The sequence below is a fragment of the Platichthys flesus genome, chromosome 4 (assembly GCF_949316205.1).
Source record: "Platichthys flesus chromosome 4, fPlaFle2.1, whole genome shotgun sequence".
NCBI classification, from domain to species: domain Eukaryota; kingdom Metazoa; phylum Chordata; class Actinopteri; order Pleuronectiformes; family Pleuronectidae; genus Platichthys; species Platichthys flesus.
Window position 1 is genome coordinate 27,053,137 of NC_084948.1, and position 139,806 is coordinate 27,192,942.

The window sequence follows — 139,806 nt, forward strand, 5'->3', positions numbered from 1 at the left end:
ACGGAGATGAGGTCACTGTACGTTGTTTCTCTTGTAGTAGACGGGTTAAAGTAAAACCGTCCCTGGAAACGTCACCACTTTATCTTGTAGTTATTAAAAGTAGAGTTTCTATATTTGATAATTGATGGTGCCACTGAACGAGGTGGTTTATGTGAAAACAGTGTTTCCAGAAGTTGCGTACCACGTGACGCGTAGAGCGCCGTCCACAACTCTGAGACCACTTCCTCCTTCACTTGAACAGGGAAGTGGTCTGGCACTTTTGGACCATGCTGTTCCACAATACAGCAAATTATTGTGGGAGAGAAAATGAAATCACTAAACGCCCAAATAAAAATGTTAAGTTTTGAATGTGTTTTATTTGTCTTTCTACCACTGACTCTTGACATCTTAACGGTGCGATCATCGATGCTTATTTCCGTGCAACCATCAGTGGGAGTAGTGTGTGGCTGAAGCGGATGGCTACACGAAACGTGTACAACTCATACTTACCTGGCAAGGGAGATACCATGATCAAGAAGGTGGTTCACCCAGGGCGAGGTATAGCCATTGCACTTCGGCTGTATTGACCCCTGCGAATTCCCCAAATGTGGGAATCTCGATTGCATAATTTCTGGTAGTGGGGGACTGCGTTCGCGCTCTCCCCTGATTTACATGTTCAATGATAAAATGATATTGAAATAATCGGGAAGATTCGAGAACTTACAGGTTCTATATTGAAATTAGTCAAAGCATGTACCTTTTTTTAATAAGAAGAACATACATTATATTATCAAGGTATTTACAGGGGAGCTAATATATATAATTATTCTGACACCATGAATGGAATGAATTGAAGCTATTACTGATAGCGAGTGCACATTCAGAGGTTTTAGTATTAAAACATAGATGTAGCTTTACATGATGTTACTGTGGTGTCTGCATCTCCCATTTAAAAAAAAAAATTCAATCAGTGATTATAGTTACTAAGAGTGGCTCACAAAATAAATTGTATAAGTTTACTTTTGTAATACAAAGTATTGTTCAGATGTATTTGAGAAAGTAATATTATTTCATGTGAAGATGGAGTGTGTTTGTGTTTATTTCAATGCCTGTGTGTATTATTCAACAATTTTGACTCCTGTGATCTTATTCTTTGTACTTTTACCTGCCTCACTAACAAAGATCACCTGTCAGATCAACCAGAGCAATAAAACAAAATTCTCCTCGACTAACTGTTCACAACTCAAATTTTCTAATAGCTATTACACTCAACACACTCTCAACCATTAAATAATGTGTATGGCAGTGAGTTAATAGCAATTACATCAATATAACTTTTCTTCCAGATTGTTTAGTTTGTTTTATCCTGCTTTTTCTACTCAACCCCTACAACCTCCCTCCCTCACCCTGTCCTTATGTTCAGGCCCTGCATATTCTAATGGTCTTTTTAATCTTTCTCTGCCATTTTCTCACACCCACACTTTTCCCTTCCCACTACTCTCAACTCCATCTCAGGCCCTGCAGCAGCCGGTGCACAGGCCGCGGTGTCGTGTGGCTGGCAGGTTCTTGTACACGACCCGGCTGTACGGGATGAGGTCCCCAACCATCACCTGCTTAAACGACTACCGCCCTGTAGCACTGACCTCCACCTTCATGAAGTGCTTCGAGCGGCTGGTCAAAACCCACATATGCTCCACCCTTCCTGACACCCTTGACCCCTTCCAGTTTGCATACCGCCCCAACCGATCGACGGACGATGCCATCGCCCTGACAACACACACCACCCTCTCCCACCTGGAAAAGGCCAACACATATGTGAGGATGCTGTTCGTGGACTACAGCTCCGCATTCAACACAATTGTGCCTGCCAAACTCGTCCCCAAGCTCAGGAGCCTGGTTCTTAAAACCCCCGTGTGTAACTGGATCTTGGACTTCCTGATGAGCAGACTCCAGGTGGTGAGAATCGGTAACAACACCTCCTCCTCACTGACCCTGAGCACCGGGGCCCCTCAAGGCTGCGTGCTCAGTCCCCTTCTGTACTCCCTGTACACACAGGACTGTGTGGCAACACACGGTTCAAACATCATCCTTAAGTTTGCAGACGACACCACCATCCTGGGTCTCATCTCCAACAACGACGAGACCGCCTACAGAGATGAGGTCAGAGGCTTGGAGACATGGTGCCAAGAGAACAACCTGTCTCTCAACGTCTGCAAGACCAAGGAGATGATCGTGGACTTCAGGAAGCTGCAGAGGGGGGGGTCACGGCCCGTTACACATTGATGGAGCTGTAGTGGAGAGAGTCTCCGAGTTCAAGTTCCTCGGTGTGTTCATCACGGATGACCTGACCTGGTCCAAACAAGCGGACTCTGTGGTGAAAACATCACAAAAGTGTTTATACTTCCTGAGGAGACTCAAGAAGTTTGGCATGGCTGCAAAAACATTAACAAACTTCTACAGGTGCACCATTGAGAGCATCCTATCAAGCTGCGGCGATGGACCGTGGCGATGTGCAAACCCCTGAGCAAATCATTGTCATTAATGAAAAAGAAATTTGAAGCCTGAAACCATGATAGTTTACCGGACACCTGTCAATCAAACACCTCCCTCTATTGGCAGAATGTGATCATGACTGTGTGTGACTGGTGAGCTGTATTTGTATCGACTGTCTGTATCTGTTTTCATATTTATATTGTATATTATTTATTAAACCTGTATATATGTACATATCTTCTGTATACTCACTTAGAATTATGGTTGCAATTATACTGTGTAATTGCCTGTCTTTTGTAATATCTGTATCCTGCAAAGCCATATTGTTTTCTGAACACCACACAAACAAAGTAGTTTAACCTTTGCCCTCATGCAAGCTCCACATTGAAAGGTTTAAAAAAGGCCAAACAACCTGTATGGAAAGCTATCACTGGTGTGGATCTGTTTACATTAAGTGCCTTAGCAGAGCTTAAGTACAGCTTATCACCTTTATGTTTGTTGCTACTGTAATAGGGGAATGTTCTGGATGAGGAATTGACTGTCTTATCTTGTCATGTTTATGAATTTTTATATTCTGTTAATTGCTGTATGAAAATAAAGGTCAGAGGTTTATTGGAGTGCAATTTTTGTTTTTTTAATAACTCACATTTTCAATAATAAAATAGGTTGTCACAGGTTTATAAACACAGGTGTAAAAAAACATAAATAATTGTAATATTAGCTTAAAATATAAATCTAAAACAGCAATGACAACCAAGATAAAGATGAAATATACATTATAGAATATAAAGCCTTGTCCTGGAGATCAATGTAAAAGGCATCAAGCTCGTAGTGCAAGAGAATTATTAAGCCTGTGACAGAGGTAACGAGTGCATATAGCCTATATATATATATATATACACACAAAACAAGATTTTGATGAGTTGTGACATTTGTGATTTGCAAATTAAGGAAGTAATTAGTAAGTAGTTTCCAAGAAGGTGCATAAAGATATGTCATGAACTGGAAAAAGAATGATTGCATCTGCTAAATATATACAAAGAACACAGCAAGCACAACAGTAAAAACACCTGTAAAATATAAAATTCAAACAGTGAGAAATAAGGTGCATAGTGAAATATAATACAAAACGAATGATTGTGTCTGTCAAATATTAATATATATAATATATACATGAGCTGTACTAATGAAAGGTGAGGACAGGAGATGGACATGTGTCAGTGTGTAACTCAGCAGGAGGACACCATGGAGATGGAGAGAGGAAGTGAAGTGAGTTGTGCTCAGACGAGAGGAGACAGGGAGTGAAGCAGCAGCTAACGGGGAGTGAAGCAGCGGCTAACGGGGAGTGAAGCAGCAGCTAACGGGGAGTGAAGCAGCGGCTAACGGGGAGTGAAGCAGCGGCTAACGGGGAGTGAAGCAGCAGCTAACGGGGAGTGATCCAGCAGCAAACGGGGAGTGAAGCAGCGGCAAACGGGGAGTGAAGCAGCGGCTAACGGGGAGTGAAGCAGCGGCTAACGGGGAGTGAAGCAGCAGCTAACGAGGCTCAGTGGATGAGATGTGTCTCCTGAGCTGTGAGGAGTCTCTTCTCTGCTCCTTCTTGTGCGAACGTCGGGGAGGGGGAGGGCTCTAGGGAACTGTAGACTCCGCGCCAATGGGAGTCTACACTTCGGAGGAGAGTGTAGACTCCTGGCCAATGAGCGGCCGGCAAGTGTAGACAAGGGTAGACTCCGAGCCAATGGGAGGCCGCCATTGTCTACACTGGAGGAGAGTGTATACTCCTGGCCAATGAGCGGCCGGCAAGTGTAGACAAGGGTAAACTCCGAGCCAATGGGCGGCCGCCATTGTCTACACTTCGGAGGAGAGTGTAGACTCCTGGCCAATGAGCGGCCGGCAAGTGTAGACAAGGGTAGACTCCGAGCCAATGGGCGGCCGCCGTTGTCTACACTTCCAACGGCTATGCACTCGCCTGGCTCTCGCGAATTGCATAATTTCTGGTAGTGGGGGACTGCGTTCGCGCTCTCCCCTGATTTAAATGTTTAACAATAAATGAATCCAATTGAATTATACCAATCAGAGTCGTTCACACTTTCTGTATACAACAGCCACGTCTGAAACATTATGTATCAATATATTGAAAATGAAAGAAAAAGCTACCTTTACTTTTCTAATGAAAAGTATTGTTTCTTTAATTGAGAAACTTGATCTCATGATAAGATAAAGTGTATTTGTGTTTACTTCAATCCCTGTTCGTCTTCAACACTTCTGTCTCCAGGGACCTTATTCTTTATACTTTTACCTGTTTCACTAACAAAAATGAACTGTAAGACCAGCCGCAGCCAACAGCTCATAAACATTGAGTTTTTGAATGATGTCAAAAGTCAAAATGAAACCACAGGTTTGTAATGTATGTGTGTCCAGCTGTATTGGAGCTTTGTATCGGCCAAAATGTACCTAATTCTTTACATGTTAATTTTAATGCGAAAAGTGTTTTATTCTCATTTGTAATTCGACTCTTTTACCATTTGAGCGTGCAATAAGAAGTTGTATCTGCTCAGTCTCTTGTGATACATTACATTTTCATTTAGCTGACGCTTTTATCCAAAGCGCCTTACAATAAGTGCATTCAACCCTGAGGGTACAAACCGAGAACAACAAGAATCAAAAAAGTGCAATTTCTTCAAAAATAAAGCAAAAGTTCAAAGTGCTATGAGCAAGTGCCATTTAAGTGCTACTAAATTGTTAGTTTCAAAAATGTTACTCAAGGAAGAGGTGTGTTTTTAGATTGCGGCGGAAGATGTGTAAACTTTCCAATGTCTGGATGTTGATCGGGAGCTCATTCCACCATTAAGGAGCCAGGACAGCAAACAGCCGTGATTCTGATGAATGTTTAGCTCGCAGTGAGGGAGCAACAAGCTGATTGGCCGAAGCAGAGCAGAGTGAACAGACAAGGGTGTAACGTTTGACCATGTCCTGGATGTAGACTGGGCCTGATCTGTTCACAGCAATGTACGCAAGTACTAAAGTAATAGAGTTGCTGCACCTGTGGGCAATTTTGAAATTCCAATTATGTTCAAGCCCCAATTTTTCTCCAGGGACATTTTCTGACAAAAGTGACTGTGTAGAAAAGCTGTGTACTTTTCGTGCCACTCAAAAATGTGAGGCATTTGTTTTGTTTATGTCTGCAGTCTCAATGCCAACAATGGTGTTTGTTGGTACTGAAGTTAATCTGAAAACATTTACATAACCCCTCCCTTTTCCTAGAAGTAGACCCAACCCATTCTACTGGAGGACAGGCCCCTGGCTTCAGTAAATTTATTTTATCTTGTCTAGAAATTATGAAATAGCTATTACACTATATTTTTATTATAAAAAATGTGTTTAAGCAAGTGAGTGAGTTGATAGTTATTATAACGATATAAATTGTTTTACAGAATGTTTTTTTTTTTTTTTTTTTAAACCTTTGTGGATTTGTACAATAGTTTGACTTTCACACTTCTAAATATTGGTCATGACTGTGTGCATCCACCTGATGGCGCCAGAGCTGCTGTTGTGTTGTCACGGAGATGAGGTCACTGTACGTTGTTTCTCTTGTAGTAGACGGGTTAAAGTAAAACCGTCCCTGGAAACGTCACCACTTTATCTTGTAGTTATTAAAAGTAGAGTTTCTATATTAGATAATGTATGGTGCCACTGAACGAGATGGTTTATGTGAAAACAGTGTTTCCAGAAGTTGCGTACCACGTGACGCGTAGAGCGCCGTCCACAACTCTGAGACCACTTCCTCCTTCACTTGAACAGGGAAGTGGTCTGGCACATTTGGACCATACTGTTCCACACTACAGCAAATTAGTGTGGGAGAGAAAATGAAATCACTAAACGCCCAAATAAAAATGTTAAGTTTTGAATGTGTTTTATTTGTCTTTCTACCACTGACTCTTGACATCTTAACGGTGCGATCATCGACGCTTATTTCCGTGCAACCATCAGTGGGAGTAGTGTGTGGCTGAAGCGGATGGCTACACGAAACGTGTACAACTCATACTTACCTGGCAAGGGAGATACCATGATCAAGAAGGTGGTTCACCCAGGGCGAGGTATAGCCATTGCACTTCGGCTGTATTGACCCCTGCGAATTCCCCAAATGTGGGAATCTCGATTGCATAATTTCTGGTAGTGGGGGACTGCGTTCGCGCTCTCCCCTGATTTAAATGTTCAATGATAAAATGGAATTGAAATAATCGGGAAGACTCGAGTCTTTACAGGTTCCATAATGAATTTAGTCAAAGCATGTACCTTTTTTTAATAAGAAGAACATACATTATATTATGAAGGTATGTACAGGGGAGCTAATATATATAATTATTCTGACACCATGAATGGAATGAATTGAAGCTATTACTGATAGCGAGTGCACATTCAGAGGTTTTAGTATTAAAACATAGATGTAGCTTTACATGAGGTTACTGTGGTGTCTGCATCTCCCATTTAAAAAAGAAAATTCAATCAGTGATTATAGTTACTAGCAGTGGCTCACAAAATAAATTGTATAAGTTTACTTTTGTAATACAAAGTATTGTTCGGATGTATTTTAGAAAGTAATATTATTTCATGTGAAGATGGAGTGTGTTTGTGTTTATTTCAATGCCTGTGTGTATTATTCAACAATTTTGACTCCTGTGATCTTATTCTTTGTACTTTTACCTGCCTCACTAACAAAGATCACCTGTCAGATCAACCAGAGCACTAAAAAAAAATTCTGCTTGACTAACTGTTCACAACTCAAATTTGTTAATAGCTATTACACTCTATAGTTTTACTTCTCATTAAAATAATGTGTAATGCCTTGAGTTAATAGCAATTACATCAATATAACTTTTCTTCTGGATTGTTTAGTTTGTTTTATCCTGCTTTTTTCTACTCATCCCCTACAACCCCCGTCCCTCACCCTGTCCTTATGTTCAGGCCCTGCATATTCTAATGGTCTTTTTCATCTTTCTCTGCCATTTTCTCACACCCACACTTTTCCCTTCCCACTACTCTCAGCTCCATCTAAGCCCCCGCAGCAGCCGGTGCACAGGCCGCGGTGTCGTGTGGCTGGCAGGTTCTTGTACACGGCCCGGCTGTACGGGATGAAGCTCAGGCCCGGCTGGAGTTGTCTGGCCAGGCGACAGTATTCAGCCAGTGCCAAGACCGGTAGAGGGGTCACCAAGAGGAAGCCCACCACCAGTAAAGCCACACAGCCTCCGTCAGTCAGCAGGTCGGAGCAGTAGGGGGTCGTCCCATGAGGTCGGACCTATAAAGACAACAGAAGGACATAATGACAAGGCAAACGGTTGTTGATGAGGTCAGTCTGTCAGTGTGTCACCCATGTCAAACTCTTTTAACCCTTATTTGACCAGGGCAGCTTCACTGACACCAAATACAATTTCATGAGTCTCCAATTGCACAGTAGCACTCATTCACACTAACAGTTTAATCCTCCATTCTGCTAGTAAATATTTTGCTCACTGAAATTATTTTTTGTCATCCATGTATTCATATAGAGAGCATCAAACATTTCAATACTTGTGTGAAGTGCAGGGATTAACAGATAAAGACAGGAGATGACGACATCAGATGGTTGTCGTGACTCTGTCTCACATATGAATGATCTAAATCTGTAGCACACTAAACATAACTTTTGTCACGATATAAAAACTGTTTTAGCAAGTTGTTTATAAACAGCATCATTTCCATCATTCTATCAAGTAGTTTCAAAGCTGCTGACCAGTTTAAATCAAATCACAGTCAGAGTACTTGTTGCTGAGCAGCATCAGTGGGGGAGTGCTGCCTGACATTTGAATTCACCAACTATGTTTACCCATTAATTTAGTTACCTCAGTTTCAACAACAGACATGTCGTTTAAATTATCTTATCTTTCCATCTATTCTCCTTACAGGTAATACCGTGTGTGTATATTATCATTTTTATTTATTATTGTTTTTTTGTTGTGAACGTATGTTGTTGAATCTGCATCCGGAATGAGGAATGTTTTTAATGGCGCACGTCGACGCTCAACTCTCAGGTGAGAGGAACAACTTCCAGAAACATTTATTGACTGTGACACTATGCTCACTCGTGTCGGTTTACGTGTTGTGTTGAAGTCGTTAGGGTTGAAGACGAGGGAAACACGAGTTTTTACGTTAATTGACGTTAATTAACGATGCGCGATGTCAAACCGGAACTACTGCAACGAGGAGTTAGCTGTAGCCTAGCATCTCGTTGCTGGCGTTGAAACTGCTGTGTAATGTTCTTTTGCCATTATTTAACTCCTAATAGTTGATGACAGCGAATTAAAGTCTCATTTAGAGGAGAACATGCGTAGATAGTCGGTAAGTCGACCTTTCTATTCTTGTACATCAGAGTAATAGAAACACAAGTTCTCACATTTCTGTATCATGTATCTGTTAATGCTCAACTAACTTCCGTTTAAAAAATGAAATGAACGAATCTTGTTTTAAAACCTCTGAATTTGTACAATATTTTGTCTTCCACGCTTCTAAATAATTGTGTAATGACTGTGTGCATCCACCAGGAGGCGCCACAGTTTCTGTTGTGTTGTCTTAGGTTACGTCACTTTACGTTGTTTCTCCTATAGTAGACGGGTTAAAGTAAAACTGCCACTGGAAACGTCACCGCTATTTCTCTTGTAGTTATTAAAAGGGGAGTTTCTATATTCGATAATATATCGGGCCAATGAACGAAGTGGTTCATGTGAAAACAGTGTTTCCGGTAGTGGCGTGCCACGTGACGCGTACAGTGCAGTTCAAAATTCTGAGACCACTTCCTCCTTCACTTGAGTGGGGAAATGATCTCACACTTTTGGACCATACTGTTCCACAATACAGCAAAGCATTGTGGGAGAGAAAATGAAAGCACTTAACACTCAAATCAAACGTTTAATTTTTTAATATTTTTTAGTTTCATTTCTACCACTGACTCTTGACATCTAAACGGTGCGATCATCGATGTTTACCATGTTGCTTATTTTTGTGCAACCATCAGTGGGAGTAGTGTGTGGCTGAAACGGATCGCTCCACGAAACGTGTACAACTCATACTTACCTGGCAAGGGAGATACCATGATCAAGAAGGTGGTTCACCCAGGGCGAGGTATAGCCATTGCACTTCGGCTGTATTGACCCCTGCGAATTCCCCAAATGTGGGAATCTCGATTGCATAATTTCTGGTAGTGGGGGACTGCGTTCGCGCTCTCCCCTGATTTACATGTTCAACAATAAATACAAATTTATATAAGGTCACGTTCCGACTTTATCGCAGGTTCTATTGAACATAGTCCTGTATTACACAGCTGCTCTCAAAATATATGGCCTATGAAAGAAAACGATAAGTCTATTTCTCTGATGCAAAATATTCACCATTCAATTGAGAACTAAATATTATTTCAGGTGACGATGGAACGTCTACGTGTTTATTTCAATGCCTGTCTGTCTTCAACACCTCTGACTCCAGGGATTTAGTTCTTTGTACTTTTACCTGCCTCGCTAACAAAGATCAACTGTCAAATCAGCGGGAACAATAAAAAAATACTTTTTGACCAAATGTTCATAACTCATACAAATTGAGTCTTTGAATGATGTCAAAATGATACCTCAGGCTTATAATGTATGTGTGTCTAGCTGTATCGGAACTTTGTATCAGCCAAAATGTACCTAATTCTTTACATGTTGATTTTAATGGGAAAAGTGTTTTATTCTCCTCTGTAATTCCACTCTTTTGCCACTTGAGTGCGCTATAAGAAGTTGTATCTGCTCAGTCTCATGTGTCCAAATAGGTTTCAAACCCAATTTTCTCTAGGGATATTTTCTGACAAAAGCGTCTGTGTAGAAAAGCTGTGTAGTTTGCGTGCCACTCAGAAATGCAAGGTTTTTTTTACGTTTGTAGTCACGATGCCAACAATGGTGTTGGCTGGTACTGAGGTCAATCTGAAAAGTCTTAGATAACCCCTCCCTTTCCCCAGAAGTAGACCCACCCCATTCTACTATAGGACAGACCCCAGCTGAATCCAAAAACTTTATTTAAAAAACAAGTAAATAATACAAGAAATTGCAGTCATAGTTTGCTTTACACAAAACTACACTAGACACAGTTTCATAATAAAATGCATGTGATGATACAGTCATGTTAAGTGTCAATACAACCATTTTTCTATTATTTTTGTTCATTCATGCAGGTCTGATGAGATGCATTATTATTTTATTATGACAAGTTAAATGCATGGCTCTGTTACCTTGACAGTCAGATTTGTGACGCACCTTTGAATATTTTCCTTTAAATATAACCCATTTATTTTGTCTTGAAATTTTGAAATAGCTATTACACTCTATATTTTAGCTCTGTAAATAATGTCTAAGTATGGGAGTGAGTTAATAGTAATTATAACGATGTAACCTGTCGTCCAGAATGTTTAATTGGTTATCTCCTGCTTTTTCTACTCATCCCCTACAACCACCCTTCCTCGCCCTGTCCTTATGTTCAGTCCCTGCATATTCTTCATCTAATGATCTTTCTCTGCCATTTCTCACACCCACACTTTTCCCTTCCCACTACTCTCAGCTCCATCTTGGCCACCGCAGCAGCCGGTGCACAGGCTGCAGTGTTGTGTGGCTGGCAGGTTCTTGTACACGGCCCGGCTGTACGGGATGAAGCACAGGCCCAGCTGGAGGTGTGTCGGGCCAGGCGACAGTATGCAGCCAGTGCCAAGACCAGCAGAGGGGTCACCAAGAGGAAGCCCACCACCAGTAAAGCCACACAGCCTCCGTCAGTCAGCAGGTTGGAGCAGTAGGGGGTTGTCCCATGAGGGCGGACCTATAAAGACAACAGAAGGACATAATGACACGGCAAAAGTTTGTTGATTTGGTCAGTGTATCACCCATGTCAAACTCTTTAAACCTTTATTTGACCAGGGCAGCTTCACTGACACTAATACATTCTCAAGAATGCTCCACTCTCATAGTTGCACACATTCACACTTACAGTTTAATCCTCCATTCTGCAAGTAAATATCTTGCTCACTGAAATAAATTTTACTCATCCATGTATCAAATTAAATCACAAGTGTTTTCGTGATTTGAAATGTTTTATCAGCTTGTATTCGGAATTTTATATTTTGCTTCAGCGTGAGGTTGAAGATCAGGTGCACCTTCCTAGTAACTCAGCCCACAAGTGGCAGGGACTCTGTGTCTTAATGAAGCTACAGCAGCATACACAATATGATGATGCAACAATGAAACCCCAACTTTGAGAGAGAACTTCTAAATTATAACATTATAGACATTATAATACAGACATTTGAAAGCAGTAATGCAGGCTAGAGATGGTCTTTGTGTACTTCTACAGGAGAAATATTTTGTTTCAGTAATACATTAATCAAATTTATCATGTCACTCAAGGTTCACAATATTTCAATTACACATTTTGAAAATGCAGGTTTTTTTTGGTTACGTTTACATTATGAGATCATCAAATATTTCAGTACTTTTGATAAGTGCTGGGAATAACGGATAAAGAAAGGGGATGATGTGCACTGCGTGGTATGTGTGTATGAAGTGTGGACAGACACCAGATGGTTGAGTCTTTCTCACATATGAATGATCTAAATCTGTAGCACACTAAACATAACTTTTGTCAAGAAATAACCCTATTTTAGCAACTTCATTTTAACAGCATAATTTCCATCACTCTGTCAAGTAGATTCAAAGCTGCTGATCAGAATACTTGTTGCTGAGCAGCACCGGGGGGGGGGAAGTGAAGGGGTCAGGATTTGAGTGTGAGGGCGGAATGGGAGACAGCAGGCCTGGTTCATCTTATCGCCCCATGAAGGATGAAGTTAACATTTTAATGCATAAGGAAATGCAGGGAGTAAAAAGGTTTTCAGGATTGAGCGAGCTCTGGAGGGAGAAGAGTATTTATTATAGTAGAGTGCATGTTGACAAGACAATAGCTAAACTGATAATAGAATAATTATTAGTTTACAAAATCTGTATGCTGTCATAATACATGCAGAGCTGGCCAGAGAGAAATACCAGCTTGAGGTGAAGTGAGGGACAGAGTAAGCAAGTAAGAGATGGTTTAAACTGTAGTACATGGCTTAGAGAAAATACAGGGTAAAAGGAGAGTAAAGGGCAGCTTTGAAGGGTAGAAGTTGTAATAGATCAGACTCACACAAGTATGCCCATGTTTGTTTGTTCTTGGTGAGGCCTCGTGTGTGGCTCTAGAGCTGAGCCAGGTTTCTACATGAGAGGCCATAGCAGTGTTTTTGCTTATGGAGTGTTGTGTTGTGTGGGTTTCTTGACTTAAGTTCCTCATATATTTTGAAAGTGTAGCCTGCTCAAGATAAAGATCCAGAAATACTTAACCCTTGTTTCTTTCTCAACTTCTTCTCACCCTATTTTTCTCCTTTGGATTTCTCCCCCTTTTCTCGATGCTCCCAGGTCCTGGTTAATCCCCCTCTAAGCTGCTGTCACATGAGGTCTAACTGTGAGAGCAGGAGAACAGAGAGAATCCTGATCTCTCCTGTCATTAAGGAGGTCCTCAGCCAACAGAAATGCCATTGGTATGCATTAAAATTCTCTAAACTATTATGACTTCTTGGGTTAGTCCAGTATAAAGCTTACTTGCTCAGAGGAGCAGTAGTTTGGTTTGTTTACATGTACATTTAGTTGGTTTACTACATACAGTATATTTTTCTCATGTTCTTATCACACACATCTATGTACTTTCATATTTCCTAGCTCTTTAATCCCAGGCTAACTACCTAGCAGTCTAAAAAATGAGGCTCCCTAGACGCCTGAGCCCTTGCCTCCCTGCAGTTCATCCATCTCTCAACATCTGAGAAAACCTCAAACTTATCTGATTATGAAACCTCTCACTGATGGAGCCAAACCCCCCCCCCCCCCCCCCCCCCGCAGCCCCAGGCAGAACTATTTCAAACCTTTGGATCAAGGTTGTGAGATTAAGACTTTCATGTCTATCATAAAAAGATGGATATGGCTATCTCTTCATTCCACTCATCATTTGTTTAGATGGAGCAAGTGTATGCGTTAGCATTTAGTCTAACTAACTCTCCCTCTCAGTAAAGAGCAGTGTGCTGCTTTTGAATGTCTGTTGGATGATGATGTATATTGCCTTCGCTGCTAATTAAATTAAGGCTTTTTTCAGTATTTTCTGAAAGCAAGTCTAACTGGACAGTTTTAGTCGAGTCTAAGGCAGAGTCTTACAAAAACACAGTGAGCTATGCACTTAACTTGTCATGATAAAATAAAACTGCATCTCATCAGACCTGCATGAATGAACAAAAATAGAAAAATGGTTGTATTGACACTTAACATGACTGTATCATCACATGCATTTTATTATGAAACTGTGTCTAGTGTAGTTTTGTGTAAAGCAAACTATGACTGCAATTTCTTGTATTATTTACTTGTTTTTTAAATAAAGTTTTTGGATTCAGCTGGGGTCTGTCCTATAGTAGAATGGGGTGGGTCTACTTCTGGGGAAAGGGAGGGGTTATCTAAGACTTTTCAGATTGACCTCAGTACCAGCCAACACCATTGTTGGCATCGTGACTACAAACGTAAAAAAAACCTTGCATTTCTGAGTGGCACGCAAACTACACAGCTTTTCTACACAGACGCTTTTGTCAGAAAATATCCCTAGAGAAAATTGGGTTTGAAACCTATTTGGACACATGAGACTGAGCAGATACAACTTCTTATAGCGCACTCAAGTGGCAAAAGAGTGGAATTACAGAGGAGAATAAAACACTTTTCCCATTAAAATCAACATGTAAAGAATTAGGTACATTTTGGCTGATACAAAGTTCCGATACAGCTAGACACACATACATTATAAGCCTGAGGTATCATTTTGACATCATTCAAAGACTCAATTTGTATGAGTTATGAACATTTGGTCAAAAAGTATTTTTTTATTGTTCCCGCTGATTTGACAGTTGATCTTTGTTAGCGAGGCAGGTAAAAGTACAAAGAACTAAATCCCTGGAGTCAGAGGTGTTGAAGACAGACAGGCATTGAAATAAACACGTTGACGTTCCATCGTCACCTGAAATAATATTTAGTTCTCAATTGAATGGTGAATAATTTGCATCAGAGAAATAGACTTATCGTTTTCTTTCATAGGCCATATATTTTGAGAGCAGCTGTGTAATACAGGACTATGTTCAATAGAACCTGCGATAAAGTCGGAACGTGACCTTATATAAATTTGTATTTATTGTTGAACATGTAAATCAGGGGAGAGCGCGAACGCAGTCCCCCACTACCAGAAATTATGCAATCGAGATTCCCACATTTGGGGAATTCGCAGGGGTCAATACAGCCGAAGTGCAATGGCTATACCTCGCCCTGGGTGAACCACCTTCTTGATCATGGTATCTCCCTTGCCAGGTAAGTATGAGTTGTACACGTTTCGTGGAGCCATATGATTCAGCCACACATTACTCACACTGATGGTTGCACAAAAATAAGCAACATGGTAAACATCGATGATCGCACCGTTTAGATGTCAAGAGTCAGTGGTAGAAATGAAACTAAAAAATATTAAAAAATTAAACGTTTGATTTGAGTGTTTAGTGCTTTCATTTTCTCTCCCACAATGCTTTGCTGTATTGTGGAACAGTATGGTCCAAAAGTGTGAGACCATTTCCCCACTCAAGTGAAGGAGGAAGTCGTCTCAGAATTTTGAACTGCACTGTACGCGTCACGTGGCACGCCACTACCGGAAACACTGTTTTCACATGAACCACTTCGTTCATTGGCCCGATATATTATCGAATATAGAAACTCCCCTTTTAATAACTACAAGAGAAATAGCGGTGACGTTTCCAGTGGCAGTTTTACTTTAACCCGTCTACTATAGGAGAAACAACGTAAAGTGACGTAACCTAAGACAACACAACAGAAACTGTGGCGCCTCCTGGTGGATGCACACAGTCATTACACAATTATTTAGAAGCGTGGAAGACAAAATATTGTACAAATTCAGAGGTTTTAAAACAAGATTCGTTCATTTCATTTTTTAAACGGAAGTTAGTTGAGCATTAACAGATACATGATACAGAAATGTGAGAACTTGTGTTTCTATTACTCTGATGTACAAGAATAGAAATGTCGACTTACCGACTATCTACGCATGGTCTCCTCTAAATGAGACTTTAATTCGCTGTCATCAACTATTAGGAGTTAAATAATGGCAAAAGAACATTACACAGCAGTTTCAACGCCAGCAACGAGATGCTAGGCTACAGCTAACTCCCCGTTGCAGTAGTTCCGGTTTGACATCGAGCATCGTTAAGTAACGTCAATTAACGTAAAAACTCGTGTTTCCCTCGTCTTCAACCCTAACGACTTCAACACAACACGTAAACCGACACGAGTGAGCATAGTGTCACAGTCAATAAATGTTTCTGGAAGTTGTTCCTCTCACCTGAGAGTTGAGCGTCGACGTGCGCCATTAAAAACATTCCTCATTCCGGATGCAGATTCAACAACATACGTTCACAACAAAAAAACAATAATAAATAAAAATGATAATATACACACACGGTATTACCTGTAAGGAGAATAGATGGAAAGATAAGATAATTTAAACGACATGTCTGTTGTTGAAACTGAGGTAACTAAATTAATGGGTAAACATAGTTGGTGAATTCAAATGTCAGGCAGCACTCCCCCACTGATGCTGCTCAGCAACAAGTACTCTGACTGTGATTTGATTTAAACTGGTCAGCAGCTTTGAAACTACTTGATAGAATGATGGAAATGATGCTGTTTTTTAAACAATTTGCTAAAACAGTTTTTATATCGTGACAAAAGTTATGTTTAGTGTGCTACAGATTTAGATCATTCATATGTGAGACAGAGTCACGACAACCATCTGATGTCGTCATCTCCTGTCTTTATCTGTTAATCCCTGCACTTCACACAAGTATTGAAATGTTTGATGCTCTCTATATGAATACATGGATGACAAAAAATAATTTCAGTGAGCAAAATATTTACTAGCAGAATGGAGGATTAAACTGTTAGTGTGAATGAGTGCTACTGTGCAATTGGAGACTCATGAAATTGTATTTGGTGTCAGTGAAGCTGCCCTGGTCAAATAAGGGTTAAAAGAGTTTGACATGGGTGACACACTGACAGACTGACCTCATCAACAACCGTTTGCCTTGTCATTATGTCCTTCTGTTGTCTTTATAGGTCCGACCTCATGGGACAACCCCCTACTGCTCCGACCTGCTGACTGACGGAGGCTGTGTGGCTTTACTGGTTATGGGCCTCCTCTTGGTGACCCCTCTACCGGTCTTGGCACTGGCTGAATACTGTCGCCTGCCCAGACAACTCCAGCCGGGCCTGAGCTTCATCCCGTACAGCCGGGCCGTGTACAAGAACCTGCCAGCCACACGACACCGCGGCCTGTGCACCGGCTGCTGCGGGGGCTTAGATGGAGCTGAGAGTAGTGGGAAGGGAAAAGTGTGGGTGTGAGAAAATGGCAGAGAAAGATGAAAAAGACCATTAGAATATGCAGGGCCTGAACATAAGGACAGGGTGAGGGACGGGGGTTGTAGGGGATGAGTAGAAAAAAGCAGGATAAAACAAACTAAACAATTCAGAAGAAAAGTTATATTGATGCAATTGCTATTAACTCAAGGCATTACACATTATTTTAATGAGAAGTAAAACTATAGAGTGTAATAGCTATTAACAAATTTGAGTTGTGAACAGTTAGTCAAGCAGAATTTTTTTTTAGTGCTCTGGTTGATCTGACAGGTGATCTTTGTTAGTGAGGCAGGTAAAAGTACAAAAAGATCACAGGAGTCAAAATTGTTGAATAATACACACAGGCATTGAAATAAACACAAACACACTCCATCTTCACATGAAATAATATTACTTTCTAAAATACATCCGAACAATACTTTGTATTACAAAAGTAAACTTATACAATTTATTTTGTGAGCCACTGCTAGTAACTATAATCACTGATTGATTTTTTTTTTTTAAATGGGAGATGCAGACACCACAGTAACCTCATGTAAAGCTACATCTATGTTTTAATACTAAAACCTCTGAATGTGCACTCGCTATCAGTAATAGCTTCAATTCATTCCATTCATGGTGTCAGAATAATTATATATATTAGCTCCCCTGTACATACCTTCATAATATAATGTATGTTCTTCTTATTAAAAAAAGGTACATGCTTCGACTAAATTCAATATGGAACCTGTAAAGACTCGAGTCATCCCGATTGTTTCAATTCCATTTTATCATTGAACATTTAAATCAGGGGAGAGCGCGAACGCAGTCCCCCACTACCAGAAATTATGCAATCGAGATTCCCACATTTGGGGAATTCGCAGGGGTCAATACAGCCGAAGTGCAATGGCTATACCTCGCCCTGGGTGAACCACCTTCTTGATCATGGTATCTCCCTTGCCAGGTAAGTATGAGTTGTACACGTTTCGTGTAGCCATCCGCTTCAGCCACACACTACTCCCACTGATGGTTGCACGGAAATAAGCATCGATGATCACACCGTTCAGATGTCAAGAGTCAGTGGTAGAAAGACAAATAAAACACATTCAAAACTTAACATTTTTATTTGGGCGTTTAGTGATTTCCTTTTCTCTCCCACAATAATTTGCTGTATTGTGGAACAGCATGGTCCAAATGTGCCAGACCACTTCCCTGTTCAAGTGAAGGAGGAAGTGGTCTCAGAGTTGTGGACGGCGCTCTACGCGTCACGTGGTACGCAACTTCTGGAAACACTGTTTTCACATAAACCACCTCGTTCAGTGGCACCATAAATTATCTAATATAGAAACTCTACTTTTAATAACTACAAGATAAAGTGGTGACGTTTCCAGGGACGGTTTTAATTTAACAAGTCTACTACAAGAGAAACAACGTACAGTGACCTCATCTCCGTGACAACACAACAGCAGCTCTGGCGCCATCAGGTGGATGCACACAGTCATTACCAATATTTAGAAGTGTGAAAGTCAAACTATTGTACAAATCCACAAAGGTTTAAAAAAAAAAAAAAAAAACATTCTGTAAAGCAATTTATATCGTTATAATAACTATCAACTCACTCACTTGCTTAAACAAATTTTTTATAATAAAAATATAGTGTAATAGCTATTTCAAAATTTCTAGACAAGATAAAATAAATTTACTGAAGCCAGGGGCCTGTCCTCCAGTAGAATGGGTTGGGTCTACTTCTAGGAAAAGGGAGGGGTTATGTAAATGTTTTCAGATTGACTTCAGTACCAACCAACACCATTGTTGGCATTGAGACTGCAGACATAAACAAAACAAATGCCTCACATTTTTGAGTGGCACGAAAAATACACAGCTTTTCTACACAGTCACTTTTGTCAGAAAATGTCCCTGGAGAAAAATTGGGGCTTGAACATAATTGGAATTTCAAAAATGCCCACAGGTGCAGCAACTCTATTACTTTAGTACTTGCGTACATTGCTGTGAACAGATCAGGCCCAGTCTACATCCAGGACATGGTCAAATGTTACACCCTTGTCTGTTCACTCTGCTCTGCTTCGGCCAATCAGCTTGTTGCTCCCTCACTGCGAGCTAAACATTCTTCAGAATCACGGCTGTTTGCTGTCCTGGCTCCTTAATGGTGGAATGAGCTCCCCATCAACATCCAGACATTGGAAAGTTTACACATCTTCCGCCGCAATCTAAAAACACACCTCTTCCTTGAGTAACATTTTTGAAACTAACAATTTAGTAGCTATTAAATGGCACTTGCTTATAGCACTTTGAACTTTTGCTTTATTTTTGAAGAAATTGCACTTTTTTGATTCTTGTTGTTCTCGGTTTGTACCCTCAGGGTTGAATGCAGTTATTGTAAGGCACTTTGGATAAAAGCATCAGCTAAATGAAAATGTAATGTATCACAAGAGACTGAGCAGATACAACTTCTTATTGCACGCTCAAATGGTAAAAGAGTCGAATTACAAATGAGAATAAAACACTTTTCACATTAAAATTAACATGTAAAGAATTAGGTACATTTTGGCCGATACAAAGTTCCAATACAGCTGGACACACATACATTACAAACCTGTGGTTTCATTTTGACTTTTGACATCATTCAAAAACTCAATGTTTATGAGCTGTTGGCTGCGGCTGGTCTTACAGTTTATTTTTGTTAGTGAAACAGGTAAAAGTATAAAGAATAAGGTCCCTGGAGACAGAAGTGTTGAATACGAACAGGGATTGAAGTAAACACAAATACACTTTATCTTATCATGAGATCAAGTTTCTCAATTAAAGAAACAATACTTTTCATTAGAAAAGTAAAGGTAGCTTTTTCTTTCATTTTCAATATATTGATGCATAATGTTTCAGAAGTGGCTGTTGTATACAGAAAGTGTGAACGACTCTGATTGGTATAATTCAATTGGATTCATTTATTGTTAAACATTTAAATCAGGGGAGAGCGCGAACGCAGTCCCCCACTACCAGAAATTATGCAATCGAGATTCCCACATTTGGGGAATTCGCGAGAGCCAGGCGAGTGCATAGCCGTTGGAAGTGTAGACAACGGCGGCCGCCCATTGGCTCGGAGTCTACCCTTGTCTACACTTGCCGGCCGCTCATTGGCCAGGAGTCTACACTCTCCTCCGAAGTGTAGACAATGGCGGCCGCCCATTGGCTCGGAGTTTACCCTTGTCTACACTTGCCGGCCGCTCATTGGCCAGGAGTCTACACTCTCCTCCAGTGTAGACAATGGCGGCCTCCCATTGGCTCGGAGTCTACCCTTGTCTACACTTTCCGGCCGCTTATTGGCCAGGAGTCTACACTCTCCTCCGAAGTGTAGACTCCCATTGGCGCGGAGTCTACAGTTCCCTAGAGCCCTCCCCCTCCCCGACGTTCGCACAAGAAGGAGCAGAGAAGAGACTCCTCACAGCTCAGGAGACACATCTCATCCACTGAGCCTCGTTAGCTGCTGCTTCACTCCCTGTTAGCCGCTGCTTCACTCCCCGTTAGCTGCTGCTTCACTCCCCGTTAGCTGCTGCTTCAATCCCCGTTAGCTGGTGCTTCACTCCCCGTTAGCTGCTGCTTCACTCCCCGTTAGCCGCTGCTTCACTCCCCGTTAGCCGCTGCTTCACTCCCCGTTAGCCGCTGCTTCACTCCCCGTTAGCCGCTGCTTCACTCCCCGTTAGCCGCTGCTTCACTCCCCGTTAGCCGCTGCTTCACTCCCCGTTAGCCGCTGCTTCACTCTCCGTTTGCTGCTGCTTCACTCCCCGTTAGCCGCTGCTTCACTCCCCGTTAGCCGCTGCTTCACTCCCCGTTAGCCGCTGCTTCACTCCCCGTTAGCCGCTGCTTCACTCCCTGTTAGCCGCTGCTTCACTCCCTGTTAGCTGCTGCTTCACTCCCTGTTAGCCGCTGCTTCACTCCCCGTTAGCCGCTGCTTCACTCCCTGTTAGCTGCTGCTTCACTCCCCGTTAGCCGCTGCTTCACTCCCCGTTAGCTGCTGCTTCACTCCCCGTTAGCTGCTGCTTCACTCCCCGTTAGCCGCTGCTTCACTCCCTGTTAGCTGCTGCTTCACTCCCTGTCTCCTCTCGTCTGAGCACAACTCACTTCCTCTCTCCATCTCCATGGTGTCCTCCTGCTGAGTTACACACTGACACATGTCCATCTCCTGTCCTCACCTTTCATTAGTACAGCTCATGTATATATTATATATATTAATATTTGACAGACACAATCACTCGTTTTGTATTATATTTCACTATGCACCTTATTTCTCACTGTTTGAATTTTATATTTTACAGGTGTTTTTACTGTTGTGCTTGCTGTGTTCTTTGTATATATTTAGCAGATGCAATCATTCTTTTTCCAGTTCATGACATCTTTATGCACCTTCTTGGAAACTACTTACTAATTACTTCCTTAATTTGCAAATCACAAATGTCACAACTCATCAAAATCTTGTTTTGTGTGTATATAGATATAGGCTATATGCACTCGTTACCTCTGTCACAGGCTTAATAATTCTCTTGCACTACGAGCTTGATGCCTTTTACATTGATCTCCTGGACAAGGCTTTATATTCTATAATGTATATTTCATCTTTATCTTGGTTGTCATTGCTGTTTTAGATTTATATTTTAAGCTAATATTACAATTATTTATGTTTTTTTACACCTGTGTTTATAAACCTGTGACAACCTATTTTATTATTGAAAATGTGAGTTATTAAAAAAACAAAAATTGCACTCCAATAAACCTCTGACCTTTATTTTCATACAACAATTAACAGAATATAAAAAATCATAAACATGACAAGATAAGACAGTCAATTCCTCATCCAGAACATTCCCCTATTACAGTAGCAACAAACATAAAGGTGATAAGCTGTACTTAAGCTCTGCTAAGGCACTTTTAATGTAAACAGATCCACACCAGTGATAGCTTTCCATACAGGTTGTTTTGCCTTTTTTAAACCTTTCAATGTGGAGCTTGCATGAGGGCAAAGGTTAAACTACTTTGTTTGTGTGGTGTTCAGAAAACAATATGGCTTTGCAGGATACAGATATTACAAAAGACAGGCAATTACACAGTATAATTGCAACCATAATTCTAAGTGAGTATACAGAAGATATGTACATATATACAGGTTTAATAAATAATATACAATATAAATATGAAAACAGATACAGACAGTCGATACAAATACAGCTCACCAGTCACACACAGTCATGATCAGATTCTGCCAATAGAGGGAGGTGTTTGATTGACAGGTGTCCGGTAAACTATCATGGTTTCAGGCTTCAAATTTCTTTTTCTTCTACATTAATGACAATGATTTGCTCAGGGGTTTGCACATCGCCACGGTCCATCGCCGCAGCTTGAGAGGATGCTCTCAATGGTGCACCTGTAGAAGTTTGTTAATGTTTTTGCAGCCATGCCAAACTTCTTGAGTCTCCTCAGGAAGTATAAACACTTTTGTGACGTTTTCACCACAGAGTCCGCTTGTTTGGACCAGGTCAGGTCATCCGTGATGAACACACCGAGGAACTTGAACTCGGAGACTCTCTCCACTACAGCTCCATCAATGTGTAACGGGCCGTGACCCCCCCTCTGCAGCTTCCTGAAGTCCACGATCATCTCCTTGGTCTTGCAGACGTTGAGAGACAGGTTGTTCTCTTGGCACCATGTCTCCAAGCCTCTGACCTCATCTCTGTAGGCGGTCTCGTCGTTGTTGGAGATGAGACCCAGGATGGTGGTGTCGTCTGCAAACTTAAGGATGATGTTTGAACCGTGTGTTGCCACACAGTCCTGTGTGTGCAGGGAGTACAGAAGGGGACTGAGCACGCAGCCTTGAGGGGCCCCGGTGCTCAGGGTCAGTGAGGAGGAGGTGTTGTTACCGATTCTCACCACCTGGAGTCTGCTCATCAGGAAGTCCAAGATCCAGTTACACACGGGGGTTTTAAGAACCAGGCTCCTGAGCTTGGGGACGAGTTTGGCAGGCACAATTGTGTTGAATGCGGAGCTGTAGTCCACGAACAGCATCCTCACATATGTGTTGGCCTTTTCCAGGTGGGAGAGGGTGGTGTGTGTTGTCAGGGCGATGGCATCGTCCGTCGATCGGTTGGGGCGGTATGCAAACTGGAAGGGGTCAAGGGTGTCAGGAAGGGTGGAGCCTATGTGGGTTTTGACCAGCCGCTCGAAGCACTTCATGAAGGTGGAGGTCAGTGCTACAGGGCGGTAGTCTTTTAAGCAGGTGATGGTTGGGGACCTCATCCCGTACAGCCGGGCCGTGTACAAGAACCTGCCAGCCACACGACACCGCGGCCTGTGCACCGGCTGCTGCAGGGGCTGAGATGGAGTTGAGAGTAGTGGGAAGGGAAAAGTGTGGGTGTGAGAAAATGGCAGAGAAAGATTAAAAAGACCATTAGAATATGCAGGGCCTGAACATAAGGACAGGGTGAGGGAGGGAGGTTGTAGGGGTTGAGTAGAAAAAGCAGGATAAAACAAACTAAACAATCCAGAAGAAAAGTTATATTGATGTAATTGCTATTAACTCACTGCCATACACATTATTTAATGGGTTAGAGTGTGTTGAGTGTAATAGCTATTAGAAAATTTGAGTTGTGAACAGTTAGTCGAGGAGAATTTTGTTTTATTGCTCTGGTTGATCTGACAGGTGATCTTTGTTAGTGAGGCAGGTAAAAGTAAAAAGAATAAGATCACAGGAGTCAAAATTGTTGAATAATACACACAGGCATTGAAATAAACACAAACACACTCCATCTTCACATGAAATAATATTACTTTCTCAAATACATCTGAACAATACTTTGTATTACAAAAGTAAACTTATACAATTTATTTTGTGAGCCACTGTTAGTAACTATAATCACTGATTGAATTTTTTTTTAAAAAAAAAATGCAGACACCACAGTTACCTCATGTAAAGCTACATCTATGTTTTAATACTAAAACCTCTGAATGTGCACTCGCTATCAGTAATAGCTTCAATTCATTCCATTCATGGTGTCAGAATAATTATATATATTAGCTCCCCTGTACATACCTTCATAATATAATGTATGTTCTTCTTATTACAAAAAGGTACATGCTTTGACTAAATTCAATATGGAACCTGTAAAGACTCGCGTCTTCCCGATTATTTCAATTCCATTTTATCATTGAACATTTAAATCAGGGGAGAGCGCGAACGCAGTCCCCCACTACCAGAAATTATGCAATCGAGATTCCCACATTTGGGGAGTTCGCAGACGTGGGGGCCAGGCGAGTGCATAGCCGTTGGAAGTGTAGACAATAAGTGTAGCCCATTGGCTCGGAGTCTACACTTGTCTACACTTGCCGGCCGCTCATTGGCCAGGAGTCTACACTCTACGCCAGTGTAGACAATGGCGGCCTCCCATTGGCGCGGAGTCTACAGTTCCCTAGAGCCCTCCTCCTCCCCGACGTTCGCGAACTTGACGCTCTCCGCGAACTCCTCAAATGTGGGAATCTCGACTGCATACTTTCTGGTAGTGGGGGACTGCGTTCGCGCTCTCCGCTGATAAAGTGTCAAAGAGAGAACAAGAAGGTGCATAGTGAAATAGAATACAAAAAAGTGTAGGCAATGGCGGCCTCCCACGATCGCACTTGACGCTCTCCGAGAATTCAGCGGCGATTGAAAAAGGTAACAAGTCACCACCGTTTCACCCGGTAAGAGTCGCATTCCTACTAATAGTACTAACTAATATGTTCGGCTTGTGCTTCTCGTTCCCACCGAGTGCTTTTCATACATCATAGCTGTCGTACCTAGCTTATTAATGTATCCAGTCGGCCTCATTTACATAGCCAAACTCCGAGTCCGCCAGCGAGCGGAGTTTGGCCTACTCTCGAGACATTTTGCTTAGTTACTGTTAAAAAGTAAAACTATGAATGTAGGTTGAACGTGTACTACAATCGTATATTGATTCAACGTTACGGTCGACCCGCAAATCAGTGCCCCGACGCCGGCCAACCCTGTCTGTTCAAATTTGACCCATATTTGTCATTCATTTCTCTTATAAAGCTATCATACCTACCTTGTGTTAAACGTGCCAATATTGCATCAATATGTAGCCCACTCGTGTATTTATGAATCAGCAGCCCTCAAAAAAAGGCCAAGACAAAACACTACAGTCCCCCTAGTGTTGTTGTTGTTGCGCCAGTGAATGTAAAGAAAAACATGGGCTACATATTGACGTTGATATTTTGTTTCTATGAACTGTAATAGGCAACACATGAGCTGTAGTGGAGGATGGAGTCAGAAGCAGCGACCCATTCAGCAGGTACGTTTTTAACATGCATGTTTTGTCTGTATGATTATAACATGCATACTTCCATTGTCTATACGTTATGTATAGCCAGCAGAATAAACTGCCCATAATGACTTGTTATGTTATTACGTCATCAAAAGTCCCAAAACACTGTAAACACTTTGGTGAATATTTGTTCAGGTACAGCCAGCAGCAGCAGACCGTCTGCGGACCCATTGCTGCCCGTGCTGCCCATTCTGGACCCCACTGTGCCCCTGGACAGGCAGCAATGTGTCCTGAAGGCAACCAAAGAGGCCAGGGCCTGTCACAGGCCCAAAGGCTTCCAAGCCAGCGCCGGTCCCAAGGACCTTCAGACGGCTTGTGATGAAGGTAATAAATCTGAATTATTATCCCCGTAGCACGATGGGCATATGAACCATACATATCACTTTACACCTGACCTGACCTGTGTGCTAGAGCTTATAAACTGAATTAGTTAAGAATAACCATTCCAATGTCTTACGCTTCAGCAAAAAGGAGATGCTGGCTCGTCACTACTACCAGGCCCTCAATGAAGCTCTACCTTGGCCAGCTGGTTATTCCCTTTGGGAAATATGCTGGCCAAAGCTTCATGTGGCTGGTAGCGAATGATGTGGGCTACGTAAAATAGTGAGTATATTTCACTACAGAGAATCACCTTACGTCGTTATTTCTTACTTTAACGTCATGTTCTGTGTGTTTCAGTCTGCTTGACCGCCATGTTGCGGAGAGCCGGGACCCGGGCAGGACAGGAGGAACCAGGGAGAATGACTGGGTGAAGGACTGTCTCCTCCGTTATGTGGAGTTTTTCCCCTCAGTCTCCTGCCACCTGGAGAAAAATGTGGACAGGGCCATTTATGGACAGGGTCGCTTTAAGTCCTTCACCTTTCAGGAGATGTGGCAGTGGTACAGCCTGCACAAGTGCCTTCATGCCGACCCTCAAGCTGGCAGTGCCCAAGAGAGGAAGATGGCAGAGGAGGCTTTCTCTTCTGTTCGCCAGTGGCTTGGAATGAAGGAGGAGGACATCAGCTCCAAGTCACTGAAGCGCTTCAGGAGATTTATTCTCGACAAAGAGAAACAGGTAGATTGAGGTGTTACTCAAAAGCAGAATGCAGTTCATAAGACAAAACTACTTCACTGTACTTTAACTGTAATTTGTGAAACTCTCCTCAGAAAGCCCCTACTGCAGCTGTACCCTCTTCGTCCTTGTCTGGTCCTGTCCCATCTGAAACAGTGGTTCCTCCGTCGGCGTCAGGGGTTCCTCCGTCGGCGTCAGCGTCTGCTTCAGTGGCCCCTCCGACAGCAACATCCCTGTCACCTTGGCAGGATGATACATTGCTTTCAGAGGCTCTCGCCACTTTTGAAGCCACTTTTGAAGGACAAGGTAAATCAGTTTTTTATTTTATCGATGGCATTCACAGATCAACATTAAGCTCTTATAACTGTACATATATTGAATATAAAACTTTAAATCAGTTTAAAAATAAAACAGGTTAAAAGGCACACTTTTCAGGATTATTCTTTATTTCTGTTTCAACCTAATATGATCCTTGTGGCTTCCTAAGCTTTTGTCCTCATTTTCTTCCAGCTGACACTGCCATGGCCCCTCCACAGCAGCCACAGACAGACCCCGTTCCAACCACGGAGGTACAGACACAGTTCAGAGATAGGTCACACTAACATACAGGTTTGTAGTTGTACACTTAGTCACTTCCATATATGTTTATACTAATACACTTACTTTTTTGAAGGAACCTCCATCTGGTCCTCGTAAGAGGACGTCAAAGTCTGCGGCACTGCCACAGCCACAGCCAATAGAAGCCACTGTCACGCAGCCTGAGGTAATACATGTACAATACAGCTTAATACTGTTTAATATGTTAATGCAGCAGGAACAGCGTTACAGTCAGAGCACTCAGTGACTGGTACATGACGGTTTTGTCTTTGTTCTTCCACCAGGTGTCATTTGAGGGCTGGCACAAACAGTGGGAGTCCGGCCCTCAAGGTCTCCCCAGTGCTGACGTGAAGTGGCTGAAGGAGGACGCTGACAGGGGGCTCTTTAAGAACCTCACCATCGCTCGCAGGCAAATTCTGAAGGATGATCGCATGTGGTTCCATCCACCGGAAATTCCTGGAGTGGTGGTGGGGGGAGGAGTGCCCTCTGCAGACGCTTTTTTTAGAAGCCGTGTCTTCTTCTGGAGGCCTGTGGGAGTGTGGGGCTACAGCCTTCGCTGTCCCAGGTCAGGATGCCCCGGGGGAAAAGCAGCCTTTCTGTACCGCTGTGGGTATGGAAACACAGTGAGGCATATCTGTGACATGACTGGCTGGTACAGCATGCTCACAGAGCTCCTGGCCTGCAACGCGTGCAGGAAGGCTGCAAAGGGCTCTCAGGAGCATTCAATTGGTCGCTTCCTGGCGTGGGATGCTGCTATTTTGAAGCAGCTGACTCCAGCCCACCAAGCTGTGTTCCCTGCGATCCTAACACCAAGGTGAGAGTCTCTTATAATATTTTGAATCTTAAACCGTTTTACTACAGAGCAACGTTCCACTGGCGTTATATGATTGTGCTGTAATTTCAGACGCGGTGTGGACAAGCAAGTTGTCCGCCTGATGAGGGATCGGACTGAGGGCAACACCATGGTTAAGGTGTGGAGGCAGGTCCAGGAGGGTCACTGTGAGGAGTACCTGCAGAGAAAGGACCTCTACACCACCCTTCTCTGTCAGCTCAGCAGACCTGGAAGCATCATGAGTTAGTCAGATTAGTTATTTGTTTTTTTTACACACAAACACACACACACACACACACACACACACACACACACACACACACACACACACTCTGTTTAATATAACAATCCACTTCTCTGCCTCCAGGTGCTCTCGCCCATAAATACCAGAAGCCGCCGACGCGCAGGGAGCTGCCGTCGCCGAGGCTTCTGAGAAAAGCCTACCTCATATATGAGGCAGAGCACATTGAGGACTACCGGACACAAATCATGTCCACGTTCGGGAAAGTCCTCAAGTACGACTCCACCAGGAAGGTAAATTCAACACAGTGTAAAATGTTTCATTTAACAAGTGTCTCAATGTGCATCATTTAATAATCAATACTTCAATAACTGTATGAGCCAAAGACTGACTAATTGTACTTATGTTTGTAGTATTGCATTTGTTCTATTAATAACAGCATTATGTACGCCTTTAAAGTAGTGGCATATGAGTTTTGAAATATCGTTAGTGCAGATGGGAAGGGTTTTTTGACTGATATGCTGTTTATTATTTAGATTATAATAATTCTAGATAAATGATTAATGGAAGGGAGGCAGCTATTGAAAAAGCAGTTTGAATACACCCCTCTGAGTTATTTTTTAATACTTTATTCTATACCAAATGTCTGACTCCCTTTTCTTTGTGTTTTATCTGTCATCAGATCTGCAAGAAGCTTTCAGGTCACGGAAGAGGCACTGCAGAGTGGTGCACCAACGTGGCCAACGAGCTGGGGCAGGTCCTCATGTCGGTGTTCACCTGCGAGGAGTCTCTTACGTGCCTGAAGCCCATGGCTGACGGCCTCATGGAGCGCTACAGGAGAGCAGGAGAGGGCCCTCCTGAGCTGATGTATGTGGACCGTGGCTGCTGCAGGGTGCATGGTGTCTCCTCTTTGGAGCATCTCTTCAGCGACTGGGCCAACAGTGGAATGCTGGTGCGGCTGGACATCTTCCACTGGATAAAGCGCTTCGATGCGGCCGTCCGGACAGACCACCATCCTAAATATGCACTGTTTAAGTCTGCGCTCTCTGCAGCTGTCTTCTCCTACAATAAGGATGACATGGCGCTGCTCGTCCAGGCCATGCGTGCAGGAAACACGACCAGGTATGCCTCGCTGACTGACGCGAAGATGATTGAAATCTACGTCAGCAAAGACGATCTCCGCCACTTTGTCAGGAGGATCACGATGGGAGCCCAGGAGTCCTTCCTCCGTGTGCAGACAGCCATCAACAGCCTGAAGGGAGCAGCTGGGCTGGATGAGAACCAGGTCCCTCTGTTTAAGGACGCCGCAGCCATCGACCGGGTCTGGGAGAACCAGCAGAAGCACCTGGAGTGCATTCAGGATCCCCCAGGGAGAGACATGTACACTGTCATGAAGGTCGTCACCCGCAACGGCGTGCGCATGCCATACTATACCACCGTGAGAGGAAGCAACAGCCTGGAGGGGATCCACTTCTTCCTGCCCCGGATGATCCCAGGGCCCCACTGTGCTGCCGTCCCCTTCCAGGTATACCTCCTCAGTGGCATCGCACGCTGGAACTCTGACCGGGAGTCAGGCAGCGTTAAAGGCCAGAAGGGCAGAAAGAATCGAGTGTACATGTCTCCCCTGATAGATCGGCTTAACAAGCGGTGCCATGACCTGTTTGGCGAGGTGGAGGAGATCAACTTCAGGCCTCCAGTTCCTGCTGGTGACGAGCGCATTGGGCTGGAGTACCTCTTTGCCCAATCTTCCCAGCCCTTCAGCGCTTCTGAGCATTACGCTCAAACTAGAGAAACGCTTCAGACTGTGGAGGATGAAGACGATGAAGAGGAGGTTGCTGCCGACACAGAGGAGTCCACGGAAGATGATGTGGGCTACGCCACAGACGCTGAGAGCGACGACCTGGCTCCGCTGAAGAGGAATCTGGTTCTCACGGACCAGGTGGTGGCTTCGGAGCACGACCCGTGTGTGGAGGATGTGTGCGGCCCCAATCATCTCCCTGGGTACCAGCATGTGGAAGAGCTGAGCAGCATTCTCGTTGCAATTGCGTTGGAGGAGGGAAAGCTTGCTCTTAGTGACTCTACACGAGAGAGAGTAGTCAGCGCCTGGAACAAGCTTGACCTCCACGACCGCAGCATCCAACAATTTGACAGCCTCTACTCTGCACGCTGGGGGAACGCTCTGTTTGGCCGCACCAACGGAGATCCGGCCGAGGCCTCTTTGGTGCAGAAGCTGAAATTTAACAAGCGCTTCTCTCCCGCCCACCTGCTTGACTCCAGGAAGAACAGGCTGATGTACTGCATCGTCAAACAGCTCTGGCTTCACCCGGATTGCAGGAAAAAGGCTCGCGGCTCCCCTCTCAAGCACCAGATCACCACACTCTACCAGCGGGTGCAACAGAGAGTGACCGTGGATGACGCTGAACTCAGCAAACTAGGGATTCCCATCCTGAAAATGAACAACAAATCTGTTGCTGAGTTCATAAGGAGACAGGAAGCCTTCTCAGCCACAAACGTGACGGATCGAGGTTTGTCTATCCTCCAGCGTCCGCAGAGCATCACCAGCACCAGCCTACCTCCCGCTGCAGAGCTCCCGGATGAGAGGCCGCACACCAGCCGACCTCAAGTGCATTATGAGGTCACTCCATCTCTGGCTGGCACGCGGAAACGCAAAGTGCCGCAGGACAACCTCACGTCTGCACCCCAACCTCAGCATTCGGCAGCGACAGCGACGGTCACCGAGGCAGCAGGACTCCAGCCCCAGCCCCAGCCCATGTTCGTGTTCCTGCCACTCCGTAGACCAGCTCTTCCCCCCCAGCTGCTGCCGCCACCTGTTTTCCTGCCGCCTCCCGCACTGCCACAAGCCAGATCTTCTCTCTACAAGAGGAAAAAAACAGAGCTGGGCGCTACACGGCCCCAGAGCCCTGTACACCAGCACACATGCACACTTTGTGGCCAGTCCACTCAAGGACACAATAAATACAGAAAAAAAACATACTGTCAGCTATCAAAATCATCCACGTCCAAAGGCCTCACTGGAAAGACTTTTGTCAATATCACAGACTTCCGTATGGCAGTGGACGAGCTTCTGGCCTCTCAGTCCCAGGCCCCTTAGAGCAGCGCTCGAATGCTCTGACACTGGGCTCTTTGTATATATTGTATATATTAATAGTTGACAGACAAAATCATTCGTTTTGTATTATATTTCACTATGCACCTTATTTCTCACTGTTTGAATTTTATATTTTAGAGGTGTTGTTACTGTTGTGCTTGTTGTGTTCTTTGTATATATTTAGCAGATGCAATCATTCTTTTTCCAGTTCATGACATATCTTTATGCACCTTCTTGGAAACTACTTACTTCTAATTACTTCCTTAATTTGCAAATCACAAATGTCACAACTTATCAAAATCTTGTTTTGTGTATATATATATAGATATAGGCTATATGCACTCGTTACCTCTGTCACAGGCATAATAATTCTCTTGCACTACGAGCTTGATGCCTTATACATTGATCTCCAGGACAAGGCTTTATATTCTATAATGTGTATTTCATCTTGATCTTGGTTGTTATTGCTGTTTTAGATTTATATTTTAAGCTAATTTTACAATTATTTATGTTTTTTTACACCTGTGTTTATAAACCTGTGACAACCTATTTTATTATTGAAAATGTGAGTTATTAAAAAACAAAAATTGCACTCCAATAAACCTCTCTGACCTTTATTTTCATACAACAATTAACAGAATATAAAAAATCTTAAACATGACAAGATAAGACAGTCAATTCCTCATCCAGAACATTCCCCTATTACAGTAGCAACAAACATAAAGGTGATACGCTGTACTTAAGCTCTGCTAAGGCACTTTTAATGTAAACAGATCCACACCAATGACAGCTTTCCATACAGGTTGTTTTGCCTTTTTTAAACCTTTCAATGTGGAGCTTGCATGAGGGCAAAGGTTAAACTACTTTGTTTGTGTGGTGTTCAGAAAACAATATGGCTTTGAACACCACAAAAACAAAGTAAATCTGTATCTTGCAGGATACAGGTATTACAAAAGACAGGCAATTACACAGTATAATTGCACCCACAATACTAAGTGAGTATACAGAAGATATGTACTTATATACAGGTTTAATAAATAATATACAATATAAATATGAAAACAGATACAGACAGTCGATACAAATACAGCTCACCAGTCACACACAGTCATGATCAGATTCTGCCAATAGAGGGAGGTGTGTGATTGACAGGTGTCCGGTGAACTATCATGGTTTCAGGCTTCAAATTTGTTTTTCTTCTACAATGATTTGTTTAGGGGTTTGCACATCGCCACGGTCCATCGCCGTTCGCAGGGGTCAATACAGCCGAAGTGCAATGGCTATACCTCGCCCTGGGTGAACCACCTTCTTGATCATGGTATCTCCCTTGCCAGGTAAGTATGAGTTGTACACGTTTCGTGTAGCCATCCGCTTCAGCCACACACTACTCCCACTGATGGTTGCACGGAAATAAGCATCGATGATCACACCGTTAAGATGTCAAGAGTCAGTGGTAGAAAGACAAATAAAACACATTCAAAACTTAACATTTTTATTTGGGCGTTTAGTGATTTCATTTTCTCTCCCACAATAATTTGCTGTATTGTGGAACAGTATGGTCCAAATGTGCCAGACCACTTCCCTGTTCAAGTGAAGGAGGAAGTGGTCTCAGAGTTGTGGACGGCGCTCTACGCGTCACGTGGTACGCAACTTCTGGAAACACTGTTTTCACATAAACCACCTCGTTCAGTGGCACCATAAATTATCTAATATAGAAACTCTACTTTTAATAACTACAAGATAAATAGTGGTGACGTTTCCAGGGACGGTTTTACTTTAACCCGTCTACTACAAGAGAAACAACGTACAGTGACCTCATCTCCGTGACAACACAACAGCAGCTCTGGCGCCATCAGGTGGATGCACACAGTCATGACCAATATTTAGAAGTGTGAAAGTCAAACTATTGTACAAATCCACAAAGGTTTAAAAAAAAAACAAAAAAACATTCTGTAAAACAATTTATATCGTTATAATAACTATCAACTCACTCACTTGCTTAAACACATTTTTTATAATAAAAATATAGTGTAATAGCTATTTCAAAATTTCTAGACAAGATAAAATAAATTTACTTAAGCCAGGGGTCTGTCCTCCAGTAGAATGGGTTGGGTCTACTTCTAGGAAAAGGGAGGGGTTATGTAAGTGTTTTCAGATTGACTTCAGTACCAACCAACACCATTGTTGGCATTGAGACTGCAGACATAAACAAAACAAATGCCTCACATTTTTGAGTGGCACGAACAATACACAGCTTTTCTACACAGTCACTTTTGTCAGAACATGTCCCTGGAGAAAAATTGGGGCTTGAACATAATTGGAATTTCAAAAATGCCCACAGGTGCAGCAACTCTATTACTTTAGTACTTGCGTACATTGCTGTGAACAGATCAGGCCCAGTCTACATCCAGGACATGGTCAAATGTTACACCCTTGTCTGTTCACTCTGCTCTGCTTCGGCCAATCAGCTTGTTGCTCCCTCACTGCGAGCTAAACATTCATCAGAATCACGGCTGTTTGCTGTCCTGGCTCCTTAATGGTGGAATGAGCTCCCCATCAACATCCAGACATTGGAAAGTTTACACATCTTCCACCGCAAACTAAAACCACACCTCTTCCTTGAGTAACATTTTTGAAACTAACAATTTAGTAGCACTTAAATGGCACTTGCTCATAGCACTTTGAACTTTTGCTTTATTTTTGAAGAAATTGCACTTTTTTGATTCTTGTTGTTCTCGGTTTGTACCCTCAGGGTTGAATGCACTTATTGTAAGGCGCTTTGGATAAAAGCTTCAGCTAAATGAAAATGTAATGTATCACAAGAGACTGAGCAGATACAACTTCTTATTGCACGCTCAAATGGTAAAAGAGTCGTATTAAAAATGAGAATAAAACACTTTTCGCATTAAAATTAACATGTAAAGAATTAGGTACATTTTGGCCGATACAAAGTTCCAATACAGCTGGACACACATACATTACAAACCTGTGGTTTCATTTTGACTTTTGACATCATTCAAAAACTCAATGTTTATGAGCTGTTGGCTGCGGCTGGTCTTACAGTTCATTTTTGTTAGTGAAACAGGTAAAAGTATAAAGAATAAGGTCCCTGGAGACAGAAGTGTTGAATACGAACAGGGATTGAAGTAAACACAAATATACTTTATCTTATCATGAGATCAAGTTTCTCAATTAAAGAAACAATACTTTTCATTAGAAAAGTAAAGGTAGCTTTTTCTTTCATTTTCAATATATTGATGCATAATGTTTCAGAAGTGGCTGTTGTATACAGAAAGTGTGAACGACTCTGATTGGTATAATTCAATTGGATTCATTTATTGTTAAACATTTAAATCAGGGGAGAGCGCGAACGCAGTCCCCCACTACCAGAAATTATGCAATCGAGATTCCCACATTTGGGGAATTCGCGAGAGACATAGCCGCCCATTGGCTCGGAGTCTACCCTTGTCTACACTTGCCGGCCGCTCATTGGCCAGGAGTCTACACTCTCCTCCGAAGTGTAGACAATGGCGGCCGCCCATTGGCTCGGAGTCTACCCTTGTCTACACTTGCCGGCCGCTCATTGGCCAGGAGTCTACACTCTCCTCCGAAGTGTAGACAATGGCGGCCGTCCATTAGCTCGGAGTCTACCCTTGTCTACACTTGCCGGCCGCTCATTGGCCAGGAGTCTACACTCTCCTCCGAAGTGTAGACAATAGCGGCCTCCCATTGGCGCGGAGTCTACAGTTCCCTAGAGCCCTCCCCCTCCCCGACGTTCGCACAAGAAGGAGCAGAGAAGAGACTCCTCACAGCACCAGCTCAGGAGACACATCTCATCCACTGAGCCTCGTTAGCTGCTGCTTCACTCCCCGTTAGCTGCTGCTTCACTCCCCGTTAGCTGCTGCTTCACTCCCCGTTAGCTGCTGCTTCACCCCCCTTTAGCTGCTGCTTCACTCCCCGTTAGCTGCTGCTTCACTCCCTGTTAGCTGCTGCTTCACTCCCTGTTAGCCGCTGCTTCACTCCCTGTTAGCCGCTGCTTCACTCCCCGTTAGCCGCTGCTTCACTCCCCGTTAGGCTCCCTGTTAGCCGCTGCTTCACTCCCCGTTAGCTGCTGCTTCGCTTCACTCCCCGTTTGCCGCTGCTTCACTCCCCGTTAGCTGCTGCTTCACTCCCCGTTAGCTGCTGCTTCACTCCCCGTTAGCCGCTGCTTCACTCCCTGTTAGCTGCTGCTTCACTCCCCGTTAGCCGCTGCTTCACTCCCCGTTAGCTGCTGCTTCACTCCCCGTTAGCTGCTGCTTCACTCCCCGTTAGCCGCTGCTTCACTCCCTGTTAGCTGCTGCTTCACTCCCTGTCTCCTCTCGTCTGAGCACAACTCACTTCCTCTCTCCATCTCCATGGTGTCCTCCTGCTGAGTTACACACTGACACATGTCCATCTCCTGTCCTCACCTTTCATTAGTACAGCTCATGTATATATTATATATATTAATATTTGACAGACACAATCACTCGTTTTGTATTATATTTCACTATGCACCTTATTTCTCACTGTTTGAATTTTATATTTTACAGGTGTTTTTACTGTTGTGCTTGCTGTGTTCTTTGTATATATTTAGCAGATGCAATCATTCTTTTTCCAGTTCATGACATATCTTTATGCACCTTCTTGGAAACTACTTACTAATTACTTCCTTAATTTGCAAATCACAAATGTCACAACTCATCAAAATCTTGTTTTGTGTGTATATAGATATAGGCTATATGCACTCGTTACCTCTGTCACAGGCTTAATAATTCTCTTGCACTACGAGCTTGATGCCTTTTACATTGATCTCCAGGACAAGGCTTTATATTCTATCTATACGTTATGTATAGCCAGCAGAATAAACTGCCCAGTGCGTGAAAACACTTGTTATGTTATTATGTCATCATTTACAAATATAGTATGAAATGAATGCCTGGGGAAAAAGTCCCAAAACACTTTAAACACTTTGGTGAATATTCTTTCAGGTACAGCCAGCAGCAGCAGACCGTCTGCGGACCCATTGCTGCCCGTGCTGCCCATTCTGGACCCCACTGTGCCCCTGGACAGGCAGCAATGTGTCCTGAAGGCAACCAAAGAGGCCAGGGCCTTTCACAGGCCCAAAGGCTTCCAAGCCAGCGCCGGTCCCAAGGACCTTCAGACGGCTTGTGATGAAGGTAATAAATCTGAATTATTATCCCAGTAGCACGATGGGCATATGAACCATACATATCACTTTACACCTGACCTGACCTGTGTGCTAGAGCTTATAAACTGAATTAGTTAAGAATAACCATTCCAATGTCTTACTCTTTAGCAAAAAGAAGATGCCGGCTCATCACTACTACCAGGCCCTCAATGAAGCTCTACCTTGGCCAGCTGGTTATTCCCTTTGGGAAATATGCTGGTCAAAGCTTCATGTGGCTGGTAGCGAATGATGTGGGCTACTTAAAATAGTGAGTATATTTCACTACAGAGAATCACATAAGTCGTTATTTCTTACTTTAACGTCATGTTCTGTGTGTTTCAGTCTGCTTGACCGCCATGTTGCGGAGAGCCAGGACCCGGGCAGGACAGGAGGAACCAGGGAGAATGACTGGGTGAAGGACTGTCTCCGTTATGTGGAGTTTTTCCCCTCAGTCTCCTGCCACCTGGAGAAAAATGTGGACAGGGCCATTTATGGACAGGGTCGCTTTAAGTCCTTCACCTTTCAGGAGATGTGGCAGTGGTACAGCCTGCACAAGTGCCTTCATGCCGACCCTCAAGCTGGTGTAACGGTGTAAATATGTTGTTTGTTAAATCCTGTTCAATGTGGGACAGCAGTCACTGTTTTTATGTATTTCTTTTATTTTGCCGTGTCTTTTATTTTGAAAACCTATCGCGGGAGCTTCTGGGGGATTAGGTCTGGCGCACTTTGTTTTTACCTCAGAAGCAGGTGCTCGTGCTATCGGTAGGTTGTCTTTCTTTCGTGTTAGTGTTTTAGTTAGTTGCTTATGGTTAATTTAGTGTATAAAACCTGTAAAGTAATATGCAACTTTCCTTTGTAGATGACTGTGGCTGTTTTTCCCATATATGTTGCAGGTATGTTGTAAAGTATAAATTGTCTACCACTATACGACCACGTGTTACTGAGAAGCAGGTGCTCGCGCTATCGATGACTGTGGCTGTTTGTCCCATATATGTTGCAGGTTGCAGAATAAAGTTACACTGCTTCCATTGAACCTGACTCCAGTGAAATACGTAGAAATAGCAGCAGAGCAAAACAGAGACCGTCACACTGGCAGTGCCCAAGAGAGGAAGATGGCAGAGGAGGCTTTCTCTTCTGTTCGCCAGTGGCTTGGAATGAAGGAGGAGGACATCAGCTCCAAGTCACTGAAGCGCTTCAGGAGATTTATTCTCGACAAAGAGAAACAGGTAGATTGAGGTGTTACTCAAAAGCAGAATGCAGTTCATAAGACAAAACTACTTCACTGTACTTTAACTGTAATTTGTGAAACTCTCCTCAGAAAGCCCCTACTGCAGCTGTACCATCTTCGTCCTTGTCTGGTCCTGTCCCATCTGAAACAGTGGTTCCTCCGTCTGCTTCAGTGGCCCCTCCGACAGCAACATCCCTGTCACCTTGGCAGGATGATACATTGCGAGCTCCCCATCAACATCCAGACATTGGAAAGTTTACACATCTTCCGCCGCAAACTAAAAACACACCTCTTCCTTGAGTAACATTTTTGAAACTAACAATTTAGTAGCACTTAAATGGCACTTGCTCATAGCACTTTGAACTTTTGCTTTATTTTTGAAGAAATTGCACTTTTTTGATTCTTGTTGTTCTCGGTTTGTACCCTCAGGGTTGAATGCACTTATTGTAAGGCACTTTGGATAAAAGCGTCAGCTAAATGAAAATGTAATGTATCACAAGAGACTGAGCAGATACAACTTCTTATTGCACGCACAAATGGTAAAAGAGTCGAATTACAAATGAGAATAAAACACTTTTCGCATTAAAATTAACATGTAAAGAATTAGGTACATTTTGGCCGATACAAAGTTCCAATACAGCTGGACACACATACATTACAAACCTGTGGTTTCATTTTGACTTTTGACATCATTCAAAAACTTTATGAGCTGTTGGCTGCGGCTGGTCTTACAGTTCATTTTTGTTAGTGAAACAGGTAAAAGTATAAAGAATAAGGTCCCTGGAGACAAGTGTTGAATACGAACAGGGATTGAAGTAAACACAAATACACTTTATCTTATCATGAGATCAAGTTTCTCAATTAAAGAAACAATACTTTTCATTAGAAAAGTAAAGGTAGCTTTTTCTTTCATTTTCAATATATTGATGCATAATGTTTCAGACGTGGCTGTTGTATACAGAAAGTGTGAACGACTCTGATTGGTATAATTCAATTGGATTCATTTATTGTTAAACATTTAAATCAGGGGAGAGCGCGAACGCAGTCCCCCACTACCAGAAATTATGCAATCGAGATTCCCACATTTGGGGAATTCGCGAGAGCCTGGCGAGTGCATAGCCGTTGGAAGTGTAGACAACGGCGGCCGCCCATTGGCTCGGAGTCTACCCTTGTCTACACTTGCCGGCCGCTCATTGGCCAGGAGTCTACACTCTCCTCCGAAGTGTAGACAACGGCGGCCGCCCATTGGCTCGGAGTCTACAGTTCCCTAGAGCCCTCCCCCTCCCCGACGTTCGCACAAGAAGGAGCAGAGAAGAGACTCCTCACAGCACCAGCTCAGGAGACACATCTCATCCACTGAGCCTCGTTAGCTGCTGCTTCGGGGAGGGGGAGCGAATTCAGCGGCGATGGAAAAAGGTAAAAAGTCACCACCGTTTCACCTGGTAAGAGTCACACACACACACACTCTGTATGATATAACAATCCACTTCTCTGCCTCCAGGTGCTCTGGGCCATCAATACCAGAAGCCGCCGACGCGCAGGGAGCTGCCGTCGCCGAGGCTTCTGAGAAAAGCCTACCTGATCTATGAGGCAGAGCACATTGAGGACTACCGGACACAAATCATGTCCACGTTCGGGAAAGTCCTCAAGTATGACTCCACCAGGAAGGTAAATTTAACACAGTGTAAAATGTTTCATTTAACATGTGTCTCAATGTGCATCATTTAATAATCAATACTTCAATAACTGTATGAGTCAAAGACTGACTAGTTATTGTACTTATGTTTGTAGTATTGCATTTGTTATATTAATAACAGCATTATGTACGCATTTAAAGTAGTGGCATATGAGTTTTGAAATATTGTTAGTGCAGATGGGAAGGGTTTTTTGACTGATATGCTGTTTATTATTTAGATTATAATAATTCTAGATAAATGATTAATGGAAGGGAGGCAGCTATTGAAAAAGCAGTTTGAATACACCCCTCTGAGTTATTTTTTAATACTTTATTCTATACCAAATGTCTGACTCCCTTTTCTTTGTGTTTTATCTGTCATCAGATCTGCAAGAAGCTTTCAGGTCACGGAAGAGGCACTGCAGAGTGGTGCACCAACGTGGCCAACGAGCTGGGGCAGGTCCTCATGTCGGTGTTCACCTGCGAGGAGTCTCTTACGTGCCTGAAGCCCATGGCTGACGGCCTCATGGAGCGCTACAGGAGAGCAGGAGAGGGCCCTCCTGAGCTGATGTATGTGGACCGTGGCTGCTGCAGGGTGCATGGTGTCTCCTCTTTGGAGCATCTCTTCAGCGACTGGGCCAACAGTGGAATGCTGGTGCGGCTGGACATCTTCCACTGGATAAAGCGCTTCGATGCGGCCGTCCGGACAGACCACCATCCTAAATATGCACTGTTTAAGTCTGCGCTCTCTGCAGCTGTCTTCTCCTACAATAAGGATGACATGGCGCTGCTCATCCAGGCCATGCGTGCAGGAAACACGACCAGGTATGCCTCGCTGACTGACGCGAAGATGATTGAAATCTACGTCAGCAAAGAAGATCTCCGCCACTTTGTCAGGAGGATCACGATGGGAGCCCAGGAGTCCTTCCTCCGTGTGCAGACAGCCATCAACAGCCTGAAGGGAGCAGCTGGGCTGGATGAGAACCAGGTCCCTCTGTTTAAGGACGCTGCAGCCATCGACCGGGTCTGGGAGAACCAGCAGAAGCACCTGGAGTGCATTCAGGATCCCCCAGGGAGAGACATGTCCACCGTGAGAGGAAGCAACAGCCTGGAGGGGATCCACTTCTCTCTGCCCCGGATGATCCCAGGGCCCCACTGTGCTGCACCTCCTCAGTGGCATCGATCGCTGGAACTCTGACCGGGAGTCAGGCAGCGTTAAAGGCCAGAAGGGCAGAAAGAATCGAGTGTACATGTCTCCCCTGATAGATCGGCTTAACAAGCGGTGCCATGACCTGTTTGGCGAGGTGGAGGAGATCAACTTCAGGCCTCCAGTTCCTGCTGGTGAGGAGCGCATTGGGCTGGAGTACCTCTTTGCCCAATCTTCCCAGCCCTTCAGCGCTTCTGAGCATTACGCTCAAACTAGAGAAACGCTTCAGACTGTGGAGGATGAAGACGATGAAGAGGAGGTTGCTGCCGACACAGAGGAGTCCACGGAAGATGATGTGGGCTACGCCACAGACGCTGAGAGCGACGACCTGGCTCCGCTGAAGAGGAATCTGGTTCTCACGGACCAGGTGGTGGCTTCGGAGCACGACCCGTGTGTGGAGGATGTGTGCGGCCCCAATCATCTCCCTGGGTACCAGCATGTGGAAGAGCTGAGCAGCATTCTCGTTGAAATTGCGTTGGAGGAGGGAAAGCTTGCTCTTAGTGACTCTACAAGAGAGAGAGTAGTCAGCGCCTGGAACAAGCTTGACCTCCACGACCGCAGCATCCAACAATTTGACAGCCTCTACTCTGCACGCTGGGGGAACGCTCTGTTTGGCCGCACCAACGAAGATCCGGCCGAGGCCTCTTTGGTGCAGAAGCTGAAGTTTAACAAGCGCTTCTCTCCCGCCCACCTGCTTGACTCCAGGAAGAACCGGCTGATGTACTGCATCGTTAAACAGCTCTGGCTTCACCCGGACTGCAGGAAAAAGGCTCGCGGCTCCCCTCTCAAGCACCAGATCACCACACTCTACCAGCGGGTGCAGCAGAGAGTGACCGTGGATGACGCTGAACTCAGCAAACTAGGGATTCCCATCCTGAAAATGAACAATAAATCTGTTGCAGAGTTCATAAGGAGACAGGAAGCCTTCTCAGACGGATCGAGGTTTGTCTATCCTCCAGCGTCCGCAGAGCATCACCAGCACCAGCCTACCTCCCGCTGCAGAGCTCCCGGATGAGAGGCCGCACACCAGCCGACCTCAAGTGCAGTATGAGGTCACTCCATCTCTGGCTGGCACGCGGAAACGCAAAGTGCAGCATGACAACCTCACGTCTGCACCCCAACCTCAGCAATCGATAGCGATAGCGGCAGCGGCGGTCACCACGGCAGCAGGACTCCAGCCCAAGCCCGTGTTCGTGTTCCTGCCACTCCGTAGACCAGCTCTTCCCCCCCCAGCTGCTGCCGCCGCCTGTTTTCCTGCCGCCTCCCGCACTGCCACAAGCCAGATCTACTCTGTACAAGAGGAAAAAAACAGAGCTGGGTGCTACACGGCCCCAGAGCAACTGATGGTTGCACAAAAAATAAGCAACGTGGTAAACATAGATGATCGAACCGATTTGATTTCAAGAGTCAGTGGTAGAACTACAAATAAAACACATTCAAAACTAAACGTTTGATTTGAGCATTTAGCATTTTCTCTCCCACAATTTGCTGTATTGTGTTACAGTATGGTCCCAAATTGTGAGACAACTTCCCCGTTCCAGTGAAGGAGGAAGTGGTCTCAGAGTTGTGGACGGCGCTCTACGCGTCACGTGGTACGCAACTTCTGGAAACACTGTTTTCACATAAACCACCTCGTTCAGTGGCACCATAAATAATCTTATATAGAAACTCTACTTTTAATAACTACAAGATAAAGTGGTGACGTTTCCAGGGACGGTTTTACTTTAACCCCTCTACTACAAGAGAAACAACGTACAGTGACCTCATCTCCGTGACAACACAACAGCAGCTCTGGCGCCATCAGGTGGATGAACAGTCATTACACAACTATTTAGAAGCGTTGTACAAATCCACCAATGTTTAACAAATAAAAACTAAACATTCTGTAAAACAATTTACATCGTTATAATAACTATTAACTCACTCCCTTGCTTAAAAACATTATTTACTGAGCAGAACAAATCTAGAGTCTAATATCAATTTCAAAATTTCTAGACAAGATAAATTACATTTACTGAAAATATTCATATGCACGTCACAAAATCATACCCTAAGGGCAACACAAATAGCTTTTGATTTGATAAACTTAACTTGTTATAAAACAATAAAGCATCTAATCTGACCTGCATGTCACCTGAATGAAAAAATGAATAGAAAAGTGGTCGTATTGACACTTAACATTACTGTGTCATCACATGCAATTGATTATGAAACTGTGTCTCATAGTTTTCTGTAAAGCAAACTGTGACTGCAATTTCTTGTATTTACTTTTTTATATAATAAAGTTGGATTCAGCTTGGGTCTGTACTGTAGTAGAATGGGTTGGAATGGGTTGGGTCTCCTTCTAGGAAAAGGGAGGGGTTATCTAAGATTTTTCAGATTGACATCAGTATCAGCCAATACCATTGTTGGCATTTTGACTACAGACGTAAAAAAACAAACAAACAAAATCACATTTCTGATTGACAAAAAAACTACACAGCGTATCTACACACTCACTTTTATCAGAAAATGTCCCTGGAGAAAAATTGGGTCTGGAACATAAGTGGAATTTAAAAATGTTTATAGGTGCATCCACACAAGTCTGAGCCGACACATCTTATTGCACACTCAAGTTGTAGAAGAGTGGAATTACAGATGAGAATAAAACACATTTCCCATTAAAATCAACATGTAAAGAATTAGGTACATTTTGGCTGATGCAAAGTTCCAATACAGCTGGACACACGTACAGACACACTAGACATACGTACATTATAAGCCTGTGGTTTCTGTTTGACTTTTGACATAATTTAAACACTCAATGTTAAAGAGTTGTGAACAGTGAGTCAAAGAGTGTTTTTTTATGGCCGCGACTGATCAGACAGTCAATTTTTGTTAGTGATGCAGGTAAAGGTATAAGGAATAAGGTCCCTGGAGTCAGAAGTGTTGATTACAAACAGGCATTGAAACAAACACAAAGACACCCCATCTTTACATGAAATGATATTTCTTAATTCACAGAAACTATTCTTTGTATTAGAGAATTTAAGTTGGCTTTTTCTTTCATTTTCAATACATTTAAGTAGTGGCTGTCTTTATACCGAACCTATGACCTACTCCAAATAGCACCACTCTATGTTTTCAGTTTATCATTGAACAATTAAATCAGGGGAGAGCGCGAACGCAGTCCCCCACTACCAGAAATTATGCAATCGAGATTCCCACATTTGGGGAATTCGCAGGGGTCAATACAGCCGAAGTGCAATGGCTATACCTCGCCCTGGGTGAACCACCTTCTTGATCATGGTATCTCCCTTGCCAGGTAAGTATGAGTTGTACACGTTTCGTGTAGCCATCCGTTTCAGCCACACACTACTCCCACTGATGGTTGCACTGAAATACGCAAAGTGGTAAACATCGAAAATTGAACCGCTTCGATATCAAGAGTTAGTGGAAAGAATACAAATAAAAAACATTCTAAATTCAACGTTTGATTTGAGCATTAAGTGCTTTCATTTTCTCTCCCACAATGCTTTGCTGTATTGTGGAACAGTAGGGTCCAAAAGTGTGGGACCACTTCCCCGTTCAAGTGAAGGAGGAAGTGGTATCAGAGTTTTGGACTGCACTCTTCGCGTCACGTGATACTCCACTGTCGGACACACTTTTTTCGCATAAAGATCTTTTTTCAGTGGCACCATAAATTATTTAATTTACAAACTCCTCTTTTAATAACTACCAGATAAATATTGGTGACGTTTCCAGGGACAGTTTTACTTTAACCCGTCTACTACAAGAGAAACAACGTATAGCGATCTAAGGCAACATAATAGCAGTTGTGGCGCCACCTGGTGGAAGCACATAGACACAGAAATGGGAGAACTTGTGTTTCTGTAACTCTTTGGTCTACAAGATGAGAAAAGGCGACCCACTGACTATCCATTCATGTTCTCGTCTGAATGAGGCTTTAATTTGCAGTAAACATTGAACTTTATTTTCTTACACAAACTATTGAGAATCACATTACATTTCATTTAGCTGATGCTTTTACCCAAAGCGACTTACAATGCATGGCCTTCAACCATGAGGCTACAAACAAGAATCAAGAAAGTACAATTTTCTTCATGAAAGCCAAACTACAAAGTATGTGAGTTAATAATGGCTAAAGAACATTACAAAATAGTTTTAACACTTTTAATTATTAAGAACATTATTTACTGAGCAGAAAAATGATAGACTGTAATAGCTCATTCAAAATTTCAAGACAAAATACAGGACATTTACTATAAATATTCAAATGTGCATCACAAAATCTTACTGTCAGGGCAACACAAAGAATTATAGATTTTGTTAAACTTAACTTGTTGTTATAAAACAATAAAGCAGCTTTTCTGAACTGCATGTGACCTGATTGAAACAAAAATAATAGAAAAATATGTGTATTGACACTCAATATATTTGTATCATCACATATTTTTGGTTTTGAAACTGTGTCTAGCATAGTTTTGTGTAAGGCAAAATGTGACTGCAATTTCTTGTATTATTTACATTTTATATAATAAAATTGGATTCAGCTAGGAGTCTGTCCTGTAGTAGAATGGGGTGGAATGGGTTGGGTCTACTTCTAGGAAAAGGGAGGTGTTATGTAAGACCAAAGCCAGGCCAAGGCTAAGGACCCCTAAACTGAGGGAGAGCTGGAGCAGGGACCCCCTACCATATATATTGTATAAAATTGGGTTTTGTATTAAACTGAGCCTAGTGTCATGTGTAAACATAACTACCCTGTTATTATGTATTCAATACTGAGCTTTACAAATAATACACAGGTTCATATATTCATGTTTTTTATTTTCATTTTAATGGGAAGTACATTTTGGCTGATGCAAAGTTCCAATGCAGCTAGACACAAGTACATTATAAGCCTGTGGTTTCTTTTTTACTTTTAACGTCATTCAAACACTCAATGTTACAAATGTGAACAGTGAGTCAAAGGGAAGTTTTTTATGGCTTTAGCTGATCTGACAATTGATCTTTGAGAGTGAAGCAGGTAGAAGTATAAAGAATAAGGTCCCTGGAGTCAGAAGTGTTGAAGACAGACAGGCATTGAAACAAACACAAAGACACACCATCTTCACATGAAATCGTATTTATTTCTCAATTGAATGGCGAATACTTTGCATCAGAGAAATAAATTTAGGATTTTCTTTCATGTACAATATATTTTGAGCGCAACTGTGTACTTGTACAGAACGTGTTAAAGACTCGTACGCTAGATTTATAATATATTAGATTATTATTCAACATTGAAATCAGGGGAGAGCGCGAACGCAGTCCCCCACTACCAGATATTATGCAATCGAGATTCCCACATTTGGGGAGTTCGCGCCGGAGGGGGAGCGAATTCAGCGGCGATAAAAAGGTAGCTGCCGTCGCCGAGGCTTCTGAGAAAAGCCTACCTGATCTATGAGGCAGTGCACATTGAGGATTACCGGACACAAATCATGTCCACGTTCGAAAAAGTCCTCAAGTATGACTCCACCAGGAAGGTAGATTTCCAGAGGTCAGCACAGCCGAAGTGCAATGGCTGAGCCTCGCCCTGGGTGAACCACCTTCTTGGTCATGGTGTCTCCCCTGCCAGGTAAAGTATGAATTGTGCACGTCACAGACATGGCACTGACACACACAGACCATCATGACTGACGGTGCTGACTATCACTACGTCCACTGAAGAACCGGCTGCAGGGGAGTGGGACTCAGCAGCAACGCAACACACACGATCTTGTTTAGTACAACACCGGACAGACATTATTTACTCTCTATCTGATGAACCGTGATCACATCTCCCATCATGCAGTGCGGTATTTACATATGAGGTTGAACTGAAACGGTCTGTTTTATCTCGTTTAACTTCTAAAAACAGCTCAACTGTCAGTTCAAGTGAATCAAAGATGAATGAAACTGAAACAAATGAAGTTTGATCCACTTCTGGAATTCAGAGAAAAACTAAAAAACGGTATCGCACATTTTTCTCCTCTGAATGGAACCACTTCCGCTTTCTTTTTTACTTGTAGTGAGTGACCGACATCCTGACTGCTGCCGCCTACTGACCCGGAGTGTGAACAACACTCTGTTCAACACGTCTACATCAAATGTGTGAATAAGAAAAGTCTCTTCTAATCACATATGTCCCTAACAGTCCTGATGTGAGTCTGTGTTGTGTGTTCTCCGTGTGTCTGTCCGTCCTGGTGTGAGTCTGTGTACATTCGTCACCATCAAACAGAAAATCACTGGACAACACTGCCACCTAGTGGTGATGATCGAGTGATGCCATATTTGATTTCAGAATGTAAGTACACACTCTTAAAAATATCTATAGAAATAAAAGCACATATATTTCATGACATTTTAAAGGAATTTATCAGTAACTCAGACAAGTGAAATAACACAATGTTTAGTTTGAACTACGTTTATTTTGAATGTGGGTGTGTGTCCCTTTTGAAGCCACAGAGGTAGAGAGTGTGTGTGCACGGCTGCCCAACAGTACGAGTCCACATAAGCAGCCGCACTCCAGGAGAAGTTACTGGGAGCCAAACCACTGATCTGAGTACCTGACAGAAACAGAGACACAACACAGACACACAAACATATGACTGTAACGGAGAGAAAGTTTGTAACAGGTCTAAACTGATACTTGATGTGACCTCCATTTGGGAGGTGATGATTTCATCACTGTGTGTTCTGACTCGTGTGTGGTCTGAACTCAGAGGAGAAGCAGTTACACAGAAGTTAACAGCAGCTGAACTCAAACTGATCCAGTGTCATCTGCAGGTTGTGATTTACTGTGAGACACCAGGTGGATGAGCTGGAACTCACCGGGCTCAGGTGAAGTGTCATGGCGGCTCTGAGCTCAAACTGTGTCTGGTTTTCAGGAGAAGAAACAGTTTGGATCCAGATTGAAGATGAAACATGAAACACACAAGTTTCCAAACCGGTTTCAAAACAAACTACTTCCTGTCTAAAGCGAACTTCCCGTCTCTTCACGGGCCAATCCACAGCTCGGATTTTCCAGCTCTGGTAATGCATTCAAATGCAGCTCGTAACTTTGAACCCACTGACACAGAGTGCCTCAAAGTAGAGTTTTTGTTATGTTTTCTGTATATTTTTATAAACATTAACAAAACAAACCCCCACAACTATATATCAAATAAAATAAGCAGAAAAAATGCAAAACACAAGAAAAAGAACACCAAAAAACAGATCTTAACTCAACACATACAACAAATAAACTCTATAACTTCATATCTGATAGAGTAACATCAAAGTTCAATCCCCCAAAAAATACATTACTGTTTTATAACCACAAATTTATTTTATATTTGAATTACTACATTTGTATTATTTCATAATTGGATTAAGATTTGTCATAATGCTGAAACATTGAAAACTTTTTGTCAGCTGCTTAACTAATGATGGAGTTATTAATCCTGCCAAAATATAAAAAACAATAATATATTAAAGAATCTGCAAGCAAAATCTGTTTTTTTTACAAAATAATTCATATAGGCAATTTTTATTTAAAATGTTATCGTTTTGATTTTGTCCTTTTGTGAAGCTCTTTGTAACTCCTTATTAGAATTTATTTTTATTATTATTTCTTTTTATACAATTATTTCTGTTTCTGACATTGGAGCAAAATCTGAAAAAAACTGAATATATATATAAATACAATAAGAGAAGAAAAGTCCTGTTGGAGATGAAATACAGAAGAATCGGGCTCATCTGATCTGGGATCGTTAGAAACACGTGTGTTCCTGTTGAGGAGAAACTAAACGAAGCTGCTCAGTTTATTGTGGAAAAATCAAACCTCGTTTGAAACTGTCTCTGGGATGTGCTGCTGTGCCGCGATGCATTCTGGGAGCCTCCCTGTTCCTCCCAACCATAACCTCACGGCCCTATCAAGCTCCGGTTTATTACGCTCAGTGACACCGAACTAGGAAATGCGTGTCACCAAAACAAAACACTAAAACGTGCATCATAGGGGAAAATGAAACATTTATGTTTAAATAGAAACAACACAGAAACTAAAGACTTCATAGAAATGTTAGGTATCTGTAGACTTTTATCCAGTTTTACTTTACTTTACTTTACTACTGCACTTTACTTGATGTGTAAGAAGATACTGATGTTGACGTATACATTCGATATACCTGTTTTTTTATTTGATTGTCTTAATTTTTTTTTGTGTTGCATTGCTGAGTATGATATGATCGCTTGTAACTGTGAAACGTGTATTATTATTATGTAGTGAATGGACAGGTATGGTGTACAATATGTGTACATTGACTTTATTTCAGTTTACTCATGTTGTATGAAGTTGTGAATGAAATAAGTGATATATAATGGAACCTTCTTTTTGAAAGCATACACACTCAACTATTCAAGCCTTAAATGTTTCCACAGAACTTTATATCCTGGATTTTTTAGATTTCTTGTTTCCAGGAACCCCGCGCTGGTGGTTTTAGTTTGAAAGTCTTCCTCGGAAGTCACTCCGGTGCTCGCCCCCGTGCGCTTCCCGCCGGTGGCCGCCTCTCTCATTCATTTCTCTCACACACACACAGTCGCATCCAGCAGCGAGCCCCCCCCTCCCGTTTCTCTCCGCCTGGAAAGATGGCTGCTCCGGCGGTGGTGAGGAGCTCCGGCCCGGCGCTGTGCCCGAGCTTCGCAGAGGTCTGCTCGTTCCTTGAGCGGTACGGAGCGACGCTGGATCTGCCCGAGATGACTTTCTCGCAGATGGAGCGGTATCTGCGGGACACGACGGCAGGTGAGGGGCCGGCGGTGGAGGCGGTGAAGAAGTGGTGGAAAAGCTGCGACACTTGAAGCAGAAGGGGGCCACCACCACCATCATGAGGAGGAGGAGGAGGAGGAGGAGGAGGATGTGTGTGTGTGTGGCCCAGCAGCATCACACCGGGGCTGGTGTCACCGGGCTTCTTACACTTTCTCCCCGGCTGTGGGGGATTTTAACCCGGGTCACAGTCGTGTTTCTCCGTCGTGTTTAGCCCAAGTTCGCCCGGAAACATCCAGGCAGAGGGGGCACGTAGCTGCTAACATGGAGCTAACCCCCTCTCCCCCGAACCCCGCTCACTTCGGCCCGTGTTTCCCTGCTGAACCGGGGTTAAGCGGACCGGGACCGGGGCTCGGCGGTTAGCGGGGTACCCCGGGGTCGTAGCCGGAGTCGAGTGACAACTCGTCGGTAACGTTGTCACGGCGGTTCGACTCGGAGCGCGAGCCATGATGCCGCAGCAGCAGCACCGGGGCGACCACACACACACAGCCGGGCAGCGAGCTCCAGCTCCGGATTGTTGTCAGGTGTAATTTGTCACCGGCCTTGCCTCACTGGCCGCCGGGCTGAGAGGACGCCAGTGTCCGCTGTGTCCGGGGCTCGACTGTTTGTCCACGGAAACGTCTTCTGGTCATTTCTGCGTTCGTGACGGAATCAGATTTCATTTAGAAACTGTGAATGTTCATTTATTATTTATTTATATTTGTGGTAGAGTGGCTGTCATGTTTGCGCAGGCGCAGTAGGAAACTCCGGCTGCTAGCTAGTTAGCATTAATCTTATTCGTCAACTTTTAATTAAAGAACAAAAACAAAGAACCTTGGTTGATTTAGAACTTGATAATTTATAAAAAAAAACATGTTTCTCACCAGGAGCTGTCGTGTTGGTATCTTGCTTACTAGTATGTTAGTTTCCATCATCGTCAGTTCTAATTGTAGTTCTAATAACTGTTAACTAAATACAATGAAGGAGAATCAGGTTAGTATTTAGAGTTTAATATAAAATCTATCTTATATTTGAGAAAAGATTAAATTCTGTTTAACGGCGCGTTCTCTGATGATGTGAAAACAATTAATGTGAAACTGGAATTTCCTTCACATTGAAGTGGTCCTTAAACGTCTCAAATTAGACTGTTTTATTTTCTGTGGTTGTGTTTAAAGTCTGTCGGATTTTTATGACTTGGTGAAAACAGAAAAGATTCACAACAGACAGTTTATCAGTGACACATGGTTAACACTTCAAAAGCCAAGCCCTGTAGTAAATCTTCCTTCATTTAGGTTATAGGTTACTTTATATATGATTATATTATATTAATAACGATAATAATATTTACACATCGTGATGTTAGTTGCCTCACACTAGGAAAGTTCCTGGTTTGACTCCATGTTTGGCCTATTTCTTTCTGTGCTCCCTGTGTTTGGTGGGTTTTCTCCAGCTTCAGTCCGAACACATGCAGATTGTGTTCAGGTTAATCAGAGACTCTCTCTGACTCTTGAGTGTGATTGTGAGAGGGAAGGTAGTTTGTCTCCGTGTGTTGGAGCTGTGATGGGCTGGCGATGCTTCCAGGGTGAACTCTGCCTCTCGCACAAGTCCAACGTCAGCTGGTATTGGCCCAAGCGCCCCCTGCGACTCTCAAAGGATAAGCAGTATAGATAATGGAAGGATGAATAATGTTTTTATCAAAGCTAAGAGACATTTTTCAGGGCTGCATCTAAAATCAAATAAATATAAAATACACACTATAATCCCACATTGATATGTAGGGGTAAATGCTGTTCTGAAAAGGGTTTTGAATAGTGGACAGCTCAGTTCAGTCTCTGGTTTGTTTGGGGAGAGTTCCAGATGGATGGGCAGCTGTTTCTTTGTTCAAACTGTTAAACAGGTGTTGTTTCAACTGTGTGATCATGTTGGATACTAGTTTGTGCTTCTGTTCATCTGTATTACATTACACGAATAGGTGTGTCTGTTGAAAAGCTCATTAATTTGAATGGTTTGGACCAAACAAAGGGACACCTGTCAACATGAACACGACACAACTCAATCGCACGACAGGCTGCATCCTGCAAAATGATCATGAAGTGAATCAACACCATTTTAACACAGACTCAACAAAACCACAATATGAAAGCTGTGGAGAAATATGTTTTTTAGAGGGACAGTTGTATTAGACTGCATTAGTTTTAGCTTGGTGTTACTAATAAAGTCTGAATGAATACTTGAAGTTGCATTTGAAAGTGATTACAGTATTATAAAATTAAAAAGTATTATGTTTCTAATCACCGTGTGTTCCTGTTTGTATTTTAGTCCCTAAACCGCTCGTGGAGCTTCACGTGAAGCTGCTCAGAAAACTTGGGAAGTCTGTAACGACAGACCGCTGGGAGAGGTACCTGGCTAAGGTGAGGCCTGTTTGTGCTGTACGCGGTTGTGATGTGTGTCTCACAAACTTTACAGCCTCACCTTCTGATATTAGAAAATATTTAATTAGACAGAGAACTTGTTGAAACAGGCTTGTATATGGTGACAATATCTAATCATTGTTTCCTGTAGGTTTGCCAGGAGCTGAACAGTACTTGGGCGTGGGAGCTGGAACAGAAGGGCTACCAGGATCTGTCCATGGAGTGCAAGTCGAGCATCCTAAAAGTACGACATGACCAGTTTTTACTTAATAGCTTTTAACTCCCAGTGCTGACACCTTTTTAGAGGACACGCTCTACGCGGACCATGAAGTAGTTAGTCTTTGTGGGGCCCATAGACTCACAAGGCTGGTCTACAGACGATTTTCATAGCTGTAACACAATTGGTCTTCAAATGCAGGCTCAGATTTAAGACACAGTTAATGTATCTAGTGAGGGGGAAACTTCTGCAACCACAGTCACCTTCTCTTTACTAACTCTTTCCTTCTTCTCTTCCCTCAGTTTCTGTGCGAGTGTCAGTTTGATGACAACCTGAAGTTCAAGATGGCGATTAATGAGGAGGAACCAGAGAAGATGCGTCTGCAGCCGATAGGTCGGGACCAACAGGGCCTGATGTACTGGCTTCAGTTTGACCACGAGCAGAACATCCGGCTGTACACGGAGGAGCAGGACGACCTGGACGGATCCACCTGGCAATGCATAGTCAGGTACAGTACTGCTGTGGTCTCGACTGGTGGCACCAGTCTGAAGCTGTTGTTATCTTTTCCCTGTTTGCAAAAAATATGCAAATGTGGGCACCCACCTTGGCTTAGGGCGACATGAAAGTAGTCTCCTCTACACTTCTGAAAGGGAATTATCTGTCTGTGCAATATGATACACTGCAGTGCCTTATCCGCTCACCTCATTCCGCTGTACATCTATTCCAATTCTTCTTCTTTGTTGTTCTCTATCTGGTTTGAGCCTCTTGTTCAATCTGTGTTGTCAGGAATCGTAACGATCTGGCTGAAGCTCTGGACCTGTTGAAGGCTCAGATCAGTCCAGGCCTGAATCCTGAACCAGACCAGAACCAGGCTGGATCCAGGAGCAACAGCCCTGCAGAGAAAGGTGCAGGTATGTTCAGCAGATCCAGGGCCTGTGAAGTTTGTTATTGATCATTTCATACTGTATAATGCAGAGAAAATATGTCAAGAGGCTGTTCTGTTTTCAGCATCGTCTCCTTCATATCAGTCAAAATGTTTTTATGACCGAAGATACAACTAAGAGCCAAGAAATCTCAAAGTAAAAAGAAGTAACATCTACAAATTTATAAAACTGACATTAAACAGTTACTGAAAAATGCTTTTATTGTCAAATCTGATCTTAATTAAATTTAGCCAAGTCCCATAACTGTGCTGAACATAACTTTCAAAGACCTGCAGCTCAAAAAGCTGAAAAAAGTGGGACATTCTTTAAAGAGCAGAAAGAAAAAATACAAACTGAAAAGTCCATTATCACACTTCACTTCCTACACTTCCTCTGTAGCCACAGTATCACCAGTAACCTTGGAAAAAATGTTCACCACACCACTGTTTCATTTGTGTGTGTTTGTCCTGATGGTCTAGGGGATGAGGTAATAGGAAGCACTGACCCCGAACCCTCCAAGACCACAGAGGAACCCGCTGAGAGAGAGACGCTTGAGCCCATAAAGGAAGAGAAACCCCTCAGACCAGGTACAGGCATTAAATAAATAAACTGATAGGAAATTGTGGGAAGGGAAGCACAGCTGCTGTTGACACCCGGCACTTTAGTTTTTTTTAATCTTTAAAATGCAAGTTTCAATATTCAATATCTTATTGCCATATTAGTGAAGCTGATGGAATTTTTCTTGGAAGAGAAAAAAATACAGCCAGATTCAAAATACACTGGTTGAGCGAATCCAATGATTAGATATGAAACCAGCACCTACGGTGATAATCAGTAGCAACGAGCCACTGGATGAAGGGCACAGTGAGAAATTACATCTAACGTCTAACATAGTGCTATAGATCAAGAGTGACAGCTTTGGGTTATGTTCTATTCTGGAATCTGCTTGTTCTTGTCATTACCCGTTTAATGTTCTTCTGACTCGGAACTCATGAATCTTTGGGCCTTTCTTTAGTTTTTCTTTTGTGGTCTGTTTCCTCTCGCGGTGGCCAAACACACCTGCTGATTGCCAATGCAGTGAGCACCACCTTGTTCCATTGTCAGTTTGACATGAGCAAACCGGTGCCTGCCAGATACAAGGAAAAGAGTTGTTAATCAGGTCAAGTGTCTGGGAGCAAACAAACAATATGCATTTTAATTTGATTCTCATATAAAACAAGTTTCCCTTATGCCAGCGGATCTTCTATTCTAGTGTCCCTGTCATGATTCATGTCTCTAGATGTTTATTTATTTTCTGTTTTGCAGAGCTAAAGGAGGAGCAGATGCAGTCAATAGAGGGGAAGAACACAGACGCTGAGGTAAAAGAAAAGAGGACGGACCACAAACCCCCTGTGTTCGATAATCGGGTCAGCACCATCACCACCATTGTCAAATCTGAATCCAGGGAAACCGACGCCCCCAAAAACGCTGTGTCGGTTGTAATGGCACCAGGCACGACTGTGATTAAACAGGAAGTTAACAAGGAAGAGGAGGCAGGGCGGGCCGTGGTCAGGAGCAACCAGCAGGCAAAGATACCACTGAAGAAGAGAGAGCTGAAGCTGGCAGAGAGCTACCAGAGCAGCCACCTTAACAACAGCAGCAGCAGTATTATAGTTTGTAACCCCTCAGTGATCCAGAGCAAGGACAGTCACAGAAGAGAGGGGAAGTTACTTAACTCAGTAGCACCCCCTTGTGCTCCCTTGATGTCACAACAGCAGCAGTCAGTGGTCAGTGCATCCAAGCAGGAACTGACGAATGGGAGAGCGTCGGTGCTCCTGCCTCACAAAGACGGACAGAATGGAGTGATAGGGGTCATAGGTCAAGTCGGTGTAATAGGTCATATAGGGGTCATCCGCAGTCCGTCCGAGCGTCACAGAGCCCCTGGCGCCGAACAACAGGAACCAAACGGGCCAAGTGTCGACCACTGGAGCACCAGAGGTGTGGAGGAGGAGCGGGAGGTGAGCCGGCAGTCCGTGCTGGTGAGGAAGGGACCTGTTGAAGGTGACACGTCCGCTCTCCCTCCTCGTGTGACGAAGGAGGCTCAAACACCCGGGAAGCTACTAATGACATCTTCAAAGACTGATCAAGCTCCCAAAGCTGGAGAGAGAGAAGTGGATTCTGTTAGCATTCCTTCACTGTCTCAGGCCACAGAGGAACTCAAGAGACAGACGACAGAAGGCCTGTGCAAAAAAGCAACAGAGGAACCATCGGAGAAGAGGACAGAGAGTGGGCCCAGCAGTCGTCACCAGAAAGATGATGACGTGGAAGAGAGGGAGGGGAGGAGTGAAGTGTCTGGGACAGAGGAAGGAAGTAAGGATAACAATGACCAGAGTAAGAGCACCTTGGGGAAGATGGAGGCAGAATCAGGGGGCGCCGTTCCTCCTCTAAAAGTTGAACAGAGAGATGAAAACGACCACCTGGACCACAAGGGAGATGGGGTCAATGATGAGCTGGCTGCCCAGGTCAGGGTTAAGGACACTGGGCTGCGGTCAGAGGGGAAGCAGGGTCCCCTGGAGGAGGCATCCTCTGAACTCCAGAAAGAAGGAATCAGGCTGAAGATTAAGATTCCTCCTCACAGGAGAAACAAGTTAAGGAAAGGTGGAAAAGAGGGGGAGAAGGAGAGGGAGCAGGAGGCCCAAGAGGACGGGAGGCAGCTGAGGAGATCAACCAGGATTTGCAGGTATGTTTGGAAGTTATTGAAAATAATTCTTTGCCCATTTTAATGTCGGATACAGCTGGTTTGATTCGGACACCTTTTTCCTTGAAGATCATCTGCTTTGCCAACCTGCAGGCCGAGCTCGAAGGTGGCAGAGAGCCAGAGGAAGAAACCACAAAAAAAACAGGCACTGCCCTCCAGAACAAGGGAAGGAGAGGAGGAGGAGGAGGAGGAGGAGGAAGAGGAGGATGAAGAAGAGGATGAAGAGGAGCAGAGCTCAGCTCCAAGGAAAGACATACAGGCAGAAGTGGCTGGGCAAATTAGAAAACAAAGGGTAATCACCTCTAAAAGTCTCCTGTGAGAGTGAATGTAACTACTGGTGTTTGTCTGTTTGACAATTTCTTTTCCACTGTTGCATTTTCAGGGCAAACGAAGGCATCGACGCCCCCGATGGTCCAACATGCGCTCGAAGAGACGTAAGCTGAATGAGGGGAGGGAGGCGGAGGACGGAGGGAGGAAACGAGAAGACGAGGAGAGCGAGGGAGGGAGCGACTCAGAAGAATCTTGTAAATCAGAGGAGATTCCCATTGAGGATGCCTGTAGTCATTGTGGCCTGCCCAACCACCCTGAACTGGTAACAACCCAGACTCCTCCACATCCCAGCTCTGGTGTCATTTTCATGATTAATGACTTAATAATCACTTATCAAAACAGTAATTTCTTCATATCTGTTGTTTAATAGTAGCACTTAAACAGAACTTACTTATAGCAGTTTTGCTGTATTTTTGTAGAAATTGTACTTTCTTGATTCTTGTAGTTCTGGTTTGTGCCCTCGGGGTTGGCTTTATTATTTATGAGTTGTTTAACACATCGTCCTGTGGGTTTAAATTTCACAGCTGCCGTGTGTGTGTGTGTGTGTGTGTGTTTTCAGATCTTGCTGTGTGACTCTTGTGACAGTGGATACCACACGGCCTGTCTGCGTCCACCACTCATGTTGATTCCAGATGGACAGTGGTTCTGTCCGCCCTGTCAACATGTAAGCTGTGTGTGTGCCTGGTTGTGTGTGTGTGACCTTTTCAAACTGTAAAACTAGGATGTTTTGTAGGTTGAACATGGTCGTTATTTACGATTCATCTGGTTATTGTTTTTTTTGCCTTTCTCCACTAATTTGATTAAGAATTACCAAAGTTTTCAGATGTTTTTGGTTTAAATTGACATAAATCCTGAAAGTTTCCCTTAATAAACAACATAAATAAAATTTGTCCAATGAGAACTGAAAATACAGGGTTTCCAGTACGGACCACCGATGCACAATTGATATTGAATCGATAATCGAGTCAACCCTGGTGATTCGGTATCGAATCAGTGGCGATGCCCAACCTAACCTAACCTGTGGTGTTTGGTTTTTACCCTTCAGAAACTGTTGTGTGAGAAACTGGAAGAGCATCTGCAGAATCTGGACAGTGCCCTGAAGAAAAGAGACAGAGCAGAGAGGAGGTACACACATGCACACACACACACACACACACACACTCTCTCTCACTCACACACTAATAATAATAACCATAATGTGGATATTGATAGTCTCCCCGTCTGTCCAGGAGAGAGCGTCTGGTGTATGTGGGAATCAGTGTGGAGAACATCATTCCTGTGAGTAAACGGTTTTTACCACATCACATGAAAACACAGCTTATCATCATCTTTATGTCACTTTTAACAGAATAAGCTGTAAATACATTATCACATATTGTAGCTTGTATGCAGTTTATTGATCTATCAGATTTAGATACTTTCATTGTTAAAGAAAGAGACACCGGAACTCTGGACTGTGAAGTTGTTCTAAAACGAAATCTGGTTTCACTCACGTTTTGTTTTCACTCTGTTGTAACTGTGACAGGAAATTAGCAATTTCAAGCCTCATAAGACAAAAGATAAAACAAATTGATTAAACAGATCTTTTTATGACAATTTCAGGAAGGGGACGAGGAGCCGGAGGAGAAGTCCACAAAGAAGAAAGACCCCAAAAAGAGTAAAAATCTGGGCCGAAGATCGACCAGAACCAGGAAGAACATCAGCTACAGGTGAGGGGGGGTTACAGACTGAACTCATTTTAACATGTGTCGGATTAAGTTTAGATTTACTTCATGTAAATCAAAAAACATAATTTTCATACCATGCCCCGGATATCTCATGATGGTAACGTGGATCTCAGTGAAACTACATCTGTGTCACGTGTGTTTCAGGTTTGACGACTTTGACGATGCGATCGATGAGGCTATAGAGGAAGACATCACTGACCTCTGTGCTGGTGAGTGAACTGGAGCGCTCGATGGTTTCTCTTCGTCTCCTTTGTCCTCGTCTCCTTTGTCCTCGTCTCCTTTGTCCTCGTCTCCTTTCTCAGATACAAACAGTTTGTCTTCTGTCTCTGTGACTTGTGTTCTTCTTTTAATTTGATGTCTTTTTTTAAATGATTGCTGTTTGATCCTTTGTGTTGTGGTTGATCAGGAATCACTCAGTTAAACACAGAGGTGAGGTTTTGTTAACTTGGATTTTTTTTAAAGTAGGAACCGAGCGCAGCAAAGTCATCACGCCCATCCTGCCAGAGGACAGGAAGGAGAGCCAGCGGCCAATCAGAAGCCAAGCTCACGCTGTCAGGAGCAGGAAGAAGAGGAGGCTGAACGATCTGGAGAGCGACAGCACAGCAGCAGAGAGTGAAGATGAGTTCCAGCTCAGCAACAGGTCACACACACACACACACACACTCACACTCACACTCACACTCACACTCACACTCACACTCACACTCACACTCACACTCACACTCACACTCTCACACACACACACACACACACACACACACACACACACACACACACTCACACTCCATCTTTTTTTAAGTTCACTTTATTCATTATCATCTTCTTCTTCCTCTTCCAGCTCTGACGATGAAGATTTCGGTGCAACGGGGGTGGATGACGATGAGGAGGAGGATGCTGGCAGTGAGGTGGGCAGCTGGGACAGTGCGACTCGCCCCAAGCGGCCGGTGAGAGCGGCGCCCAAACAACGACCCAGCAAGACCCAACGCAGGGGGAGGAAACGACAGAGGCGGAGACACTCCTCTGAGGAAGAGGAGGAGGAAAGTGAAGAGGAAATGGGTGAGTGCACGAGGAGGGGAGACCGCCAGGCTTTCAGGTTTTAAAACTGCAGAGTTCTCTAATTGAAGTTAAGTTAATTAAAACCATTTCCTTTGTTCTCAATATTGAAAAAACATTATGATTGAGACTTAAATAATTTTCAAGGTTCTAGAACAAAACAATAGTCAATGAATCAGTTTTCAGTTCATAATATAAAATAAAGAAAAGAGCAAATCCTCACAAGTGAGAACCTGAATCCAGAGAATGTCTTTCCTCTGTCTCCTGATGAATGTCCTCCGTCTCCTCTAGACTCTGATCAGTACAGTGACATGTCTGACAGTGAAGCTGAAAAAAAGAGGCGGGGCCTGAGGCGGGGCCAGCGGCAGCAGGTCAACTACCGCGAGACGTCCGAGTCGTCGGACAACTCCAAGGCCTCGGCCGGCGGGAAGCCGGTGGCAGCCGGCGGGCGGCCGCGCAGGGAGCGTCTCTCCAGCGACTTCAGTGACGGTCAGTCGCCACACGCAGTTCCCCCCCCACTTTTTATATGAGGTCAAAATACAAACTTCACATTTCTTTAAATATTCATGTCTCCGATTTTCCACCAATCGTTCTGAGCATCAACAACAAGTTCAATCACTTTCAGTCGAAGAAACGATTGTTTCCATTGAGGTGTGATTCATGTGGAGGACGAGTGGATTGATCGTTTCCATTCAACCATTAGAAAAAATCTTCTGAACAAACCTTGAATAAATATGTAAATCCTGGACCTGAGATCCGAACTTTAATATTTAATGATTTATTCCTCCCAGTTAATCCTTCCTCTCCTCTTCCCCTCCAGTGTCACGTTCTTCCAGAGACTCCGCGGACGAGGAGGATTATGAAGACGAAGATGACCAGAGACGAAGAGTGAACCGGAGGAGAAAGGAGGAGAAAGACCAGTTGAGGAACAGGATGAAGGAGAAGCGGAGGAGATACCAAGAAGACGACAGAGAGAGAGGGAGTCGGCTGAAAAGGAAACTGCTGGAGAAGGAGGAGGACAAGCGGAGGAGATTAAAGAGGACACACAGAGAAGAGGAGGAGGACATGGAGAAGATGGGCAGAGGAAAGAGGAGAGAGATTCTGTCACAGCAGCGGCGCCGGCGACTCGCTCAGATGCTGAAGAAACGACGACCTTCGACTGACGATGACGATGAGGAGGAGTCTGAGGAGTCTGACTCTTCATCGGAAGAGGATCGTCCCGTCCGCAAAAGACTCAACCGCATCGACTCGGATGATGATGATGATGATGAGGAAAAAGAAGAGGAAGAGGAAGGAAGAACGAAGGTGACGACCAAGAAGTCTTCATCAGTAGAAAGGAGGTCGGACAGCGAAGCTCAGGAAAAGGGGAGGGGCCACAGCTTGTCTCCTTCAAACATAAACCGGATCTCCAGAGGCCCAGTGAAGCCCGGGGCGGGAAGTCCCACAGAACCCAGGGACAGTGAAGCTTCAGGCAGGCAGGGCAAGCTCAACGGCCCCTTCCATCCAGACCAGGAGGAGGAGGAGGAGGAGGAGGAGGAGGAAGAGGAGGAGCAAGAGGAGGAGGGGGGCAAGACAGACTCATTAAACTCTGTCCAGAACAGTCCACAGTCATGATGGCTGTTTGTGTGAATAACGCTCGCTTATTTCTTTCAGTTTCTTTTTTTACTGTCAGGCCTTTCACCCACAGCCTCTGAAACACCACCTGCCTCCACCTCCCTACCCTCTGCTCCTCCTCCTGCTCCTCCTCGTTGCTTCCCCCGTCTCCTCCTCACTGTTGTGTCGTGGTCAGGCGCTGTCCACCATCACGTGCTGCACCTCGCAACAGACACTCATGAGTCCACTCTCCTGCTCATCCTCACGTCCGGAGCGTCAGCAGTCGGGAGTGTCGCAGCCGGAGCGTCAGCAGCCGGAGGGTCAGCAGCCGGAGCGTCAGCAGCCGGAGCGTCGCAGCCGGAGCGTCAGCAGCCGGAGCGTCGCAGCTGGAGCGTCGCAGCCGGAGCGTCGCAGCCGGAGCGTCGCAGCCGGAGGGTCAGCAGCCGGAGCGTCGCAGCCGGAGCGTCAGCAGCCGGAGCGTCGCAGCCGGAGCGTCGAAGCCCGAGCGTCAGCAGCCGGAGCGTCGCAACCGGAGGGTCAGCAGCCGGAGCGTCGCAGCCTGAGCGTCGCAGCCGGAGGGTCAGCAGTCAGAGCGTCGCAGCCGGAGGGTCAGCAGCCGGAGGGTCAGCAGCCGGAGGGTCAGCAGCCGGAGGGTCAGCAGCCGGAGTGTCGCAGCCGGAGGGTCAGCAGCCGGAGCGTCGCAGCCGGAGGGTCAGCAGCCGGAGCGTCGCAGCCGGAGCGTCGCAGCCGGAGGGTCAGCAGCCGGAGGGTCAGCAGCCGGAGGGTCAGCAGCCGGAGTGTCGCAGCCGGAGTGTCAGCAGCCGGAGTGTCAGCAGCCGGAGGGTCAGCAGCCGGAGGGTCAGCAGTCGGAGCGTCGCAGCCGGAGGGTCAGCAGCCGGAGCGTCGCAGCCGGAGGGTCAGCAGCCGGAGCGTCGCAGCCGGAGGGTCAGCAGCCGGAGCGTCGCAGCCGGAGCGTCCGTGGACGCACTCGAGCGAGGCCACAGGTCGCTGTGACGGGCGTCTCTCTGTTGGGTCCATGTGACGGGACGATGGTGGTTTGATCCCGTTGGGGGGGAATGTGGTGTCCCTCAGTCTTAGCACTTCATCATTCTCATAGCACTTGATAACCAGAAGAGGGCCAGTGTCAAACTGAACACTTTGGGTCGGGAGGCGAGACAACAACACACAACAGGGTTTTCACTGTTTCCTAAGAATGAGCCAGAACCCTGAAGGTTCGTGGTTCTAACAAGAACCGAGGTCGCTCAGTGTTTGAAGCGTCTGACATCATCAGTCCATCGTTTCAATGTTAACAGAAACATTAGTTTCAACATTCTTAGGTTTTATGGTTTTAATCAGAAAGAAAATGTTCACAAGAGAAACTGTCATTTGATTATTCGATCAAATGATCTGCCGTCAAAAATCCAGTGAATCCTCAGTTGTGGCCCCGATGAATTCATATAACACAATATCAGACTGACTGTAGCATCCACGTGTCCATGAATGAATTATTAAATCCAGACTTTGGAGGATCAGGACATTTAAACTGGTTCAAAGATATGAAACCAAGTTGATCTGAAACACTGGATCCACATCAGATCCACTTCAGATCCACTTCAGATCCACATCAGATCCACTTCAGATCCACATCAGATCCACATCAGATCAACTTCAGATCCACTTCAGATCCACATCAGATCCACATCAGATCCACATCAGATCCACATCAGATCCACATCAGATCCACATCAGATCCACTTCAGATCCACTTCAGATCCACTTCAGATCCCTTGTGATCCAGCACGTTTCCTCCGCCCGTCCCAGTGTTGGCTTTCAGACTGGTGGCTCTTGTTGGGACATGTTTGCTGTACATACTTTGCCTGTTCCTTGTAAGATAATAGATGTTCTGTTCTTAGTCCTCTTGTAAAATATAGTGTTATATTTTCTATATGAAGGAGAGGAGTGGAGATGCTGCTGTGGGGGACGCACGTCTCCATCCGAGTGTTGAGACTTTGTGCCGTCGGCGGTTTGAACAGAACAGACGCAGAATGTTTCCCGAGAGCCGAGCTGCTCTTCTTCAGCCTGTGTTGTACATGTTCAGAGGTTTTTAAACATTTCCTACCCCCCGAGTTTTTAAAGAAGGAACAAAGCTTTATTTTTTTGATTGAGGCTCAGGGGAGGAAGATGAACGTCAGTCACCAAACAAACCTTTTCTTTAGTCGGCCGCTCCGACAGGGCGTCACTGTCGAGGCTCTGAAGAGTTTGATTCTGCTGATTCCAGAAGTTTCTCTCTTCTCTCTGTCTAAACTCTGCTCCTCGATCAGACCTCCAAGATTTATTAATATGTGAGAAATAAAACATTTATTAACCAACGTGCTTCAACTTTACAGCAGAAACCTTCACATGATGACATCATCAGTTCTCTTTAAACAATCCTCATTTTACCCACATTTGACTTTTTCTGCCAAAACTACAACCGTGTTAATCCAGTTATCGACAGTTTAAAGCTTTAATAAAACACAAACACGTTAATATGAGTGAAGGTGATTGGACGGAAGTGGTTTAACTTCCTGTTTAAATACAAACAGACAAAACAAAATGACAAATCTGTTTTTAAATTTAACTCTTCTTTGATATTTAAGAGAATTTAGATCTGAGTTTTTTTTAGTTAAAGGAAAATTTTCAGCTGAATCCAAACTTTCATTTATATTTTTATCACAGTCCGGATTTGATCCCAGTGAAAACAGCTTTTAAACCAGTTTCAATCTGTTTCAACAGATTTTTAAGAAAACAAACAAAAGTTCATTCCAGCTTCGATTCTTCAAACATCACCGTCAAAGGAATATTTAATTTTTATTTTGTACGTCACAAATCAGGAGACGTAATGAATCTTTTATAAAAAACAAGAAAATCATTTTGGTGTCAGATAGCAAAGTATTTTATTTCTATAACCTCATTTAACCTAAACATCTGTCACTTGTCAGAGAAAATAAAACAAAATTCTCCTTTAGATTCACTTTACAGTTCATTGTGTTGTGAATCTGTTTTTTGTTTCAGTCGAATTCGGTCATTTAGTTCCTAAAAAGATTAAAAAAGGATGAAAACCTGCTGGTCCCGTTTGGTTTTGGGAGTTTTTGTGTTTAAAAAAGTCCCAAAATGAGATTGAATTATTCATTTGATGATGAAGGGTTTAGTTCTTCACTCTGATGTGTCAAAGATTATGATGAAACTGATCCCAGAGTCGCTGGCACTTGAATTTTTAAATGTGGTTTCAGGTACTTTCCTCTTATAGTTCAGTTGAGACCAAAACAAAAGACCAACCGACTGTTGAACTTCCTCTCAAGTTACCGTTAGGATCTCGCTACAAATACAAACAGAGTGAATCCCCTTGAAGTCAACATCTCGATCGTCGCAGCAGTGATTTCACCTCCTTCATGAATAACTGTCTAATAATAATTTTAACGACTCCAACTGAGAACTCATGAAAAAAAAAGATTTCAGCTCCTCTGCAAAGATCAGTATTTTTATAATGTTCGTTTTTTTACTCAGTTTATGATTTTTTGTTCTTCCTCATGTTGATGGAGACGTTTTACGTCTGTGTTTTCCTCTGTGACTGATTCTGTTGGTTTTAAAATATTCAGTAAAGTGAGATATGGATTCACTGAGAACAGGCGCCAGTGGACGTGACTGCAGCTCCTTTCATTTCTCTGTTGTACTGTTGCTGTAGTTTCTCTGTAACATAAATGTTTTCTAAGTTATTAAACCAACATCCAGGCATCTCCTCAAACACACACACACTCTGCTGTCGCGACCTTTTATTCCATCAGCTGAGAGAAGTTCAACTCTCATCCTGAGCAGAGACGTGGATCGTTCAAAAACTGTTTCTCTGCTCAAACAACAAAATGTGAAGCACCAAGCATGAGAAGTTTGTTAGGTCTCAGAGGAACAGGAAAATAACCAGAAGTGCTTTACATACTGAATTTAATTGATTAAATCTACGTTTTGTTGAGTAAATGAGAATATACTAAGTTTTTCTCTAGAAATAATAATACATAAAATATATCTTGTTATGCTGTTATAATTAATAACGTCCTCTCACACACTCGCTTTCTATTTGTGTGCACCAAGTAGTTTCCTAATTTCAATTGTCAGGACTCAACTTAAAATTATTGGTGTATTTTTGGTTCCGGTTTTAAAAAAAAAAAAGATATTTTTTTGCTCAAAACAACCTGAAGAGTTGCTTATTAATCTTTTTGTTAAGTAAATATTCCATCAAATAATAATGAATAATCGATTTGGTGATTTGTAGAATCACTTTAATGTAGAACAGCTTCTTATTTTCTAAATTCATGAAAAACAAGAAATAAGGGCGTGCTGCTCTCTAGTGGCAATAGTGAGTAACTACACCAACGCTCTGTAATCAAGCTAGACACAATGGCATAAGAACTTCCGGTTAGGCTTTCAAAAATAAACCATAAACTACCTAGATGTAGTTACATAGTATGGCCACCAGAGGGCAGTATACACCCATGATTATTGCTACATTTATTTTAAAATTCAGTCAGGACTAGCTCTGCTGTATTTCATCAAATGTAAATTCTCGAAGGAGTGAAGACCAATTGGGATTATTTTTCCAAATCATTTATTATTATTTATTGCTTCATCGAGCTGCTTTTTTTGTCCTTTATAGGATTTGATTGGTTTGTTCCTTCACATTAGACTTTTATTGAAATAAATATTTCTTTAAATAAAGTAGGAATAAAATATGTTCAATAAATTAATTAACAAAATCGCTTTAAAGTAAAAAAAAAGACAAAATATCTTAAATCTTCACAAAACATTTTTCAAATTAGATACATTTGTAGTTACACAATGTGGCCACATGAGGGCGTACACATTTATCAAGGTGGTTAAATTAGCAAACAAACACTTCCGGTAGGAACATTCAAAATAAGATTTACGGCGGCTACGTGACTCTTTACGTGACAACAGACGTAAGCTCGTTGTGGTCACGTGACGCCTTGAAGCATCTTATCGCGATATTTCATCTTTGGCAGCTCGACGTTGAGGGTCCGTCCGGATTTCACGCGCCGCGCTTCAAGCTCTGATCCGAGAAGAAGCTGCAGAAACACCGCGTCCCGCCTCCAGTGGACCGGGTTAGTGAGAGTCTGTCCCGGGTTAGTGAGAACGTGTCCCGGCTTAGTGAGAACTTGTCCCTGGTTAGTGAGAGCTTGTCCCGGGTTAGTGGGAACTTGTCCCGGGTTTAGGTCGCAGCCTCGTGGTTCTCCTCCTTCGCAGACACGATGGTTCTCCTGAAGAACCTCCAGCCGCCCACCGGGGGCGTCCGGCTGCAACAGGCCGACACCGCGGCGGTTCTGGACGGGCAGCGGCTCGGCTGCGGGACGCTCTACGTCACTGAAGCGTGAGTGTTTGTTTGTCTCCGGGCACTTCCGGGTTCGTGTAAATTCATGATGGTACGTTTTTAACAAATAAACAAACAATGATTTAACAAACAAGCAAACAAATAGGAAAAACAAAGTAAACAAAAGGTCTGTTCGACGCCTCACACCAAGCACTTCCGGAGTGGTCTCTTTCACAATAATAACCGGATATTGAATGGGTTAAGCTCATTTGCGGAGTTGCTAAAATGAATTAATCACTTTTTTGATCGATAGAACTTTTATGGGGAATGATTTTCTGAATGATATTAACAACTTGACCCAATCCACTAAAGATCAGACAAAAAGTAAAATCACCAAAATGCCTCTAAACAAACTGAATCAGACTGAAACATATATTATCAATAAACTTAACTGTTGATTTCCCTTTTGAAGTTAAATAAATGTTTCATTCCAGCCTCTCCTTCATTGAACTTTTCCATCTAAGCAGATATTTTAGTTCATTGTTACAATAATAGAACATTCTGAGGACTTCTGGTCCTCTCTTACATCCTGACACTGTCAACGATTCCATTAATAACTAAAAAACGTGCACATCTGCTGTTTATTGACCTTTTTCACTGGTTCTGCAGCTCATATGCAAGCAAATCATTTATCTGTGCGTGTGTGTCTTCAGGCGTCTGTCCTGGTTCGACGGCTCGGGGATGGGTTTCTCTCTGGAGTATCCCACCATCGGCCTGCACGCCATCTCCAGAGACGTCAGCACTTTCCCTCAGGAACATCTCTACGTCATGGTCAATGGCAAACTCAGCGGTGAGGAAAGGTTTTTAAAATATCTCTTTACACATGAACCGTCATGTTATGTGATTTTTCCTTCGGTTTTATAGTCAAATATCCTCTTGTACCTTGGTTGTGCTATGGAGGGTGTTTCTGACTGTGTTTATATCTCAGGACACTAAGATAAGATCTGCACGTGTTGTCAGTCTCTGCTGGAACAAGTTTCACACGGTTACACCTTCGTCCCTCTCAGGTGAGAATGAGGCTGAAATGGCAGAGAAACCAGCTGAGGAAGACGAAGTAGAAGAAGAAAATGGCGGCGGCAGCAGCAGTGGTGATGACGGCGAAGAAGGACCAATCACAGAGATCCGATTTGTTCCCGGCGACAAGGCGGCATGTGAGTGACTTCACGGTATCTCCTGAGAATGAGGCTTTGCAAAGTCACAGCTCCACAAGTGCAAAGGATTTAAAAACTAATATGAATGTTAAAGTCATGAGTCAAACCGTCCCTCGAAAATGTCTCAAAATTCTATGAGGACTTTTGAAAACCCCAGGCTGTAGAACTGAACTTTTATCTTAATTGATAATATTTGAACTAAGTGTTTCTCATAGAAAAGATGGTCCTGCTTTAACAACAACAGAACCTGTGAGCTGCTGCAGTTGTGAAGTGTTTTGATGTGCGTGTGTGTTACCTTCAGTGGAGCCCATGTTCTCTGCGATGTGCGAGTGCCAGGCGCTGCACCCCGACCCCGAAGACGACGACTCCGACAACGACTTCGAAGGAGAAGAGTACGACGTGGAGGAGGCTGGTGAGGAGACACAAACACACACACACACACGTACAGAAAATCCTTCATGCAAACTCACAAACACACACATTGTAATGTTATCAGTCTGTTTTAGCACCATCGGCCTCAGATAATCCATATTGCTCCGGTTCTAGTTGTTGTCACGTGAAGAACTCCACCTGCTCCAGTTTAGTTTCTCTGATGTTATTGACTCTGTCTCTGTTTCTTCTTCTCTGGTTTTCTGGCTCTTTGGTTGCAGAGGCAGGTGAGAAGTCAAACATTCATCACTGCACATTTACACAGATAAATATTCAGCTTGCTCTGTTTCAGTGGCAGACACGTATCTGTACTGTTGTGTGGAGAATCTGTCACAGTCACCATCTCTCTCTTCCTCCTCTTCCTCCTCCTCCTCTTCCTCCTCTTCCTCGACCCAGAGCACGGCCACGCCGACATCCCGACCTTCTACACCTGTGACGAGGGTCTGTCATCGCTCACGCAGGAGGGCCAGGCCACGCTGCAGCGGCTGGAGGGAATGTTGGCCCAGAGCGTTTCTCAGCAGTACCACATGGCCGGAGTCCGGACTGAGGAGAGCAAAGCTGAATTTGAAGGTTTGGGACTCAGACACACCGACACACACACACACAGAAACACACAGACTCACATCACTTGTTTGATTGTGTTGCTGCTGCTGACAGATGGTATGGAGGTGGATGCAGCAGCGCTGGAGCCCGGTCAGTTTGAGGACGCAGACGTGGAGCACTGGTGAGTGTCACCGTACGACTGTTAACACCTGAAGATCTCTCACCAGGATCCACTGGTTTTGAATCTGAATTCTGAGTATCTTCTGCTCACGTTACACTTTTTGAAAAGTGCTCTGAATACATTTTACAATTGTGATGATTAAGAGTAAATTTCAAAAATTGGTTTCATCTCTTGTCACTTGGTAACTTCCCTGAATCTGTGTATTTTATTTTGAAGTTGAGGTTTTAAAAGTTTCCACTTGACACTTGAACTTCAGCACTAAACCAACTTTGAGTGGTTTGTATGAACTTAACACCAGGAACTTTGTGTTTTCTGAAAATATTATGATTCACAACGCTCACTGTGTTGTTTACTGACCGGTCTCAAGGAAAACATTTTCAAACTCAACGTTCTACAAGTTCTGGTTTTCCACTTAATTTGAAGCAAAGATTTGACAAGTGGCTCAAAGCATCAACATACATAATAAAGATCATCAGAATCATATATGATCATAATGTGACAGAACAACATCTGATTTGTTGTCTGACGCTCTGTAGATGGAGGTCGTCTCAGCAGCCAATCAAAGCACTGGAGTTGCATCATGGGATTGGCGAGGAGGACAGTGACCCGCTCTTTCAGCTCTGTCAGCTCTTACTTCTACTTTCTCCCCATTTTCGACTCTGAACTTATTTTTCCCACTTGAAGACATCCCAGTAGTTTTTTGTAAGTTTGTCTTCGTGTCGTTCTGCACTTCTGTGAAACAGCCTCAAACTCTCACATCCTGTTGTTTCCTGTTAAACAACCAGTTTGTGTTGGTTTTGTCCCTAAAGACAAAATGTCGTATCGTATTTTCCTGCTCAGGAAAGTTCATGTCTTTGTATCAAATGTCAATAAATGATTAGATTTTGTAGGAATTTCTTTGCCTTTTTTTTATACCTCAGTTAGAAGGTTATGTTTTCACCTGTGTCTGTTTATTTGTAAACAGGAAAACTACTACCACTGGTTTCGGGGGGGCTGAGAACAAAACCATAGTTCTTGGTTCTTTAATTCCTGCCCGACTTCCAGTATGATTTACACACTGAAATAAACCAGTCACTCAATCAGATTTCAAATGGTTATTCTGCCTTTACAGTTTTTAAAGAATTCAAAAGGCACCGGATTCATCTGTGCAGATCTGAAACCATGTCGCTTCTACATTGTGTCTGGAATGTCACTTTAAGTATTAATATTATTAAATAGTAAGCACTTTGTTAAGAAAAGTTATTTAGTGTTTTAGTACCACATATACATTATCACTTGTTCCATTATTCAGTGAATTAGCATAAGTAGATATATTAAGAACTTTACTAGGCTCATTGTCGATTGGAGTTTGGCAAAATCAGGCAAGTAACTTTTTCATCATAGAATACCGACTATAAACAGGAAATGATTATGGGCGACAGGTCTCCACTTCCTCCCACATTCAAACTCTGAAACAATCGCTGCCATCTTGTGGAGCCAGAGTCTGTGCAGCAGTGACCAGGTGGTGGCGCTGCAGCATCAAGGTGCCGCTGATACACTGGCTCAACCAATCAGGAGTTGGTCTCAGCTGTCAATCATTACGTTTCACTCTGTTTCATCAAATAACTAATTCAAACCAATCTGATGCGAAACATGACCAAACCCCAGTGTGATAGGAACTACCTGACATGACAGAAACATTTATTGAATGTGTAATTTGTTTCATGTACTACTGTAAACATGGAGGTGGAGAAGTGTATGAGCTATACTGCATCCGGCCACCAGGGGGCCATCAAGATGATCTATCTTTATTTACATTTTACGAAACTCATGCAAACTTTAATTTCCTCAAACTTAGTTATTAGACGTGACAGCTCTGTGACCAGTGATCACTCAACCTTCTGTGGTTCAGTCCAATCAGCAGATTTACTCCAGACTCTGGAGCGTCTCTGTGGACCAACAAGAACCTTCAGGTTAAAATGTCTTTTAAGAAAAGTGCGTGTCAGTGTCTAACGTCTGAGGACTGAGGTCAGCGGCCGGTGAACTGAGTCCCTCTGTGCTGCAGGAGAGAACCTGAGGCTCATGTCCTCTTCTTTGTCTCCACGGGACGAGGGACAGACGTCGGGTTCCTTGACAGCAGAGGGCCGAGTTGATCAAACAGCAGCACCGAGCTCATCATACCTGGAGCATCGCAAGTGTAAAGAAGAGGAGACAACATGTAAGGTCAAAATGTTTCACCGTGTAGATTTAAGATGTCTCATGCCCTCCAGACTGTTTCCTGGGGTCAGGGTCAGTCTGTGGTCTCACCCAGCAGGGGGCCCAGCCAGTACACCACACAGTACTCCAGGAAGGAGTGTCCGCTGCAGGGGAACTGAGTGGAGAAGGCCAAGGCCGGATTGAACACGGCCCCTGTCGAACTGCCGCCTGGACACACAAACACACAACACAACTTAAAAAGAACATTATTATCACTGAATTCATTTGCAACTCCTACATGAACAAGTGGAAAATGCTCTGAGATCAGTTTGTCTCAATAGAAAAGTTAATTTCTTGCTCAATGTTTTATGATCAACTAGCTGTGAAACATGTCGTGAGACATCAGAGTCACAGGTTGTGCTCTGTGTGTTCACAGAGATGTTACGACTGCCCTGAGCTGAGAGACTAAATGGTTCTATATCTATAGGCCACTTGTCTTGCAACATTAAATAACCATTGAGCTTTCTAGATTGAATGAAGATTCTGTATTGGTGAATGTGTTAACTTATCATTTGTCTTCTAATGGTTTGTTTTGTATATGAATGCCTCTTACATTGATTGGACCCCAATGCTTTTTATATTTGTGTCAATGAAATAACTTCACTTGAGCCTCTCAGCTTCGATTTGCCCAAAGAGCCACGAGGCACTTCTGTGTGTTCACAGGGAAAAATACACAAATGAAGTTTGAGCAGTCGACCTGGATTTTAACATTCATCTCCTGAAAGTTCCACAAATGTGTGAAGATTCCTGTATGAATTATGTTTGGTAGATAAATGAACTGAGGAAGTGGTTTGAATCACAACCTGTGAATGTGACTCTGGATCCTTCAGGATTGGATGTTGCTCTTTTGTTACTCTGCTGTTTTATTGATGTATTAAATCAAATGTTGTGCAGGTGAGTGGGACCCTGTCAGCAGGGTTGACCTTTGACCTCACGTTATCATACCTGCATAAACCACTGATGCGATGACCGCAGCTATCGCGTGCACGCGGTATTTCTCATCCACCGATCGCGTGTGCGTGAGGGCAGTCTGCACCGCAAAGGCGCATGCGAGCTCCACGGCGGCGGCTTGGTGCAGAGGCGCGTGAACCGGGCTCACGCACCGGTAACCGAGCAGCTTGTGCTGCACGTGCAGCCTCGACAGCCCGAGTCCCCTCATCACCGGGACCGCGGCTCGTGCACAGGCGGCCGCGGCGAACTGGCACGCGATCCTCCGCAGGGCGCTGCCGCCCGGGATCCTCGCGCGGTACGCGTGCTCGAGAGTCCCGGTGGGGTTACCGATGGCGCCGCTGAAGGTGAGTCCGTGCACCACCGCGGCCAGGTAGGTCAGACTGAGCGCGACGCGTGGTTCGATCCCGCCCAATTCGGCCAGCAGTTTCAGCTCGTGCGTGCAGCAGCACAGCTGGAAGGTGGACACGAGCTCCACCGCGTACACGCACAGCGCCGTGCGCGCGAGGCCCCTGGTGATCAACCTGCGGGTCGCCTCGCTGAGCCCGACGATCCCCGCGAGCACGAGCAGAGTCACCGCAACGTCTGAACTCATTTCCCCGGGAGACAGGTGCTCTCTGGCGGGGACAGACTCCGGTGATGAGCGGAGCTACTGGAGCCTCCTCCCCGGCCTCTGGTCTCTCTCTCCCCCTGAAGGTAGCTGTCTCCGGCGGATGGAAGCTTCAGATCTGCTCGGGCTCTGCGGATCTTTCAGGGAGGATGCGGCATCGGGTCCGGAGCAAATGAGCATCATCAGGTCGCTCACATGGTGCGGAAGTGCCTGGGCTCCACAGACCTCCTCATGGTCCTCCTCCTCATGGTCCTGCTCCTCCTGCTCCTCCTGCTCCTCCTGCTCCTCCTGCTCCTCCTGCTCCTCCTGCTCCTCCTGCTCCTCCTGCTCCTCCTGCTCCTCCTGCTCCTCCTTCTCCTCCTTCTCCTCCTGTTCCTTCTCCTCCTTCTCCTTCTCCCCCTACTCCTCCTGCTAACGTTACTGCTCTTCTCTTCTTTCCATTCTCTTTCTCCTTCCTTAGGCTCTTTTGTCAATTTTGCATCTCCTCTAAAGTTCATGAAATTAGGCCAAATCATTATAACAATATATATAAAGGTGAAATTCAAAGCAACTGATGGAAAAATACATCTCAACATTCACCTGTAGTGAGAACCAGGGGTCAGAAGTCTTAAGAGCAATATTATTAAGTTGGAATTCATTTCCCAAAGTTACATACATTTATAGTGATATTCTTCCATTGTTCCTTTGGAAGATTCACTCAAACTGCTGAGGCCCAGATTCATCTTTAAATTATCAAGCTTGATGCATTTTATCTCCATCACTTTCATCAAATTGCTTCAAGATGTTTTATTATGGTCAGTGTGACAGTGATACTTGTGATACATATAATGTGATTATTGTATTAATGTATAAATGTCTATTTCATTCCCTTGTGCTCAGAAACTCTATTAGATTAAAGGAGAAACAGCCTTTTTATATATTTATTTTCTGTTTCTAAAAGTTATCTTGCACTAAAGAATTCATTAAGTTCTTTATACCACTAGATGACGCTGTCTTCCTATTCTGTTCATCATGTGAAAATGTTTCTTTAATAAATTTATCCTTTAAATGATGTGATGATGATGAAAAAACTCAATGAGTTCATTAATTTGGTGGAATTTATCTTGAATAGATTTTTCATAAAGGAAAAATTGTTCATGTAGGGTAAGTCTTTTATCCTGAATCTCAAAGATAATTTGCTATGAATTTGAAGTTTTGGATATTTAATAAACGAAAACATAATATACTAGAATGACTGGAAATCCTCAGAAACATCTTCTTCTGCTCCTGCATATTCTTTATTTCCTCCTTTAGATTTCCAAAGACCTGTGAGTGACAGTGTCACATTCCCCAGTACAAAAACAGGTTTTCACAAAGAGAAAACACCAGCACTGACTTTAAACATTTATTTTAAATAAATGTATGTTTATAATCTATTCATGCCTCCGTTTCTGTGTTCTTATTTTGGTTGGACTACATTGAGGCAATATTGCAGAATGATACGACTTTCTTTTTACTGTACAAAAAGTTGATTTTGACCAAGAAAAGCAATTTTCTACTATAGTGATTTACACATCCCATGAAAACAGCACTTGTATAATTTCTGTAAGATGAACTTCAACAAGGCTAATTGTAAATGCAACATAAGACAATACAAAAAATAAAAATAATTTGAAAAGAATTACAATGTAGTAAGAAGACACAACTGCATTGGAATAAATAAGTTAATCTGCACATAAAATTATATAGATATCCTTCTTCTCAACAACAACAATAACATTATTTGTGTATAAGATGTGTATAAGATGATGCAAATTTGTCTTAACTTTACAGAGGAGTAATAATTAATTTCTACTTCTTTCTTGATCAGTTATATACTGACGGAGTTACACCTGAATGTCACACAGTTTGCAGGGGTCTGGAGGCAGCCGGAATGTCGGACTTTTCTCTGCATGTGAACGCACCACCGCTCTCTTTCACCATCAGCCGGCGAGTTTGGACCCGCCCTGATATTTGAACGGACATCCACGCCAGCCAATCAGCGATGGGCGAAGCTGGGCAATGACCAATGGTGTGTCGGGAGGGTTGCACAGAGGAGGCGGGACCTAGTGGCTAACAATAGCCGGAGCTCAGTTTACTGTGGAAGAAACAGGAGGGAGACAGAGCGGAGCGGAGCCGGCAGGAGAGCACTCTTCCCCGGATACATGAGCCCCGCATTGACCCCCAACTCTCCGGTATCGTTCTCCAGCTCCGGAGCAGCGGTGAGTGTTTCCACTTGCTCTCTAATTCAGCCGGTTACCTCCACCTGTAATCAGCCGTTCAACCCCCCCCCCCCTCCCTCCCGGTGAGGCGTGGAGACCAGGGGCTGGTTCTCTGAGGGGAGCTGGGCTTAATGTGAACTGCAGCCTAGGAGCACACCAGTATTCTCCCAGTCTGCACCTCCACATCCATGTGTTGACGACCCGGTCCCCACAGGCCCGTAAGGATGGTGGGATGGTTTCTGTTCAAGGCACCGGTGTCCTCCCGGCTCTCCCCCGGGACAACACGGGAGTTTTCACCGGTGATTTAACGACAGGCCGAGTCTCACATGAATGAAAGAATGAATGAATTTCAGGAAATGTGTTCCTCTAACGTGATTCATCTGAAAGTCCGAGCCATGGCCATCACTGGAGTCCACTGGAGAGCTCATCAGTCAGATCTTATCTGTGATGATCATTTTAATGAAGATAGTAGAATTTAATCTTTATTACATATTTTTACTATTACTTTATTTGTATGGCACCTTTGCTCACAGAGGATGAGATGAACTGCAAAAGTAAATAAACCGAACAAAGAAGAAGGAGAAGATGATAATAGAAACATAAGTAATGATGGAGAACCATTTGGTAAAAGCCTTTTGAGAGATGATTTAAAAAGAGAGAGGGAGCTCAGGTAAAGTGTCCCACAGGGTTTGGACCCAGCACCTTTGGTCTTCAGTCCTGACTGAGGAGGAGTACCACCAGGGTCTCATCAGAAGTTCTGAGGCTACAGGCTGGTCAGTAGCTTGGGGTCAGGCCGTGCCACTTGAAAGTCAATATCAATACTTTAAAGTGAAGAACACACACTCCTGCAGTTTCACGTCAGCCTCTGTATCTGTAGTTGCTGTAAACCTTGTAGTTTTCTATGATACATGCACAGTATATGTGTGACATGCACTGAAGCTCCAGTTTCCACGTGGCTCAGCAGAAATCCCTGCACTTCCCTGGTCCCAGAGAGTTCAGTGTGTACTTACTCAAAGTGCCAGTAGATTTTTTCAGGAGGAATGTGTGTGGCACTGGCCGATCGGACCGTGTGTGTGTGTCTGCTGCATCTTATTGATTACACACAGGCAGACAGCTCTCATCTACAGTACCCTCCTCATTACTGCCCTCAGACCCTCAGCCTCATGTCTGAGTCAGCTGGATAAATACAGGCTTTCTCCTCCTGAGATGGGCTGACGTTGCACGTTGCACTTTTGCTCCCGGTAGTAAAATCCCGGGCCTCCCATCTGAGACTGACCAGTTTCCTGAGTAGTGAAAAGCTGTTAGTGTGTGGAGCTCATTTAAAAGCATCGGTGGTTTGAGATTTAAGTTCCTGTTCTACTCAGATTGGATTCACCTCAGTGTGAAATCCTCAGCTGTGTGAATTTGAGAGAAGCTTAGTTTAACTGTCAGAGCGGAAATTGGTTCATATTCAAACCAGAATCTGATAACAGTGTGTATATATAAGTTAATAAGTCTGTTCCTTATTCTATCAAACGTTCATGCTTCACAGGGAGAAGTTAATGATAATGATTATAGTATGAACTTTACTGAGTCTCTGTCCATTGGTCAGACAAAATACTTTTTTATGATTATGATTTTCTGACAGTAAATGTTTAATCTAGAAAGTGATCTGCAGAGTAGTATTTAAAAGGAAATGATCACTAGATCACTAAAGTTGTTTTGAATTTACTGTAAATGAGCATTTAAGAATCTTTAAAATTATGCAGAAAACTGTGTTTTATACACAAAAACCATACTGCATGTTTATCGTTTTTTGCTTCTGATGGTAGCATTTAATGCAAACCCATCTTTTATGACTGAACAATTACATATATTTTCAATATACTTGCAATCATTTCATTCACATAAATAATAGGAGGATTTTTGGGATCTCCACTTGAACGGATCTAAGTGTCTACCTGGAAAAGTAAACTGAACTTCCTGGTTTGTCTGAACTGAACCAGTGGATTAGATTGAAGGGCATTAGCAGCCCAGTGGTGGCCATGGAGACCTGGGTGAGGCTACAGGCGTGTTTTATGGCCTCGTGTGAAGCAGGAGGCCTCCCAGTTGTCGCCTTGACACCTCCACAGCATGAGAGGGACAGAGGGAGGCTGGGACCAGTTAATGACCCATTTGGCTCCTGTGGCTTTGGGCTTAGCGACTTCAGGAGACCGAGGAGCGTGAAGCCGTTTTCAAACATGACCTGAGGCTAAAAGACGGGGCTACAGAGTTCACCTGCAGTTCGCCTTTCACAAATACACAACGCAGCTGCAGGTTCACTGCACAGATGATCACAATGATTCAGGAGAGAGGTGGAGCAGCCGGGGGCAGCAGACGGAGGCAGGAAGTGACGTATTGACTATGCTGCGGAGATCATGTGATCATGTTTTCATCGCCCCACACCATCTTCAGCTCTTATCACCACAAACTCTCTTGACATCTTCGTCTGTGTCTTCTACTCTTCGACTCCGCCTATCCACTGGGAGATATTTGCTTCTTTTAGTTTTAGCATAGTACATTTGGGAGAATATATAAACTCACCTTCTTGCTGAGAGTTTAATGAAAAAATGTACATGTATATTCACTCCTTTTATGGACCAGACGTACACAATATATCATGTTGGAATCCTGTGCAGCAGAACACCACCTGCGCCCCAGAACTGTCAACCTTTCCTTTGAGTTGGTGGGGGCTGAAGCATCAGCAGTGTTGGTAGCATTCCTGGCCTGTGTTGGTGAAGAGGGAGCAGAGTGTGGGATCATCAGCAAACCCCAGGAAGAGATGAAAGATGTCTCACTACAGTTCTGAACTTTCTTTCAAAAGTAATAAACTAATTTCTGAAACATAAAAATATTAAATGCAGCTATTCAGTCGCAGTTTTAAACAAACAATAAACCATATCACTTGTTGATACGGATGTTGTTTCTGAGCAGTGTACACATATACAGTAGCAACATAAATAGTAATATTGGCTGTTGAGCAGCCAGAAGCTGCCAGCAGCTGAATAATGGATGTTCTGTCTGCCTGGAAGCTGCTGAGGCTGCTGAGCCTCGTCTAGACAAATACAGGCCGAGCAACACGACATGCTCTCTCCTCCTCTCTCCATGAAACAGACTGAATCCAGAGGAAGCTGTGACCCTGGACGTCTTTTTGTTGAGTAATTTATCCACCTCATTGATTAGACAGCAGATGAAAGGTGACGGTGCATCTCTAAGCCATTAATAGAATGAGTCAGGGTCAAAAAAGATGGTCGTATACTGTAAGGACCATTAGACCCAGTGAAATAATCTAATAATAAACCAGGCGTCAGAACTAACAGTAATAAGAGGATGCAACATGGAAAAGCTCTATTCACAAGAATGTTGTTTAGAAGATTACACAAAAACTACTGGACCGACGTCCATGAAAATGAATGGAAGGAAGTGGTATGGGTCAGGAGAGAACTAAAATAATATAATTAATAATTATAAAAAGTTTCCACTCTGAACCTTTCTCAGAAATCACTTCTGATTAACACAAAGAAACTGAACATAAAAATGTCTGCACTGACTGCTGATAGAGAAGTAAAGGCTGAATCACAGCTTCTTGAGAGGTGACGTGTGTTTGTGTGTGTGTGTGTGCAAGTGCTGTGGACCTCAGAGACCATATGGTGGAGGAACCACCCATTCCTCGGGACCAACCACACCTTCCAGTAACACACACACTTCTTTACTGTACATCTGTCCCAGTGTGACATTCACACACATTCCAACACACAAGAAGCTAAAACTTTAAGAAATGGAGGAATAAAAGAAAGAGTGAAAGTATGTTTAGGAAAAAGATGTGTCACACCTCAGTCCTGTGTGTGTGTGTGTGTGTGTGTGTGTGTGTGTGTGTGTGTGTGTGTGTGTGTGTGTGTGTGTGTGTGTGTGTGTGTGTGTGTGTGTGTGTGTGTGTGTGTGTGTGTGTGTGTGTGTGTGTGTGTGTGTGTGTGTGTGTGTGTGTGTGTGTGTGTGTGTGTGTGTGAATACCTCCTGAATGTTTCTGTGCTGAAGTATTGCGCTCACACCCTGCAGCCTTGCGTCCATAGAGAGATACTGTGTGTGTGTGTGTTTGTCTTTGTTACTACTTTTGTTAGGACCTTTTCCAGCATAAACTCCTTGTCAGGACCAGTAGACCTCATGGGGACCAAAGCCTGGTCCTATGGTTAAGGATAAGCTGTCCACAATGATTTTTAATAAGTCCCAACAAGGATAGTTGCACAAATCTGTGTGTGGGGAGAGTTGTGAGAAATTGTTTGTGTGTATGTGAGATTGTACATTAAGTCATGGTTTTTGTTGGATCTGTTTGGAGATGAACACAAGTGTGTGTGTGTGTTTTCAGCGCATGACTGAGGAGACCGACACACACACACTGCATGAACTCATTGTGTGTGTGTGTGATAATCATTTGATGTAATTACACGTCTCTGTGTGTTGGCCTGGCCGAGCAGACAGAGCTTGTACAGCAGAAACTCTCAGTTCACATGCAGCGGTGATGAATGAGTGTAGAACTGGGTCATATAGAATGTTTCTCTCTCTCTGCACCTTTCTGTTCTTCTCTTGGCTGGAAGGAGGAGGAGGAGGAGTTCCACCTATCAAGATATTCTCAAATGCCAACATCATGATCTCATTTCTACGAACGTCCGCCCTGTTACAGTATCTCTAAATCATTTGCAGATATCTACTCTGCCTCGCCTCATGTCTGTTTTATCTCTGCTGAGAGAGATGGAGAGAGGACACATCCTCCCCATCCCTCCTTCCTCTTTTTTTCCTCTTTTTCTTTTTGGCATCCTCCTCTCTCCTTTCTTTCCTTCTCCTCATCCCTTTCGTTATCCACCCTGTCATACTTCCACTCTTCTTCCCCCCCTCTTCAATCTTCCCACCTCAATCCTCATTTTTCATCCTCTCTGTCCTCCACATCTTGATTCTTGCTCTCCTCCTCTTCAGCCTCCTCTCTTCCTCTTCGTCACCTCCTTTTCATCCCACATTCACTCCTCTCCTCCACTCTATCTGACGTAACCAGTGAAGCAACAATAATAATGTTATCTATAAATACCCCTTCATCTCTCCCCCTTTCCAACAGAGGAAGTCTCTCTTTTTCTCTCATCACCCACTTCCTTCCCTCTGTCGACTTGTTATATTTTCCTTCTCTCTTCTCTTTCCTGCCAGAGGGATGCTCTCACTTTCTTTTTTTTATTCTCCCAGTTTCTGCCTCTTCAGTTTGAAAACAGATGGAAACATGTTTAAATCACAGGGAACAAAGCTGATCTCAGCGACTTGATCAGTGAAGACAAACATGAAGATCAGTGAGAAGCAGAGTGTGAAATACAGAAGTCACTCAAAATATAAGATTTGGGATTTCTTAGAAGACATGGTTTGGATCATGACGCTTTGGCTTCCCCTTTGGGAGAGTATGAAAATGTCTGATTAATATTAAATTAATATCCAGCCTTATATAACCATAATTATTAAGTGTTTTGACTACTGTCTTATATTCTGCATAATAAAAACAACAGCTTGGACGTCCGAACCATCAACACCACAAATATCAAGATCAGCCTGAAAATCCAACATGTTGCTTTCTGAACCTTTGTCCCCTCCCCCCCACCCCAGGGTGGCTGCCCTTCTTATCCACGAGGTGAAACACACACATACAATAAGTTGGACGACTTGTGCGTGTAATGTACTTGGCAGACAAATGTGAGAGTAATTGTGTGTCATGGCGGCGAGCCTCATTATTCCTGCTGAGCGTGGCGATAACTGATGAACGCTGACAAGCGGCTGGAGGAGACGCACACAAGAAGAAATTTAGGATTCTCACACTAACAATTTGAAACTTAAATGCTGTAAAGCATCAGTGGCCTTTATTGTATAACAAAACTAAATCGGCTTAAATTTAGGAAGGTGATCAGCGTGAATTAGGGCTTCAGCTAATAACAGTTTGAATTACCATTTAATCTGATTCAAATGTCCGATAATAGTGTAACATTGATTTTGTTTGTCTAACAGCCTAAAACTAAGTTAATAATAATAATAATTAAACTATAATCTGTGTAATAATTATCTGCTGTGCGAATAACTAATTGCCTGTTTTTTGGAAAATACGCCTAAATCCAGTTCTCTGGTGTAAATGAGATTATTTATTTTATGGCTCGAGAAGTCACAGTGTTATAAACTCTTTCCCTGATACAACAGTAAGAAGTAAAAACCTGTTGATATGAGAGAGTGCACGTAGAGGTCAAGGTAACGTGCTTGACTGGCCACATTGAATATTTGAGGGAGAGTGTTGCTGCTGTCTTCCTCTTGAAAAAAGAAGGAGGTGAGAACACAGTATGAGACATCGCTCTGGGGAAGAGAGTCGATGGGAGGACAGAGAGAACATGAGAGAGACGGATGTCGGCTTGAGAGGAGGAAGATCAGGACAGAGGCTGAGAGGTAGAACACCTTTACATTTTAACCATGAAGCATTAAAAACAAGATGGTCCTTGATATTCTTTATGACCATTCAGTGCTTTGACCATTAACTGTAAATTAAGATGAGCGATATGACAGCTCCTTAAATTAGAGCCCCCTGGTGGCAGGCCGCAGTATAGTTCATAAACCCTGCTTCCTCCATGTTAGCAGATGAGACACGGACCAAACAAACTGAGATGAATTGACTATTGATGGTCAAACGCTTGTTTCATGTGGAGCTCCATAATGATCCACAGCAGGATCCCCACTGCAGAGTCTCACACAAACCCACACAAAGGAGTGGTCAGATGTATGGGTGTCACTTTGACAGACATTCAGAGAACCAGACATTTGTGAATGAATGCGTCAACAGTAGCAACTCTAGCAGGGGTGCATGAGCAACACGCTTTAAATAGGGCCTCACACAGATCGACAATGCAGCAAAACCAACCATGTCAGGTTTAGCTTCATTTAGAAACTGTGGCAGGACAAAAAAGATAATGGCCGCCACAGGCTTGATGATTAGTGGGAGACACTGGTGTCTTTTTCATGGACACAGCTGATACCTGATCAGATGTGAGTGTTTGAGACCAGCAGCTCACCTGTAGCTTTAGTGAGTGGATGTACTGTACGTCTATGAATAGCACCGGCTAACTCTGTGCCAACTGTCACCCTTAAGTGTCTATTTAAGCAACACGGGTGTACTGGCAACACGTGCACTTTAACACACACACACACACACACACACACACACAGATGGTGGCACATTTTATTAGCCTGTGGTAATGAGAGACGAACAGCACCTTGATAAGCCATAATCAGCTACATGTTTCTAACCTTCTGGCTATGGGCATTACTGTGTGTGTCTGTGTGTGTGTCAGTGTGTGTGTGTGTGATCTCACAGTAGGGTGTGAATGTGTGGACAGCTGCTGGGCTAGCACTCTCACCTCCTGGCCTCACCCCCTCTCGCTGAAGCCTTCATCTGTTCAACCTTGTCTGTGCCGCCTTTGACACCAACATGCTGTGAACATACAAACAGTTTGCACCTCACAAAGACGTTTGTTTGTGCGACGGCTGAAAAATTAAAAACGACAACAAACTTTTATACAAACAAATCACAAGTCGGTCTTAGCTGTCCATCATGACATCGCACACACACAACATTTTTATATTATCAAGTAACAAAGTAAAACCAGAAACATGTGGGACCTCGATACCACAACATGATCACTGCTGCGCTGACTCATCATAATATGCATGTTTCTCCTCGCACCACAAACCGTGATGCTACATGTCTTCTGAATCCAGTGATATTTGGTCTGATGGACACATTTGAAATGGAAAGCAGAAGAAACTCTTGTACGTTGCTACAGATTCTGTTTATCCACATGCTTCTGCCTTCGCTATGATCTCATCAGTTGTGTGAAACTGATCTTTCTCTCTGTAATCGTCTTGCTCGTGTTTCAAAGTGACATTTAATTTGCGTCACCGTCGTGTTTCTCTCTCCACACTGTTAATGCAGAACTATAAAAATCTGATTTAGATTAAGGGCCATAAAATGCCAACAGCTCACGAGGTACAGTTTGGCTCTTCTAGCTTCACAATAAATCAAATCTGTTTGATATTTCACAGCACGTTCTTCTGTTCTCACACACAAAATGATCTGTGTGGCATCTGTAGGAATAATTAAGAACCGATCGGTATCCTGATGACCGGTATAAAGTCTTCATGTCTCTGTGTAGTGAAATCATTTGCTTGCAGCTGAAGCAGAACTTGACATGTGTCTCTGTCTCCAGGCTGCAGGTTCAATCTGTCCACCAGCCTTTCAGTGACAGGACCGACCCAGAGACGAAAGTAACAGGTACGTTTCCCTGGTGGAACACAAAGGACAGATGCACCCCACTTTTAATTATGAGCCTCATCAGGCGATTCTGTGCCTTGCTCCGAGGCCCTGAGGCAGTGAGAGACTGATTTCTTTACAGTAGCTGAGCTGCATGTCGTAATGACTGAGAGAAGAGTTCGATATTATGTGATTAATGTGATATATGTTTTTTGGAATAAGTGGGTGAAGAAGTTATGAACTGGTTTTATGTGGATGTATCGTAGTGATTACTCTGATGTTCTGAATCTGGAAACACGGGGACTTTGGGCCAAAAACAGTGAAAGTGAGGCCGTGAGACAAAGTCTGAATTCAGTGTATTATCTTAACAATCAAGGCTTTCATCTCATTTCAAACCTTTGGGTTAGAATTCATCTGAATGACCAAATGAAGTCTAGTAGATAAATTATGACACAAACTGACCCAAGGAAGATCCCATTCAATTTTGCAGCAGCTCTTAACAAACGGGCGGATCCAGAGAAAAGCAAGTTTATCTTTAAAGATACTTTCCAGGGTTCTTTACGTTGGTGTTGTTGTTATCCTACTCCTCCAGTAGAGAGTAGAAGGCTCCGTCCATTTCTGTAAGGTACCTTAACGTTGAGCATAAATTAGCCTTTAGCCTTGGTGAAGGTATTTCATAGTTGAATATTTGTAATAATCTTTGTCCTCCTTCCAGTTCAGTCTGTCCGAATGTGGCAGCTGCTAAACTCTCCATGTCTTTGACGCCACGTCGCAGCTTTGACAAGACGTTGAAAAAAGAGAGTACTTACTGACTCCTACTGGTTTTTTCCAAGCTACTGAGTGGTTTATTTAACATGAGCACTCTCTTTCATTTCTAAAGCAGAGACTTTAAGGGTTCAATTCCCCGTGGTCGGCCCGTGTGCAGGCTCAACGTGCAGCCGTGGTCTTCATGTCACAATAAAGTCATTTCAGGGGAAACGTGGAGCGGTGGCCGGTCTCATGGTTCATTGAGGGAAACCACAGAGTTTCACAATTTGTTAGCCGGCTCTATAATGGGATTCAGCCTCTCAGGCCTCATGGCTCCCAGCATGCACTGCAGCCTCCATTATTTATGGGGTTGCCATAGTGACAGAGATGGGAGGGGCGGAGTCTGGCAGCTGGTATATCAGGGATGGAGACAGACCCTCCCCCCAGCACACCTGTGTGTGTCTGTGTGTGTGTGTACTGCCATTGTTGTGAGAACTGGTCTGAGCTTTGTACAGTATCCTGGGAGCGAGGACAATTTGTCCAGTTCTCCCGTCTCACACAGCTTCAGAGGTGTTTGAGCCTCAGTACTCGGGTTGAGGGGGTGTGCGCATGTGTGTGTGTGTTCTTGTGTGTGTGTGTGAGAGAGTGGGGGTGGGGGGTGAATTTACCATGCACATGAGAACAGTAACTCTGAGAGTTATGAGCCATGTATTTTTTATGTACTGCATCATTGTGCATGCATCTGTAAGAGCTGTACGCCTGTGTGTGTGTCTGTGTGTGTGTATTTGTGTATTGTGAATATTATCTGAGTATTTGTGTTGTACATGTGTTGGCCTACAATGGCCTGGATAGGATCAAATCCAAAGTTATTCTTAACTTAGATTTAGTAAATGTAATGTTCTCGTCCTTGTCCCTGGGCTCACGGAGGATCTCATTCCATTTAGCTGCAGATCCAGGATTTCTATTGATGTATTAAACATTGCGAAATTGGGTGTTTTTCAACATTTTCACAATTTTCTCAGAGAATAGATTATGTATTTTGATTAACTTTGATTGGTGCGGGTTTGACTTGTTGGCCTTGGCGGATGTATGCACTGTACCGAGTGCCACTCTAGTTTACAAGGTAGGATAGAGCTTGCTAATATGTAAAAAGGAAACGAGCCGTCTCTCTTGTCTCCTGTCGGTATGACTGATACTCGTATATCCCAGTGGACACTCTGAGCCCTGATCACATGGTTGATTATCACAGAAGAATAATGTGTGTGTTGAGGCTGTGATGGGTAATGCCGCATTCTCCTCTGGTCTGTTTTAATCTGGTCCAACTGTCTCTTTTGGTAAATACGCTTCTTGTTGTGGACATGTTGTTGTCTGAGTGTGTAATGAAGACCTGTCCTATTTGTGTTAACTATTTGGGAAAATCTCTAAAGCGCCTTCCAGAGTTTCCTGAAATATTCTTGAGGGGCTGAATGTGAGAAGGCAAATGTCAGAGTCAGTTACTTTTTGGAACCTTTCCTTCGAACCCCCAGTAAAATGTCTGACTATCATTGTAATTATATGAAATCACATATCTGCCTTATCCAGGTGGGAAAGCTGTGCGGTTGTAGTTTGGAGTGTGTGTGGGTCTGTCTGTGTGTGAGTGTGCGATACCTTTAGGACAGTTGTGCTCGCAGTTGTGTGTAATGTGATGCTGATGGATTTTGTGTGTGTGTGTCTGGGTGTCTGTGTGTCAGTGTGTCAGAATGTTGGCTGGGCTGCCCTCTAGGAATCACATTACACACACACACACAATCCATCAGTGTCATGTTGCACACACCTGCAAGCAGTGATACACCTGTCCCAAAGTTCATCAAACACACACACACACACACACACACACACACACACACACACACACACACACACAAAATATATTAAAGAAAATGGTATTGGAAAAGTGTTGATTTGGTTCAACTTAAATATGAGCACTGGTAATGAAACTAGTGTATATAAACTCTTTATAAATATAATATATAAAAACACATTTGTAGTGTTTCAAAGTTGTCAGGAGCATGTGTGTACATTTAAATAGGTTCTGTTGCCGTGATCCTTGGATGTGAACAGGCTGATGGAGGGATGGAAGGAGGGGTAGAGACGAGGCTGAATGGGGGGGGGGGGACTCAGACAGTTTTTCTCTTGTGAAAAATGTTCTCGTCTAAATTCCAGCGAACTCGTGTTGCTACTCAGCTTCTTTCTATTCTTTGATCCCTTGCTCTTTATTTTACTGTGGCCCCCACTCACCCCCTTCTCTCTCTCTCCCTCTCCCTCTCTCGCTCTTATTTTGTGTTCTTTTACTATAGTCTCGCTCCCCCGGTTTTGCTCAGTCTCTGTTTTACTTCCCTCTTTTGTCTCGCTCTTCTTTTCTCGCTCCCTCTTGTTGGTTCCCAGACGGGACAGACTCCTCTTTTTATTCTTCTTCCCTGTCATTCTTTTTTCTTTTTAAACTCAGACTTTCCTCCACTCAGACACACATTTACATGTTAAATGGCTGTAAACAGAAAACTTTCCTGATAAATTAAACAGAGTGAGCCGTGAAGTGGCACAAAGAATAAAAGCGTGAAGGAAGACAGAATGTCCGCCTGCTGTACATATATGAGATTTTATGTTCTTTGGAAATTACTTTTTATCTTTTATATATCCTTTGTTTTAACGGTTTTATTTGCCGTCATGCTAGTCACATACAATGATGTTTTATTTTGAAGAAACAGGTGGTTTCCTTTCTTGAAAAACAAAACAAACATATTTCTTCTTTATATTCTTTAAACCGATCAGCATCATAAGAAGGTGGACTCACCACTTAAAGCTCTGCAAAGCATCCTGGGATTTCACAGAGAACTTTGTGCTGGTAGTACACGTGTCTTTAGTTTTCCCTCTTCAGCTCCCCGTCTTTCACAGTCATCCTCTTTCTTATTCTTTCTGTTTTTCTTTTTGTATCTTTCCCTCTTTGTCACTTTTTCTAGATATCTCTCACTCTTCCTGCTCTGTGTTAATTAACTTAATGCATATTTGAATGGATCCATCGAAATAAGGCCGATACAATTCCAAATCCCGTGTATCAGTTTGTGTGTCTTCACTCAGCCCAAGATAATTTGTGATAAGAACATTCTGATTGTTTCTGCAACAACAAGTCACAACATGTGACTTTCAGTCATATGATAATATAATAAAGGCTCATTTAAGCCTGGTTTTGATCCATGACCTACATAACGTGGATCAAGTTATTTGCTTTGTTTTTTCTTCTGCCCAGTTTCAATCTATATTATCCTCAGTTCCTGGTTCCCGTCCTTGGTGTGGTGATGTTTCCAGCTCTTCTAACTCCAGCGCCCCTTTTCCAGTAAAACCAATAAGGTACTTTGAACGACCAATCAATCTCTGGCAGTGAGTCACTTCTGACCATTGACAGCTGCTTGGTCAGACCTTTGCTTTATGTCAGAATCAGGCAGTGAGGCGTAGTTGATAAACATGAAGGACTAAGCTTCTGCTCTTTATTTCTCCTTCTCTTTCAACAGAGTTCACATTTACTCCAGTTTTAATATAGATTTCTTTTAATGCATTTGTAGAACTGCAGCTTCCTCGTCTTCTTGTTATTAAATTTATTAATAATGACAATAATCTGATTATTGATTTATCATTACCATTTATAGATAGGATTGTTGAATTTCTGCTTTTTATCACTGATGGAAAGCAGAACAGTTTGCTGATAATTTTGAGTTTTACTTTTGTGTGCGTGCGCTTGTGTTCATGATCTACCTGGAGGACAGGTGCCACCTGGGCTTTATCTGACCTGCTAGTTCATGTCCGTATTGATTATGTGGAGCTTTAAGTGCGCTAAGTGTGTGCGCTAGCTCTTTATTGGATTCTGTTGTGTATGTGTGTGTTGTCACTCAGCGGGAGCCTCTCTGGAGTACATGTCATTTTGAACACACACACACACACAATGTGTGATGGGGGAGTCATTCAGCAGGATCACAGGTTCAGCTGCTTTCTGGTTTAGTAGATAGATGGAGAGACAGAGTGGAAACAGACATGAGCTGAATTTATCTTCACTCATGATGAATTGAATTAGACTGAATAGAAACAGCAGCCATTCCCTCGGTGTGACACAAATCTTTTTTCTTTAATGGTTTAATAAGGATGTGGCATGTCTTTCCCTAAGACATAACTTTATATATTTAACATATCCAAATGTGTTTCATAATTTTTTGTAAATCAAAGTTACAAGATCAAAATAAACGTAAGAGAACTGGGACGAGCTGAGGCGGTGACAGCGAGTGCATCTGAGGTCGTCATGGAGAACCAGTTTGTCCAGTAGACTGGTGAAGCCTCTGCCCATCTCCTGTCACATCTACAGTCCGTCAAGTCAACCTCCACCAGTCCAGGTTCCACAAGGACCAGAATCAAGGGATTGAATGGGTTATCTCCGCAGACAGCTCAGACATCTATGACCTCCTTCTCCTCGTACTGCAGAGGAGTGTGTCCTCCTCAGTTTCACTCCTTCATGCTCTTCACAACTACACTTTCACCACTTTAAACAACTGTTCCTCTTTTTCCTCCACCTGCTTTCACTTAGTTTAAATCATGTTTCTTTCTCCATATTAGTGACACAGCATCATCTGAAGAAACATGCAGATGTTGGTACAACCACATTTACACGTCTCAGATTTAAAATACATCCCTGTTGCTGTGGTTCTCCTGCCGTCCACTGTCCTCTGTGACTCCACAGTCAGAAAGAAGTGAGACATTCTACTGACATACTTCTGATGAGGAGGTGTCCTGCATGTATTTGGTGGCTGTGGTAGAGCGATCGTCCTCCAACCAGAAGGACGGCAGTTCGATCCCCAGTCTGCTTGTCGAAGTGTCCTTGGACAAGATGCTGAACCCCGAATAACCCCCCCTCATAGAATAAACAAAGTGCTGCTAATAGATGCAGTGTATGAATGTGTGTGAATGGGTGAATGGCAAACTGAATGGGTGAATGGCAAACTGTACTGTAGCTACTACGCACACACACACACACACACACGGTGCCCTCGCTTTAGCCCCGAAGGCAACGTGCCAAGGCCGGGCTGGACAGATGGTTGTACGGAGCAGGTTGTCCCTGGGTGTGTGTTTAAGTGTGTGGGGGGGAGGGATGGGATGCCATGCTTACAATAACCTGCATAATCAATGTGGTGCTGGGGGGGGGGGGGATCCAGACATATTCTATAATATTCAAATATGATAATTTAAAAAAAGGCAGCAAATCCTCACAACTGAGATTTGACAAACTGTTGGAGATTGAAATTGGACCTTACAGACACTGAGGGGAGACACACATTATCTTACTGTCGTGTGAGGACACAGAGACACGAGACTTGAAAAGTTCTCTCCCAAGGACTCCAGCTCATTTAGAGTGAGGGCGTAATCTGACACCTCAAACTTTTACCTCAAGGATTATGGGTAAATTGAAAAGGGATTTTGACTTTGAACTCTATCTTCACCTCTGCAAAGTTCCCTCGAGCAAGGCACTGTGTGTGTGTGTGTGTGTATGTGTGTTTGAGTGTGACACCTGTCCCCTGCTAAGATACAGTCTGTTATTTGGACACACTCACTCTATCTCTTCATCTGCTCTTTCTTTCCCTGCTTCACTCTTTTGGTTTATTTTTTCGTCTGTCTCTCTCTCCTTCTCTCTTCCTATGTCTCTTCAGCCTTCCATCGTTCATACAGAAGAAATCCACCATCCCCCTCTTCTCTTGTCTCACTCTCTTCTCTCCTTCCCCTCGTCTATCCTTTATTTAATGTTTGGCCACATCCTCCTCTTCAAAATTACCATCTGTGTCTCTACCACATGCGCACACACACCCTCACACATACACACACACACACACACACACACAGATTGCCACCTAACAAAAGAATCTCAAGGGAATTTCTTTTTAGCGACCGTAAGACTAGATTAAAATGGCAGTGGGAGTCATGTTGAAGATAAAAAGTCATAATATTACAAGAGAAATTCAGAATTTTACTAAAATACAGTTGTAATTTAATGAGAATAAAGTCGATTTTAGACGAGTTTTCTTTGTTGGTTGTTCAGTTTAATTTGTAAAGCGTCATATCACCACAGACATTATCACAAGGCTCGTCTCAGATTAAAAGGTTCAAGATGCTTTAGCTTAACAATAGTTCAATACAAAGAACAGGGATGATGATGTAAACCAGGGAATCTCCCGAGGTTACAACTTCAAAGACACACATTATACTGGGTGTGGTCGACAACTGTGTGTGTGTGCGTGTGCTTGAGATTGTGCATTTGAACCTGGAAATATATTCTGTGTGACGTTGTGTGCTTGCTTGGTCTCCATACATGCATGTGTGTGCACACTGGATCAAGTGTGGTCTGTAAAATATGTTAAAATATACATTTGAAGTCTGGGCCTTGGGGTTTGTCACATTACTGTGGCAACATAATGAGGACATGTCTCCAGACAGACGAGACATTATCTGAGCCTTCGTCTTTATCTGTCAGACCTGTTCTGTCTCTGCTGTTAAAGTGGAACCAGATGCAGTTGACTCTTTGTCTCCTCTTTTTTTTCCTCTTATGTGCTTTTATTGTGTTTGTCTAATGTCTCCGTCTCTATATGTGTCTTCCTGTTTGTTTCTTATTTGTGTCTCCATCCTCCTTCCCATCTCCCACACACAGTGGTTGTTATTGCCATGTGTGCACTCATCGCTCTGTGTGTTGTAGGAGCTTCAGGAGCAGGTTCGGGCTCCATGGCCTCCTCATGCCCAGAAACACTGAGCTTTGCTGGTTTAGAAGTGGGGTGGTTCCCCCCCCCCCCCCCCCCCCCCCCACTGGGTCTGTTAGCTCAGCTAAATGCTCGGCAAGGAGGGAGGCAAGGAGGCGGTAATGCACCTTGGTTCCAGTTGGTTGCCTCCTGCCAATAAACCAACAAGAAGAAGAAGAAGGAGGGAACCAGCCTGTTTGGTGCAAGTCTCTGCATGTTCCAGCAAAAAGCAGCAGACAAACACCACAATAAAACAATATATTCACAGAATTTAATAATAAAACATTTTATTATATTTCTCATAGGTCCAGACATATTATATTGAAAACATCAACAGATTTGTTTATCCATACGGTTTCCCAGAGAGCCCAAAGCAGCTGTTCCTCACCAACAGTGCAAAACCAAACATCAGAACCTAGACCATCAAACATGGCACAAAAAAATATATATATATATCAATAATCAGAATATTGGTAAATTAATGGTGGCAATTAATAAATTAATCCTTAATAATGTGAAATTACAGGAGGGAATCTGTAGTCCTGATGTTGAATGACTGAGTAGAACAGTCCTGACCCATATAATGATCATGTGACAAGATTTTCAGATTTTCTTTCTAGTAAATTTTTGCTTCGACATCACGAAGAGGCTCAATGCAGGAGGAGATAATGATGCTGTGTTTCAAATGAAATGACATGCACTGTTGTGTGTGTGTCAGAGTCTTTAATGTATGCAGAGGTGATTTGTGTGTGTGTGTGTGTGTGTGTGTGTGAATGTGTGTGTGTGAGTGAGAGAGAGAGAGAGAGAGAGATTTCTCTTCCAGTAAATGTGGCTGCTGAGGCTGACGAGGCGTTTCCAGGAAGTGCTTACACTTAATGGCAACTTTCTCTTAAGATTTGTGTTTGTGTGCGAGTGTGTTTGATGTAATTTTCTGAACACCTGTACACAGCTTTATATATTTATATTTATCATCACAGTGTGATTTACACAGGTAGTATAAAGAGGGATGCAGGTGAAGGGTGAGCGAGGTTGATGGATGACAGAGAGATAGAGAAATAAATGGGTTTTATTGATCATGATTGACAGCTGAGACTGACTGGTGATTGGTCGAGCACATATTGATGGGACCTTGATACGTCTGGCTCCAAATTATGTCATCGTTGCAAGATGGCCACGTTTGTGTCCAAGATATTTTGGCCTCATTTCTGGATAGTGGGAGGAAGTGGAGACGCAGTGTCAGTATTTATTTACAGTCTTTGAGAATAATTCATGGATCTTAATCAACATCAGGCATATGTAGGTGACAGAAATGTCAAACAAATGCACGAATAAGGAGGAGTGTAGAAAACCTGCAGTTTCTTATCAGTAGCATCAAACTCTGGCTCAGATTCAGGTGTGAGATCTAAATGACAAATGGAATCGGAGCTGCAGGGAATCTCAGCTCATGAGGCTGGACAGTCGGAGGTAATGTGGGTCAGAGCCGCTGACCAGACATGGTTCACTGTGGAGCTGAGGAAACGAGGAGAGGAGGAGGAGGGGAGGAGGAGGAGGGGAGGAGGAGGAGGAGAGGAGGAGGAGGAGGAGACGGACAGAGGGAAAACACAGTTAAGACCAAACTAATATAAACTTAGCTTAGAACGTTTTAAATGTCAGACAAAGAGATTTATGAAGTAATAAAACCGTTAGAAATAAAAGATGAAGAACAACGAGGAAGTTGTCGACTGGAGAGAAGATGAACTCCGACAATGTGTGACTCATGTAGACGCACTGTAATTATTTTGTGTGTTTGTGTGTGTTGTAATTGTAGATCATATACTGTCTCTGACACTGTCATATTCTCTTACCACACACACACACACACACACACACACACACACCTTGCTCTGACACAAAATAGACACACTGAATATCTACACAGTAAACTCTGTGTGTTGTGAATTTGTTGATAATGTTTTTCGTCTGATGGTTTTTGATGTTGATGATTTAGTTACAAACTGTTTCTTAAGATGTTGAAGCTGAATTATTGTTGATGACCTGTTGAACCCCTTGAGAAATATATGAGAGAAAAAGTGGTCAAATGAAATTTCACGACCACTGAATTTGTGGATGATTCTTCCTTCACTTGGACCATTTATGTTAATGTGCCCAATAAAATATGAGCAATTCCGCGATTGAAAGAATAAAAAAGAAAACAAAAATAACACAACACAAACAAAGCCAGTTCAGAACAAGATTTGATAACTATATGGTATTTGATAATGATATCCGATCTGCCGATGGTCATTTCTGCTCAGCTGACTCGTCCATCTGCAGAAATATATATATATATATATATATATATAAAAAAAGAAAAAAACTGGGACTGTTGTGAAACTCAAACTCTGTGTGTGTGTGCGTGTGACTCTTATATGACACATGGTGTCTCCTCCTCTGCTGTTAGAGATCGACAAAGATTTATAGATATATTGTCAAGTTCTTTTTTTAAAAGATGGTATTATAGGTTTTATAGCTGTGATTGCGTGTGTGTGTGTGTGTGTTCTAGATCAACAAACAACAAAGCGAGCATCACTTCCCTCTAAACAGTGATGTATGTGTGAACGCTGCAAGCACACACCACCTCTTTACGATTGGGTGACATTTTGTGTTTGTGTGTGTGTGTGAGATCAAATACAATCAACAATTGTCTGTCTTTATGTGTACAGAGATTGGTTTTAGTTTTCCTGTTACCTTTTTGTGTGTGCAAGGATGAGTGTGTATTTGCAGTATCACTTCCTCATGTGACTCACCTGATTGCATCACACGTGACATCACGTCTGTGGGAGGGAGCGATGGTTAAGAGGCAGACGCAGCCTCTCGCTCTCACTCAGGTTTCTTTGACTCAGCAGATCCACAGTTTTCTTTTGGAGAGTTTTTCTGTGATCGTGGATCCACTAGAAGTTGTAAACATGTTGTTCAGGTAAGACGTCGTCATTTTTAATATAAAGGCTAAAACTATGAGGGAAAGCTTTGTATTTAACTTAGATTTCTGGTTATTAGTCCATTTTTAGACTTATTTTGTGAAAGTTTCAAAAATAGTATTATATTAAAACCCTGACACCAAACTCTTATAAACCTTTAAAACAAAAAAAACGTTTTACCTCTGCCAAAGAGGTCATGTTTTCACCTTTTATCGATTGTGTATCTGATACAGATTTCTATGGAGCGTGGTGGAAGGATGCTGGATGTGTCAGGGAACTGCTGATCACATGTCAGTGCGGCTCCAGGATATTTGTTCTCTTTCTTAAACATGGCGAGATGGAGCATTTTTCAAAATTGTCGCTGTTTTCCCAACAGAATGTTTCATGGATCTTGATGAAAAACCATCTGCATTATTAAGTGGCCTGATACTAATGAGTGTGTGAAATGTGGTGCAGCTTAATTGAATCTAAGGGATTGTTGGATCTTGGCGGAGGGGGTTGAGCTCCGAGTGACTCTCTAGTTTGTGGAGACATTTTGGTAAAAGAGTGCAACGCTGTCACAGTCCTGCAAACTGATCCACTGAAATATTTCAATGGACACTGATTTGACACATGCACATCAGTGTGTTGATGAGTGTAAAACAGTTGTGTGATCCCTCTGTAGCTCTGGAGGAGATGTCAAGTCTTGAGAATCACCCTGAAGATGTTGTCAGACTTTATCTCAGCTTCTAAAGAAAGATGCTGTTGAGTTGCATTGAGAACTGTTGATCCTTTGCTTTTGGAGCTTGAAGCAAACAGAGACTACAGCGATAACTGGAGGCAATAAAGCTTGTTTGCATGGATGTAAATGAGTGGATGAGGATGAAAGCTCCTCTCTGCCCAAAATATCATGAAGACATCACTTCTGTTATCATCTGTTAAATTCATGCATCAGTGTCTCAGCACTCAAATCCATTCATCACAGACAGAACCAGCTTGTATCTGGGTCGGATCTCGTTCCCACCGCAGCCACAAGCTGCTCCACACTTTGTCTGTGGCTGTAAAGACTGAAAAGCTCTGATTCAACTGGCTCCACCACGCAGGCCTGAAAACACACTCAGTCTCAGCTGCTTGATTTTAAGTGACTCAGGTAAATCACAAAAACTGCTGATAGTCCCTTTGTTTATTGTTTATGTATGTGTGTGTTTATAGATCAAACAGCCGAGTGAGCAAATGGAGACTTTCTTTCTTTCTTTCTTTCTTTCTTTTATTCCACAGATTTTGGTTTTACCTGGAAATTCGTCTTTGCACCCAAACAAACCAAATCCTTCTTACTCTAGATCGTTTCCAGCTAAATGAATCAATGAGTGATTATATCTTTGTAAATTGAGCTTTGTTGATTTTATTTTACCACTGATGGTGCAAATTGAATAGATAGATAGATAGATAGATGGATACTTACCATTTTCCATTGTTAAGTTATTATCGTAATCCCTGTGTCGCCTGCGATTGGTTGATTTTCCTGCTGCTCAACCTTCCCTCTCTGTGATTGGTGCGTGTTCGTACAGGAGCGGTCGGCTGCAGCTGAGCTGAAGATGTCCGATAACGGGGAGGTCGAGGACAAGCCCCCTGCTCCGCCCATGAGGAACACCAGCACCATGATTGGCTCCTGCAACAAGGACCCCGCCCCCCTCAACCACAGCTCCAAGCCCCTCCCACCAAACCCGGAAGACAAGAAGAAGAAAGATCGCTCGATCCGCTTCATCCTGACCGGAGGAGGCGATAAGAGTGAGTACTGAGAAATCTGTGAGAACTGGGACTGTAAATAAAGATGGACAACATGACCCCATAAAGTGGAGCCCCCTGGTGGCTGGCTGCATTGGCACTTTCTGTAATTGAGATTTGCTTATCAGACCCCGCCCCCCCGTCGGCGTCCCACTGCACAGTTATAATTTGTCTTTGTCCTACTGTTCCTGGAGTTAATAATGCTGCTGTCAGATGCTGAGCAGAGGCATCCTTTGTACGGTGGCTGGTTCAGAACATCTCAGACTCCACTGTCGTCTCTCAGCCTTTTCATCGAAGACATCTTTCTGATGAATACGTCTTTATTACCAGGGCTCCCAGCATCTCCTCTAATGGTGGAGCTGAACAGTATTTTCCTTATCTGACTTCAGAGACTATAAGAGTAGTTACAGTGAATTTTGCAGCAGAGCGTCTGATAGCAGCTTTGACACAATAAGGCCAGACGGATGTAAACTCCACACTGCTACACAGAGGGAGGCTTTCAAATAGAAACAGACACTGCGGAGGTTCGAGACGTGTTCACTGATCGAGCTGCAACTGATATAAAAACATCCCATCCTGAGGATTTCTCAGCTGCTGGTAGGATTTACATAACACCTGAGTGCTTTTCCTGAAAAATGAAAGTTTGTAAGTGCCAGTAATTCCACTGACATATTACAAATTATCTTCTGTTAGAAATATTTAATCTGATCTATTTTGATTGTGGAAACACAATTTGATTTTATTGCCAAAATGCTCTGGGCAGGTATTGACAAAAAAGTAGTGATGCCCACTTATGATTAATTAAACACGTTAAACAAGTGATGCTAATAGAATTAATCATAAATGCATACACACACACACACACACACACATAACGTTCCTGTTTTCCAGTTGGCTTCACTGGTAATAATTACCAGATCATTAGACGTTGAGTTCTTGTCAAATCCCTGACCTTTGCCGCTGACCTTTGACCCGATCGTGTGGTCGTTCAAACAGGAACAGATGACACTCAAGCATCAAAACACCTTGCAGGAAAATTACAGTATACATAATAATGTATGTTACAGATTCTCCAAAAATACACATTAAAACTTCAGGGTTTTTGTGATTCAGGGTTTTAAGATGAAAACGTTTTGAACAAAGTTTACTTTATGCTGACTTTTATTTTGACTCTTCTTTCTGCGTCTTTGGGAGCAATTTATTGAAAAACACTTTTAGAAAAAGTCCTGAATATTGACAGAAACTTTGCTTAAACGCAAAACCAGACAATGGCTAATGACCAATAAGAAGAAATACAATAAATACAACAGTCGCTTCATTATATTCATGAACGTTTACTTGCTGAATAAACGTAAAGCGACAGAGTCCTCGCTGCTTCGCCTGACGACAACACACACTCTGAAATAAAGGAGGCAGTTGTGTCTCAGATCACATGGCTGGCCTACTTTACACAATACATACATGCCCGTTCTCACGCACACAAATACACAGGATCCGCTTTGATAATAGGACAAACCATCGTTCAGCCAGAACACGGCTGAAACTCAGAGGGACATTTTTTATCAATATTAATTGGCTGATATTTCATTTCACAAAATATTTTCCAATGGTCTTTGATTACAGGTGCAGTTATCATTTCAAACCAATATATTTCCATGATTTTTACTCCAAAATATTTTGTGTTTTGTGCTTTGTATGTAATAGTTTGCCGTTATATATCTTTTGAGTTAAAAGAGATGATCAATACCATTGCCAACAATATTAAGCTACATGCTGTACATAGTTAGCTTAGCAGAAAGACTGTAAACCTTTGGAAACAGCTAGCCTGGCTCTGTCCAGCTGTAATAGAATCTGCCTCCAGCTTCTCTAAAGGTCACTGGTGAACAATCTGTGTCTTTTTGTTTAATCTGAACAAAACCTCAAATGTAAAAACAGTAGTTCACTGTTTCATAGAGAGGTTATGGTGTATTCAGGTTTTGTTAGAATAGCAAGTGTTTCTCTCTAACTCTCCTCCCAGCTGCCTCTTCTGGACTTACACATTCATTTTACTGAAACAAGCTACAGTTTGTCTCAAGAGGAACAAACCTTATTTATATCTTTTGTTGGTCCACCTTATTCCCCGTGCACACACACAGGGGCAGATTATCCATGGTGCATGAAGCCGGTGGTCCTGCATCATTGTTAGTCGTCCCGGGGGCTCTGCTGTTATGATTTCCCACAAGATCTCCTCACATCAGTTCCAACATATGGTGTCTCCTTTTCTCTCACTCCTTCTTATGCTTTTCGTTCTGTTTCTTTTTTCTTTCCTCGTTTCTTAAAATCCTCTCAGGTTTTCCTTGACCTTTCCCTTTTCTGTCTGTCTCTATTTTTATTCCTCTTTTCCTTTACACTGTTTCTCTGTGGAACTTAGTGCCTCGTGTTCAGGGGAATTTGTGACGGTTGCATTTAGGATTTTCCAATTCCACTCATTTTAATTATTGCATAGGTCCCAGTCAGCTGTCATGAATCCTTTTCTTTGTCACTCTTTCAACATGTATGCTAAAGAAACAGGTATATTCTGGATTATAAACATTATGTTTCAGTTTCCTGACACAATCTGTTTTTTTCTTTCAGCCTATAAGAAAAAGGAGCGTCCAGAGATTTCCCTGCCGTCAGACTTTGAACACACCATCCATGTGGGCTTCGATGCTGTCACAGGGGAGTTTACTGTAAGTGTCTGTGTGTGTGCTATTTGTGGTTTGTAGTGTGTGTGTCTGGTGTGTTTGCATCACTTTTTAATAGCTCACCAAAGGACCTGTGTTCATTGTTGCGTGTTTGTGTGCATAAATGTGTGTGTCTGTGTGTTTAATACACACACACACTTGACAGGTTTTAAAGTTGTCACATTAGACAAAGACGCCTTGTTCCTCTGACTCACTCGATCCGCCTGACCAGGCTCTTTTAGCTGGGAGTTAAAGTGTGTGTGTGTGTGTGTGTGTGTGTGTGTGTGTGTGTGTGTGTGTGTGTGTGTGTGTGTGTGTGTGTGTGTGTGTGTGTGTGTGTGTGTGTGTGTGTGTGTGTGTGTGTGTGTGTGTGTGTGTGTGTGTGTGTGTGTGTGTGTGTGTGTGTGTGTGTGTGTGTGTGTGTGTGTGTGTGTGTGTGTGTGAGACTCCTTTCTCTCCTATTATCTGGGACATAGTTCCTGCTCCATATGCACACATGCATTTGTCAGTTTACTTAAATAAGTGTAACCTCAATATAAGCAGTAGATGGATGGCCGGCTGTTAACATGGTTAAAGATTAAGGAAAGGGATCAGTGACTGAGGAATTCGTGTGATGGACTGAGCCCAACAGATGAGAAGAAAGAAAGCTGGAAAGAAAGAGACGTAACCCAGTTACATGACTGTCATGTCTGGATTCTTCACGATGTGTGCATGTGTGTGTGTTGTAGGGCATGCCGGAGCAGTGGGCCCGGCTCTTGCAGACATCCAACATCACCAAGTTGGAGCAGAAGAAGAATCCTCAGGCCGTCCTCGACGTTTTAAAGTTCTACGACTCGAAGGAAACGGCCAATAGCCAGAAATACATGAGCTTCACAGGTACACAAACATCCACAGGTACACAAACATCCACACGCGCAACATACTCACAACCACACAAAGTAAAGTGTGGACATTATAATTTTGTCCATTACCTTTAGAAGGAGTCTATCTTAAATCAATATCGCACTTAGAAGCTCTTGATGGTTGTTCCAAGCCTCTTGAAGAACAGTCCACAGTCTTTCTGTGGATTCAGTGTTTTCATGTGATCGCAGACTGACTCCATGATGTGGAGATCAGACCATCGCTCTCAGGACTCTTGGTTCTTCTGGTCTCTGAAGACAGTTCTTCATGACTGTCTCCCTGGTGGAACTGAGTGATGGATTTCCATCTGAACATCTAAAGAAACTAAATCCTTTGCACTCTGCTGTCTCTCAATTTTTCTTCTCACCGGACATTTTCCATTGTTTTTTCCTTTCAGATAAAAATGCAGATGCCTACAGTTCCTCCACAACAACGGTAAGACCACTACACACTTTATAATATATAATATAATAACTAAATATAAATAAAGGTATGATTATTACATACAGTCGCACATGTCTCATGTCAAACGGTCACAGACAAACTGAGACGACTCAGTCAGACCTTTTCATGAACATTAACAATCTCTGCAACCACCAGCCACTCCCAGTTTCCCTAATTAAGTCTCTGTAAAACCAAGATAAATTATTAATACAATTTTACAACCTGTTGTCACAACTGCAAGAAATGAGCTGTGATGTGATATTTGAGTTTGGCTCAGGAGCTGGTGCCTTAAAACTAAAAGTGAATGAAACAAAGGAGCTGAAATAAGCAAACCAGTAAATAATGTCCTGCACTCAGGAGCATCATTGTTTTTCTTAAAGATTTTACGTTTTATTTTTAAGAAGTTTTATGATAAACAGAAGTCAAACACTACATTGAAGAGATCTGGAGTCTGGATGAGGTTTGTCAGAGAACAGAGGGAGAGCTACACTGTGAGAGGATATTAAAAGGACAAGTGGAGGAAACATGGTTTAATGTACAGTTTGAGGGGGAGAGGACGGGGGGAGGGAGGGAGGGAGAGAGAGAGAAACAGAGGGAAGACACAAACACACGCAGAAGATGACGATCAAGACTCAAGTTCTGCCCACACACTGAATGAGGCAGATTGAAACCCTCACACTCAGGGGCAGTGAAAGTGTCTGAATTGAAAAAGGTGCCTTTAAAAGTAAAGGATGAAGGTGAGAATAAACAGGAGGGCGGAGGAAGAGACGATGATAGCACCACTTACAATTCACTTGGTTTCTCTCTCTCTCTCTCTCTCTCTCTCTCTGCATTGTGAATCAGCATGTTTTCATCCTTTCAACATGTCCCTGTCTCTGCAGCTTGGCCACCAGCCGAGAGTATTGGGAAGAGAGATAGAGGAGAGAAAGGAGGGATGAAGAGGAGGAGGTTTGAATAGTGGCATCAGAAACCAGACCTGAGCCAAGCTTCAATGGTGAAGATGAGAGGAGGGAAAGAAGGGAGGTTAAAACGAGCAGAGAGGAAGACGAGCAGGCGCTGATGAGGCAGGGGAGGGAGTGACAGTGACACTCTTAGTACGACAGGTCTCGTATCACTATTAGCCCATGTGACTATGATGTCACTAAGGCCCCGCCCTCTTTCCCCCTATGACATCAAGCAGAGCGTCAAAGCCGTGTCAGAGACGCCCGCCATTGCAACCGTATCGGAGGACGAGGACGAAGCCGAGCCCCCGCCGGTGATCGCCCCACGACCAGAGCACACTAAATCAGTAAGGACACGCACACTCCCACAGACACTTAGTGAGGACACACACTTTACCCTAACTTTTACTATAAACTAAATGCCTACCCCTAACCAAGTCTTAACCCTCAAACAATGTCTTCACTCTGCAAGGACAATGCTTTAAGTGGTCCTCACAAAGATACATGTACAAGAAACACACATACACACACACATTTAGAACCACTTCAGCCACTTAGGTGTTTACTCTTGTAGCTGTGATCAATACATTATGTTTAAACAACTTTCACAATCAAATATTGTGCCCCTCATTCATTAATATATATAGAAATATTAACTAAATATAAATGAAAGGATATTCAGAGATAAAGTGTGAGTGTAATGTCTGTTTAACCTGTAGATATTCACATCTGAGACATGGTATCTGCTACAGTTAGAAATGATGAACAACTTTCCAGAGATCTGCACAACAAACCAGTGAACACAGTTCAAACTTCTGTGTGTTACTTTCTCCTTGACGTCATCACTGACGGGGGGGGGGCAAAGCAGGAACAGTTGAACCTGTGAGACGTGGCTGAAGTTGGATCACAAGTGATAATGACCTGTTATGACACGTCACTCTGATGTTCTTCGGATCATGGGTCCATGACTATGTCTTGGTCCAGTGTGTCATCAAACTGGCCATAGTTCTACACAGCTCATGACACAATAACGAGATCCATCCATGCAGTGTCATCATGTCAACGTATTTGTGTCTTTTATTTTTCAGATATACACTCGCTCAGTGATCGAGCCCCTCCCTCTTCTCCCTCCGACCAAAGATGCAGCGACCTCCCCCATCAACCCGCCAGCCGCTGCAGCCGCCGCCCCCCCCACCCCGCCTGCAGAGGGAGCTCCCATCAGCCCTCCCAGTGCCAGCCCTGCCCCCGGACCTTCCCTGTCCCGCCCCCAGGACAAAACCAGGAAGAAGAAGATGTCAGACGAGGAGATTCTGGAGAAACTACGTAAGGATCGGTCATACACTCACAACACACATGAAAAACTCTTTATCGATATTTAAAAAGTTATATAACCAGTAATACAGATAACATACATGCAATAAGCAAAGGAACTACACAGACCAAAATGATGTGGACACAACATGTCCTACTTTCCTCCATCATGTGGGGCTGTGATGTTTCAGCAGTGCCACAGTGGCGACTGGAAGGCGAATTATATTTATTCTGCTATTAAAGAAAAGGAAAAAGAAAATCTTCCACATACTGAAACATGTTGTTGTGTGTTTGTAACCATGAATAAAGCCTGAATGTTTTTTAAACCATGCAACACGCCTGTCCAGATGTGCTCAGGTCTCCCTCTGCTGGTAAGACCAGGATCCTGTCTGTCAATCAGTCTGATTGACAGACCTGATATTCATTTTCCCACCCCCTCTGTCCAGTCCTCACGTTTGATTGGTCGTCGTCTCTCTTTCCATCGTCAAGTCTCCTGCGGCTCTGGAGTGACTCCGACTTTTGTCCCGATCACTTTCCCACTGTGGATTCTGAAAACGGAAGATGGATATGTCTGTCTCTCTCTCTGTCTCTCTGTCTCTCTGTCTCTATGTCTCTCTGTCTCTATGTCTCTCTGTCTCTCTGTCTCTCTGTCTCTCTGTCTCTATGTCTCTCTGTCTCTCTGTCTCTCTGTCTCTCTGTCTCTATGTCTCTCTGTCTCTCTGTCTCTATGTCTCTATGTCTCTCTGTCTCTCTGTCTCTCTGTCTCTATGTCTCTCTCTCTCTCTCTCCTATCTGTCTTTATCTCAACCCTCAATCTCTCTCCCTCTCTTTCTCTCTCTCTCTCTCAAGTTTAGTTGTATTAGTATTAGTATCGTTCCTTCTCTCTGTCTTCTCCTTTGTCTGTCGTTTCTCTCTCTCTCTCTCTCTCTTTCTCTCTCTCTCTCTCTCTCTTCCAGTCAGCATGCTGCATTGACCTGAGTGTGATGAACGTATAGTAGAGTCAGGATGGATAGAAAGACACGATCCGTCTTCTATCCATCTACATCCAGTGAGCGTCTGCTGTGGACACAGGGCCTGGTTCTCCTTCTCTTGTCAGTTTCCATCAATAATCAATAATCAAGTTTTTTTCTTCTTTCTCTGTGTCTTTAAATCAGGGACGATTGTAAGTGTTGGAGACCCCAAGAAGAAGTATACACGGTTTGAGAAGATCGGACAGGGGTAAGTCATGAATGTGAATAGTTCACATCATAACTATAACTTGTGATTGGATGAAAACCTGTTTAAATGATGCTGCTATAAATATTGTTTCTGAAAAGTTGTCACTTCTCGTTTTATAGCTGCCACTTCACAGTGAGACACCTGCACATGTTCTCTGTTGTTAACCTTCAAGAGACGTAGAAATTAAAGAAGTGTTCCTCTAACAAATCAAGGCTGGCTCACGGCTTCATGTTCTGTCTCCAGGGCGTCTGGGACGGTGTACACCGCCATCGACATCGCCACGGGACAGGAGGTTTGAACTGATGTGTATTTTCATCTCCTTCCTACAATCAGTTGTTCTCTATCCTCCTTCAGCGTACAGCTGTATATTCACAAAGATAATACTAACAGTCCTAGAAGGAATATAGAATAACTGGAGAATAGAGACATGACATGGAAATCCATCTTAATTCTGACAGGACTAAAACGCTGACTGACATGCAAGCTCAAAGCCCCACAGGAAGATAGATTTAACAAAGATCCGGATTCAAAGATGCTTCTTTACATTCATGATGTATTGAACTGCCCTAGAGGATTGACTGGACAGAGAAACTACATGAATGCTCCCAGGTTATAAAAATACACTGTCATGGTTTAAAGAGGAATTTATTAAACATTGGTGAAAGACTTAATCCTCAAAGACAGGGAAGTGAAATCAAGTTCAAGCACGATGCTGAACTGAGTTAAAGTGAATATCCCAGACTGAAGCTGATCTCAGACCTGCACTGAACTCTGCATATTCTTTTGAAATGGTCTAGAGTCTGTATGTGAGTATGCAAATGTCAGAGTCAGTTGTCCGGGACAGTCACTGTTGCTGCAGCCCCCTAGTGAAAAACATAAGAATTCAACATTTCTAACATGCATCACATGCAAGCCTGAAAAAAAGAACAGAAAAGACATGTCAGGATGAAGAAGAGGAGCCGAACACGCAGAAGACAAAGATCCTCCTCCTTCACTCTCTGAGGATTAGTCTCACTTCTTAATGGCTGCCTAACAACCTTTCACTGGCGTTGGATTTAAATATATTTACCGTCCTTGCTGTCTCGACTGTCTGACTGCCTGTCACTCATTTGTCTTCTCTTTCCTTTTCATCCTCTTGTTTTCTTTTATTCAATGTCAAGATGTTTGTCTTAATAAAGCTGTCTCTCTTTCTTTTCTTGTCTCCTCCCCCACGTTCTGCAACGTCTCAGTTTCTTTTCACTTCGGTGTATTTTATGAAAATGAATCCTAACTCTAGACATCAGTGCTTTTTATGTATATATTATATATATATGTATTTCACTGTGTTTCTCTTCTTTCCTCGCAGGTCGCCATCAAACAGATGAACCTGCAGCAGCAGCCGAAGAAAGAACTGATCATCAATGAGATTCTGGTGATGAGGGAAAATAAAAACCCAAACATTGTCAACTACCTGGACAGGTTAGACACACACACACACACAGAGACACACACACACACAGACACACACACACACACAGACACACAGACACACACACACACACACACACACACACACACACACACACAGACACACACACATACAAAGACACACATGTTTTTTATGTTTTTATTCTGACATCCATCTTCTCTATTTTTCCCGAATTATCTTTTTATCTTTTATAATTGCTTCTCAGACATTGTTCATTGGATGAACTGTTTGTAGTTGTTTGAGATTATTTTTAGACTTTCAGTTCTTCAGTTATTTGGAAATCTGACTTGAATGAAAACCACAATAAAGTGTTTTATTTATCTCAATAACATTAAATGTTATAAACAGCAGATATGGATCAGCTCTACAAAAGTACACTTGTGTGAAGTATTAAAAAAGAACGAGTGGTTTTCAGGTTCAGTGTCGTGATGGCAACCCCCGGACATCCCCCCCCCCCCCCCCCCCTGCAGAGGCTGAGGGGGGGGGGGGGTTGTCTGGTTGCCGTAGTTACCTGTTTGTCTTGGTAGACATGAGGCTCATGCTGGTGATAACCTTGTCATCGTCATGGAAACAACATTTTTGGCTGTCACTGATTTATTGTGGGATTTCTAAAGACTGACTAACGAAGGACTTCTCCTGTTTTCTTACATCACCGTCACGTCCGTGCACTTCTCCATTCATTCAACCTTTATTCACACAAATGAAAAAATACACAATTTCTCAGTTTTAAGAGAAACAGCAAACTTATGAACTGCAGATCAGAGATCAGGATAAAACAGGAAAAGAACTGTATCAACAATCATAATATTTGTTATTAATATTTGATATCTCTTGCTGCTTGGTCCCAGTTACCTGGTGGGTGACGAGCTGTGGGTTGTGATGGAGTACCTGGCCGGAGGTTCGTTGACTGACGTGGTCACGGAGACCTGCATGGATGAAGCCCAGATAGCTGCCGTGTGCAGAGAGGTGAGAGAGCAGCCCCAGGTTTTACCAAGTGGATAAAAAGAATCGACAACAATAGAATTGTCTCTTTCTCTCTGGAGCTGGATTGTTTCCCAAAGTTTGAATGTCGACTTCTGAAGAAGCTGCTTTCTGTTTTAGCTTCCATAGTTTTTCACTTTTTAGTTTCAAACCAATTCATCTTGTTTTCTCTCTCTCTCTCTCTTCAGTGTCTGCAGGCGTTGGAGTTCCTCCACTTCAACCAGGTCATCCATCGAGACATCAAGAGCGACAACATCCTGCTCGGCATGGACGGCTCTGTCAAACTCAGTCAGTCCACAGCATCTCCTCGTTTCAATCATTCATTCTGTGTATTTTGTATTCCCTTATCTAAATCGTTATATGGCTGCGTGGGTTGTACAACAGTGAGGAGTGTTGTTGTAGTTTCTTATTTTAACCAGCAGGGGAGGCTCTGGTTCTATGTTAATAAGACACAAGAATAATAAATGTTTTTGCAGCTTGTTTTATTTTTCATTTGTAATTGGCTACATTTAATTTGAAATATAATCTTTAACTCATTTTGTCGTCTCCCCTCCTCCCAGCTGACTTCGGGTTCTGCGCTCAGATCACCCCCGAGCAGAGCAAACGCAGCACCATGGTCGGGACTCCGTACTGGATGGCTCCCGAGGTCGTGACCCGTAAAGCGTACGGCCCCAAAGTGGACATCTGGTCGCTGGGCATCATGGCCATAGAGATGGTGGAGGGAGAGCCGCCCTACCTGAATGAAAACCCACTCAGGGTGAGGCTGTGTTCGATTTGAACTTTGATTGAAGAAGTTGTGTCTGAACAGGAAAGATCTTTAAACAGGTGGAGAAGGAGAAGTTGTCTGAGAGTCAGGGTGAGCAGCGTTTCTCCTGGTGTCATTCTTAAAACCACCACTGGATGGCACAAGAGTTCCACATTTTGATGTCCTCCTCAGACTCTGAACATCATGGAGCTCCTCCATCTGTTTAGAGAACATGAATTTACTTTGGATTGAATCTTCAAACATAAATGTAAAATCCTTCATGTCAAAAAAATGTCGGGACATTTAGCCTCATCATCTCTGGGCTGATGAGTGGAAAATTATTTTATTTCATTTGAACGATTTGTCATTTACAGTATAAATACATACAGACTATGTGTTTGCATTCTATATCATTATAGACCAACATGTTTGACTTGTGTGTCCCAGGCGCTGTATCTCATCGCAACCAACGGAACGCCAGAGCTGCAGAACCCCGAGAAACTGTCCACGATATTCAGAGACTTCCTGAACCGATGTCTGGAGATGGACGTGGAGAAGAGAGGGTCGGCTAAAGAGCTGCTGCAGGTACGTGTGTGTCTGTGTGTGTGTGTTTGTGCGCGTGCGTTTTTTATTTTTAAATCAGATATAACAGTTTTCTCCTTTTGTGACCAGTGAACTGATTTTTTTCTCTGTTCCCTTCCCTCCCTCTTTTATTTCTCTTCTCCTCTCTCAGCATCAGTTTCTGAAGATGGCGAAGCCCCTCTCCAGTCTGACTCCTCTCATTCTGGCTGCCAAGGAAGCTGCCAAGAACAACCGCTAGCGAGCCTTGCACTCATTCATCGCTCTCTCTCTCTCTCTCTCTCGCTCTCTCTCTCTCTACATCCCTCCTTCCTTTCTCTTCTTTCGTCTCTTCCTGTTTTTCCGGGAGGTGGCGATGGCTGCTGGGTTACATTACCAGCCTTTGCCCCCCTGACCCCCTGCTCCCCTCACAAGGAGAACAAACTTCAGTCGCTTTTGTTCTGTAACTTCTTTTTTCAACTCTCCACTGGACTCGGACAGGAAGTTACAAGCAAGTAACTGAGTGACATCATCGGTTGGTCTTTGATCAACCCCCCCTCAGTCGGTACGAACGACCTCATACAGGAGAGAGATTGTTTCAACAGAGCCCAAAGACTCATGGGACTTTTCGTATGTTTGTTTTTTTTAATCAGTGTTTTGGGCTTTTTTTTTCTACCTTGTCTTTAAACGCCACGGAGCACAACAGAAACCAGCGCCCCCTGCTGCCGACTGAGTGTGTGTGTGTGTTAGCACACACATGCATGTCTGCGTACATGCATGTGTGTGACATCATCCTGTCATTCATCCTTGGGTTTCAGTGGGACGGATTTGATCATCCTCTAAAAGTGCATTTGCTGACTTTCATTTCATAGTCTTTTTTTAAATCAATCTATCTTTGTGTGTGTGTGTGTGTTTCTGTGTGTGAGTGTGTGTGTGTCACTTGGGAATGCTAGGATATAAGTTGACTGTCAACTTGTGTAGTGTTGGACTCGGAGCAGAGGAGGTTTAGGTCTCTATCGTGTCTGTAGTGAGATTTGTGAGCTACAGAATATTAATATTGATATTAATCAGGAAACACTGGTACGACCGGAGCCATCGATGAACTGAGTTTGGACACAAGAGGCAAAGATTCGACTCGGCCGTGTTTCTTCAGTCGATCCATCGAACCAGCAACATCTTGATTGGCTCCAAACATTTATACTTTTATTTTTTAGCATGAATTTAATAATTTACAGTTACTTTTCTATTGAGTGGAATTAAAACTGGAAATTCTTTTACTGAAGGAAACAACTATCACTGAACTTATTTCATCCAGTGGAGGTTAAATGGAGAAACTGACACACACGTAAAGATACTTCATTTTCATAATGAACTACTCTACCCAGAATCCTCTCTGCCAAACTCGCTCCATCTGCAGCTTGCCGTCGAGACTGAGCGAGAGAATGTGCATGTCAAGCTTTTTTAATACGGTACGTTAAAAATAGAGAAAGAAATCCAATGAGTTGTGATGAAGTGTCGATACATGAAGGATGCTTGTGTACAATGGAGAAGATCATATCTTTATCCTGTTGTCAGAAGAATGAGACGAACAAATACTACGATGGTACTTTTGAGTTCAGACTTGAGGAACCTCTGAACAGATGGTGTAAATTTCATGTGTAAAAAACATAGGAACTGATTCAACTTTTTGTTTCATGGACTTTTTGAATCGATCAATGTTAGAAAACGAGCTCTCTTCTGTTTTTCTTTCCAATGTTATTTTCAAACTGAGTTTTTCTACTGGCTGTTAACTGACGGGTCAAAGGTCAAAGGTTATTCGCTCAGCACAAGAGCGTCGGATATAGAAAAAAATCATGTGCTGTAAATATCTGACTCAGACCTGTTACCTTCATTTCTGTTCTTTGGTTTGTATAGTTTTTATAGTAGTGTTTATGTAACTGGCCTTAAACTGTTTAAATGGTGCAGGAATGACATCAATACAACAGACAACAGTGAATATTGTCATCATCGCTTCATGGCTCCAACTAATGATTATTTTGATAATCGGTTATTAATCTGCTCCTAGTTTTCCCTGTCAAGTTTCTGAAATATCAAAAAATGACTAAATATGTGTTCTTCAGTTTCCCAGAATCCAAGCGACACTTCAGAGCTCAAAGATTTTCACTTTCCAGTGATGACGAACAATAAAAGCAGAAAACACTCAATTATCAATATGTCTGCTGATTCATTTCCTGATCAACTAACTGCTGCCGAGCGGAAACTGAATCTGTCTGTGTCTGTGTGTGTCTGTTTGTGTGTGTGTCCCATCTGCTTACATGGAGGAGGCGCTGTCATCCATCTTTATTTATTGTTGATCTCAGTTACATGAGAAACACATTTTAAAGAATTGAATTACCTCTGAATAAGGTAATTAATTCAAGTTGTAGCGCAAACATCTACGGCAAGATTACAGTTCCTGGTTACACCCCCAAAGCATCATGGGAGGTTTGTTCCTCTACACCGAGCAGGGGTTGTTGAGGTGAAGCTGCCCCACAGACTGAAAACTTCATTCTCAGTAAATAATGTGATACTTGTTTATAACATGAAACTCAAGCCTGTGTTGTAAGTCAGTTATATAAACGACTGTTCTTTGCCTCAGTCTGGATCAGAAATGAGCTTAAAGCGTCCGACTGTGACGGCTGCCCCCCCCCACCGCTATCCGTCTGCTTGTGAAATAAAATCCCATCGACTTTGTTTCCCTTTGTCCCTCTAATTAAAAATGGTAATTAGTGTTTGGCAGCTTGAGGCTCTCCTCCTTCTCCAGGCGAACAGGGAGCAGTTTACTGGAAGGATTTATCAAGTTCAGTTTTTTGTGATTTGCAATAACATCAGTTGAACTGTTTAATGTCATTACCTGCAGCATATCACTCCTGAGTTTGATAGTGTGTGATGTGTAGTTATATGACACAGTTTAGGTTATATTAAGTATATTCAGTCCACTATCACATTTTTCTGTCCTCTCTCCTTTTCTCTTCATCCCTTTGTCCTCTCATCCTCTGGTTTCTTTTATCTTTAAAATACTTAATCTTCAGCCGCAGCTCCTCACTTAGAGAAGGTGAAATGTTCCTGTTGGTTTCTGTTGGAGCTTCAGATTCATCTTCCTCACATCTCTGTCTCAACAGTCGACTGTCTGTGGCAGTTACCCTCCTCAAATCCATCACGCTCTCTCTCTCTCTCTCTCTCTCTCTCTCTCTCTCTCTCTCTCTCTCTCTCTCTCTCTCTCTCTCTCTCTCTGCTGTCCACGTTTAAGTACTTTCTGTGTGTCCACTGATATAATGACTTGATGGACCTATGAGACTCTACCTGCTTTTGATAGGGAGCGTCTCAAACGCCACGTGTGCACTTTGACCTAACTATCATCAGAGTAACTTTGCAAAATGTTGGCAATCACAAAAAAACTGTAAAACACATTGGAGGAAGGAAATACTGCTAAAAAACACCAGGTCTCCTTTGATGCGTGAACACAAGCTGTTCCCATGGATCCTCTTCTGCTGTGTGACAGACTGAGCTGCACTCACTTCATTATCCTGCAGAAAGTGGTGCAGGGTTTCTGCTCAGTTCCTTGTTCCTGGTGGAAACTCTGAGTCTGTGATTCTCTGAGTCTGTGATTCTCTGCATCATGTTTTCACGTCTCCCTTCTTCCTTTGTTCAGTGTTTCTCCCTCATGCATCTGATGACCTGCTTCTCTCACTCTCTTGTATCTTCCTCTGTCAGCGCAGTGGAAGAGGAATGAGGCTGATTCTGCTGACATGGCAGAGAGGAGGAGTGAGTGTGAAGCATGCGTGACAAGGACACAACAAACAAGATGCTTCTACATGAGTGAAAAACTAATCTGGATCATTTCATGTCTGTAAACAACTATTGTGAAGAATATCTAGAAAAAAAACAGGGACGCTAGTGCTACTGACTCCAAGGTTGAAAAGTATTGTGTGTGTGTTACTAACTGAGCTAGTATATGTGTTTGTTTGTAGCCAAAAATCTATAATGTGCGTTAGAGTCAGCTTGTCTGCGTGTCTTTATTTGTGTGTGTGTGTGTTTGTGTGTAGGCCCCTACAGTGGTCTTCCTCTGCAGTGGAGGTTGTTATGTAATCGTGAGCAGTGGGACATTTCAAAGTTTGTTTTTACATATTAAAGATTGATTTGATGTTCTGATCGTTAAAGGTACTTCTCCAGCTCCGACCCGAACGGACCATCAGAGACGTCACAGGTCCAGGATCAGAACCGGCTCATTTAGTTTTACTCTACTGGTTTCCCTCCCACTTTCAGACCTTTAGCATTAAACTGAGTGAACAGATGTTTATTTACTGACTGTAGTACGTCAGTAAAGTAGTATGATGCTGTGTAGTTCAGCTGTTTCCTTGTGTGTACTTTGTATATACTCTGTATATTTGTGAGGTCCAGTTGTAATATGATTTAAAACACTTGGAGCTTTTAGGATGTGTTCAAATCCACTTTCACTGGTTCCATGGTGCAGTGCTGCAGGTTCTTGGTTCTACAAGGTTGTGCATCATCTCATTTTGGTTGGAGAATATTTGATGCAATAGACCAATCAGAGAGCACAGATTGTGACCAGCAGGAGACATGTGGGGTTTTCCAGTGACGTTCAGAGGCTGAAAAGAGGAGCTGCAGCAATGGACAGTCTGAGGTGGGTCATGTTGACCCTTTACTGAGATAACACTAAAACTATCAACCTGAATATGAGCAGAACATGTTTAAAATATATATTTAAAATCACTTTCCACTGCCTCTAAATATAAGAGTCTTTGTGAGTGTGTGTTTTGATGGGAGGAAGTTCAATCTGCCAGAGGTCCAGTGAGAGGAAACTGTTCTGTCTGCAAACGGGGACATTCAGTTATTAACAGACAGGATTGTACAAAGGAGCAGGATGTTCGATTTGATTAATTATCTTTTATTATTATCTTTGTCCCCACGATGTAAGACCAGCACACGTGCACAGAAAGGTGCACATGTGTTTGATATGTAAACAGTGGAATTAGATCAAAGTGAGAGAGGGGTTCATGTTCGAATGATAAAGAAAGTACAGGTGTGTGCGTGTGTGTGTGTGTGTGCGTGTGCGTGTGTTTCGATGGCCACGTTACCCTGGAGACCGAAGCCTTGTTGACCAGATTCAATGCACCATTATTAAAAGTGCACCAGGTTGCCATGACAACGCTCTGCGTAGGAGTTGCATAAGCGGAGAGAGAGAGAGAGAGAGAGAGAGAGAGAGAGAGAGAGAACCCCAGTGCTGTGTGTGTTTTAATACCTGAGTATTACTGACTGTGTGTACAACCTGAGTTTATGTATGTATATATATATATATGTGTGTGTGTGTTTGTGTATATGCCTTTATCATTGTGTGTGTGCATGCTTGTTTTCATTACCTCTTTAGGACCTTTTTCTCATAACCACTGATGTGGACCACATGGGGACCAGGGCCCAGTTCTACTGAGGCTGAGCCATGTGAGGAAACACTTGGTGAACAGAGGAGAGCTATTGGCTGAGGTGACTGCAGCTGCTGCCTCGTGCCTGTGGTGGAGAAGCCATAGAAACCAGTCCAGTCCTGAGGTGTCTCCCAGCTGCATCACTGCTGTCTCTGCCTGAGGCCGCCTAGTGGTCGGTATCAGGACCTGCAGGCTCCGGTCAGTGAAAGGATGCGATGAGATCTCGATGCTGATCTCGATCACATCCTGCAAATGACCTCTTGAATTCAATTATTTAAACTCGAACCAGCACGTTATGCAAAGGTTGCATCTAATACGTTTGATCAACAGATGTTTCTTTCACACCAGCCTGAGTGAGAAACGTGACATCTGCAGCTTTGCATCAACTAATCTCGTTGCTTGAAAAAATCATGTTTTTGTTAACTTTCAGTTCTCTCAGTTTCAGAAATTCTCCAGATAAACCCGAGAAACAAAATTAATACAATAATAATAAAAACATGTTTTTGAGCAAGGATTTAAAAAATGTTCTCAGTGGTGGGAGGGTCCTTGTGACGTCAGCAACAGGTGGCTCCATCCTGGTGCTGCAGCTTGTCCTCACGCAGGCTGCGCGTGCACGCGGCTCGGTACGTCCCCGTGTCCTCGCCTCGCGAGCACGCAGAAGCGGAGCTGCCGCACGGGAACACTGCAGCACGACACGGCGCGTGCACCGCAACGTACATCGAACATTGACGGAAGAAGAAAAAGGAGAGAAGGTGTGAAGAGACAGAGCAACAGACAGAGCAACAGACAGAGGAACAGACACTGTGACGTCCTCTGGTAAGAACATGTAAATATCTTTTCTCTCTGATGTTGAACGACTCAGTGTAACAGATGAAAATGGAGGAAATGTTGAATTAATGCTAAATGAATGTGAACACAGCTCAATGTGTTGATTCCAGGTTCGATCTTCTTCAGTTTGAATGAATCTGATGTTTGACACATTTAATCACTGAGCTCATCCCCAGACTCTGTAGAACCAGTATTATTAAAGATAACTCTGTAGAACCAGTATTATTAAAGATAACTCTGTAGAACCAGTATTATTAAAGATAACTCTGTAGAACCAGTATTATTAAAGATAACTCTGTAGAACCAGTATTATTAAAGATAACTGTAGAACCAGTATTATTAAAGATAACTCTGTAGAACCAGTATTATTAAAGATAACTCTGTAGAACCAGTATTATTAAAGATAACTCTGTAGAACCAGTATTATTAAAGATAACTCTGTAGAACCAGTATTATTAAAGATAACTCTGTAGAACCGGTATTATTAAAGATAACTCTGTAGAACCAGTATTATTAAAGATAACTCTGTAGAACCAGTATTATTAAAGATAACTCTGTAGAACCAGTATTATTAAAGATAACTCTGTAGAACCAGTATTATTAAAGATAACTCTGTAGAACCAGTATTATTAAAGATAACTCTGTAGAACCAGTATTATTAAAGATAACTCTGTAGAACCGGTATTATTAAAGATAACTCTGTAGAACCAGTATTATTAAAGATAACTCTGTAGAACCAGTATTATTAAAGATAACTCTGTAGAACCAGTATTATTAAAGATAACTCTGTAGAACCAGTATTATTAAAGATAACTCTGTAGAACCGGTATTATTAAAGATAACTCTGTAGAACCGGTATCTTTAATCATGAAGCTGCTGTTTGTGTTTTCACTCTGGAAACTAAGTTACGTATGTTCGTTCTAATCTCTGATTCCTTGTGAGTTTATTTGCCTCTTGAATAAATAATAACAGTTAGGTGAATAAATATATTTGCATTTTAAAATCTGTTTCAGCTTCACTTGTACTTTACAGAACACACACTCCAACACAAGACACATCTCAACACATTTAAAAATATAACATAACAAGAGAGCAACTGTTTTCAGTGTGTGTTGTGTGTGTTGTGTCTTGGAGTTGTTGGTTTGAGTCTCAGCTGATCAGAGAGTCTCACAAACCGATGTGTTGATGCTTCTTCTGTCACTGTCATGTGTTCTGCTCACGCTTCGTCCAGGGAGGGATTGTGTTTCACCGTTTGACCGATCAGTGAATCACATGTCTGTGCTGCTGCCTCGTCATCAGTCCATTGATCAATACCAATCAACCCACTGACAGGACCTTTGAGCAGGTGTGAGGGGGGGGGGGGGGGGGGGGGGCTGCGTGTGTCCCAGCTGCACTGATGTGTCACCCAGTCCAGGTCAGTTCATAGTAACTGTGTCTGATGTGAATGTGGTTCTCAGGACAGATGGTCATAGAGGTTCTCACATCATGAAGACGCTGTGTTGAGAGTATGAGAGAGGATCAGAGAGTCATGTGGGAGCTTCCTGGTTCACATGGAGAATAGAGCAGCCCAGAGGAACATGTCCATCTGACTCAGTCCTGTCTCGTTCTCCTCGCCCTCATAGAAACTTTGAAGGTCAGCTCCTCTCAGGTCTGTTTCCACAGTTTGAAAGTTCTCCGTGGATCTGCCTACAGACAGGAAGTGAACAAAGTGATTCATGGTGCAGCTCAGTGTTTCTGGAACAGGCTTTTTTCATAGACTGTAAACAAAGAGGGACGTCTCCATGTACTTAGAAATGAAGCTCACCTGTCCTGGGCAGTGTAATGTCAACGCTTCAGGGACTGAATCATTTTGTGAGGCAGGAGACGTCCTGACCTCATCACCCCGTGGGCTGCGTGTCCTTATACTCGACTCTGATTGGTTTGTAGGCGGTCGTGTGTCTGGCTTGAAGGAAGAGATAATAACATCTGGTCTGGATCGTGGTCCGAGGAACCGTTCACACCCGATCTTTTGTTCAGACTAAACAGAAAAGTCTGAAGTTCTGAACCCGACTAGGTGTGAACTGAGGATGATGAAGGTGGACAATGAGCTGTGAAGGGAACAAGAGGAGCAGAGACCTGAGGCTGCGTGTGAATCCCTGGACGAGTTGAAATACGAGGAGGGAAATTCTCTTCTTCAAAAGGAACATGTTCCCGTTGACACTGAACACCCCCCCCCCCCCCCCCCCCCTGGTGTTGTTATGAGGAGACTGACGATGACTTTCTTATTCCATTGCTTTCTATCTGCTTCCTGAAGTCACACTTTCTTAGAGGAGAGTTCAGATGTTCATTTCTCGGGGGAAACGCTGCAGTGACGTGGACAAACAGCTGAGACGAGAGGGACTGTCCTCAGTTCGGTTTGTGTCCCTCACGTCCTTCCCAACATGTCAGTGGATCAATCACCTCCTCCCAGTCTGAACACCTCTAGGACACTTCAGATTCTCAGGCTCTCGACTCGGCTCAGTCGTCACTTTGTGAGTGTGACTGTGGTTTTGAGTCATATGTTGGTTTCTACAGTTGTTCTTCATGTACATGTTAATTAGATGTGTTTTATTACTGCGGGTGAATATTCCCACCAGCTGACGGAGACTGAACAGTGAAAAGTGATTAACACATCCTCTGATGTGGAGCTTTTCTCTTCTCACTGAGGCTGTGATGTGTTTGTGACGGTGACAAAACACAATGAGCCGTTTAATAAATAAATCAACATGCTGCTTTGGTTCTAATTAATCTGCCATGACTCATTTACATCACAGCTGATATACAGGCTCCTTCATCACTTGTGTTCAGACAAACAGACATGAGGACAGACTCTTCATTATGACGACACAATGAATAGAACATGTATTTGGTTTTGTTATCAAACTCAGATTTGACCTCAACCAAAGAGGTTTTCTCGTCTGTTACTGGTTTGTTAACATGTTTACACCAGAACCTCCAGGCAGCTGAAGCCTGGTGGAAGTGGAACGGGTCAGGAGGCAGATCCAGGAATTTATCACACAATAATTCATGGATGTTGATGAAGAAATCCGGCACGTTTAGACGACTGGTATCTATGAGTTTGTGGAATGTGGTGCAGCCTGATGGAAGTGGAAGGGACAGCTGGGCCTTGGCAGAGGGTTGAACTCCAGTGAAGGACATTTGAGTCCAGAATAAGGTCAGTCGTCAGAATATTGAATATAAAAGTAGTCGGTGTGAACAAGTGTCCTGGTGGCGACTTTGCAACTCATCTGTGAAACATATGTTCAGGTTGGATACTTCTGCAAAACCCTGGATTGTGTTCAGTGTGTGTTTCTGAAAGATCAGGACCAACACTGCATTATCCTCCCCTGCATGCTGAGCAATATGACGTCAGCTCGTGGGGATTCATCTCGGTCAGGAAACTGAAACTGAGGTCGTGATGATCATAGTTTGGTTTTCACTCTGAGGTCTGAGTCTTTCTGAACATGAATCTATTTTTCATTTACATTTGTTCCATCAAAACTTCATAAAGTTTGATGACGAAGCCATTTTGTTCATCTCTTCAGCACCGGCCGGGTCCAGTTGGTGAGATCTGTTTGTGCAGAGAGTGAACAGCACAGAGCTGAGTGGCCTGGGAACAGAGGCCGTATTGTTTTATGTGCTCTGTCTCCCTGAGCTCTGACCCTCTCTCCATCCATCTGTCTACACTATCTCTCTTTTATTACTGAGAGGCCCGAACACACACACACACACACACACACACACACACACATACACACACACACACACACACACACACACACACACACACACACACACAAACAAACACTGTACCTGCTTGTTCATGTCTACACTGTGTTACTGCTGTATTCTGTGTTTCTTTGTTTGTACAATTGGTTTTAGTATAATAATAACTGTGTTAATATTCGTTAGTGTTTTTTTAACTGACTTACTAAAACCTAAATATATTCAATGTAATAAAACAGAGTTTGAAAAGGTGACAGGACAGAGCTAGATGCTCGAGGTTATGTATTCACGCCTGGGCAGCAGATGTACAGTAGATGTATTCAAATGGTCAAAGTGCACAAGAAAATATAATTTATCCACCATGTTTACCTCTGATAAAAGAAATAGTGATAAATCCATCATATCTGAACAGATAGTTTGTATATGAATGAGGAACGACTCAACTCTCCTCCTCCAGTGATCTTTCCTTTCTCCTCCGTTTCCTTGCATCATATTTTACACTGAGAAACAGATGAATTCACATTTTCTGTGCAGCCTCCAGATCAGGTTCTGCTTCTTTCATCATCAGCAGCCCTCGGTCAGATCCACCGGGTCAGTCCGGGTCCGGTCACACTTAGATCCCGGATCTGCTGCTGAGCGGCTCAGTACAAGCTGCTGCCTGTTCCTCTAGCTGCTTGTGATATTTCACGTCCAAAGCTTTATTAACCACTGCAGTTCCAATAAGATGCCAGATTGTTCCTCTTTACTTAACAATATATTTAATATCTCCTCCACATTCCCACACTTCTGTGTCAGCGCTGACCTGCTTCACATTCGTACATCTGATAATGCATTTGCCCAAGAGGATGATTAAAGTTTAATAGATGCATATTCACATCCTGAAACCCCAGCCGAGCCGTGGCTACAGACAGTCGGTAGCTTCCTGCTCGTGTCCTGCTGCTGGACGAGAGTAGAAGCTCCTCCTGGATCTTCTGCTGCCAACTTAATCCTGTTTGCTCCATTTACCTTTTGTTGTTTCCACATTGTTGTTATTTTCCCTCCGTGTCCTGAGACGACTGCAGCGAGGTTGAGACTGAGGTGAACCCATTAGAAATATGTGCTATCATAAAAACACACAGATGCAGGCCCGTGAGCGGGGGGGGGGGGGGGGCTGGTGATTATTGCCGATGTGCTGTTAATGATAAGATAATTCATGTTTTGTCCTGTGTCTCCTGCTGCTTCATGTGTGAAAGGAAGAGTATCTGATAAGATAAATGTTCAGAGCCCAAGTCCAACTTTTTACATCGATCATGGATTTAAAGCGTTTAAATGGAGATTGGTTGTATTTAGCCTGTTTTCTATCCTGTTATTACTAAAATGAATCAGATGCACGACAACGATGAAAACATCTCAACATGATTATCATAGGAGGAGACTCGAAGGACCTTCTTTCCAAGCAATAGAACATCTGTCTGGATCAGAAGGAGAACAGGAGAACTTGTGTCGCTCTGCTTCCTCCTCTGAACGCCCCCGGAGTCTCCCGTGTGTCTCACAGTCCTGTGGAGTTCTGATTTACTTCTTGGCGTGGATACAAGGCTCTGGCTGATCCTGTCAGATGTAAGGAGGCCAGCAGGCAGGTGAAACATGACAGACTGCTCACCTCTCTCTGCTCAGCTCCGTGAGATGAAGATGAACGACGGCTCAGAGCCACGTCTGTGCTTCATAGCGTCACAGGGCTGGAGGACAATCATCCAAGAAGCCCGGGGGGGGCACGTTGGATTTCTTTGTTAATTTGTTTGATAGAATATTGAAAGAAGGACTGATCATGGATCTGTAATTCATGTGGTTCTCAGAGTTGGTGCATTGCAGTTGTTGAGCTGCTGAGTGGACGTCTGTGAAGCTGCTTCTGATAGTAAATATCATCTGGCACTTGTAGGATCAACTTTTAATATCTCATAAAACAACACTTATGTATTTCCAAATTGTAAACGACTACTTAAAGTGGCGATAAATCTGTGTGTGTGTGTGTGTGTGTGTGTGTTCGGTGTGTGTGTGTTTGTGTGTGTGTTTGCTCGTGTGTGTCTTTGTGCCCTGCTGCTCCAGGGATTAGACCGACCCACCTGAACAGTCTTGTGTTCATATCACACCTGGTAAGATCCAGATCATTCCTGCTGATCAGCTCATTATTCTAGTGTTGCATTACAGCGTTTTCCATTTCAGACGTGTCGGGGGGGGGGGGCAGCTTGTGTTGATTTTCACTCGGCACAATGTGAAATAAGAGCAGTTAGAAGCACTGTACGTTTTTACTGCTATAAAAAGTCTTTAACCAACCTAGATACGGTGGATTAGATGGATCTGTGTGTTGCTCGGTGATGAATCCACGCTTCATGTTTGACCCACATAGTCGGGTCCTCGGTCTCAGCGGAGGAGGAAGACGGACTTTGTTCACTTAAGACTTTCTCAACAATCTGGGCTTCTGGAAAAGTAGAACGAGGCTCGAGCAAACTGGGACAGTCAACTGGTTTCCTCCAATCAAATGTGAACTGTGACAGTTTATCTCTTAAATATTTAATCAAGTGTCCAAATTGTTGCAGATAGATTTTCTGCTGATGCTGACGAATCAATTTATCTCTAAAACGTCCAGAATGATGTGTTTGTATACTCGGGGGGGACACGGACTTGGACTCTCAGCTGCTCCTGTGAGGCTGTCGCTGTTCACTGGTCTCATCTGTTCACTGGTCTCAACTGATTCAACACCAGTTTGGTGAATAGTTGTATTTTGATCCATGAAAAGCTGTGCAGAGATCGAGCCTTGATGGTGACACGTTGATTTCTGGATGTTTCTCACTGAATTCTGGGTAAAGTTATGAATCTCAGAAAAGACATATTATGCTGTTTCACTGTTTCCCTTTGCTCTCTCCTTTGAACTCCTTCTTTGTTGATGTATGTCGACAGGTTTTCTTGTTGCCCTGCTCTCCATGGGGGTTAGATGTCGCCGTGCAGCATCGGGGAGCTGAGCTCAAGGGCACTTCAGCAGACAGGAAGTGAAGACTGAAACTTGTTTCCTCAAGTGCAGGTACGATGCAGCACTTTGCCTTATGGTCCTTGGTGGAGGTTTGTGCTCTCTGAGTTTTGAGTTTTCGTTTTGTTATGTAAAGATTATAAAAGGTGATGTTTGAAATGCAGTAAGCCAAGGGGATCCATCTGGACGTAGGCTGCTGTACATCAGGTTTTTGAAGATTTGAATCATTACTCATAAAGTACACCCACACAAAGCAGCAGTAACATCCAGCTGAAGCTGCTGACGCCTCAAACCTCCTGCTGCTGTTTTCACCAGAAGACGAAACGAGGAACAAAGCACCAGACGTTCAGAAGACAACACATAACAACTGAGATCAGCTTTACATCACACATCTACAACATTTAATACTTTTCAAGATGGATATTAGTAGACGCTTAAATGATCTGACCAGTTTCCAGGCTTGTGTTTGACGTCCGGCATGAATCAGTTCTTTTCACTGGCCGTTGAACATTTCTATCTCCGTAGTGTCTCTGGAGATTAAAGTCCCTGAAGCTGATATACTGTGGGTGAACAGAAAAGCTGACCAGTGTCCAGACTTGTAGGTTGATGTGCAGCTGCCTCCGTCCAGAAGGAGTTCAGAGAGAAGGAGGGACACAGACTGATGGAAGGAAGACAAGCTGAGGTTCAGTTACCTGAGAGAGAGGAAGCTGAAATAGAGAAAACAGACCAAAAGACAGAGAGAGAATGAAGGGATAGACTTGTAGAGTGAGGAAAAGAAAAGAGGAATCATTCTGCATTCCTCCATCTTGTTCTATATTTGTCTGTGTCCACTTCATGGACGTCAGGGGTTTGGAAACATGGCCTTCATATTCACAATGCAGCCTCCTCTCACCTCAGGAGCTCAAAGAGTGGTTAACGTGTTCCACTGCTTCTTCACATCCTCACCTGTCACAGGTCGGAGCCCCTGTCAGGGCAGCAGTTTGTTATCCAGGGTCAGTTTGGGTCTCGGTGGAGATATGAGCTCTACAAAGAGCTTAGAAACGGTTACATGTATTTGAAAAGGAATCAGCTTCTACCACAGCAGACAGGTTAAGCTGTACAGAAATAAAATTGTGGAATTGCCTGTGGATGTTGATCCGTCTCATCATTTTTATTTTCTGTTTTTGTTTACCTCCCTCATTCTGTATTTCATGTCTCTCTCAGAGACGTTATGTGTTTGTGCGCTCGCTCTAAACTGAAGCGTCTGGTTTTATGATTTAATACCAAACAGCTTTGATGAAGCCTGACGGGTAATTTCTCTCTCAAGTTTCTCCAGTCTCCTTCTTTCATGGCTCCATCTGCCTCTTTCTTCTTTGCACCAGCTCCCTCCATCCTGCTCCCAGCAGGGAGAACAGAGCTAATGCCATGGCAGCCGTGTGACAACTGGCATGGTGGACTCGGCCTGGTTGTCAAATTAACCAAAAAACTAATATATTAGGTTAGATTAGAATAGGATTCAGTGTGAATTAGATATCATAAACTACAATTTTATTATTATTTTATCATTTATTATTTTACACCTCATCGTCCGTCAGAAGGTCCTGAGCCTTAGTTTAGAAACCATGGAGTTAAAACAACGTGTTGTAAAACACTTCACTGAACGATCTGCTGCTCTGAGCTCGACTCATACATCCTGCAGCCGAGCCTCAAACCAGTTCACACAGGCCAGTCCAGTATGTTTAATGGAGTGTGTGCATGAAGCTGTTAATCTGACCTCTTTGTGTAAACTCATTGTCAAACGCTGCTGTTGTTGTGGGTCCGACATTAATCCTCACATCTGGATCTGTTGCACATCAGCATCACCACAGAAACAAAGAGGCTTTACAGCTCTGACCTGAGAGCAAGTGAACATGATGGTGTTGTGCACATGTCAGTAACACACTTCACAAACACACACATGTTGTTATGATGTGTAACCCAAGGTGTGTTGTTGTGTGAGTGTTGGCTGGTTGCTCTGTGGTTTGTGGGTCAGTGGATCAGTGGAGCTGTTACACAACTGTTATTGATAAACCTCTCTGCAGTTGGTGTTCAGGTGATAAATGGACAGCGTGAGGGAAACACACTCAATGCTTTTCTCTTTTGGAGAAACACAATTTCAACTGATGGCCTCCTTCAAGAGGGGGGGGGGGGTTCTTCTATTGTCCAACCTTCAGGAACTGAAGTTTACAAGTGATTATAAGAAGGTAATACACAAATGACTTAAACGATTAAAACATTATCATAAGTGATTCTCTATAGATTGAGAGTCGAGCCCAGGATTTGGTTTGTGTTTGCTGTTTTGAAGGTAGACTCACTTTATGGTCTGTTAAGTTGCTTTATAGTCTGATGATATTATGGGATTACTGGGGTCAGAGGTCAGACCACTCTGGACATGGAGAGACCATATTGTTTGTATAGACATTGATTACTGTGAGTATCTTTAGTTTCTGGGTAGGGTTAAGCAGCTCACAGGAATAAACAAGGAACATACTGTGACACACTCACACACACACACACACACTCACACACACACACACACACACACACACACACACAGACAAACACTTCTAACTCTAGTTTTCCTATGAAAACATTATAAAAACATTTAATTTACATTGTCAATTGAAACGTTCTCCTCTCCCTGTAGGTGTGGGCCCTTTCTCTCTCTCTCTCTCTCTCTCTCTCTCTCTCTCTCTCTCTCTCTCTCTCTCTCTGTCCCCCTCTCTCTCTGGGTGATGCCGGGCCGTGGGTGGGGTGAATGCCCGTGACCAGTCTGAAGCTGGGGAAGCTAAAGGTGGTGCGGCGGCAGCTGCTGCAAAGGTAAAACATTCCCCCTTCACCTCGGGTCACTGGAAACTGTTGCTGTCACTATGAGTTATGGCAGTCAGCAGTAAGTCATTTTTATTTTTATTATATTTCAGGTATGAACACCAGCCGTTTGTCTCCTGTCTCGCCGGCCTCTACGGCTGCCAATGGAGACGATACCAAAGAGTCTGGGCGCAACCAGGAGAGTGCTGCTGCAGCAAGGTACACCACCCCCCCCCCCATACACACACACACACACACACTACAGAGTGTGTTGAGTTTGCTTATCGTGCACAGTCTGGATTCCCTGACCAGTTTTCCTCTCCCTGCTGACTCTACTGCTTCTGTCTGAAAATCGATATCATCCAGTATATCGGTGTTTCCTCTGTCAGCTGATACCAAAATATACTGCTTCCATATGCACTGTGTAAAATGACTGAGTCCTGCTGTTTCTGTCAGGTTGTGTAGAATCAGCAACTTGCTGTTTTGCTTCTAATTGTGACCATAAATGTGTGTCTGTGTGTGTGTCTGTGTGTGTGTCTGTGTGTGTGTCTGTGTGTGTTACAGGTGGAGTGTGGCAGTTTTGGCCTCCTGATCCTCACCTTCTTCCTGAGTTTTGTGTTCCTCTATTTCTGGAGTGAAGCTCAGAACGACTACAACGACTTTGACTGGTAAGTCTCTCACAGACACACACACACACACACACTCACACACACACACACACACACACACACACACACAAACACTGTAAACAGCTCATGTGAAGAATGAATGAATTAAATTAGATTCCCAGTATTAAACTGCCGCTGCTCTCCCTCTGTCTCAGGTTTAACTTTGGGACTCTGGGCTTCTGGTTCCCCTGGTCACTGGTCCTACTGGTTGTTGCTGCTGCTCTCTTCACATACATCGCTCTACTGCTGGTAAGCAAACACAGAACATATCAATAGAATAATCACATTATAGAGGCTGTAGCTTTGTTACAGAGGTTAGGTAGTGTCATTTCATATCAAGAGTTGGCAGTTAAAATCCCTGGATGTGTTTAGAACTTATTTAATGATGCTCAGTTAAACTCTGGACAGATCATGATTCATTAGTGAGTGAATAAAGTTTCTTGAATGAAAGTGAAGTACCCTCCTGTAAAAATTTTGAACGCCCATCTTTGTTCAGGTGTTGGCGGTGTGTCTGCTCACTGAGGGTCAGAGACTTTACCTCCACTGGAGCCACAAGGTGAACACACACACACACACACTGAAGACATCAACACACTAGTTTGTGTGTGTTCCCCCTTCTTATGACTTGCCTCTCCCCCCCCCCCCCCCCCTCAGACGGGCATCGTGGTGACGTTGGTGTTCACCGTCACAGCCACCGCCATCCTGTCTGACCTCTGGAGCAAAGAATGGAAGACTCTGCTCCTCTCCCTGCAGGTCAGCTGATCCCGTCCAACCAGCCAATCACAGCAGAGAGTTACACCACATTGTATTTCATTTTAACCGACTCCTCATTCTGCTCTTTCTAACCAATCAGGTGACGGCACCTTTCCTCCACGTGGCTGCCGTCTCACTAATGGCGATTCTCTCGTGGCCGATAGCGTTACACTTCTTCCGCATGAACAGGAAAGGTGATGACTTTGATCTCTTCTACACACAAATTAACAAGTCTACGCAAATTTTTTAAATGTGGGTAAACCAAAGAATGACTCCTATCCCATTTCATTTAGCGGTGTTGTCCTGTCTCACGTTTTCCTCCATGTTTGATATCACAAACTTTGATCTGATCCAACTGTCCATCATGAGACTTAATGTTCTGGATGTTCTAGAGAACTATGGGGAGCTCCCTAGTTGACGTGCAGCAGTAAGAGGAGGAGAGAAGAGGACTGAAATCAAACCTTCCCTCAGCATGACACCGTGTCATCCTCCCTCTTCCTCTGCACTTCCTCTGCACTTCCTCTGCACTTCCTCTGCACTTCCTCTGCACTTCCTCTGCACTTCCTCTTAACAGAAAACCGATGTTTCTCACCCTTGTCTTCGTCTCTCTGCTGCTTCCTGTCTCCTCTTCCTCTCTTCATCACTCTGCTCTTTCTTTCTCTGGATCATTCTGACCTCTTTTTGTCTTTCTCTCTTTACTCATCTTCTGCTCAGTCCTTCTTTCTTTGCTGTCCGCCCTGTCCTCTCCACTGATTGGCTCTGACCTCTGCGTCTCTCTTCTCCCTTGGTCTCCATGGGTACTGTCCCTGGTTGCCATGGTGATGCAGTGAGTAACGCTGAGTCATGTCGAGGGTCTTTCCTAGCAGGGGGGGGGGGGGGGGGGGGGGAAGCGTAGGATGGAATAAAACTGTTCCTCTGTAATAAGATAAACGCTGGCCTGCATGCTTAGTTTTGTAGTTGAATTTAATCAATTTAAACTTACTGGTATTTAGATGTGTGATTGGAGTAGAGCTTATAAACCCCACCTCCTCCATGTTAGTGGATGGGACACTCCATGTGCTGCATCTGATTTTCTCTCCACATGGACGTTAACCTGCGGACAACCAAAGGCTGCTCAAACGTGATTGGTCAAAATGGAATCAGAAACTAGAAGACGTCCATTCCCAAAACCATGTCCCTCAGATTTTGTAGAGATCTTTACTGCACAGACTCTGACTCCACATAGCATCATCAGTGCAAGAGGGCGAGAGGAAGTGGTGACACGTCGTCCATCTTCATTCACAGTCTATGGTCTGTGCTGGGATGAGCAGTACGAGTCTGGACAAAGAGCGTGTGCAGATATTTCAAACCTAGCACAACTCTCTTGCTTTCAATGATCAGTTGACCTATTGAATCAAAGAGAACATTTATTTATTAAGGCTTCTTATTCTTTACAGCACAAGCTTCCTAAAAAAGAAACACCAGATAAAACCAGTGATTCTGGTGAAGATACGACAGTAGAAGTCATAGTTTGGTTTGTCTCGGGTGGATTTACTCTGCCTGTTTCCCATATGGCCACAGTTCAGCCCCAGACCACCATGTTGATCCTATCAGGAGAGATTTACTGTTTATTAAACCGATTAAGTTCCGGTATCAACACTCAGACCGCCCTGTAAGTCTCGGGTCAGAGAGAAGCTCCAAACTAAATATCTGTGTTGAACTGGTACAAATAAAGACACTGTGTTGTGTTAAACTTTATACTAACCCCTCAACAAACAGACTGTCACGAATCCTCCACTTGATCTGTGGCTCAGGCCCCGAACTGAGTTGTTCAGGCTTCTGCTCTTTGATTCCATCATAAGGTTTTGTGTGTATTTAAAGTCAGTGAAGTTTAATACCAGTGTCTTTGTGTTGTTGTTTTTCCCAGGGCGTCAGGTGGCCGTCCTGGGTCTGTACCTGTCTGTGCTGTTCTGTCTGTACCTGGTTCCTCTGGGAATGTACTCGCCCTGCATTAAAGAGGCAGGAACACTGGGACCAGCTCCAAAACTCATCGGACACAGAGGAGCTCCGATGGTGAGACTGAGCTGAATTCTGTTTTCACTCCTCCTTCTACTGTCGGCCATCTTCTCTGTTGGTTATGATCATATTTAATCAGCGTGTATGAATGTTGTCTGTACATATTATACATGTGCTTTGTTATTCATCAGACTGGGATTGTTTATCCTCTTCTTTTTTTGTGTAGCTCGCTCCAGAAAATACTGTGATGTCGTTTGAGAAGGCAGTGGAAGCTGGAGGAGAAGGACTGGAGACCGACGTCACCATCAGGTACCAGCTCCTCTCACTGTGTGTGTGTGTGTGTGTGTGTGTGTGTGTGTGTGTGTGTGTGTGTGTGTGTGTGTGCCTTTGTGCGTGCGTGTTGGACCATGTATTTGATTTCGTGAGTGATTCATCGATCTTGATAAATAAATAAACATGTTTGGAGGACTGATATTTATGTGTTAGGGTTAGGGTTAGGGTTATTCAGGGTGATTCAGTTCAGCTTAATTGGTTTTAAATTGGCTGTTGGGTCTTTGGGTTATAGTTCCTGTACCTTGACGCCACATGGATCCAACCCAGAAGTTTAAACGCAGCGAACGTCCCTTGATTCGTGACTAATGGATCAGATTATTAAAATGCACATTCACAGTTGGGTCGAGTCCCGATTAGCTTGGAGTGAAAAGGTCAAATCATTACCAGCGTTCAACACGTTGCTAAAATGTGAAATGAGTTTGTTCCTCGCAGCTAATTATACAGATCAGATGCTCGTGTGCTTTCCTCACCATTAAGGTGATTAGTGCCATGCTAATCCAGTTAGCCGTTAGCCCCCTCCCCCCCGCATTAGCTCACGCCGGTGAGTTACCATGTTGGAAACAGAAGGATTAGCATTAGCAGATTAGCTGATCTAATGCTGTTGGTTTCCCCAATGCAAACTGTGTGTGTTTGTGTGTGAGTGCTTGTATATGTGTGTTTCTGTCCAATGGGTTCAATGTTTGAGGAAAACCCAAAATACATACATTTTTTTATTATAGTTTATTAACTGACATGAGCTTTTATCTTAGGTTGTACAAAGTGTTAAGATATGAGCCATTCAAAGATTCTCAGAGAAGTGACATCACTCTGTGACCCTCCCTGTTTCCTCTCTCTCCTAAAACTTCCTCTCCGTCCTCAGTTATGACGGTGTCCCCTTCCTCATGCACGACTCCACCCTGAGGAGAACCACTGACGTAGCCGAGGTTTTCCCAAATCGAACGCACCTCGATGCCTCCATGTTCACCTGGGCCGAGCTGCAGCAGCTGAACGCCGGCCGCTGGTTCTTATCGGTGAGACGAACACAAACAAACCCAATCTGAGGGAATAAGAGAAACTGGATCCTGACGACTTGAAATGGAAATAAATTTGCAGTTTTCATATATTTGTTGTAATGATTTGAAAGAACCCTGATGGATTTTGTTTCTGAGCAGAGGGATCCATTTGGTACGGCGTGGTCCCTGTCGGAGGTGGACCGCTCGCAGGCCCAGAACCAGTCTGTTCCCTCACTGGCCCAGTTCCTGGAGGTAGCAGCTCGTAGTGGCAGGCTTGTAATGTTTGACCTGCGTAGGCCACCGTACGGTCATCCCTGCAGGGATTCATACATCAACATCACGCTGCAGGTGGTGCAGGCCCACATCAACTCCTCACAGGTAACGGAGCAGACAATTTAATATATTAAATCCAAAGACAAAGATTTGTATTATACAATATATTTGTTTGTTAGTTTTCATGTTGTTCATATGTGCTGACAACATAATTAAAATGTGTGTGTGTGTGTGTGTGTGTGTGTGTGTGTGTGTGTGTGTAGGTGCTGTGGCTGCCTTCTGAGGACAGGGAGATGGTTCACACTCTGGATCCACAGCTGCAGCAAACATCTGGAGAAAAAGCTTCGATCCAGGAACTGACTGACGGACACATCAGCAGACTGAACCTGCACTACAGCACCATGTCTCAACAACAGATCAGGTACACACGCACACACACAGACACACACACACACACAAAGACATTAGATTTCAGCTAGGACTATTTGCACAATTTGGAAAAACATTTATTTTACATTGTTCTATAAAGTGTGTTGTCTTGCAACAAACGCCACAAACACAACTCCTTACACTGTCTCCCTCTGCAGTAAATACCAGTCGGTAAACATCAGCACCAACCTGTACGTGATCAGTCAGCCGTGGCTCTACACGCTGGCCTGGTGCGCCGGAGCTCAGTCCGTCACCACCAACTCCATGAGCGTCCTGTCCACCATCAACACGCCGCTCTTCCTCATGGTGAGAACAATAGTTTAATTATAGTTTCACTCCTCTCTGGGTTGAGTTGTTTTTATTTGCTGATTGTGAAAACAGAGATTGAAACGAGTAAAGCGGTTGAAACACAGACACGTGCGGCAGGAACTTTGATAGACACTGGGGGGGGTGGGGGGGGGATTCAGGTGCTTTATGATCACAAAATGGAAAAATAAAAAGTTCAAACTCGTCTGCTCCAAAGAATGTGAGAGGCTTTGATTCAGTAAATGAAATGACATCTTTTTTCCATCCAGACTCCTGAAGAATACAGTCTGATGTGGATTCTGACTGACGCCGTGTCTGCCTTCCTCATCATCGCCATCTTCATATTCCACTGGTGCGTAGACACACACAGACACACACAGACACACACACCTTCTCATAATTAGCTCCCCCTGCTGATCGTGACGTCTGGTGTCGGGTGGTGACGCTGGTCTGAGTCATTCTCTTATTATTAATAATTGATCTGAGATGTCTCTGTCGTCACCAGATGTGTTTCTGATCTGCCGCTGCAAATTTAATGAGAGTTGATTTATTTTTTAACCTTGTACTTTAGGTAGTTTATATCAGTTCCAATATTTCTGTGTATTTTCACTTCACAGCTCTTGGTTTGAAACCATCCTTCTGTTTTGATTCAATAATTTCCCAAATTGGGATCAATAGAGTACATCTATCTATTTATCTATATGAGAAACACAAAAGAAGTTATGTTTTCATTGAGGTTGAAAACAGTGTGAGTGTGAGTGTCAATGAGATTCCGTCAGATCAGAACATTAAGCTTCCACAGATACACACCATCCCTTTTATGATCCCTTTAATACACACACACACACACACACTCACACACACACACACCGACACACACACGTCAACACATCAAAGCAGGTACAAAGCCTATCATGAATAACACAGAAACACACCTGGTTATTCACTGCTCCTCTGATCTGATCTCATGTGCGTGTCTCTCTCTGTGTGTGTGTGTGTGTGTGTGTATGTGTGTGTGTGTGTGTGTGTGTGTGTGTGTGTGTGTGTGTGTGTGTGTGTGTGTGTGTGTGTGTGTGTGCGTGTGCGTGTGTGTGTGTGTCCTAGGTGGAGAGAGAGGGGCCTGACCTTCTGGTCTGGCAGTCGTCAGACTCAAGAGAACGGACCGTACAGCAAGTTCAGGACTGGTATGAGAATATTCTTCTTCTCTTCACTCTTTGTTGAGCTTGTATGTCTGTTTTGTGTCATTGTGTGTAAATGAAACACAATAGAATCTGATGCTTGTCCATAATGACGTCAGGATCTCTCTGGCCTTTGCATGCAATGATTCCTGCTGTGTGTGTCTGTGTGTGTCTGTGTGTGTCTGTGTGTTGTTTGTATCAGACTCTTCTGAGGTCATCTGTGTTCGCTGGAGCCCCCTCCACTCGGAGCCTCCAGCCGGGGCCCTCGTCTCCCTCCCCCTGGTCTTCAACCCCTGACCCCCTGCATGTCAGCCCTGCATGTCAGCCCCTCAGGAGCCCAGTATGAACCCAGTATGAACCCAGTATTAACCCAGTGTGAACCCAGTGTGAACCCAGTATGAACCCTGTGTGAACCCAGTATGAACCCTGAACCTGGTGTAAACATCTGTCCTGAGTGATGAAGTCACACATGTTCAGTGCTGAGTTCAGGTGTGAACGCAGCCAGATGTTTGGATTTCCTCCACGGAGACACGAGTGATGCACGTGTTCATTTGCACATGGAGCTGGAGAATGAGATCAGATCCCAAGGTGTCCCAGGAGACATTTTAATACAAAGGTGTGAACAGATGTGCTGAACGCTGTGATCGAGTCCCTCAGGACAGATGTTGACACCAGGTCACAGGGTTTCATCTGAGCTCTGGATTTAAAGAGCTGTGAGAGCACGTTTCCCTGCATGAAGCAAATTCAGCATCTTTTATATCTTATCGTTTCATTTAGAATCTTCTCCTCACTCTTCACGTGTTTCCTGTTACTTTGAATGTGGCCCCTGTTTTACCCACAATGCTCCTTGACAGGTGAAGCTATAAGGTCTAAACCACTGCTCTCTGCCTCCCTCTGCAGAGCTGAGTGACGTGTGGTCGATCTCCAGCGTCAACATCAGGCCTGATACCCAGAGCACGCCCAGCTCGCCCATCACACCTCACCTGCCCACCATCACAGAGGAGTGACGGAGGGAGAGAGAGAAAGAGGGAGAGAGAGAGAGAGAGAGAGAGAGAGAGAGAGAGAGAGGGAGGGAGGGAAAGAGGAAAGAAGGAAAGATGAGGGAGTGAGTGTTAAAACTTGGTTTCATCTCTTAAGCATTTATTGATCAAATTAAATATCAATGAAACTGAAGCACAAAGCATGTGGTTCAGTTTCATTTATATCTTTAATAAATTGCAAACAGTGGTGGAGGAAGTAATCTTTACTTCAGTTAAAGTACAAATAAGTAGACAGAAATGTACAAGTACCATGTTATCTTTATTACCTGCACAAAGTGCTTTAAATTCAACTAATAAGAAAAACATTGACAAAATCAAGTAGGGAAATAAAAATTTAAATAAATATACTTTGTTACTTTCCACCTCCGTCAGAGTAGGAGCTCCTCTGATCGAGGCCTTTAAATACAAGAGAAAGAAAAATGGTGATGTTCACAAATCAAAATGAACAAGTAGAGTCAGACATGAGCTGAGCTGAACTGAACCGGACTGAACTGAACTGAACTGAACTGAACTGAACTGAACTGAACTGAACTGAACTGAGCTGAACTGAGCTGATCTGAACTGAACTGAACTGAACTGAACTGAACTGATCTGAACTGAACTGAACTGAACTGATCTGAACTGATCTGAACTGAACTGAACTGAACTGAACTGAACTGAACTGAACTGAACTGATCTGAACTGAGCTGAACTGAACTGATCTGAACTGAACTGAACTGATCTGATCTGAACTGAACTGAGTCTGAGCTGAGCTGAACTGAACTGAACTGAGCTGAATTGAGCTGATCTAAACTGAGCTGAACTGAACTGAACTGAACTGAACTGAACTGAACTGAACTGAGCTGAACTGAGCTGATCTGAACTGAGTCCGAGCTGAACTGAACTGATCTGAACTGATCTGAACTGAGTCTGGGCTGAGCTGAACTGAACTGAACTGAGCTGAACTGAGCTGATCTGAACTGAACTGAACTGAACTGAACTGAACTGAACTGATCTGAACTGAACTGAACTGAACTGATCTGAACTGATCTGAACTGAACTGAACTGAACTGAGCTGAACTGAGCTGAACTGAGCTGATCTGAACTGAGTCCGAGCTGATCTGAACTGATCTGAACTGATCTGAACTGAGCTGAGCTGAACTGAAGTGAACTGAACTGAACTGAGCTGAACTGAGCTGAACTGAACTGAACTGAACTGATCTGAACTGAGCTAAACTGAGTCCGAGCTGATCTGAGCTGATCTGAACTGAGCTGAACTGAGTCCGAGCTGATCTGAGCTGATCTGAACTGATCTGAACTGATCTGAACTGATCTGAACTGAACTGAACTGATCTGAACTGATCTGAACTGATCTGAACTGATCTGAACTGATCTGAACTGAACTGAACTGATCTGAACTGATCTGAACTGATCTGAACTGAGCTGAGCTGAACTGAGCTGATCTGAACTGAGTCCGAGCTGAACTGAGTCCGAGCTGAACTGATCTGAACTGAACTGAACTAAGTCCGAGCTGAACTGAACTGAACTGAACTGAACTGAGCTGAACTGAGCTGAACTGAGCTGATCTGAACTGATCTGAACTGATCTGAACTGATCTGAACTGAACTGAACTGATCTGAACTGATCTGAACTGATCTGAACTGATCTGAACTGATCTGAACTGAACTGAACTGATCTGAACTGATCTGAACTGATCTGAACTGAGCTGAGCTGAACTGAGCTGATCTGAACTGAGTCCGAGCTGAACTGAGTCCGAGCTGAACTGATCTGAACTGAACTGAACTAAGTCCGAGCTGAACTGAACTGAACTGAACTGAACTGAGCTGAACTGAGCTGAACTGAACTGAACTGAACTGATCTGAACTGAGCTGAACTGAGTCCGAGCTGATCTGAGCTGATCTGAACTGATCTGAACTGATCTGAACTGATCTGAACTGATCTGAACTGAACTGAGTCCGAGCTGAACTGAACTGATCTGAACTGATCTGAGCTGATCTGAACTGAGCTGAACTGAGTCCGAGCTGATCTGAGCTGATCTGTCCTCAGTGACAGAGCAGATCGATTCTGGATATGAGTCCAGGAACACGTTCACGGTGCAGTGGCAGCGTCCTGGCAGTGGACAGTTCACACCACGAGCCCAGAGGCCGACATGCTTCAGAACATTTCATCCTTCAACACCAGCTGAGCTCAACAACGCAAGACATCAAAGAAACGTAACCTCACACCAACGAAGAAGACAACAATATAAACTGCTGTAGACCTGAGTCGCTTTCCCATTCTCATGTTCCTCAGCCCATCAAAGCCAAAGGAAGGAGAACGGAGGAGAAGCTCTGAAGCTGTGAAGGCTTCGGAGCAGGAGAATTCTCAGTGTCTTCTGTACCTTCTCATGTTCAGCTGCATTAGACCAAACCTTGACCCATGTTTAGACTAATCCGTGTATGAGTGTCTGGAGGCTGTGTGTGATCTGCACACTGACTGAATGAATGTAAACCAGAGGACAGAGACGCTGCCGTTCGTCTTTGTACTGAAATGAATGTATCACCAGAAGGTTCCGTGTTCCTTCACGAGGAACGTCCAGGCCGGGTCGTTTCAGTTTGGCTGCAGGTTTGTGCCAAATATAGTTTTAGTTGTTCTGAATAAAGATCATGAGAAGTTGCTTTTGGAAGTTTGACTCTGTCGCCCTTCTGTGCTGCGCCGCCCTGATCTGACCTGGTGTCAGATCTTGATCATCAGGAAACTGGAAGTCTGAGATTACAAAGAGTTTCTCGTTGATCTTTATCAAACTCAAAACAAATGAGAAATAATTGTTACTTTTTATTGAAGATTTATTTGGACAAAAACTTGTTAAATCAATTATTCAAGTGATGATTGATCAGGACAACGATATGACACACAACTCACAATTAAACAAGTAACACAATAACCTGATTTCTAACAAACCAACTCAAATACAACACAACACCAAACAACAAACGTTTGCATGAGTCCAGAAAAAAAGACAACAATCTGAACAACATGAAGGTTTCAGATGAAATCATTGGCACGGTTCAAATCCCAGTCTATGTATTTGGATACAAGTGAAACCTCCAGTGAAAGTTAATGAAGTTTTCATCGTGTGAACTCATTTTTTAATCTTTCTCACAAAGCAGAGTTTTCACTGAGCACAAACACATGAAGGAAAATAAGACAAACGGTGAAAATCTTTATATCAAATAAATGATTTGATTCAGCACATGAACACGTTTAAATCAAATGAAGATAACTGTTAACGACCAGACTTACAAGTCTTTACCTGCACCAGCAAAACGTTATACTTATATGACATTGACTACAGGATTAGAATTTTTGAATAGCCTGTTTATCTTTTCAAAACATAACACCTGTGGATGGATTTAAAGCAACTGATGTTTACTGAAGATTAACTGTGCAAAAACCAAATCTGTTGTAAATGAGGTAATCCAGTTATTGTGAATGCAGCCTTGGAAGGAGACGAGTCCTCAAGTGGAGAGACACTGGGACAGTGAAGTCACTGTTCAACTTGTTTTTCTGCTTTTACATATTCTGTCTTCTGGGGATCTCATTTAAAGTTATTGTTCTGTTGTAAAATGTGTAAAATGACAGAAGCTTTCAACAAAAACAACAACAATCCTATTCAAGATAAGGAAATCTTTATGCAAAGTAGCACTTAAAGTCTTTACTCAAATTAGCTCAAAGATAAATTCATCAGTGGTTATCTTTAACAATACATTAATACAAGAAAAACATTTGAGTCAATTAAAACATTTTAACATGAAGCAACTCTTCAGAACCCAGCCATCCACATCTGGAAGGTGTTTTTTTTTACTTCTAAAATCCCTCATGAATTTCTGAATTCAGACCCTGAGGTTCAGACACAGATTCATTCATCTCCTGCTCAGCCGAGGTGTGGCTCGTTCAGTGCGTCTATTCCTACAAAGTTAGCTTTTATTTAGCTCACTGAGGATTTTTTACACTTTGACAAGTTTCTACGTAAACATCCCTCTAAAAAACTTTTAACTTTCCCTTTTTGAAGTGCACAGTGTTCATCTACAAACTTCAACTTGTCAAAAGAAAAATAACATTTGTAATAAAGGTCAAAATAAAATCAACAACTGTGCTTAGAGACATTAAGAGTTAAAGTAGCCTGACATGAATATTAGAGAAGCCCCATAAAAACAGCAGCTGCACCCCATTGGATGCTGGGTGATGTTGTTTCTACATAAATAAACAATAAGGCATAAAATTAAATTAGAAACACCATTAAACAAAAGAGATGTAAACAAAAACCATGGATTAGAAAACACTCAGAAAACAAAGGGTTACACAGTTCAGGCCATAAACATCAGGTACAGGTGTAATTCAGTGAGTCGCAGACAGGGGGAGCTTCACATCACTGGAAATCATATCCTGCATACTGCAGAAGGTACAGACGACAAAAACCTTTAACCCTTAAAAACTTTGTCAGTTTTAAGATGCACCAACACAGGAGCAAGAATATCTGTCTGCAGCTTAGAGGCCGGACTGTTGAGAATCTTTAAAAAGTTATTATGATCATATGTTAACGTGCATTTTAACTTATCAAATTAAATGTAAGAGCTTTTTAATACCATATCTGTTTTTTATACAATCATATTGCTAAAGATGTAAAAGCATTAGGGAGAATCATTCATTAAGATTCAAATTTTCCAGTTAACAGTAATTCTTAGTAATTTAATAAATCCCTTGATGTGGCTGACTGTTCATTTCAATCATAACTAACAGTTAAGTTCACAGCCGCCGAGAGAAAACGCTTAAAACCTTAAAGAGTTCAATTTAAGGCTTTTCAGTAACTTCTGAGAAGATTTGTAATTTTTTAAACGCTGCAGGAACCTCGTTGACTTGCTGGTGTCACAGGAGAGTTTAAACGCTCTGGTTCTTCAGTCCCAGGTCGAGGGCGGAGCAGAGAAACGTGATCTGAGTCGTTGTTGAGCTACAGCCGGAAATCTTTATCTCGTCTTTCAACCCCAGAAAGTTAAGCCTGTTTCTGTCCACACCTGATCACATGATCACTCCCTCAGAGGAGGTCACCCTCACTGGAACATGTGAATATGTTTAGGCTGCACGTGAGACTGTGAGTCTCCTGGTGAAAGATGATGTCGAGTGTGACCTCTTGTGTCTGGTCGTGTGGTGTGACCTGCACAGGAACCCTGTCCTCTGAACTTGGCAGAAGAACGATGGTCACATGGCGGCAGGACTGACTCCAGCTGTGTGTGTCTCAGGTCTGACCCCTGTTGGACGGACAGGTGTGTTACAGGTAGTCGTCCTCGCTGGACGGCTCGTCCTCGTCGTAGTTGTGTTTGCGGGGGTGATAGTTGCTGGGGCCTTCTCCGGGGTCGTCGCTGCTGAGGGCCGAACTCTCCCCGGAGACCTTTGACCCTTGGGAGCTGTTAGAAGGACTGCGGCTCATCCTCCACAGCTGGTGGGCGAAGGTCCGCCCCCAGCTGCAGTGCTGGCCTATAGGGCGCAAGAGCCGGATGAGCTCAGCGGCCTCCTGCCAGTAAGAAGTTCACTTGCTCTGGCCCCGCCCAGAGCGCTGCTTGTTCATGGTGCTCAGCATCTGACTGATGTAAGAGGTCAATAGGTCGTCCATCTTGTAACCCTGTGATGGAAACACACGGACACAACGTTACCTGGAAGAACTCACCTCGAAAGTGAACACATCAAGAATATGATTCATATTAGTTCCTGCTCATATGCTGGAGTGTGTGAGTGTGAGACTGTGTTTGTGTGTGAGTGTGTGAGTGTGTGAGTCTGTGAGTGTGCGAGTGTGCGATTGGGTGAGTGTGTGAGTTAGTGTGTGAGTCTGTGAGTGTGTGAATGGGTGAGTGTTTGAGTGTTTGAGTGTGTGAATGCGTGAGTGTGTGAGTTTGTGAGTGTGTAAACGTGTGTGAGTTTGTGAGTGTGTGAGTGTGTGAGTGTGTGTGTGTGAGTGTGTGAGTGTGTGAGTGTGTGAGTCTGTGAGTCTGTGAGTGTGTGAGTGTGTGTGTGTGAGTGTGTTTGTGTGTGAGTGTGAGTGTGTTTGTGTGTGAGTGTGTGAGTTTGTGTGTGTTAGTGTGTGAGTGAGTGTGTGTTGCTGCCCCCTACCAGTGAGGTCTCACACAGCAGTTTGCTTCCTCTGACCAGGTTTCCGATGGTGATGTGGAAGTAGGTGTTCCCACTGCTCCAGTTGGAGATCTTGGTGAAGGGGTGTGTGATCAGGATGTCCTGCACACACACACACACAGACACACACAAACAGTTAAAGTCCACTCCACCCTATCCTCTGGTCTCTGGACTCTGATTCAAACACAGACCTTGGTCTTGGGGTCGATGAGACTGACTCCCTGCTTGTTGATGGCGATCAGCAGGATCTCTGGGAAGTTGGGTTCTGTGGTTTGCTGAAGACAAGAAGCAGATTGTGTGAATGTCCACTGATCATTTATCTAATGTGTTATGTTTGTTTTATATTGAAAATCTCAAGTGTGTTTACCTTGACCTCGAAGAAGGCGGAGCCAAAGGTCGGCCATTTGTAGATGATCTTCAGGAACATCAGTTTGGCCTCTTCCCTGGATTTACCGGCCTGCTTGTTGAAGTACGCCACCACAGACTGAAACACACACACGTGGAATCCATCATGAATCGACTCAGACCAAGTCTTGATTAAGAGCAAAGATCAACGTTTTGTTTGTGTTTAAATATAAAAAGAAACATGAAGCTTGTTGAATATACGTGAGAATATTTCTTTAACTTATGAACGACTTGAGGAACGTTATTATTTGTATATTTTGAATCTCAGGAAAACATAATTAATTACAATAGGTAATAAATCATGCAATAGTATAAATTACATTATTATCATTCATCATTTGACTCCAGTAAACATTTAATATCAGTTTTGTTTGATTTACCCTTTTCCAGTCGTCCGGGGACATCTGGCGAATCAGGTCCTGGGGAACCAGCTCCCGAAGCATCTTGGGAATTGTAGGAAAGTGAGATTTGTCGTCTTCGAACTTGACGCGGTAGATGAGCGCTGCCAGTTGGAAAACCTCTTCTCGGGAACACTTGTGGTAGCCACGCAAGTATTTAGGCAGCTCCTGACATTAATACATTAAACACACAATGGTACAGTTCAAGTAAAGTAGTACAACAAATCATTTAGGAACAGCTAGAGAGGATGATTGAGTTGAATGTAAAGTTATAATTAAAGTAGTGTCGCTTTGTTCCTCAGTGTAAAATCAATGAGACTGACCTGGTAGTAGTGGAAGATGGAGTCTGCGAAGGAGTCCTTCCCTGGAACGGTGCTGGTCCACAGCTTCTTCATGAAGAACACCTGGTAGGTCAGAGAGGGGACGACACCTGCCAGAGAAGAAACCAGCCATTAACCTGCAGACTCTGCTGAATATTGAATTCAGGTGCAGGTTTTGTTCAGTCAACATGAAAGTCATGATGTTTGTGTTTGAGATGTTTCAATGCTTCTTCCTCCTGCATGTGGAGCGAACCTGAACAAACCATAAGATCAAGTGTCTGTTCACAAGTCAGATCTTTTCAGTGTGTTAGAAACGAGACAAACAAGAGAAACACTGAAGTTGATCTGAAAACATTTCTTCTGCCACAAACAGACGTGAAACAGAAACTGGAACCAACCGTCTTTCACCGGACGAGACTTCTTGATCCAGTCGGTTAAATGTCGGACAAAGTCAAAGAAGAAATCTCCCTCTGGAACACTGATCACCTGCAGAACACAATAGATCAACTCATGAACAGAATTGACTTTCTAATGCTATAAAATCGTTTCTGTCTAAACATGAAAGTCATGCAACTGAAAGTGTTTTTCCCCAACAACCCTATTACTAACATATTGAACAATCTTTGACCTTGTCTGAGATCTTGACGAAGAGGCTGAAGCCTTCAGGAGCTTTGAGCAGCAGCCGGGTGGAGATGTTCTGACAGAAGTCCTTTGCCTTGGTGCTGGACTCCACCTCGAACGCCTGCAGGTTTCAGACCAACACTGAAACACTCGGTTCAAACAGGCTCACAGTGTATCTGCGTCTGTGCGTCCTACCTCATCTGTGTCATCGGGGAAATAGACTTTGTGGAAGATCTGCGTTGTTTTGTGTTGGATCGCCTCCACCTCCACCAGGTGGGGGGGGTACTTCCTGGATCCGTTACTGTTAACACGATGACAAGGACAAGTTAGAGATACTTAAATCCTTAAAATCAAATCGAAGTCTGGACCTTAACTTGTAGAAGCAAGACGTCTACTGGAGGTTTCAAGATTCCACGTTTAACACAAATATTTGACAGTTTTTTAAACCTGTTGTGTTTGTATGAAGATTCAAGGTAAATTCAGAAGATCCTTCCTCCTGCAGCACACTCTGCACTGACTTCACTCAAATGTAAAAGTACCAAGAAGCAAAACACTTTTTTAATTGATCGAGCAGAAAAATAAATGTTAAAAAGTGGAGTTCAACATGTTGCCTCTTTTGTTGGTTTTAAAAGTTGAATGAGCTGGTTTCAGGTGTAACCATTGTAACCGGTTTAATAATCCAAACATTAACGAGACATGTGATGTTTCCCTGAGAACAGACTCGGGTGTGGTTTCACCGTAGAGCTTTGTGCAGCCTCTGCATACAGTCTCCAGACAGCGGGTGGTGTCTCTTCGACTGCAGGAAGCGCTGGATGTGAGGCAGCAGCATGTTGCTGGGAGGAAACAAACCAGTGCACAACCACAGCAGCTCCCAGCCTTTCTCCTCACTGTACCTGCAGGAGAACACAACTCACAGTCAGCTGCTGCACACACATCACACTCAAGGATTAGTAAACACTGAATGCACCTAATGCTGCACAGTCCAATTAAGAAGTTAGAAAATGGAACCTCATTTTTTCAAATCAACATGTTTTCAGACCACAACACTTTGTGTGTATCACTGTTTGCAGGGTTTACTGTGGACTGTGTCAAAGATCTTTCCAAAGAGCTCAAACCAGACTTCATCAGTGATTGTGTTGTCGGTGATGGAGTCGGGTTACACACTTGACGTGGTTGTCAGTCAGCTGCTTGAGGATCTGACAGTAGATCTCGTCCTTCAGGGGTTCGGCCTTCAGCGCTCCCTCAAAGATCTGGTCCGTCAGCTCGTTGACCGAGCGCGTGCGTTTGGACGGGTAGTCGCCCATGTACTTCATCACCGGTGGAACACACGTCAAGGAACAACACAACTGGCTGAGTTTCAATACAAATGAACACATTCAGCTGAAAACATGGAGTGTGTTGAAGGATATCGATGAAGGCCATGCAGGCGTCCTGACTCAGCTCCTCGTGGGTCACCACCTTCTTCAGCAGCGGCAGTTTGAGCGGCTCCCTGGTGCAGCTCCACAGTTTGTCCTTCCCACGATTCTTAGTGACCATCACTCTGCTCAGGGTGTGTTTGGGAGGAGGCCTGAGAGAAGCAGGTTAGTGACACACTGACATGAGCACATCATGAACTTTCTCCCTCATGTATTAAGTCCTGCACATCTGCATTAAAGCAACTTGTTGACCCTAAACCAGCAGCTTGATTAAAGTGAGTGGGAACAAGGAGAAAGTTTCCTCCTTCTCTCCCTGAGCGTCTGTTCTCTGTGACTCTGGTGAGTGGGTTCCATCTCCTGAGAGAAGAACTGACTGAGAGTCACACACTGTCACATCCAGCTGCAGCTGAAGAGTGAAGCTGAACTGAGATCAGTTAAAAACACTCAGAAGTTATTAAAAACCTGAGTTTATCATTTCTAGACAGTATTTGGTGGATTAGTTACAGCTGCAGCTCTTCTGGTTCAGGAAGCAGAGGATCATGGGTAATATCCAGTGTTTGAGTTGAGTGGGACGACTCAGTCAGAGCTACACACATTGATAATCAATAAAACCTCTTTCCAGAGTGAACTGCTTTTGTGTAAGTGTGTGTGTCTGCTTGTTTTG

At 43.4% G+C, this 139,806-nt stretch overlaps 8 protein-coding genes, 7 non-coding genes and 1 pseudogene across 31 annotated transcripts in view; 9 read left to right on the top strand and 7 right to left on the bottom strand.

Annotated features, from left to right (window-relative positions):
* The first annotated feature begins 481 nt into the window (after positions 1–481).
* On the top strand, positions 482–645 carry LOC133952494 (U1 spliceosomal RNA). Its single transcript, XR_009920604.1, has one exon. It is a non-coding gene; the product is annotated as a U1 spliceosomal RNA (small nuclear RNA).
* Positions 646–6,510: 5,865 nt separating this feature from the next.
* Positions 6,511–6,674, top strand: LOC133952495 (U1 spliceosomal RNA). The gene has a single exon (XR_009920605.1). It is a non-coding gene; the product is annotated as a U1 spliceosomal RNA (small nuclear RNA).
* A 2,894-nt stretch (positions 6,675–9,568) lies between these two features.
* LOC133952496 (U1 spliceosomal RNA) lies at positions 9,569–9,732 on the top strand. Its single transcript, XR_009920606.1, has one exon. It is a non-coding gene; the product is annotated as a U1 spliceosomal RNA (small nuclear RNA).
* A 5,051-nt stretch (positions 9,733–14,783) lies between these two features.
* Positions 14,784–14,947, bottom strand: LOC133952497 (U1 spliceosomal RNA). Its single transcript, XR_009920607.1, has one exon. It is a non-coding gene; the product is annotated as a U1 spliceosomal RNA (small nuclear RNA).
* A 2,891-nt stretch (positions 14,948–17,838) lies between these two features.
* On the bottom strand, positions 17,839–18,002 carry LOC133952498 (U1 spliceosomal RNA). Its single transcript, XR_009920608.1, has one exon. It is a non-coding gene; the product is annotated as a U1 spliceosomal RNA (small nuclear RNA).
* A 7,348-nt stretch (positions 18,003–25,350) lies between these two features.
* LOC133951415 (uncharacterized) lies at positions 25,351–31,789 on the top strand. The gene is made up of 11 exons (XM_062385339.1): positions 25,351–25,381; positions 25,550–25,738; positions 25,879–26,017; positions 26,093–26,468; positions 26,561–26,771; positions 26,976–27,034; positions 27,139–27,228; positions 27,347–27,876; positions 27,967–28,136; positions 28,262–28,428; positions 28,818–31,789. Exons 1-11 carry the CDS (start codon positions 25,351–25,353, stop codon positions 31,245–31,247), a joined length of 4,392 nt encoding a protein of 1,463 aa, XP_062241323.1. The 3' UTR covers positions 31,248–31,789.
* A 673-nt stretch (positions 31,790–32,462) lies between these two features.
* On the bottom strand, positions 32,463–32,586 carry LOC133952501 (U1 spliceosomal RNA; annotated as a pseudogene).
* Positions 32,587–34,866: 2,280 nt separating this feature from the next.
* Positions 34,867–40,554, top strand: LOC133951864 (uncharacterized). Of its 4 annotated transcripts, XM_062386086.1 has the most exons (8): positions 34,867–36,138; positions 36,254–36,442; positions 36,583–36,721; positions 36,796–37,200; positions 37,405–37,679; positions 37,772–39,097; positions 39,183–39,349; positions 39,742–40,554. In XM_062386086.1, exons 6-8 carry the CDS (start codon positions 39,088–39,090, stop codon positions 40,552–40,554), a joined length of 990 nt encoding a protein of 329 aa, XP_062242070.1. In that variant the 5' UTR covers positions 34,867–36,138; positions 36,254–36,442; positions 36,583–36,721; positions 36,796–37,200; positions 37,405–37,679; positions 37,772–39,087. The 4 variants fall into 4 exon arrangements, with proteins under 4 accessions (XP_062242070.1, XP_062242069.1, XP_062242071.1 ...); XM_062386085.1 differs by having other exon boundaries at positions 34,867–36,442; positions 36,796–37,346; positions 37,454–37,679; XM_062386087.1 differs by having other exon boundaries at positions 34,867–36,442; positions 36,796–37,215; positions 37,454–37,679.
* Positions 40,555–43,711: 3,157 nt separating this feature from the next.
* Positions 43,712–43,875, bottom strand: LOC133952499 (U1 spliceosomal RNA). Its single transcript, XR_009920609.1, has one exon. It is a non-coding gene; the product is annotated as a U1 spliceosomal RNA (small nuclear RNA).
* A 2,155-nt stretch (positions 43,876–46,030) lies between these two features.
* On the bottom strand, positions 46,031–46,189 carry LOC133952502 (U1 spliceosomal RNA). The gene has a single exon (XR_009920610.1). It is a non-coding gene; the product is annotated as a U1 spliceosomal RNA (small nuclear RNA).
* A 2,976-nt stretch (positions 46,190–49,165) lies between these two features.
* Positions 49,166–64,148, top strand: rsf1a (remodeling and spacing factor 1a). Of its 4 annotated transcripts, none has more exons than XM_062386127.1 (18): positions 49,166–49,363; positions 51,683–51,774; positions 51,926–52,018; positions 52,294–52,499; positions 52,778–52,902; positions 53,394–53,501; positions 54,220–55,633; positions 55,721–55,943; positions 56,034–56,243; positions 56,541–56,645; positions 57,027–57,106; positions 57,211–57,259; positions 57,584–57,690; positions 57,853–57,917; positions 58,171–58,348; positions 58,547–58,764; positions 59,053–59,250; positions 59,582–64,148. In XM_062386127.1, the coding sequence occupies exons 1-18, from the start codon at positions 49,210–49,212 to the stop codon at positions 60,373–60,375; spliced, it is 4,419 nt and encodes a 1,472-aa protein (XP_062242111.1). In that variant the 5' UTR covers positions 49,166–49,209; the 3' UTR covers positions 60,376–64,148. The 4 variants fall into 4 exon arrangements, with proteins under 4 accessions (XP_062242111.1, XP_062242112.1, XP_062242113.1 ...); XM_062386128.1 differs by having other exon boundaries at positions 58,174–58,348; XM_062386129.1 differs by having other exon boundaries at positions 55,745–55,943.
* Positions 64,149–65,398: 1,250 nt separating this feature from the next.
* Positions 65,399–68,964, top strand: clns1a (chloride channel, nucleotide-sensitive, 1A). Its single transcript, XM_062385948.1, has 8 exons — positions 65,399–65,773; positions 66,427–66,563; positions 66,781–66,924; positions 67,226–67,336; positions 67,575–67,580; positions 67,750–67,923; positions 68,011–68,077; positions 68,614–68,964. Coding segments are annotated over exons 1-8 (759 nt in total). The 5' UTR covers positions 65,399–65,654; the 3' UTR covers positions 68,615–68,964.
* A 31-nt stretch (positions 68,965–68,995) lies between these two features.
* On the bottom strand, positions 68,996–72,837 carry aqp11 (aquaporin 11). The gene is made up of 3 exons (XM_062385947.1): positions 71,258–72,837; positions 70,364–70,480; positions 68,996–70,237 (listed from the first exon to the last, which is right to left on the bottom strand). The coding sequence occupies exons 1-3, from the start codon at positions 71,853–71,855 to the stop codon at positions 70,137–70,139; spliced, it is 816 nt and encodes a 271-aa protein (XP_062241931.1). The 5' UTR covers positions 71,856–72,837; the 3' UTR covers positions 68,996–70,136.
* A 1,138-nt stretch (positions 72,838–73,975) lies between these two features.
* On the top strand, positions 73,976–108,182 carry pak1 (p21 protein (Cdc42/Rac)-activated kinase 1). 5 transcript variants are annotated; one of them, XM_062385943.1, is made up of 16 exons: positions 73,998–74,110; positions 82,399–82,463; positions 94,494–94,713; positions 97,324–97,418; positions 98,141–98,288; positions 98,710–98,747; positions 99,934–100,044; positions 100,786–101,020; positions 102,163–102,226; positions 102,470–102,518; positions 103,572–103,684; positions 104,543–104,660; positions 104,864–104,963; positions 105,236–105,432; positions 105,868–106,005; positions 106,154–108,182. In XM_062385943.1, the coding sequence occupies exons 3-16, from the start codon at positions 94,521–94,523 to the stop codon at positions 106,238–106,240; spliced, it is 1,686 nt and encodes a 561-aa protein (XP_062241927.1). In that variant the 5' UTR covers positions 73,998–74,110; positions 82,399–82,463; positions 94,494–94,520; the 3' UTR covers positions 106,241–108,182. The 5 variants fall into 5 exon arrangements, with proteins under 5 accessions (XP_062241925.1, XP_062241926.1, XP_062241927.1 ...); XM_062385941.1 differs by lacking the exon at positions 82,399–82,463 and having other exon boundaries at positions 73,976–74,110; XM_062385942.1 differs by lacking the exon at positions 82,399–82,463 and having other exon boundaries at positions 73,976–74,110; positions 99,937–100,044.
* A 3,896-nt stretch (positions 108,183–112,078) lies between these two features.
* Positions 112,079–130,913, top strand: gdpd4a (glycerophosphodiester phosphodiesterase domain containing 4a). Of its 4 annotated transcripts, none has more exons than XR_009920444.1 (19): positions 112,079–112,274; positions 118,965–119,085; positions 121,697–121,869; positions 121,971–122,076; positions 122,422–122,525; positions 122,681–122,774; positions 123,022–123,081; positions 123,180–123,278; positions 123,379–123,472; positions 125,185–125,330; positions 125,500–125,582; positions 126,466–126,616; positions 126,755–126,976; positions 127,135–127,292; positions 127,459–127,606; positions 127,876–127,958; positions 128,711–128,790; positions 128,987–129,135; positions 129,685–130,913. XR_009920444.1 is itself a non-coding variant. In XM_062385175.1 (19 exons), the coding sequence occupies exons 3-18, from the start codon at positions 121,808–121,810 to the stop codon at positions 129,079–129,081; spliced, it is 1,785 nt and encodes a 594-aa protein (XP_062241159.1). In that variant the 5' UTR covers positions 112,079–112,274; positions 118,965–119,085; positions 121,697–121,807; the 3' UTR covers positions 129,082–129,124; positions 129,685–129,813. The 4 variants fall into 4 exon arrangements, 3 of the variants coding, with proteins under 3 accessions (XP_062241159.1, XP_062241157.1, XP_062241158.1); XM_062385175.1 differs by having other exon boundaries at positions 128,987–129,124; positions 129,685–129,813; XM_062385173.1 differs by lacking the exon at positions 128,987–129,135.
* A 1,712-nt stretch (positions 130,914–132,625) lies between these two features.
* The window catches only part of myo7aa (myosin VIIAa), a 29,258-nt gene continuing 22,077 nt past the window's right edge, over positions 132,626–139,806 (bottom strand). For 3 of the 4 annotated variants that reach the window (XM_062386456.1, XM_062386455.1, XM_062386454.1), the window contains 12 exons: positions 139,137–139,294; positions 138,892–139,045; positions 138,465–138,620; positions 137,923–138,028; positions 137,735–137,848; positions 137,505–137,592; positions 137,110–137,216; positions 136,769–136,954; positions 136,351–136,467; positions 136,175–136,258; positions 135,966–136,085; positions 132,626–135,480 (listed from right to left, as the gene is read on the bottom strand). In XM_062386456.1, coding sequence (XP_062242440.1) covers positions 135,388–135,480; positions 135,966–136,085; positions 136,175–136,258; positions 136,351–136,467; positions 136,769–136,954; positions 137,110–137,216; positions 137,505–137,592; positions 137,735–137,848; positions 137,923–138,028; positions 138,465–138,620; positions 138,892–139,045; positions 139,137–139,294 — 1,483 coding nt within the window. In that variant the 3' untranslated portion in view covers positions 132,626–135,387. The remainder of the gene's footprint in view (positions 135,481–135,965; positions 136,086–136,174; positions 136,259–136,350; positions 136,468–136,768; positions 136,955–137,109; positions 137,217–137,504; positions 137,593–137,734; positions 137,849–137,922; positions 138,029–138,464; positions 138,621–138,891; positions 139,046–139,136; positions 139,295–139,806) is intronic. The other variant, XM_062386457.1, reaches the window with a different exon arrangement.

What these genes read in the sequence shown, in the direction of transcription:
- pak1 (XM_062385941.1), top strand. Translation starts at nt 74,054, where the DNA reads ATGAGCCCCGCATTGACCCCCAACTCTCCGGTATCGTTCTCCAGCTCC. An exon ending in TCTCCAGCTCCGGAGCAGCG is followed by an intron (nt 74,111 to 94,493) that starts GTGAGTGTTTCC and finishes GTGTTCGTACAG; the next exon opens with GAGCGGTCGGCTGCAGCTGA. An exon ending in GGAGATTCTGGAGAAACTAC is followed by an intron (nt 101,021 to 102,162) that starts GTAAGGATCGGT and finishes TCTTTAAATCAG; the next exon opens with GGACGATTGTAAGTGTTGGA.
- rsf1a (XM_062386127.1), top strand. Translation starts at nt 49,210, where the DNA reads ATGGCTGCTCCGGCGGTGGTGAGGAGCTCCGGCCCGGCGCTGTGCCCG. An exon ending in CCCTGCAGAGAAAGGTGCAG is followed by an intron (nt 52,903 to 53,393) that starts GTATGTTCAGCA and finishes CTGATGGTCTAG; the next exon opens with GGGATGAGGTAATAGGAAGC. An exon ending in AGAGACAGAGCAGAGAGGAG is followed by an intron (nt 57,107 to 57,210) that starts GTACACACATGC and finishes CCGTCTGTCCAG; the next exon opens with GAGAGAGCGTCTGGTGTATG.
- aqp11 (XM_062385947.1), bottom strand. Translation starts at nt 71,855, where the DNA reads ATGAGTTCAGACGTTGCGGTGACTCTGCTCGTGCTCGCGGGGATCGTC. An exon ending in CGCATCAGTGGTTTATGCAG is followed by an intron (nt 70,481 to 71,257) that starts GTATGATAACGT and finishes TTGTGTGTCCAG; the next exon opens with GCGGCAGTTCGACAGGGGCC. An exon ending in CTGGCTGGGCCCCCTGCTGG is followed by an intron (nt 70,238 to 70,363) that starts GTGAGACCACAG and finishes GCGATGCTCCAG; the next exon opens with GTATGATGAGCTCGGTGCTG.
- LOC133951864 (XM_062386085.1), top strand. An exon ending in AGTATGACTCCACCAGGAAG is followed by an intron (nt 39,350 to 39,741) that starts GTAAATTTAACA and finishes ATCTGTCATCAG; the next exon opens with ATCTGCAAGAAGCTTTCAGG.
- gdpd4a (XM_062385173.1), top strand. Translation starts at nt 121,808, where the DNA reads ATGCCCGTGACCAGTCTGAAGCTGGGGAAGCTAAAGGTGGTGCGGCGG. An exon ending in GAGAGTGCTGCTGCAGCAAG is followed by an intron (nt 122,077 to 122,421) that starts GTACACCACCCC and finishes TGTGTGTTACAG; the next exon opens with GTGGAGTGTGGCAGTTTTGG. An exon ending in ACCTCCACTGGAGCCACAAG is followed by an intron (nt 123,082 to 123,179) that starts GTGAACACACAC and finishes CCCCCCCCTCAG; the next exon opens with ACGGGCATCGTGGTGACGTT.
- LOC133951415 (XM_062385339.1), top strand. Translation starts at nt 25,351, where the DNA reads ATGGAGTCAGAAGCAGCGACCCATTCAGCAG. An exon ending in TTCTCGACAAAGAGAAACAG is followed by an intron (nt 26,469 to 26,560) that starts GTAGATTGAGGT and finishes AACTCTCCTCAG; the next exon opens with AAAGCCCCTACTGCAGCTGT. An exon ending in AGCCACTTTTGAAGGACAAG is followed by an intron (nt 26,772 to 26,975) that starts GTAAATCAGTTT and finishes ATTTTCTTCCAG; the next exon opens with CTGACACTGCCATGGCCCCT.
- clns1a (XM_062385948.1), top strand. Translation starts at nt 65,655, where the DNA reads ATGGTTCTCCTGAAGAACCTCCAGCCGCCCACCGGGGGCGTCCGGCTG. An exon ending in GGTCAATGGCAAACTCAGCG is followed by an intron (nt 66,564 to 66,780) that starts GTGAGGAAAGGT and finishes CGTCCCTCTCAG; the next exon opens with GTGAGAATGAGGCTGAAATG. An exon ending in GAGCAAAGCTGAATTTGAAG is followed by an intron (nt 67,924 to 68,010) that starts GTTTGGGACTCA and finishes TGCTGCTGACAG; the next exon opens with ATGGTATGGAGGTGGATGCA.